General features: G+C 38.5%; 8 protein-coding genes across 11 annotated transcripts in view; all 8 read right to left on the bottom strand.

The window, feature by feature from the left end:
* Positions 1–7,803, bottom strand: part of LOC134842308 (multidrug resistance-associated protein 1-like) — a 15,278-nt gene extending 7,475 nt beyond the window's left edge. For both annotated transcript variants that reach the window (XM_063858583.1, XM_063858582.1), the window contains exons 1-4: positions 3,976–7,803; positions 3,509–3,754; positions 1,367–1,550; positions 415–919 (exon numbers count right to left, since the gene is read on the bottom strand). In XM_063858583.1, the coding sequence (XP_063714653.1) occupies positions 415–919; positions 1,367–1,550; positions 3,509–3,754; positions 3,976–7,648 (4,608 nt within the window). In that variant the 5' untranslated portion in view covers positions 7,649–7,803. The remainder of the gene's footprint in view (positions 1–414; positions 920–1,366; positions 1,551–3,508; positions 3,755–3,975) is intronic.
* A 7,815-nt stretch (positions 7,804–15,618) lies between these two features.
* LOC134842211 (isoamyl acetate-hydrolyzing esterase 1 homolog) lies at positions 15,619–17,022 on the bottom strand. The gene is made up of 2 exons (XM_063858441.1): positions 16,563–17,022; positions 15,619–16,387 (listed from the first exon to the last, which is right to left on the bottom strand). The coding sequence occupies exons 1-2, from the start codon at positions 16,927–16,929 to the stop codon at positions 15,864–15,866; spliced, it is 891 nt and encodes a 296-aa protein (XP_063714511.1). The 5' UTR covers positions 16,930–17,022; the 3' UTR covers positions 15,619–15,863.
* Positions 17,023–24,780: 7,758 nt separating this feature from the next.
* Positions 24,781–28,372, bottom strand: LOC134842356 (GRB10-interacting GYF protein 2-like). Its single transcript, XM_063858649.1, has one exon. It carries the CDS (start codon positions 28,325–28,327, stop codon positions 25,322–25,324), a length of 3,006 nt encoding a protein of 1,001 aa, XP_063714719.1. The 5' UTR covers positions 28,328–28,372; the 3' UTR covers positions 24,781–25,321.
* A 42,202-nt stretch (positions 28,373–70,574) lies between these two features.
* On the bottom strand, positions 70,575–87,925 carry LOC134841225 (radial spoke head 10 homolog B-like). 2 transcript variants are annotated; one of them, XM_063857069.1, is made up of 18 exons: positions 87,709–87,925; positions 86,579–86,649; positions 85,979–86,054; positions 85,600–85,727; positions 85,186–85,300; positions 84,230–84,439; positions 81,904–82,083; positions 81,240–81,414; positions 79,249–79,382; positions 78,472–78,727; positions 77,437–77,626; positions 76,748–77,096; positions 76,270–76,524; positions 75,738–75,851; positions 74,982–75,165; positions 74,168–74,278; positions 73,724–73,759; positions 70,575–71,326 (listed from the first exon to the last, which is right to left on the bottom strand). In XM_063857069.1, the coding sequence occupies exons 1-18, from the start codon at positions 87,919–87,921 to the stop codon at positions 71,175–71,177; spliced, it is 2,949 nt and encodes a 982-aa protein (XP_063713139.1). In that variant the 5' UTR covers positions 87,922–87,925; the 3' UTR covers positions 70,575–71,174. The 2 variants fall into 2 exon arrangements, with proteins under 2 accessions (XP_063713139.1, XP_063713140.1); XM_063857070.1 differs by lacking the exon at positions 73,724–73,759 and having other exon boundaries at positions 70,576–71,326.
* A 2,613-nt stretch (positions 87,926–90,538) lies between these two features.
* On the bottom strand, positions 90,539–101,226 carry LOC134842403 (amyloid-beta precursor protein-like). The gene is made up of 7 exons (XM_063858724.1): positions 100,539–101,226; positions 99,591–99,752; positions 97,435–97,623; positions 96,891–96,947; positions 95,778–95,993; positions 95,022–95,256; positions 90,539–91,287 (listed from the first exon to the last, which is right to left on the bottom strand). The coding sequence occupies exons 1-7, from the start codon at positions 100,768–100,770 to the stop codon at positions 91,167–91,169; spliced, it is 1,212 nt and encodes a 403-aa protein (XP_063714794.1). The 5' UTR covers positions 100,771–101,226; the 3' UTR covers positions 90,539–91,166.
* A 1,154-nt stretch (positions 101,227–102,380) lies between these two features.
* Positions 102,381–106,686, bottom strand: LOC134842195 (uncharacterized). The gene has a single exon (XM_063858415.1). It carries the CDS (start codon positions 106,660–106,662, stop codon positions 102,517–102,519), a length of 4,146 nt encoding a protein of 1,381 aa, XP_063714485.1. The 5' UTR covers positions 106,663–106,686; the 3' UTR covers positions 102,381–102,516.
* Positions 106,687–107,088: 402 nt separating this feature from the next.
* LOC134841332 (ras-related GTP-binding protein A-like) lies at positions 107,089–113,461 on the bottom strand. The gene is made up of 6 exons (XM_063857247.1): positions 113,258–113,461; positions 112,718–112,800; positions 111,483–111,601; positions 110,920–111,232; positions 108,508–108,629; positions 107,089–107,858 (listed from the first exon to the last, which is right to left on the bottom strand). Exons 1-6 carry the CDS (start codon positions 113,425–113,427, stop codon positions 107,694–107,696), a joined length of 972 nt encoding a protein of 323 aa, XP_063713317.1. The 5' UTR covers positions 113,428–113,461; the 3' UTR covers positions 107,089–107,693.
* Positions 113,462–116,442: 2,981 nt separating this feature from the next.
* On the bottom strand, positions 116,443–138,967 carry LOC134842043 (tubulin-folding cofactor B-like). 2 transcript variants are annotated; one of them, XR_010162480.1, is made up of 4 exons: positions 138,757–138,967; positions 135,390–135,652; positions 134,674–135,007; positions 116,443–116,915 (listed from the first exon to the last, which is right to left on the bottom strand). XR_010162480.1 is itself a non-coding variant. In XM_063858197.1 (3 exons), the coding sequence occupies exons 1-3, from the start codon at positions 138,962–138,964 to the stop codon at positions 134,753–134,755; spliced, it is 726 nt and encodes a 241-aa protein (XP_063714267.1). In that variant the 5' UTR covers positions 138,965–138,967; the 3' UTR covers positions 134,037–134,752. The 2 variants fall into 2 exon arrangements, 1 of the variants encoding a protein (XP_063714267.1); XM_063858197.1 differs by lacking the exon at positions 116,443–116,915 and having other exon boundaries at positions 134,037–135,007.
* Positions 138,968–143,882: the final 4,915 nt, after the last annotated feature.

The following is a 143,882-nucleotide window of genomic DNA, read 5'->3' as shown; positions in this document are numbered from 1 at the left end:
AAGTTGGAGCTATCTGCAAAAATATTGACTATGCTAAGTTTACGAAAAACCGAGTAACGAATAAGTTGTTTCTCTTTCGGTTTTGATTGATTTTCACGTTCAGTTTTTGATCTTTGTTAACCAAACTTAGACTTCGTGAGCTTTTGTAAAAATAGCTTCCAATAAATATTTGAGAAGACTTTTGTCTAAGGTGTGACAAAAATATATTACGAACTCGATTTGCGAATATGAACCTTAATGAACTGAAGCAAATTGAAATTTGATTTTTCAATTTTTTCTACAAAAGAATTAAAAGCGGTTCGACAATAAATTATTAGTTTTGGTCCGCCTCGTTTTTGACATGATGATGATTTGCATCAAAATTATTTCGTGATTTTTGGTATCGAGTTTACCAAAAACACAAAAAATAGCTACCTGGATGAGAGAATCGGTCTGCAAATCGACAGCAGCAGTCGCTTCGTCCAGGATCAGAATTAGGGTTTTGTGCAGCAGAGCTCTGGCCAGACAAACCAATTGTCTCTGGCCAACACTCAAATTCATTCCCCCCTCCCCTACGTCATAATCCAGTCCAGCCTCAATCTTCGAAATTGATTCTTGCAAATGAGCGTTTTTCAAACTGTCCCATATTTGAGTGTCATTGTAATGTCCGAACGGGTCGATGTTGTCGCGCAGAGATCCCGAGAACAGCACCGGGTCCTGCGGGAGAATTGTCAACTTCGGCCTCAAGTCGTGCAGGCCAAGTTCGGCGATGCTGATGCCGTCTATTTCGATTGCGCCTCCAGCGGGTTCTATGATTCGGAAAAGAGCCAGGGTAAGAGAGCTCTTACCAGCACCGGTTCTTCCGACAATGCCAACCTTTTCCCCGGGTGTTATTGAGAAAGAAATTCCTTTCAGCACCAAGTCAAGGTCCGCTCGGTATCTACAAAAGGATAACGTCAATGAAACCTAATTTGAAGTTTGGGGGGGGGGATAGTTCAGTTGGTCAATGTTGTAAAAATGTGTTCACATGGGTCAGGTGACTTCACCGGCGGATTTGAGGAGAAAACGCACCCCCCCCCCCTCTCGACCCACTCTCAGTGATTCGATCCCCTGCCGCCCCAAATCTTTTTTAGTCAAATTTTCCAAAAAGGTCTCTAAAAACGCCTGCCGCCCCAAATCTTTTTTAGTCAAATTTTCCAAAAAGGTCTCTAAAAACGCCTGCCGCCCCAAATCTTTTTTAGTCAAATTTTCCAAAAAGGTCTCTAAAATTCAGAAAATCAATTTGGTCGACCTAAAAAAAGTCGACAAACTTTTCAAAATTTTTATTAAATAAATCCCCCCCTCGAGAAAATGCTAGATCTGCCCCTGGGTGACTTAAAAAAGTGACCTGGTGGAGTAGTGTTTGAAGACGACCTTTCCCTCTGTCGGCCATTCTGGCTCCGGCCTCCTCTCGATCTCTCTCGTCTCCCAATCAGCCTCACTCTCTAATTCACTGTACTCTCTAACCCTCTCCACACTCACTATGTACGTCTCCAGGTCAGACATCATACGCACACTCCAATTCAGAGCACCTAATCACAAAATGAACCAGTGTCGAGAAAAAATGGACAAAATCTGACCACTCAAACTACACGCTTTTAAAATAGGTCATTAAGGTATCAGACATCCAAACTTACACAATAACTCAATGCACTTACACACACACACAAATAAAAGTGTAGAGAAAAAATGGACAAAAAGTGACCAAACACACTATACGCTGTTAAAATAGGTCATTAAGGTATCAGACACCCATACTCAAAAATTCAATGCACTTACACACACACACAAATAAGAGTGCCGAGAAAAAATGGACAAAAGCTGACCAACCAAACTAAAATCATTTGAAAGAGGTTATTAAGGTATCAACGTTTATACTCACACAAAAACTCAATGCACTTACACATATACACACAAATATACGTGTCCAGAAAAAATGGACCAAAACTGACCAACCATACTAAAAGCCTTTAAAATAGGCCATTAAGGTATCAGAGATCCATACTCACACAATAACTCAATGCACTTACACATATACAAACCACAAAAGTGTCGAGAAAAAATGGACAAAAACTGACCAAACAGACTAAAAGCCTTTAAAATAGGCTATTAAGGTATCGAGATCCATACTCACACAATAACTCAATGCACTTACACATATACAAACAACAAAAGTTTCGAGAAAAAATGGACAAAAACTGACCAATCAAACTACAAACATTTAAAAGAGGTTATTAAAGTATCAGAAGTTCATACTCACAGTGCAATTCAACGCACCTACACAAAAAAGTTTCGAGAAAAAATGTAGAAAGCAAACTGGCAAATCAAAGCTTAAAACTGACCATCAATCAAACCTCAACGCATTTTACAGGATTTTCATAACAAAACATCAAAAACCCATACGTGCTCTACAGTTCAAGCATCGCACACAATTTTTTAGTGTCGAGAAAAAAATGGACTAAAATTGGTGGACATTAAACTACTTGCAAGCATCACACACAATTTTTTAGTGTCGAGAAAAAAAATGGACTAAAATTGGTGGACATTAAACTACTTACAGTTTTCAGAGTTCGATAAAATATCAGACATCCAGAAGCACCCACAAAAAATAAATTACTGTAACGATAAAGAAAAAATATACAAAAATTGGCCCTCCAAACTACATGCATTTTTATAGGGGTTGAAAAAATATCAGACATCGCCAGATATCATACGCACCAGGTGCGGATCTAGGATTTTCTCGAGGGTGGGGGCAGATTTTCAAAAGTTTTCGAAAATTTTGTCGATTTTTTTTAGGTCCACCAAAATAATTTTTCGAGCTCCCCCAAAGCACTAGAAAGACCCTGTTTTGGCACAAAATTGCAGTGCCGCAGGCAAAATTTTGAACAAACAGGCCAAAATTAGCGTTTTTAGGCACTTTTTGGAAAAATTTACCAAAAAATTGCATTTTTTCGGCGCGTGCTCCCCCTAAATCCGCCCCTGATACGCACTGACCATAGCAGAACGTCGTTCAAGTGAGCGATGTTTAAAAGGCTAACGTTTCCGTCTCTCAATTGAAAGGTCTGTGGTTCGAGACCCACTCTAATCCGTGCTTGCTGCTTGCGGGTGTGGCAACATTACTCATGCAAGAAGAATAGCCAAAAAAGGCGGTTGATTATTAACAAGCGGATCATAGCAGCTCTTCACGAAGCGTCGAACAGCTCGCAAATTGATCCTTTCCGTCGTCGCGAAATGATTTTTAAATCAGAACAAAAAATTAAAGTTAGAGAATGCGAAAAACAAGGTTAAACAACATTTGGTCTGAACTTGACATAAAATCAGATACTAATTTGGAAAATTTTACTAATTATTCATTCATAACACTCTAATTTTTTGACAATAGACAAATAAACAACACCCACCCTTCCTCGCGTGAACGTTTTTTCTCAATGCAACCATAATTGTCCAGAACTTTTTTCTGACTTTCTGTGAAGAAATATATGTAACTTACCAGTGACACTGAGACTGGAGCTGACAGCCAATCCCACCAGACCCGACTGCAAGTCGTCCCGACTCAACACAGCGAGGAGAGAAGCGGCGAACACGATCAGAGCCCCGAGGAACTCGAGTCGGATTCCGAGCCACCTGGCGGCAACAACTGTTCCTGAGAAGTAGTAGATGTTGTTCTCATTCACTCGCTGCGAGTTTTCTTGGATGAAGCGGTCCTCCGCTTGGTACGCGCGCACCACGGAAGTTCCTGGAAACAAAACCGGATTAAACAAAAGACTCGTGAAAGATATTTTGCCAGTAATTGGAGTTCTATAGCATAGAAAGCTTACATTTCTCATTTTTATGGTAAGCAAACAAAACTGAACAGAAAGCGTCAAATAATTTTTACCATGGCGAGTCCTAAAACACCAAAAAAGCGTAGAAATTTTAACTTTTTGCTCTCTTCTTTAAATGTCCAAGCCGACTAACCTGTAAGAGTTTCCGAGAAGTGGTTGAAGATAGGAGATCTAGTCGTGGACTCGACTCGTTTCAGTTGTCGCGAGGTCCTGACATAGAACCTCTGCACGAAGTAGTAGACAAACGTCAACGGGATCAAAAACACCAGGAAAATCGGAGTGGTGTATGTTATTACAATAAATGTCTGCAAAACTGTGAACATAGTCATGACAAATTGCCGCACGGATTGAGGCAGTGTATTATCTGTCGTTTCGACATCTTTAGAAAACCGGTTCATGATTCTGCCGCTTGGAACTGCGTCGAAAAAGGACATCGGACACCTCATAATGTTGTTCAAAAGTGTCGCGTGAAGTTTCACAGAAGCCGACACAAGAGCCACGCAAAAGGTCAGAGCATAGCCAAGAATAAATCCAGTTTGACATAAGCCTGCAGCTCCATATATTATGGTGTACTCGTTTAGTTTTGCTCCTGTTGTGCTCAAATTAGCTGATAATTGGTTGTCGGTCCAATCGCTCCAAGATGACAGCCAGATCTGGGCAAAAACATTTGCTACTTGATAGAGAATGAATAGGGTAAACGCCACGCAAAATGCGGGTATTCCGATCGATTTGACGTAGTTCACGAAAATGGACAGTTTTATGTTTCCTTCTTCTGCCACCTCCTTTTCGGTCAAGCGCCCCTCGTCCTCCTTCTTTTTCTCTTTCTCCATCGCAGCCACGTCTTTCAAATCAGCATCGTGGTTCATCTCTTCGTCGAAAATCGAAATTGTCGCACTTGGCCGACGCTTTCTCAGTTTCTTGCTGTATTCGGCTTTGAACATTTCGGGCTTCGTAACTCCAATATCAGATGTATCAGACGCCATTGAAGGCGTGAACGAGTGTCTTCGTTCCTCGTTCGAAGAAAGATCATCGATATTTAGACTATTCTTATCGTCGTCCGACAAATTAGCTGACTTTATGAACTCCTGAAATGGTGCACATTCCTCGACTAGATCCAAAAATTGGCCTTGCGCTTCAATTTTTCCATTTTTCATAAACACAACATGATCCACATGTTTTAGAAAGGCTAGACCATGAGTTACTAGAACTCTAGTTTTGCTCTGTAGTATTCCGTAGGGTCCGACCACTTTGTCAAAAAGATGTTTGCCAACATGAGCGTCCACAGCGCTCAGGGGGTCGTCGAACAAGTAAATGTCACTGTTTTGATACACTGCTCGTGCGATATTTACTCTTTGTTTTTGACCACCACTTAAATTGATTCCTTTTTCTCCGATTTCAGTTTGATCACCGCCCGGTAAAATTTCCAAGTCGGGTTTCAAAGCGCAAGCCTCCACTACTTTTCGGTACTTCTCCTCTCGGAACCGTTTTCCGAACAAGATATTTTGTCTCAAGGTCAAGTTTTGGATCCACGCCTGCTGCGAGACGTAGGCGAGATCACCGTAGACGTTGATGGTTCCCTTAAGCTTCGCAAGGTCTCCGAGGAACCCAGAGATGAGAGAACTCTTGCCAGAACCTACAGATCCTACTACAGCTGTGAGAGATCCGGTTTTGACTTTGAAGTTGATGTCAGTCAAGGTTCTGGGGATTTCGCCGTTCGATTCCGGCTCGTTGACCCAAGTCATGTCACAGTTTGTCATTTTTAGAGGGTACTCGTCATCTGGATTTTGTTCAATGGCAGTGGTATCGATCTCCGAGTTATCCAAAAACTTCGAGATTCGGTCCAGCGAAACTGAGGCCTGTACTAAAAAGGCGATCAACATAGGCAGCATGTTTAGAGGCGCTCTTAAAATGTTAAAGAGAGCGAGAGTCACGAAAGCTTTACTTGAGGTCAGAGGTTTTCCGAGGCCGTACACGTAAACCATGAAAGTAACTATTGAAACGAGAAAAGGCATCAAGGTAAATGTGAAGGTGTTCACACCGTTGAGATACGCAGCTTTGTACAAATATCCGACTTCGCTCGTTCGGGTTCCGAAGATTCGTTTCAGGAACGGAATCTCCCAGGCGTATAGTTTGATTACTTTGATTCCGTTCAGAATTTCTCCCATTTGTCTAATACGTTTGTCTTTGAACTTAAGCTGACCAACTTGGAGAGACCGCTGAAGTTTCGCCAGGAAAAAGTTGACAGGGAATGAGATCATGATGACAGCGATTCCGCCAAAGACTGCCCACTCCACTTGGAACCAGAGGAATATCAGGGCCAGGACTATCTGGAACGGAGCGGACCAGATAACCCAAAGATACCCTATGGCAAGGTTCACTCGATCTGAATCAATAGCCATCAAATTCACAATTTCTCCGACAGTTGATGACCTTTTGGCTTCGTTGCTGATAACCAACGACTTCCTGTACACAGCGGCAATAATCGCAGACTTCATATTCATACCAACTGTCATTCCGATAAAGAAAAGTTGATGGAAAAACTGGGATGAGAATACGGCTATCATTAAAAACGCAACACTGTAAATCAAACCTTTCCAAATAGGCTGACTGTCGTCACTTGTGAAATCAATAAGTAAGTTCAGAACTTGAGGATTACAGAACTGCAAACAATCGTAGCAGAACTTACACGACCAGGCTTTCAACAATTCAGGGCCGAATTGTTTGACTAGAACAACAAATACGGAAGGTCGGAACTTAAGTTTGGGGTCGGCGACTTTACGTCGGTTTAGAAGGAACTGAATGTTGCCGAAAACACCTCGCTCGGATCGGTGCGATGCTTCCGTCGTATCGTCCTGCAAATGCATGTAGCCGTTGTTTTGACCTGTAAAAGTTCCGAACTCGCTCGATGTGTTGTTGATGTTTTCACGCGCCTCCCAAACTTTTCGTTTCTTCTCTTGTTTCGCTTTTTCCTTTTGGTAAAGTTGGTTGAATCTGCTGTAAAGAGGGTCGACTTTATTTTCCGGGTTGATCTCCCACAAATCTTCTTCAGTGACGTACTTTTTCCAGCCCCTCCACATCAAAAGATCCAGCCATTGAAAAGTGGTATAACAGAAAAATGGTGCGAAGTTGACCGGACATGGTACTGGATGCTTTTCCGACACCATTTCAGGCAGAACTTCCATCTTTTCGGCGAAATTACTGAGAACCAGTTGGACACACCAGAGAGAGAACTGTATGTAAAAAGATACATGCCAGTAATCACTGAAGGCCTGTTGTTTTGCCTCGGAGTAAAACGGGATGATCCCACTGAAGACTTGTATCAACCAAAACACGCAAAGGTATCCGTTGTTATGTCTTCCATAGCACCTGTCCAGCTCAATGATAAAACATGTGACCAAGAATGCAGCTCCTCGAATCAGGGGACCGATGATGTACGCCTGGTAGTTGTGCAAAGGATCCCCAGCTTGTCCAGAGTCCGAAAAAGCTATTAGAGCCAGAACCACACTTAGAATTAGTTTAGAGTAGTACATCCAAGAGGGTTTTATAGTCTTGTACTTTTGAACCCCAGTAAAGGTTCCGTATAAGTAGGGTATCAGGAACAACAGCAGCATAAATGGGGGAGCCCACATAAGAATTGTAGCTTGAAAACATGGCGTAAATTGAGGCCAGTCACCGTTTAGTAAACTCACGTCAAAAAACTTCCCGCCACAGAACTCCGACATAAAAGACGAGTCGTTATCGTCCGACAAAACTTCAAACACGACTCGAGGGTCGGTGAAAATTCGATCCGACTCCAAACCCAGCATTTTGGGGCGGTTTTGTCCAAATCCTGCGTCTTTTCGAATACGTTGTTTAGCCCAATATATTGATATGTATTTGGGTTTAATACGTGCGCTGTAAGTTTAGTTGCAGAGATGACAATCAATAATGTGAATTAATGGTTAGGTCATCGTCAAACCAGGCTAAGCTAATAACGACAGCGGAAATAGAAATAAAACAAATTAAATGTCAATTCGAATTAGCAAATAAGAATTGTTTATGATTTTGAAATCTAATCGAGATTTAAACTATCTATTGGTTTGAGACGAGCTCTTTTGTTTTGAAAGTTCACTTTCGTTTGACGAGGAAAACAATACTTTCACAAACAGAGGAAACTTGGTTTTAAATATTCAATTTTTGATTCAAAGATTCGAGAGTAAAGTTAAACATTGGAACATGACAATCTGAACAAAATTTAGTGACCGACTATTGCGTTAGGGGCTTCGGAGTTGGTACTTTTGATGGAAATGTCAAAGATTTGAGTCGGGACAAACAAAATTGAACGTTAATTATAGTAAGTAAAAGTAAAATTCAGTTCTCTCAAACTTATGTTACATTTTACAGATGATTAACCTTGAGCGACGGTGCCAAAATGAACATATTGCAAATGTTACCAATTCAACGGATTGAAGTTAAACTTCACCAAACTGATTCAGTTCGCAATAATCTAACAAAGATAAAACAGAGCCGACAGCTGCCAAAAACGAAATCCAAACTGCTTTGCAGGGTTTTCACTACAGCTTACGTCAACCCGCTTTCAAGGTCATTGTATACCCCATGCAAAAGAGTCTCTAATCTGATAGCAAGATGCAACTGCTTCAAGATGTTTAAACAGCGCTTTACGATCGCTTGCGTATCTTATAGCTGAGTAGGTTTGAAGAAAACAGATTAAAAGTATGATTCATTCAACGGGTGAACAAATTGTTGAAGTATAGGGCTTAGTAGAACCATAGCAACTAATCCCCTCACCTGATGAAGTTTTTGAGTTAATCGTAACGACAGTGATCTGTTTTGAACAATTTAATAATAAAAGTTCAAAGAAGTTTTCACATTCGTCTTGTGATTCCTTCGACCAGCTGAACTGTAAGATGCTCGCACGGTACCAAAGTCCTAAGATGGTATGTGAATCCAAGTCATTAAAAACTCATGAACAAGTAGTAAACAATCAAGCGAATCGGATCATAAATTCTGCAAACAAACTTAGAGGAACATATATTCCATTCTGCAAGGCATTCAGAAATATTATTCAAAAAATAAGCGGTCAGGCGGCGGTAAAAGTTTAAAACCGCGCAGAAAAAAAACGAACTGATATTCCGCGTGAGGCGACAATTAGTCGCAAGCGACAATTGGTGACACTTCAAAAAGCGACAGTTTCATTTAGCAGTTCACAGTAACCAAACGACCATATCTTAGCGGGTGTGGGACTTGATATGCAAGTTCAAGAAATAAATTCTAACAAGACTGCTCTTATATCAGGTCAAAGCCCTGAATGTCCCGACTGCACTTAAGGCCAATTGATTTTTTTTTGGCTGAATAATTGACCAATTAATTAAAAAAGACAATTTTTTAAGGATGTTTTCTTCATTTTATCCCCCCACACACTATGTAAAGCACTAGGGGCGTGTTTAGCGTCTCGTATTGTGATACTAGGATCAAATTCCTGTTCTCAATTCAAATTGGAACGCCTTAATTTGCTTCTTACGCGTCTTATTAGTAAGCAATATATCGCACTTTAATTATCCCAAGTTGGCCGAATTAGCAATTTTCAAACTCATGTAACGTAACCAAAAATAATCACAGGTGATATATCCGTATAAATTTGAGCCTAGGATACTTATGTTTCGCAGATGGTATAAGAAATCCGTCAAAAATGCTTAGTTAACAAGTCGAAAATTGATGCGACGAATTGACGCTATGCCCTTCTTAGGACGGTGAATTAGTTCAAACTAGTAAACAATTGGTTACATAACACCATAGGATGGAGTGTGTATAACAACAGTGACGACCAGACTTTTTTTTAAAAGTTTGTTTTCGTTCAGCTGCTTTCATTACACCGCGAACAAAAAAGACAACTTAAAAGAAAAAAGTTTTCTTTTTCTTTTAAGTGGTGGTCGAAATTTTCTGTGGTACTTGCAACCGATTAACCTACCTTGTTTTGAAAGACTCTATTTTTGAATACTTCTATTTTCAAAAATTCAAGATTCACTTTTGTTTCATTGCAGAATAATGTTAATAACCAAAACTTAGCGGAGGTCATATTATCAGGAAACACTTTTCTTCAGACAAGTTTTGCTGTTACAACTGAAGTTTATTTTGATTTTTCAAAACTATGTCGCCCAAATTTCAAACTACTAAAACAGAAACAAACACTTTTGATTCTGATATGTTAATCTTAAATAAAACTTCAAGGATCTACTAAACAATCGCACCCCCAATCAATATCTACTAAAGAATTTCTACCCCTATAATAAAGCAGTTAATTAGCACTAAAAAGATCCATTTATAATCCGAAATTTGCTGCATTCTGATTGGTCAGAAAATTGTCTAACTTAATCTGCTTAACAGTTACCCGAGTGGTTGCTGCATTCTGAATAGTCAAAAATTCGACTACCCTAACCCATAATTACCATACTTAACCATTAACTAAAATTATTAAGTAGATCCGGATTCAAATTTAAGTTTAAACAACCAATCATTTAATAAATGAAGCGCATATGAAATGTTTCAGAGCTGAATTAGCAATTAAAGAGTTTTTTTTAAAGAAAACTAATTTTTCCAATGCTATTATTCCTCAAATTTTAAACGAAATTGTTTTCAAAAACTGTTTTTTTTTTGTTTTGAACAGGAACAATATAGTTCGGAAAACTGATGCTGGAACAAAAAACCTGATTGGTGGAACGGGTCGATATTTGGCAAAAAAAACTGAAAAAAGGATATTTTTTCTGCTACAAATGTCAATTGGGAAGTTTTAGATTGTCTTTTTCTCTCAAAACTTCTAAAATAGTTTTATCCAAAACTTTGTTTCTGTTGAATAAAATTGAACTGAGGTCAAATTAAACTTGTGAGTGAAATCCATGTATTTCACAGAAAATTCAGGCATTGTTATGTTTCAGCAGCAAGCATCCAGCACATATAAGAATTGGTGTTTTGTGTGGAAGAAAATCCAAGTTTTACTATGAAAAATTTTGAAACAAGGCAGAAGATAGCCAAAACAGGCAAAAAATCCCTCTTAAGTTTATTCTTTTTAATTGTGAGCACTTGAAATTTTCAAAAGGGGTTAAAGAAATCGCATTTCGGATCAACTTTCTGCGCGTAATACATTTAACAACAGCTCACAAACTTGTAGGATGTGAGCGCAGGTTCGAACAATTTTCAAACTAAACAGATATTGCAACTTTCGCGCTTAGCGAAGAATAAACTGAAAAAAATCTGAACATTTTGAAGAATAACTTGAATTTTCATTAGCGAAGCTCAAACAAATCGGAAGATTCAGATCATTGCAACATTCCGATTGTTGTTCCAACTTTTTTGTGCCATCTGGAGATATTGTTGCCTTTAGCTCAAACTTGAAAAAACATTCCACCTGTGATTATTCTTCGTTAAGTCAAAGGTGTTTGAAAACTTCTAACTTGGTCAATTTGTGATCCTTAAGGTGAGATATAATGTGTATTACAGCAAGCGTTAGCGGCAAAATAATGGGTTCTAATTTAAATTAGGATCAGCACTTTAGTCCTTTTAAAGACACCTTTAAGTGATAAAATGAAAGGTGAAAAAAAAATTTGTATTTCTTTTGATTATTTCGTTATTTTTTTAACTAAAAACCTTTTAAATAGCCCTTAAAATGCAGCCGGAAAAATTAGAGCTTCTCCTTGATATACGAAAAGTTAAGTTAAATCAAGGCAGTATGTCGGAAGAAAAAACAAACTGATTAACTCACTTGGTTACTTCGTGAACACCTCTTATGACACATATCGTTGCGTTTCGAAATAAGGGCACAATGAAAAATTTGAGCCACAAACTTATTTACTCCGATCAAAATTACGCGACAAAATTTTTTAATTTTAACATTAAATGCAGGAGCGAGCAATTTTTGAAATCGGAAAGCAGAAAATACTGTCCAGTGAAGACGTAGAAAAATGAAGATAGCCGGTTGCTATGTTAGTATTACAAACTGTTCCGACCTACTCATCTAAAAAAATAACAAAACTTTTACGATTAACGGAAAAACTCAATTCTGTACTTTTTTCATTTTTTTCTGAATTTACAGATATCAGATTTACAGAAAGCAGAAATCAGGTATAAAACTGCTAGAATGAAAACTAATAACAAGTAACTGATTTTTGAAATTGAAATAGAATTACGTTTTTTTTTTAATTTCTTGCTCAATATACCCGCTCGAAATAAGATTAAAAAGCAAAATCTCCAAACCAGTTGAAGTTTCTTGACGCTGAAAAAAAAACATTTTAATTTGGTTCAAGTAAGGATTGAAAAGGATTCAAACGGATGTATCAGCGTTCCATTCTGAAAATTATCCGTGGTAATTTACTGTCTGAAAAAAACTTAAAAACACACGAAAGCAAAAACCATCTCCTTTTTAATGGTTAAACAAAAAATTGCTACGTTTATCGCCAAATAGTTTTCTACGAAAAACTAAACTATCAATTTTCAGAAACATCAGAATTAAAAAAAAAAAAATCAAAGCGAAGAACAACTTCTGAGAAATTATTTAGAAATTAGGTTATTGATTGAACGTGTACACGGCTGAGCAATTTTGCACGAAAAGGAGTGATAATTCAAATAACAGCTATATAAATGAATTTTTCACGTTAATTGGGTTTTTCACGTTAACTTTTTCACGTTAGTTGCCTTTTTATGCCATTTTAAATGGCATGAGAAATTTTTGAAATACTTCCACACGGGGCGGATACTTTCACACGCTTTTCCTTTCAGGGGTACAACCTCCTGCCGAACCAAAAGGTCCACCTTTGTACTACTTTGAGATATCCATTTTTGGCAGACGGACCGTAAAATCTTTAAAAGAGCTTTTGGCGCCTCTGTTTAATAATTTTGAAGGGAAAACGCGCGCCAAAAAATAGCATTTTTTTAATCGAAATATTACAAAAAGTACCAACACTTTTTTGCCCTGTTACTTGAAAAATGTTGGTTGCCACGCTGAAATTTTGTCCAAATTAGGGTGTTTTTAGGGCTCTAGAAGAGATCCGAAAATCAATTTCTTTGAGTTTTTTTGAAAACTAACTCCTCCTATCGAGAAAATCCAAGATACTTCCCTGCGTGCAGAGCTCCTGGCTTCTCTAAAATAAGCATGCTTCTACCAGCAAGAAGCCATGCAATTCCAGCATGTTATATATTTGTCCAAAATAGAAGGATTGCAAAAAAACATAATTTTAGATATTTATTGGTAAAAACAAAAAAATTTTGGAACCACAAAATTCAAAAAATGAAACTTTTCGATAGTTTGCCTGTAAACTCGTGCCATTAGGATTATTCTGTGCAATTTGAAGTTTGTCTATTTGAATTATACAACTATCACAAGGGATTAAATAACAAAAACAATGGGCCGTTCTATCGCTGTGAATTATTTGAGGATAATAAATTGGGAATGTCAACTTAGTATTTCTCTCTAAACTCGAAACACGACTGGACAAAATTCATTGAGGCTTTGAGTATTTGAGTTTTCTTTGGATTATCTCAAGTATGGAAAAGAGTCCGCGATGATCCAAAAAGTTTTCTAACTAGTAACCGTTCTAAAATATGACGATTGAACAAGCTTTGAAATCTAGAAGCAAGATTTTTTCAAGATTTTTGAACAGAATGTGAATCGAATCACTTTTTTTGGTTCATTCGATGAATTAACTGCGATAATTTATTACCAATCAAACTTCAAGGCTAACAGAAATTTCTAAAAACAATTCAGCTAATCCTGGAACAATTGAGCGGACAACGAGGCAGTACTTATTTACTTTTAATTCCAAACTCGATACGTTTCCATCATCGTAAGAAAAAACTATGGAGAGGAGTTAGTTGTAAACTCGTAAGTTTTGACCACGCAAAATGAAAAAATTCATCATTTTTAAGCACTTTTAGTCATGGTGTTTTACTATATTTCCTTTAACATCACGACGCCACCTAGGTATCTTGTGAATTGTAAGCGGATTCCGCAACAAGGCCGCTCTATTTTTTCTTCTTTTCTTTCGTTTTCGCTGATCGTTGTGACAAGATTTTAACATGTGACAAAAATTTATTATGTGACAAAATTTTAACAAACGCCGGATTGTGCGCCTATCCAGTGCACATTTTGGGCCTCCCAATGAGTCTGTAAAACTAGTTTGCCTGAAAATTTTTCAGCTTGCTCTTCTGAAAAAAACGGAAAATACACCAGTTAGGGCTAGTAAATTTAAAAACTACAGGAGTTGATCAACAAAACTCGAGACTACATTGAAAGAACTATACCTTGCAAAAAACATCCATGGTGTAGCAACTAAGCCAACAAATTATAAGCCGACAAATTATAGACAGACTATAGATACTGAGAAAAAACAAGATCCGGCCGAGACTTGAAATCGAAACCATAGGCTGCAAAAAAACTGCCTTACCTCGAAACCAATTGGGATGGTGCGTGGAAGTTGCGAAGGTTCAATAATGGAGCATCAATTTTTTTTCCAAATTTGAAAGAAAAGTTGTTTAGTGGAAAAAGAGTCTAGTTCCCCATTACAATACACCTGCTCTCTCAAGTGTAATCAAAATAATCCAGAGTATTTTTTCCCTTTTTTCCCGGGTTTGAAAATTGTCCCTTTTTCGTCAAATATTTGACTTTCATTAATACTTTCCCTAAGTGAATTATATTTAAGTTTCGCAGTTTACTCATTTGTGGAAAAACTGTACGCTTGTCTTATTAGCAATATAGACTGAAAAATTTAATTGGTTCTTTTTAGACGGCCATCACAAAGAGAAACACCGAGTTTTAACACAATTTTGCTTTAAAAATTGAGAAAACGCGAGCGCTACAAAAATTACTGGTTATTTTCAGTGCATTCGATGAATTAGACAAAAAACTGACTGTGTTAACTTATTAGTAATAAAACTGGACATCCGTGCTCGCTGCTTGAGGGTGAGGCAATATTACACAGCGCAAAATAGCCAGAAAACTGCATGTTAGTTTTAACAAAGGGCACAGCAGCAATTCTCCACGAAGAGCTGAACAGGATAAATCGAATAGCTGTGGATGAATTGTCTTCATTTATTCATACCGACATAGCTATTTTTGACCGCGGCGATAATATCTTTATCAATTAATTCAAACAACTGCATTTAACTTACTACGAAGTTAATTTGGGGTACATACGAATAGGCCCCAAAAACACCAAAATATATATCTCTGCCACCACTCTTTCGAGGGTGATTGTAGCAAAACGAGAAATCGAGTCATGAACCTGCGTCAGACTGCCAAAAATGTTACTGCCAAAAAAAAAACGTTAACTTTGACGTTAGACTGCCAAAAACTTTGACGAAGAAACATCCAAAACCAGTAGTCTTTCCTATACCTACGTCAATTGGACGGAACGAGAAATAGCAAGGATTTTGCTTTTATGCAAAATCTACTTCTGATTCGCCTAGACTTTCCATGATCCTTCGGCATGATTATACCATTGTTTCTCTTTTTTTTGCAAAAAACATGAAGCTTTTAATTTCAACAAATCTGAATTTCTAAGCAACAGCAAGCTTTCGTTTCTTTAATAAAGAGCTGCCTATTAAAACAAATTGTTATCATTTGATGTCCAATCTTAGCAGACCGTTACATCATTCAGCTTGGAATCCATTTCTTTTGGAAGTAACAACTAAAAAATTTGACTTTTTTGTAGAAAAAACTAGAAGTTACACTCGAAATCAATGAAACTCCAATAGCTTCGTTAAAAAAAAAACAGAGTTCGGAAAGCTTTTCGTTTACTCAAAGAATCAGCCAAGGAAGATTCAAAAAAGATACTAGAACAGACAGATACAGCTCAAATATTCTTAGTAGTAATTTATATTCGAAACACAAATGTCTGATTCTCCATTTAAATTGAGAAATCAAAAAAAAACCTTTACAGTGATAGCAGAAAAGATAAGACAGTTTCCCACGCATATTTTGGCCAGTTTTTATTTTAAAAGAACGTATAGTTTGACAGAGCATTCTTTTTTCCACTACTGCGAAAAATACGGGTTATTATCAATCCATTCGTTGACCGTTCTGTCGGGGTCTCCGTGTTTGTTGCCATACGCCGCGTCAAACTCTTTCCAGTTTGGCATCAATTGAGGTATGTCGTAAGTCAAGTGGCTCAAATGTGGCTGGAGCAAGTTGAAGTAAAACTGAGCCCCGAGCGGTCCAAAATGCAGTCCATCAATTAACATTTCCTGCCAATTATCAGCGGCAATCATCCTTGCATGCAGAGGAATATTTCGACACTTCAGATGTTTGCAGACTTCGTTGACCAAATTGCTGTATTTCTGGTTCAGCTCATTTGTTCTGATGTGGTTCGACAGACCCATCGCTTTCGCTTTTTCCTCCCAAAGGGGAGCATGGAAGCCAGGAGGTCCAGTCATGATAATTTTGGACGGGTTCAGTCCGCGTGATACGAAATACTCGCCGATCATCAGAAGGTTCTCGACAAACTCTTCTTCCGGCACGTGACTTTCGTTGCCTTGTCCCGCCGATGCATCGTTTGTTCCTAAACATAAAATTGAACAAAAAAGACCCAAATAGACTTCTAATATGGCTCCAACAATTTGAAAAAAAAGCTCTCCGTTCGGTACCTAAGAAACTGTGCAGCCCCATTAAAAAATATCCACCCCTACTCAAAATATAACCAAATATTGGGGAAAAATCCAGTTTCTTCTACATACCCAGACATATAAGTAGAGCTGCGACGTTGTTTGAAAAATTGATGCCGTCGAACAGATATGGAAGCAAAGCGAGACATTTTCGCGTGTTGTAGCCCGAGTACCCCCTCACAATGACGTCACACTTTCGGGCTAAAAAGTCCGCGACTAGGGCGCCCCAGTTGGCTTCGGGGTGCATGCATTTCTGAGTCAGGGAGTCTCCAAATAGAATAACTTTTGGGTACGAAACCAAAGTTCCAACTTTGAAGTTTCCACCACTGCAGGATCCGTTAGAGTAGCTGGAATTGGGGCTGCTGTAATTTTGGTATTGGCTCTGCTGGTTCTGTGAAGATCCACTGGACATACTGCCAGTGCCTAGTCTTTTGTGCATCCCTCGGAGGGAAAATGCACTGCACCGCCGAAGAAGAGGAAAATAAAAGCACGGAAAAAAATTACCGATGCAAAAAATAAAAGTACAAATTTCTAACCTGAAAGACAATAATTGAATTGAATCAAATCTATTTTTCTTCCTAGCCAGCTAGATTTGTATCATACTTAACTACTTTGCAGTTTTAACTCAAATTATTTTCCAAAGATTTGAAGTGCTCTAAGCTATATTTTAATCAAGTCCGTTTGATTTCCACACTACAGCATTTGACTTCTGTTTAATTTATTTATTTATTCTTCTTATTTTGGAGCCCTTGTCGTCAATGTGTGCATATTTTCGTTTAACTCAGATGAAAACAAGATACTCGAGCATGATTGCCTAATGGGAAACAAAAAATCCAAGCATTCTGGGAACAGTTTCGAAGAGTATTTGACCAATCTTGACCTTAAAATTGAAATAATATCGGATCTCTTTAACTATCCTCCCTTAAATCACCTAATAACGATTATTCAACCCTGTAAAGGACTAATTCAACGATCCCTAATTTCTTTTAGTAACAAGTCCCCAATTTTTGTGATAGGACGAAACAGTTGTTCATAAAGAGAATCATAATATCATCTAATTTTTCCGACGAAGAACTATATTAACAGGATGTTATTAATTATGCCTTCACCCAATTGGTTACAAATAGGAAACTCTTTTATGCTTAATCGCTACATTCTTTTTTATAGGAGTGGAAATTTTTTCCTAGATACTACGGGGGGATAGTTAGCAAGATCCTTTTTAGATTATAGAAAGAGGGAACAAACACCACAAGCAGGAGCGGATCTAGGATTTTCTCGAGGGGGTGGATTAACAAAATTTTAAAAACGTTGTTTACCTTTTATCTTGTTTACTATAAAGACTAGTGTAACAGAAATAATTTGACCAAAATATTGCGTTTTTTCGGCTCGCGCTCCCCTTCAAAATTAGTATATGCTAGTACCGTAGGCGCCTTTAGAAAAATCTAAGGGTTGGTCAGCCGAAAATAGATTTCATAAAATATTACTGAATGGGGACCCTTTGGTTGGTCAGGGGGTCTTTTTTTTGAAGGTCTCTAGGTCTTGATTGTAACAGAAAAGCAGCCAAGTGGCAACCTCCTTCCAAGGTCAAAAACGATTTGATGGGTCACAAATCCAGAAGGGTAAGACTGATCTCTTCTCTTTTCACTCACAGGTCAAAACGAATTATGCAAAAATCACTTATTTTTAAGTTGCATTCTTGAACAAAAATCGCTTATTTTAAGATTGAACTATATCGCAACCGCAAGAGAGCGCCTTCAAATACTACCAGCAAACTTACAAACAAAACACAGACCAAACGATCTCATTACAATGAAGCAGCAATATCGCACCAAAATCATAAAATACAAACAAATCGCGTCAATTCCACAGGAGAAAAGACATCCTTTGAAACTAATGGAGCTGAAAACGAAGTCGAAGAAAGGATACCTCTACTGGAGAACAAGAAATTCATGGACTCTTTTTACATGTGCATTCACTTACAAGCACTTCCTACTGACAAAGAAGAAGCTCGAAAACTGCACAAAATTATCAAAGGTTGGTCGCCTTCAAATAACAGCGATTCTGAAGCAATATGGCAGGTTTCGACCCCTCATACATTTCGTTCCACTTAATTTTGGTGGACTCAAAGCATTTCACCCCACATGCATCGCTGAACTTTGTGCTTTGAGTCCACAATCCTCTAGTACAAAAATATTTGCATCTAAAAAGTACGCCGACGGCAAATTATACCAGCAAAAGCTCCCTTATTTTTTCATCTTTTAAAACAATCTAGTAGCAGATTGAGTTTGATGATGTGAGGGAATTTTAGAGCTCAGAAAACCAACCGTTGGAAATAATTATTTATTGTTCCGACTTTCGTAACGAAAGTAACGGAACATTTGTGCTCGGGGTGGGTTTTTTCTTCAGACAAATTTCGACTTGAACTAGCCATTTTTGACGGATTTTTTTTTGGATATCATTCAAAAGGTATTCTTACCCTGAGCTTAAAATTGAAAACATATTTCACCTATGATCATTTTTCATAAAGTTAAGGGGGTTTAAAGATAGCCATTTTGGCCAATTTGGGACAATTAACGCGCGATATATTTCGCGCTATTAACGCGTAAGCGGAGAGTTAATCCGTCTTAGAAATCGTTCCAAATTGGTTAAAAGAAGCTTATTTGCCATAATTGATATGTTACAAGGAACGAAATCTATCCTTTTGTACTTTATATAGCGTGTGGGGGGATGATTTTCATTAAAAAAATCTCAAATTTAAAAAAAAAACTAGCGCGTCAATCGCACCTCCGGTGCTACAAAACCAATTCTTCAGAAAACTGACAAGCCAAATTTCTTGAAAAATAAAAAGATTGAGCAGTTACACTTGGACTCCAGATTTGCAACCCCTGAATGTACCCTGGCAGGAACCCACTACAAGGTTGAGAAATTCAAGCTCGATTAGTTTTTTAATGTCAAAGTTTCTTTGAAAAAAAAAAAAAAAGAAAAAAAATCATAAAAAACGCCATACCTCGAAAGTCAAAAGGAGTTGAGCAGTCATACTTGGACGCCAGATTTGCAGCCCCTGAATGAACCCTAACAGCAACCCACTATATATTTGAGAAATTCAAGTTCGGTTAGTTTTTTTATACCTAGTTTTTTTTGAGAAAAAAACGAGAAATCATAGAAAACGCTGTCTCGGAAACCATAATTATTTGAGCAGTCATCCTTCGACGCTAGATTTGCAGCCTTTGAGGGTACTCTGATAGCACCCCACTATAGGGTTGAGAAATTCAAGTTAGATAAAAAAAGACTAACCAAACTTGAATTTTTATATCTAAGTTTTTTGAAAAAAAAAAATGAAAAAACCATAAAAAAACGCCATATATCGAAAGTCAAAAGAAGTTGAGCAGTCATACTTGGACGCCAGATTTGCAGCCCTTGAATGAACCCTAACAGCAACCCACTATATATTTGAGAAATTCAAGTTCGGTTAGTTTTTTTATACCTAACTTTTTTTGAGAAAAAACGAGAAATCATAGAAAACGCTGTCTCGATAACCATAAATATTTGAGCAGTCATACTTAGACGCTAGATTTGCAGTCCTTGAGTGTACCCTGATAGCACTCCACTATAGGGTTGCGAAATTCAAAATTATAAGTAAACTGTGAAACAAAAACTGTGATAGTTTTACGTTGCGAATAAAGGAAAAAATGTGAAGCATTCGAGCTCCATCAGATTTTGAAACGCTGACTTCGGAAAACTTTTCATGCCTTGCATATTTTGGCCTTTCAACAGACCAGCATAAGGACTTCTTAAACCTGAGCTAAATGAAATTTCTTAAGCGTTTCAATAAACGATACAGCTTAAACGTGCAAAAATACTTTCGTTAAACATGCAAGAAAAATAAAACGTTGAAAAGTTTAAACATGCAAAGATAGAGTTCTCTTAAACAGGGACTTCTTAAACATGTGTCACATGAAACGCCAATCAAATAATAGATAGAAAGATAGATAGATAATAATATATATTTTTTTCGTTTTATTTAATTGCATTTATTTTTTTCATGTTATTATTGCTCCATTGATCTTAAAAGGCAGTCGGAACATTCAGGGTTTCGCCCTGATATGAGCAGTTTTGTTATTCTTGCATACAATTGTTTTTCTTATATTGATTCTGACTGGTTAATATTTGTATTTGACTACTTTTGACAAGTATGAAATAAAGATTGTCTACTTTTCGACAGAACTCCCCGATTACAATTATATTTCTAATAGCAAGAGTAACAAAGATAGCCGGTTGCTGTGAAAGTAGCACCGAATTTAACACCATATTCATAATAAAACATCGAAAAAAGTTTTTTTTTCAAAATTGTTCCGTTTTTTGAGCGCGGTGAGATGAGAGAACTATACGAATGCATAAAACTTAAGTGAATTAGGCATAACTGACAACAGTTAGCTTCAAGAAATAAATAACAAAAAAATTAAAGCAAATTTCTTCTTTTTTGGTAGAATAGTCTTTTGATTGTTTTAAAGAAACTTTTTCTTGCCAAGGAAGCGCTAAATCAACTATACTTTTCACCATTTAAATGAAAATATTCAAAGTGATTTTGTAGTGCTCTTCACAGACTATGTTCGCTCGAAATGAGACTGAAACTCAAAAAATTCGAACCAGTTGCATTCGACGCTGTTTAATATCGTTCGAATCACGACTGAGAAAAGGTTCCAATAAAATATATCACTCGACCCATTCCAATGGTAATTTTGGATAACTCATTTTGCGAGGCAAGCAAAAAAGGGATCTTGTTAACTAAACTATTGCAATAGGGAGGGGTGAAAGTTAACACGGAACAAAATTCTTATACGCTTAACTGTTCAGTTTCTTTATAGGGGGGGGGGGGGAGTTCGTTACAAGGTACCATAGGGGGAAAAATTAAAACACACACGATGACAAAGAAAGTTTTGCCCCATTTTCGATGGTCGGAACAACAAAAACAGCAAAACATAAAGTGATTTAGTAATCTAAACGAATTTTTAGGTCTCTTACGAAAAAAAGAGTAAAAATGACGCGGTGTAATTTTAGCAGTTTTAATCGCATTTAGTTGCGAAGACGAACATCTCGTGTACCCAGATACACTGACAGCTTATAAGAGAATGTACGGATATGGAACTCAAAAAGACGACAGCGGGTTCTTCTTCGAAATAATCAATAAGACCTTGTTAAACAAGACAAGCTGGTTTGGGGGGCAAGCAAAACTATTCCAATCAAAAAATCATTGCCAAAAAATCTAAAAACGAAATCAAAAGCGTTGAAATCTCTCTCAGGCTTAAATTTTTTGATTTTCACGCTAAACTTATGCGAAAAAAAGGAATCAATAGATAGCTTTTTAATTCCGCTGAGAATTCAGACAAAAAGAAGACCATTTCTGAAAGATAGAAATCAGTCAAATTTGTGGCCCTGACATTTTTTTGTTGTTGATAGCTGAGTTTAGCTTCTTTACAACAAAGAAAAAGAACTGAACTTGAAAAGGAATGAAAAAAAAACCGCTAAAAAATCAAATTTGAGCGTCAACAAATTAACAGATTTTTTCCTGAAAACATCACGACTTTACTTATTTACTTAAGTAAAAATCGCTTCGTTTTTTTTACACTTAAAAATCACAAATTAAAAAACGAAGAAAAATAGAGAACAGAGTCAACGAAACAGAGACACTGGCACTTTACTAGAGAGGAATTCCAGCGCCAGGGATCTCTTTTTCGACATCACGCGAATTAGAAGGCTTCCTTCGGTGGAATTGGAGCGGGACCAATTTCTGCGAAAAGTGAAACAACTCCTGCTAGTATATTTTTGGCATCTGAACGGTAAGCAAACTGAATAACTAGAGGCCAGCTAAAGCTGGAAACACCTGTTTGATAATTTTTGATTTTTTTAACTGATGTGTAAGGGAAAGGGAAAATTTCAAAAACTGGGCTTCACCCAAAACTTCAGTTGGTTCTCTAATACAATAACTAGGAGCCATGTTTTGGAGTTTGATTTGGCAGGATAACATTCGAGAGGAAAATCAAGCGGTCAAAAAATCAAAAATTCAAATTTTGCAGAAAAAATTTGAGCGTCACCGCTTATGCAGGTGAGCTTCCAACAACTTTTTCTATCCGTTGAGCCCAAAATCCCAGATTTGGGAGAGTAGTTTTCGAAAAAATCAAAATTTCAAAACAGATAAAAAAAAAAATCGACTTTTCCGAGGACCATAAATTTTTGTGCGAAAAAAATGGGTGCCATCGCTAATGCGGGGGGGGGGGGGGTTCCCACAACTTTCTCTATCCGTTGAACCTAAAATCCCGGGAGATTATTTTTCGAAAAAAAAGTCGTTCCAAAAAAGATCAAAAAATCGAAACTCGACTTTTCCGAGGGTCATTTTTTGCAAAAAAAAATTGAGCGTCACCGCTTATGCAGGTGAGCTTCCAACAACATTTTCTATCCGTTGAGCCCAAAATCTCAGATTTGGGAGAGTAGTTTTCGAAAAAATCAAAGTTTCAAAACAGATAAAAAAATCGACTTTTCCGAGGACCATAAATTTTTGTGCGAAAAAATTTGGGTGCCATCGCTTATGCAGGGGAGCTTTCCACAACTTTTTCTATTCGTTGAACCTAAAATCTCAGATTTGGGAGGGCAGTTTTTCAAAAAAAAAGTCTGTTTGAAGAAAAGGTAAAAACAAATAGAAAATTCGACTTTTCCGAGGGTCATTTTTTGGACAAAATAATTGGGCGTAACCGCTTACGCAGAGGAGCTTCTCATAACCCATCCTTTCGATTGAAACTAAAATCACAGATTTGGGAGGGTTGTTTTTGAGAGAAGTCAAAAAGTTTAAGAAACGGTCAAAAAAATCGAAAAAATTGACTTTTCTGAGGGCCATAACTTTTTGTGCAAAAAAGGTGTAGCCGCTTATGTAGGCGAGCTTTTCACAACCTGTTCTATCCGTTGAACCCAAAATCTCAGATTTAGGGTGGGGTTTTTTCGAAAAAAAATTTTAAAAAAAATTGGGTCAAAAACTCCCCCCTCACACTTTTTCGAAGGCTGTAGGAAGTGATTTTAGTCAAAAAGAGACTAGTGGATTATACAGGTATACAAAAGACTGGGCGGAATTTCCATTGGTACCACTTTTATAAACATTGGTCGAGTAGTTTTTGAACTAAATTTTTGAAAAAAGTGAAAAATTGTTCCAAATTTTGGCATCTGAACAGTAAGCAAACTGAATAACGTAATATGAAATCTATAATAATCGTCAATTTTGAAGCAATAAAATTATCATTTTTGTCAAGAAAACAGTTTAACATTTAACTATGGATCACAAAAATTGATGTTTAAGACAAACCGAAAAACGCAAATAAAAAAATTTAACTATGAAACAGTGAAAAATTACCAATCTGATTGCTCTATAACTGACTGGATAGGTCACTCTGCTTTGGTTAATCCAGGAGACAACGAAGAGGACGACCTCATGAATGAAGGGACGAGCAAGCCGATAAGCTCACGCGATCTGCCCAATAGCCCAAAGCGAATCAACCGAACTGTGAGTCCGGATGACGGAGATGACAAGTCGGATCGCAAGTTCCCTCGAACGAGGCAAGAAATATCAGTAACACTTGATCGTATGTTTAAGAAAGAAAGAATCCGATTTTGAGAATGATTGACAATTTTTACAAAACTTACCAAACTGAGGACCCAAACTAAGCTCTTCGAAATAATTTATTCCCGATTTCACTGAAAATAACTCGCACTTACCTCGACTTAAATGTTTTTAACTCAACTTAAATTAGTATAAATTACTCTGAAGTTTTCTGTTTATTGTTAAAACCACTCCGAATTGGAAGGGTCTATGACTTCTAGACTTCCACGTAAGTTTTTATAACCCCAACGAAACTTTGTGGTGGATCTAAAAAAAAATCATGTGATCGCTTTGGGTCTTGATTCGGACATCAAAATGGAACTTCAAAACAAAAAAATCTGGGATACCGGTTCGGATACACTAGTTTAGAAAAACACTTTCACCCCATGCAGACACAGTAGCTGATTTATCTCGAATCTCGACTGCGAGAGCTTTAATCTGATATCATTCGAAGGCGTCGAAAACTCATTTTTGCAAATGAGACAGGAGCAAAAAATATGGTTCTTTTTCGAGCTTCGAAACAAATTGATGTTAAAAATCTCCGACAAAACCTTAGATCGATCACGTACGAAATGCTCAACCGTTTTCAGTATTACTTATTATGCTATTAAGTAAATTTAACTTACTCTCTTTGCAGAAAAAAGAGTCAGCAGTTTAAAAAACTGAATTTACAATTGCCATTTTGATGTAATGTATCGATTAGCAACGACGATAATTCGAGGAAGTGTTAGAAAACAAGTTTTACATATTAACAAAATTAACTATCCACTGCCGAGACATTCCCACTACTTGTCGACATGTGAGGCAAAAACAGCAAGAAAAGAGCAACGTTGGTAGTTGTACTGGCAACATAAATAGATTCAGCACGAGGCCCGTCTAGAAAAGAAATACGTCGATCGAAACATCCAGTTGACTTGTTTGCCAATCGGAGACCACCGTCCAAATGGTTTTGACAGGACATCATGACATCGAAAAGACCAGATAATACATGCCCTTCTTCAGTTGGTATGATATATCGTAGTAGGAGGAACCAAGATCATTGCATAAGAATGGCTGAAATGCGACATTTACGTTTGGGTTGTTTGTTACACCAAGGCATAGATACAAGCAGCAGTACCATGAAAGTTAAAATACAGATAGCTTGGGGGAGTTGACGACAAATACACTGATACGATGTACGGGCAGATCGCTACCCTGCCTTTTCGATTTCCCCAATTTTCACCCTGTCAGCCGAGGGCTGCGTGGAAATGTGTAGCAGGGACGCGGGGTTAATTTTCTGACCCTTCTTTTGTTTGCCTTTCTTTGAGCCACTTTTGTTACCATCTGGAGGTTCACTCTTGCCCGGAGGAGTCTTATCCGGCTGCGGTAAACTCATCTGGTTGGTCGGAGGTTGGTTGTGCCATGGTCTGCAATTACTTCCATGGGAGGTCTGCATTTGATTGTTGCTCGAAGTCGAGTTGTTTGTGGCAGAGAATCCAGTATGATTTCGTTGTTGACGATGAGGTTCCGGAGGTGGAACAGGCGCAAAAGTGTCCGCGACTGGATTAGCTTTGACTTCTTTTTTATTGCCCTGGCTTAGCTTGGCTTTTCTGCTGATAAATTCCTTTGCAAAGTTTTGACACTCTTTGGTGTCGCCAAGAAACTGCTTGACTGTGTCGTGAACTTCATACGGAGAGTCAAACTCTTTTAACATTTCCACGAACGTCGGGATATCTATATCATCTCCAATAGCTTCAATTGTGAATATTTGGTCCAAGCACCATCCCTGGAACTCATCTTCGGCGCTCACTTGGTTCGGCATGAATAAATTCTTGATAGATTTCTGCTGCTGTTTCTCCTTTTTGGCTTTCTTTGTGTTTTGCATTTGGTTTTGTGACTTTTTCCCTTGCACTTCGGGCGCCTTATCTTCAGACGCTCTGAACATATCTGTGTTTAATGACATACCTAGATCTGAATTTCCGTTAATAGCACTACCATGTCTGTGTGACGACACACTGTTCGCTTGTGCAGCGCTTGGTTCCACTACCTTCGACAGATAGTTTTTTGCATGATTCTGTTGCTTCTTTGGTTCCGGTGGACCTAGAAAAGCTGCTAGGTCAACTGGCGTCGTGTTTTCATGAACAACATTCCACGCAGAACCTGTCGCATTGGGTTTCGGACGGGAACTTCTGGTCGCTTCCTGTTGCTGCTCTAGCTTCGATTGCTCCTTGCTCAGCCTTTTTCGTTCTTCATTTTGAATCTCGGCCAAACTGGGAACATCCTTGGAACTTACTGACGGGATAGAATAAGCCAGACTTGGTGCCTCAGTCGAGTTCGAGAACCAGTTGCTTTCAAGATCAGCTGCACTTGTGATTTGCATCATGGTAGTATTCTGGGATGTAGGAAGCGACTTCTGTGCTGTTGCCATTGGTTTCGGTCGCGGTGGATTTTCATCCAATGACATTGACTTGAAAGAAATCGTACTATCGGAGCCAGTTTGAGAGGTAGATGGTTGATTCTGAAACCCATAACCAAACATTGCCTTCAAGTCAATCTCCTGTGCATTTGTTTTGCCCGCCTTCGCCTGCTTTGTGCTGCCAGGCTTTTGTTCTTTCTTAGTAGTAGCTGACTTGTGAGGGCTTCTCTTTGACTGCACGGGCAAAAAATCGTCTTGATTGTCAAAAACCATTTCGTCGATGTCAACTTTTACAGGCATTTTCATTTTCTCTTGTTTATGATTGAAGGACGGCACGGTTTCCGCCAGTTTCCGCTGGATATCTTCAAAATTGTTGTTCGGTTCAATAACGCCATTCACCGCATGTTGTTGAGGACGTCTGTTTCTTGCCATTCTTTCTTCTTGCTCTCTTTTCTGACGTTCCAGGAATCCAGGATTGAATGGAGCATCGCCATACTTCTCAAGATATATGGTGAGAGATTTGTAATCTGATTCTGTAACTTTTCTCAGTGGCAATGTGTCGGGGAAAAAGTTATTGCGATACCATCTCGACATCGCCGAACAAGTAAAGGGTCCTTGCTCTCTACCCTTGGGGTCGATATACATCCAAACTTCTTCGTCTGGAAGTGGTATATCCGTAGGAAGGGGAGGATATTGTGAAGGTTGTTGTGCAATTGGCGTTGGGGGTGGAGCAGTTATAGGTTCGGGTGGTCTGTGTTCTTGCTCAATTGTGTTACTCGTTAAGAAATTATCGAGAACTGTTGAGCTTTTAGGCGGACTAGCTAGCAAGCCATTGAGAAAATCTTTATCAGGACTTTCGATGTCACTCAAACTAAATACGTTATCTGCTTTGTGGAAATTTGACAATTCCTTCGATAGATTCAAGGTAAATGTCTGTGTTGCGTCAGTAAGCCCATTGTCTGTTGTCGTGAATTGGGATGGAAAACCTAAAAAATTAGTAGGCTGCGAGGAAAGAAAATCTGGTGCTGATGATTTCTGAACCGGAGGACCAGGAGCTCCGTTCAGTATTTTCTCAAGTTCCTCGCAAGTTGTCACAGCTAGAGTATCTTCTTCCGCGGGTTTACTGGCCACCGTTGGTTTCTTGTGGGTTTCTGGTCCAATAAATTCTGGTGGTGGTGACTGGCTAACTTTTTCTTCAACGACTGGCGGTGCTCTTATGTCAGGAGGTTCTTTAAGCGACTTTGACTTCTGTTGCGTTTCAAGATTTGGATGTATTATATCGCGCTCTTCGCTTGCAGGAGTCCTTACTGGAAGTTGACCTCGTGCTAACGTTTCAAAAGCGTCACTGCCTTCCGGTCTGGACTTTGAGGAAACAAAAGCAGGAGGCTTCCGTTCGATTTGATTTTCTAAGTCCTCGCATTTAACAGTACCGGGAGGTTCTTGACTGGAAAAAGGAGGGTTAATGTCAGAATTAAAACGCTCGTAATTCGAATTGTTGTCAGGCCTCCTATTTTTGCGTATAGAACCAAATGATGTTTGCCTCGAAGAAAAGTCACCAGCGCTTGAAGGTTGGAACGTCTGCTGAAAAGCGGGTTCTCTACCTTCTGGTACATGAATTTCTTGTCCAACAAGAACATCTATTGCGGTTGCTTTTGGAGGTAACAACATTAGCATTTCTTCATAACCATATCGATATTTTGCGAGCTGTGGCTTCGGAGCAGATTGTGTATCGGTCTCTCCGGGTTTTTCTTCGTACATCTGTCGAATCCATTTTGGTCCGAAGTTCATTTCGCGAGCCATTTATGAGAGTTCTGAAATCTGTTTAAAGGTCAGTTAAAGGGCGCTAGGTAAAAAAGACGACATGCCATGGAAACGAAAAACATTAAGATGACAAATAAGAACAAGGATAGCCGCTTATTGTGCAAGTGGCACAGAATGTTCCGACACAGTCTTAAAAAAAACAGTGTGATGTGATCGTTTTTTCAAATTATTGTCGTTTTTTTCAGCGTAGTGTGATAGAAGGAGCTGAACAAAAAAAAACTGGAGATTAGGTATATTCGACCATCATAATAAAATAAGCAAATTGAAAAAAAAAATTCGAAAATTTACCGGAAAGTTTGTACATTTTAATCTAAGCTATTGTAGGCTTTTAAGCAGCTAAAAAAAGACTGCTCGCTCGCTTTATTCACTCGAAATAAGACAAAAAATCAAAAATTCCGAACCGGTTTTTCTCGACACGGGGATTTTTTCTGAAATTTTTTTTAATGTGGTTAAAATCACGGCTGTAAGGCTTAAATATGATATATCACTCATCCCAACCCGATGATTATTTGTTGTACCTGATTTTGAGTTTTCAATGGTCGGAGGAATTATTATATAAGAGCATAGTGATCTGAAACGAGTGCATTGACGGGGCCTGGACCCTTGGTGGAGACACAAAATCCCTAATACTACTGCTATTACATGTAAAATGAACGGTTCGAATTTAAGCGGTTTAAATTTCTCAGAAATACCATGTGGAGAATTGAAAGTAGCGCCGTCTTAAAGACCCATCAAAAACAGTTGTCGTTATATTTGCCAATCACCGAGTTAAAGTTTGAAATCAGATCTCGCGATATAAAGAAAAAATAACAACGTCCATCAGCAACAACGTCCATAAAATTCGCCAGAATATTTAAAAAATAGGACACAGCTTGAAATAAAACTTTGATATCTGGCCTCACTGATTTCAATGCTGAAGATACCTGTTTGATACTTTTAGAAAATTTACTGATGCGAGATGAACTGCGTGTTTCGAAAATTGATTTCACCTAAAATTTTCGTCGTTTTTCTACTAACATAAAGGAGTTGCCATCCACTGACAACTCGATATCAAAGTTGTCAGGGTAGTTTTCAACAAAAAACTGCCCTTACACAAACTTCTCACAAAACCGAACCATTCCGGCTGTTCTATAAAAAAATGAAGCCATTTATACAGGCAGGAACTTGCATTATATTCTTTCAATTGAACCAAGAACCTGAATTACAGCGGGCACTTTTACAGAAAAAGCTTCAAAAAATGATCAAAATCTGAATGATATGAGAAGTTCATTTAAGACACTGGAAAAAGAATGTTATAAACATATTTCCAAAACTGTTCAACAGTCAGAAAGAAACAAAAAAATCCATCTATAAAACATAGTGCGTGAAACTATTTTCTTTCAGCTGGTGACTTTTACAAAAAAAAATTTCAAAAAACGAAAAGGGTTGAATTCAAAGAACCAGAACAACAAAGTTGGAATGGATGGAAAGGATGTTTTTATTGTTTTGAACTGTTCACTGCCTCCAAAAAGCAAGCAGAGCTTCCACGTTGAATAGAATGTCCTAGCCGTTGTCTGAAAAACATCGTGGCTCTTTTGTCTCCGTTCCTTTCAGAGATTCTCTGTCCCAGCGCTCCGAGGAACACAAAACTGGATTTCGCTATTCCTCCTAGACTTTCCACGGCTACAGGTTGAAAGATTACGGAGTTCGGAAGGTCTCGGCAATGATTCCTTTTCTTTTAGAACATTCGTCCGGATTTACATAACGATGGAAAATAAAGCTAGGTTATAAAACGAGTCTGGCGCCTAGGCACATCGTCACAGGCTTTTCACCGTCTCTACCAAGCCAGTTCAATGTGTATTTCTCTAACATCGGGTCGACAAAGTCGTCGCACAACTTACAGGCTATCGACCAAACCGCGCAAATTAACGTGGATGTATGCAAAGATAGTGAGCTCTTACCGGCACCATTCTAAATGTCAGGGGCTGCGCCCCTTTGCAGTACAAAAGAAACGTTATTGAAGGGGACGGTTCATAGGGTTTTCAGAAGTACCTCTGTAACATTCGCCCGGAAGATACATATCGACGGATAACAAAACTAAGTCTTAAGACGACTGGCTAGCGTCTAAACAGAGCTTTGCATGTTTTTCACCGTCTCTACCAAGCCAGTACTTTTCGGTGGTCTTTCTTACATCGGGTCGACAAAAACGTTACTGCTCTCCGGCTTCGACCAGAACGCTCAAATTAACTGAATTACATGCAAAAATAGTGAGCTCATGGCTGGGTCTCTGTATCCCCAGACCACGAGGTCACTCCTAAAAACAGGGCTACTACTTATCATATTACTATTGTTTTTGTTCAGTAGATAAAAATCATCATCTCCATCGAAGATGGATCAACCCTTTCCCCCAACTCCTAGCTTCTCATCCTTATCAAAATGAATCCAGTTGTTAATTAAATTCAATTCAGGACATGACAAGAAGCTAAAAGTTTATATAAAAGGCTAAAAGTTCCAGTCCCGAAACCCTTCCGGATTCTTGAATCCAGTGAATCAAGCTCCTCAAGTTCAATTTCACACCAATCCGGAAGGCTGGTTCTCACCCTTCACCGTTGTTGGCAACGGCCTTGCAACTATTGTAGCAGCACAATAGTTGCAACTTGGAACGTTCTCTGCTATTGTAGTTCGTTGTTGTTTTTCTTTAATCTCGATTTTCGTTCTGTTCGCAATCACAGATAAAGTTGTTCTGTTTTTCACTCGCTTTTTGTTAAAATGGCCGTTTCAGCATTTCTCAGAAATGTGACGTCATCATTCGAATTTTTGAAAATTTAAAATACTAGAATATTCTAGCCCTCACCGTTTGGCTAAACGTTCCAATAACGTCGCTAATCCTTCGAAATCATCAACTCGGAAGGCTTACTGCTCAAAATTCGAATCCTGCATAAATTGCGATTTGGCCATTCTGGTCGAATGTCACATACTCCCCGGACAGTCCGGTCAATGTCCTCATTGAATCGCGCAATGTTCTAAATGGTTACAGTGTCATCGAACAGAATTTACAAAATGCACGAAATTACTTTTACCTACGTCACATCGACTCACTGCAGAATATAAATGGCATCATATTTTATCACTATAGCCTTCAAATTCTTTCATTAATCTGCACATTGAGGATATGACTTAAGATAAAACATATTTTCTGACTTCCAGTGTCAATGTCCCGATTGAAACTTATTCTCCTAGATTTAAAAGGTGTTGGCTTGCAGGACAGTCCTGCCAACCAACAAGCTAAAATTATCCTACTATGCTCCTTCCCTTCGGAAATCTTGCTTGTTTATTGCCCTGAATATTAAAACTAAGAAACTTTGTGGTCAGAAGGAACAATGCAACAACCTCCCTCCTCAAGAAGCTACTCAAGTTTTTCATGTCACCACAAAGTGATCAGTCTTCCTAAGTGATTAAAAACAATCATGCAGGCTGGAATATTTAAATATACTCTTCCCTCAAGCCTTTCTAAATAAATAATAAGGGAGTGTCTCTAAAGCCACTTCAACTAAAACCAAAATGCAAATGTATAAATGCAACAATTTCAAAACTCAACTAAATGTTTCAGTTTTCAATTACAACTTGGTTGCTTGGTTTCTCACTTGAGTTTTTCACACACATAAAACAATTCTGAGTTTTAACTTTTCTTCATCATCCCTTTGTTCTCTTCTTTTTTCGTCGTTTAGAAGTTCTAAAACTTCTAAATTCTTCTAATTTTCTTTCTTGTTACCTCTTGTTTTCTCGACCATTCGTCAATGCTCCATTTCCTCCTCCTGTGACACTGACTCCGCACTCTCGGTTTCCGTGTCTTGTAGCACGTCATTGACTATCCTGACGCTGTTGGAAGCCGTCCTCCAACACTTCTGCTCTTCCACCCTCTGTTTACAGCAAGGTAGGGGATCCACGTTTGATTCTCTGTTTCTACAGAAGCTGTTGTGGAGACACAACGTCACGTTTCTCTCCAAATCTTCTTTCAGCATCTCTGCCTTCTCATTTCCACTACGCTCGCTCGTCCTGGAAATTCTTTTCACAGCGGTGGTCACTGCATTCCGATGGGTCACGAAAGCTCGCTTGAAAGCTCCTGCCCCAATGTCCAGCTGATATTCACTGTACACTCTGCCATGTTTCGACATATGCTTTTTCGCATACTCGTACAACCATGCAGTCATGTTAGCTCTGAACCATGGCATCAATCGTTTTCTTGCCCATATCTTCTTCACTTCCATCGGAATGTTTAGAACTTTGCACATTGTCTCAAAAAGATCTAAATCTTTTAGACAATCTAATTTCTGCAATTGTTCTCTCGTCGGTGCCTCCTGTCTATTATTTTCTCTCACATGAGCTTCCAGCCATCGTATCGCCATCATAACTCCCACTATCACTATTGTTATGGGCTGTGATGAATCTGGTAAACCCATGGAGAGCAGCTCTCCAGAGTCCCAGATCAACACCAGATTACTACGCTTGGGATACCACCAGGTCTGCAGCAAGCAGTGGCAAGGAAACTCGTCATGTGTCAACATGATGCTCCTCCAATTCCGTTTTCCCGAAGCTTCCAGCAATGGTTCCACTTCCATCATCACTCGGTGGAGCTCATCATTCTCATCTACTGCATTGTAATCTGTGACAGTTGATCCTCCCTGTTTCTGTTTTTCAAAGTCACTGAAGTTCCCGCTCACATATCCCATGAACTTCTTTCCTAGTATTGACTCCAGCTCTTCTTTGGTTCTCTCTGGAATTGCTGAGAACATCTTACATAGTAACTCGTAAGACTTTTCAGACATTCTCGCCAATCTCACGCACTTTGGCACTGAGAAAGCTTGATCCACAATCATTCTTGTACTCTTCACGTCCACAGCCACGAAATGTACAGGGTATCTGCTCTTGCACATTGGAGCCAACGTTGAACCCACCAAATATCGTGCTCCTAATGGTCTACAATAAGTTTCGCTGTGTCTGATGTTCATCTCTGTTTCGATTGCTTCCCTCCATTTTCCTATATACTTCTGCTCAGTCTGCAGAACTCCTGGGAATACTTCTACGCTGATGGCTGTGACCATCTCATGTTTCTGTTCTAGATTCAATAGTGACTCTAAAGAACCAAACATGCTGTAGAATCCTAGTGCTGTCACTAGATTCACATCGGTTCCTCCATGGCAATCTGCTATCAGTTCCGTTTCCGTTCTTGCTTTCATCACTACATTTCCAAACAATACTGTCAACTGCTTGTGTTGTTTCTCCAGGGTTTTCACACAGTCTAGACTTCCACAAACGTGACCCTCTAGTCCACAGACTTCCGCCAGACAGCTACCAGGTTTGACCCAGTCTTCTGGTCCCCAGCCAGGCAACTCCACTTTATCTTCTCCGTTGCTCTTAGAGGCTGTTATCATCACATTATATATGATGTTGAGGTCACGCAGGTTACAGTCCGCATTCAGTTCCCTCTGTATGTCTTGTGTCGCCCGTAATATTGAGTCAGCGTTGGGACTAGGACACCATGATGGCTTCATCAATTCCCACACTGCCATCAAGCTCGTTCTCAGTAATTCATCTGAGAATCCCAACCCAAATTCCACTTTCTTGTCGGATTTTGGTACTGAAGGTGCAGTCACCTCTTCTTCCAAGACCAATCCCAATTTGGCCTGTGGATTGTTAACGCTCTTAGTCGTCACAATTCTGGACGTCCAGAATCTTAGTAACACCGCCTGCTCATAATCAAAGAAGCAATCGCGTATATCTTCACTCAGGAAAGGATTGTATGCTATCCCTATAATCCCGGATACATAGCTATATGACTTCTTCTTGATCGGTCCACAGTATTCACTGGATTTCGGCAATGCTCCCATAGATTCTTTAGTGAGCCTCAACTCCTTGTTTGAGAATCTCCTGATCTCGTCTATCTTTTTCATGGGTTCCAATTCTTCAGGTTCTTTCATGTTCACCCTCATCGGTTTACTTTGCTGCATATCCAGCATTGCTAGTAAGAACATGGCTTTCGTTCGCTCATCGCCTTCCCTCAACATTTTAACACAAGTGTTTAATGCAGGTACTGAAATCTGCTCTATCAGGAATCGAATGAAACAGAGAGCGTCTCTCCGCTTTGCACACGCTACTGCTGCTCCCTCCTGGACTATCAGATCCCTCAGATTCGTCATAAGGAAAACTTTTCCCTCCTTTGATCTCTTCCTTTCTTCTGAATCATATTCTTCGCGAGTCAGTCCCATCATGCACCAGGCGAGCCTGAGTTGTAATTCTGTCCTTACGTAAGGTACTGCCACGAGAGCATGTATTCTTGGCGTAGTCCTCATTTCTTCTTCGAAATACCTCAATACTACTGCTTTCCATGGAAGGCTCACTAACTGCTCGATCGTCTCCGCCTCTACGTCAGACGACGCCAAAGTTCCATACGCCTTCTGCTTGAGGGTGGTGCCTTGCAACATCATTTCCAGATAACCCTCCATGGCTTTTTCGTCTTCCAGGGCCATTACATACCCTCTAGCCGAGTTCCGGTATTCCAACATCTCCATGTATCCACCGGTGGGTTCATCTATCGACACTGTCTCCGACACTGTTAGTCGGTTGTATTCCACTGGTGTCAGTTGTCCTGCAACACTTCCTTTTCCATGATTCATGGGAGATGGTTTGAAGTCCCTCATTTTACTCTCTCCACATTGACTGAGTATTTCCATTTCTAAAGTTGCTCCAGTCAGAGTGCGGTCACTCCTTTTGGATTTATAACCGGTTGAGTTTATCCCCGCCATGAGAATGGGTGGCACCATCGCTATATCAGTTAATATTCTATCTGTGCCAGACAATTGATAATCACCTTGCCCCAAATCCATGACTTCCTCGACTCGTTTTCTTTTCGCTGAGTTACCAGCTTTCATCGATATTTCCGAATCCACTTTCGTCTTTCCAATCCTCCTCGGCATCACTCTGCTGCCTAACTTCATTTTCATCGCATTGATTTTATCAATCACCATTTTCGATCGCATCGTTCCTCTCCTGGTCCTTGACAGGTACACCACCTCTCCTTCATTGTCCTGCGGTGTCATCTTGATGGGAGAATTCACTTCACTCTCATCAGTGGCTGAGTCGATCAATAACTCACTCAGTCTCCCTTCACACTCATCAAGCTTGTCAAGTACTTCTCTCATCAAGGGTTGATTGAGACCTGTTTTGAGAATGGACTGGGTCCCATAGCTCTGAATCACAGTCCAGACTTCTTCCATGAACGCCACTCTGTCCAGCTTACATCCCGTCCTACTCTCATGGTCTCGGTGATGTACTTCCCATTCTTCTTCGGGTAGCGTTCCCAAGAAAGGTACTCTGGCTGAGGCCTCAATTCTTCTCCTCCGAGGTGATTCCATGAGGATTCTCTGATCGTTATTTCTTGTATTGCCAGGAGAGCTGCTCTCCGGCAAATTCCGTTTCATTTCCTCAAAGGCTGACGGAGGTTCCAGTGTCGAGATGCCTTCATCCGCTGGCTCAGTCGTTTCCAACGTGTCTGCATTATTCTCAAGATCACTGAAGATATTGAAATCCAGGCTGGATGTTCCTCCTGTCGATGCCCTGTCGTCCTCCCCACCAGCTTGATCTTGTTGCATGGGTTCTTCAGTCTGACGGTTTCCACCCTGTCCGTCATCTCCTTCTGACTTGTCCCTATTCGAGTTCGATGGTCCTTGTTCGTCTTTGTCGGCTTCTTCCTGGAATCTCGGTATGAGCAATGTACCGGCCGACTTATCTTCCTCTTCTCCATGGACCACTTTGATTTCTTCGCAGCCGAAGGGTGCTAGGAAAATTCTCGTCTGCAATATTCCCGCAACTTTCATCTCTTTTCTCACACTGGTCAGGATTACTGAGGCTTCAGACAATTCAGTCCTGCCTCTCATCTTGATTGGAGCTAAGCCTAGTCCCCTCCATTCCTCATCAAATCCTTCAGGCTTGGGAGTAGCAGCGTTGCTTATTCGCCTTCTCGTCGCTTGATCCGTGTACGCAAATCGTGTGTACTGTAACACGGCGGCATATCTCCCCACGAAGTATGGATCCATCGTCGCCGAGAAATTCCCTACTCTCCTTTCATTGGTTTCGAATGCTCTCAACCTAGGAGTTTGTACTACGGAGACTGCTCCGAGCAACATCCTTCTTATCAGAGGGAATTCAGGGATTGCTTCGGGTAGCTTCTTGTAATCGCCCCAGTCCTTCGTCTCTTCTCTGACCTTGTGATACGCTGCTGTGAGACGAGGCACTCTGGTCATTTCACCATTCGTTTTGTCATAGGGCCTCAGATTCCAAAGCTTTGGAAACACCTCGATGTGCCCTCTTTCTACTTCTCCCATGCGGTCACAGAAGTGATCGTCAAAATTGATGACTGTCATCTCTGGCTCCGATATTTTTGCAAATAACAGATCTTCACTCATGAGCTCTCGCAATGCGTGCTGCTCACACCAGTTCAGTGTACTACCGTCCACTGCCGATATGAGGTTCAGGTGCAACACCGACCTCCTATATGCTTCCACTTTAACGTCAGGGAACGCAAAGGTGACTGCTGGTCCATAGATCACTGTCACGAACTCCGTGACTCCTCTGATCAGCGCCAAGGGATCGATTCTCATAGCTAAGCTCAAATCTGTTAACAGCGGCATGCCTCCAACATGTCGTCTAACATCTTCCTCTCTTTCAATTGTCTCGTCTTCTCCGGTCCCAAAGCGATTCTGCTGCAAGAGATACTGGATAAGAGTGTGTCTCAGGTCTCTTATTTTGTTCCACGAGTCTGTGGATTTCTTCATATCCAGATTCCTCACTCTCTCTTTCATCTGCTCTGGACAACGTGCCAGTTTCATCAGTCCTCCCAAGTTTCCGTGGGTTATTGCGATCAATGTCAGAAGTCCATCTAGTCGCAGGTTCTGTATTCCATCCGTAAGCAGTATCGCCGGTCCTTTCACGAAATTCTCCGCTCCAAATGTCACGAACAAGGCTATTAATTCCACTATCGATACTTTCACTACCGCTTGGAGGAATTCCTTTATCAAGTAGTGCGAGACTTTCGGGTAGACTTTTGCCAAGAAGGACGCGGTCCATCCGGCTCCCAACCCTTCTAGCATGCTGTCTGTCCTTTCAAATCCCTCCTGTCCTTTCACTTCCTGGGTCCAGAAGGTTTCCAGAGTAATCTGACACATTCTGTTCACGAACTCAGCTGTCTTTTCTCCGGCATTTTCCGCCAGGTTCACCTCCTTCAACAAGTAGGCGTGTATCTTAGTGATCATTACTGGGCCTTGCTGAAAAGCATCTGCACCCAATGCCGCTACTCTCGGATTCAGGTGTAGCCACTGGTTTGCTTCCGGCTTGGTTCTCAGCACCATCGCTTCCTGATGAGTTCTCGTCTGCAGTGAATTCTTTCTTCTCGTGTCTTCACTCGCCACTTCCATTGCTCGGAACCACAAGTCGTTGGACATCGCCGTGATCACTCGATGGTCGTCATCTATTCCTGGTTTCAGTTTGAGTTGCCGACTGAAGTTGGACAGTTCCAACCCCAGCACTTCGTCCAACACCAACATGTGTAGCGCGTGGTCCTTGAACCCTCTCATCGCGTTTGAGATATCTGACCATACTGCAGGCAGTTCAGCCTTAAGTGGCCTCAGGTTCTCCATTTCTATCATGCGATTCGGGGCTGATATGATCACATCATATTTTCCCTCCGAAAGTAAGGCTACCATTGCATACACAAATTTCAGTCCATCCGGGAGATGTGCATATCCCGGAGACAACGCAAATACTACTCCCAACGTCACTTTATTGAATGATCCCTCCTTTGTCGCGTCTACCACTTCACCCATTGACTCCAGGATGTCTTTTATCGCTGGCCATACTGCGTTTTCTGCTGTTGCAGGATCTCTGAGCCTGCTCAGAAAACCTCTACTGTGTAGATGGTCATTGATGCCAGCAAACACAATCGTTATCGGGTTCATTTCTGTCTGCCTTTGTACCCCTATAGCCAATGACACTGATTGCAATAGGTCTAGGTCAACTGCGGCCAGCATTATGACGTCCGGCCAAAACAAAGAGTTAGAGGTGTACACGAACTCTGAATTCGCTACTACCATGATTTTGGCCTTTCTCATCTCTGCTTTGTCGTAGGCGGCGAAGACGGTCTCATCTTTCTTTATCGCTGTCAATCCGCCATATCTCTGGGCATCACCATCTTGGTTCACTAGTTTTGGGTACACTCTCTCCTTCACATGACCAGGTGGTGTCGTCAATTGCCTAAATATCTTCACGTGTTGTCCAATCGGCGCTCTCGCCGTCAGGAATCTTCCTGGCCTTTCTTCACGATTCCTCTCATCATGGTTCAATCTCACATCTTGCAACGGTCTTGCATTCACAGGTCCTATTGTGTTGTTGGAGGGCAGTCCCTCCAAGTCGGCAAATCTCAAGGCCGTCGTGGAGCTGAAATTTATGCTAGCGGCTATCAACCAGTCTACGCCGGTTATCGAGTACAATCTGCTGACGGATAGCGTCGCTCCATTCAGCATCCTCCTTGCATCTTCGATGAAGCTCACTCTCTGTAGGTCCAGCTTCATTAGTTCTTCTTTGTATATATGCCAAGGAGACGGTATGGATCGCGACCACATCAATGAGCCTCTGCTCGGTCTCTCCTCTCGACTGGTACTCGTCGTCTCCGATCTAGTGTCCGATCTGGATGTGCCTGCTACTTCCTCGATTGGTTGGTTGACAGGTCCTATCCTTTTCCTAGGATGAATTGTCCTCCTCATCGGTGCTTCTCCCAACCGATCTTGTACGTCTGTTCTTCGACCTGGTTCACCGGAGCTTTGTTGCCGGTAATTTGTGACGGCTGGGACCGTACCCAAGCGTGTTTCCAGGTTAGGAGGTACAAAGGTGGTGATCACCGTATCACTCACCGTTCCCTCTTCCTTCAGTACTCCTGTGTCAAAGAGTTCTGCTTCCAGCTCATCCAACCGTTCTTGGAAGACTCGATTCAACCAAGCTTGTCCTTCGACACTGTCGAAGTGGATGCCATCTGTGGTCAGTCTGGCTTGATCCATGGCTCTCAATTCATGTTCAATGTCCATGAGGATCATTCTTCCGGCATTTCGATTTGCTAGGTTTCTCAAGATGTTGTTCCATCTCATGACTCCCTCGTTGTGCCTTCTTCCTGATGCTGTCAGGCTTCTTGCGTTCATTGGCACCGTGCAAACGGTCAGTACCGCGCAACTGAACTTCTGCCAGAGAGTAGTGAACAAACACACCATCATTGATTCCCACAGTGCTTCCTGCTCATCTGATTCTCTGGAGATATCATTCGTCCCAACTAAGATCATCACATTGGGTATCTTCCCTGGATTCATCAGCTCCACCATGCGATATAATTGGGCAATCGTCGCGCCTCCAAAGGCCATCACCGTGGTGACCCATGAGGTCCTCAAATTCGACAGCACTCTGACTAAGCTGTCTCCCAATATCAGGTGAGATGTCCCGAGTGGTGGTTGCTGCAGGTTCACAGCTGGGCTCCAGGTAGCTCGATTGAAGCAGGCTCTCGGATCTGTCTCCGGAACTCCCGTGAAATTATACTTCAATTGATTATTCTTCTGCACGTCTATTACACGAGACACTTTCTTTGCTGGCATCTTCCTTACTTTCCTCTCTGGGATTCTCGAGTTCCCCATGAGTGGTGTCACGTTACTCATCCCTTGTCTGATTACTGTCTGGGAGAGTTGTACTCTGCCCGTATCGTCAATCGTTCCATAGGGTGCAGTCACCCCGGAACCTGGTGCATTCTTGTTAGCGACCAATCGTCCAGCGGTCTCTATCAGTTTTCTCACTGTCTGTTCTACGACGGGATCACCCAAGGTGTCACTAGGATCCGGGATTGTTACTCGGTTCGTCTCTGCTGGAAGCCGTGTCTCCGTTGTTTGACTCATTTCTCGAGGTGTCAAGAGCTCCATCGGGGACTGCCCACGAGGAATATCCCTTGCAGGTATCACTTTCTCAATGGACGTCGTCAACGCCACCTGCTCCGATCGCTCTTTGTATTCCTGCCTTAAGCGTTCGATCTCTTGACCCTGCTTTTTGTTGCAGTCTTCAAACAACTTTCTCCACATGTCCCGGTCTTCCTCCATCGCCAGCATGGTCTTCGTCATATCGTCTAACTCCTTCTTCGTACTTCTCAACTGATCGTTCATCTCGTCCAGATCTTGTATGGTTTGGTTCGTCTGAACCTTCTGTGTTACTTTCGCCCCTTTTGGTGGCACAGCTGCTCTCAGTGGTGAACCAGACGAGGTCGCCTCGCTGTTCATCTCCCGATGCATTCTCGTCAGCCCAGGTTTGGGCTTGGAGGGCATTGGCATCTCACCTGGTTGGTAAGTCCTAGAACTTCCCAACCCAGGCTCATTCGCCAAGTCACTCCCTGAGAGAGCCCCGTTTCTCCACCTCATCACTCTCATGTTCGGGCGGTCTAGTACTCCTCTTTCTCCATATGCTGCCATCAACAGGACTTCCGTGGGGCGGTCCCCACGGTTGTCGTGCCCCAAGATGTTAATCAGGGCGGTCAGCAACATGACCACCTCTGGGTCCTCCAGAGCGAAGTCTCGTTCGATCAGCCGACGATAGATCGCATCTACCATCGGTCCTACATATGCCTCTGCCAGGTCCATCAATTCATCCAGGTTGAATTTGTCCATACTGTTCTTTCCAAATTTGATTTGATTTCGATTTCAAGTTTTGACTCAAGTGAGCAATTAAATGATCAATCAGGATCTAGAAAAGGAATCACGACTGTCACACCTGTCAGTTTCACCTTAATATATATCGTTAAAATTTGCTTAAAGACAGTTCAGATAAAAAGATATTTATCCTAAAATTTATTAAAATCAATTGGTTTCTAAAATTTTGGAATTCGACCTAAGATTGGACAATCCAAACTTTGGATCTATTCCCAAAATCGTCATTTAGTTGTTCATGGTCACTAACCCCTACTTACCCATGATCTTAATAACCTAACACATAACATAACATAACACACATATCACATATTACATGCAACTTGGTCCTTTGGCCTAACACCCTCTCGCACATCACTCAGCCTATACTTAAGTAATATTTCTTATGTAGATATACTTGTATGTTCGTATCAGAGAATATCACGTGTACAAGCGCGTACAATTCCCGAGGATGCAGTCTTCCTCTATTTGGATCGTACACTGGAAGCGAGAGCTCCTTCACGTCCATTTCCACAAGGAAGTCCCTCAGCCTCGTCAAAGACAAGACTAGGTTTTCTGGGTCCACGTGCTGCTTCTCCGTCGCCCTCGTTACCAAGAAGCACAAGTACTTTCCCGGTATCTGCGACACCGCCGGAGGTAAGGCTGCTACGCCCCCTATCCCTGGTCTTTGCTTCCAAAGGAATTCCACGTTTTTATATTCCCTCTTAAAATCTGCCGCTAGCGCCGTCCTAAAACTCATGTCTGCGGTGATTGCTATCGCACATGTTCTGTTTGTGAGTATGAAATCACTATCTGTTAGTACTATGTTACTTGAATATTCATTTGGTAAGTTAAAATATGACTCAACTACCCTGCCTATGTCAGGTTTCTTAGGTTCTTCGCCTGTTTCTGCTTCTAAGTTTCCTGTTTCTCTTGCTATTCTCAATTTTTTTATTATCAAGTTTTCAGTGTGGGTAAGTCCTACCCCCACTCCCCGGACAAAAATATCCATCGGCGTCCCCGTCGATCGCATACCGGGTATTAAGTCAAGATTAGAAGCTGGAATGAGAAGTTGTCCTTCCTGGGCAGCCCAGGAAGGATCATCTCGTTCGGTCTTAATGTATTTCGCGCTTTCGCGATCTACGTCTTGAATCGTAACGCTGGTCTTTTTAGGGTCTGATGTCATTTCGTTCAGCCACTCTAAGACACGCAGGTTCGTCAGGTCTTGTTCATTTGACTGCTGTTGCTCATCGTCGAACTCCACCTCGGGTTTCGACCAGTCGTCAACCCACTCATCGTTGTGATCATCGACTATGTCAATGTCTTGTGACACGGTTATTTCCTCTAAACCCACTACTTCCTCCACTATTTTCTTTAGATCTATCCTATCCACTACAAAGTCTTCACCGTAAGGATTGTATTTCTTTCTTGGTCTCATCCCGTCTTTCTGACGAGTCTGCATCGTGAACGGAAGATCTGGTTCCATGTTCTTGGGAATCTCTGTCTGTTCGGGATCCTGCCAATCTTCCTCTGCGTAGGGTAAGGTCTCATCGTCCGCTTCGATCTGTTCGTTTGGATCCAGGTCCAGCGGTGTATCTGTACCATCCTCTACGATTTCGTTTCCATCGTTCTTCTGCCTGGTGCCTTTTTCATTGACCTCACAAGCAGGATCCATCATTAGATAATCCCCTTCTTCCATGTCTGCAGGTACACACCAGTCTTCTGTCGATGGATTGTGTGGCTTGATGTTTTCGTAGTGGGCGGCTCGGCCAGTACTCAGTCTATAAAAGCGTCCCTCTTGGTGCACCTCTGTAATCATGAAGGGTCGCCTCCACTTTTTTAGAAGCTTCTTTGTTCCTTTCGGTGGTATAACGTTCTGAAATACCCATACGTAGTCTCCCACCGAGTAGGCCTTTGCACCAGCTGCTTTCTTGTCGAATCTTTTCCTCTGCCTTGCCTGTGCCTGCTGAGTGTTTCGTCTACACAAATCGTTCAACTCCTGTTGGCGTTTGATCACATCCCTCACGTAGACCTGTGGGGACGTTTTCTTTCCCTCATACTCTGGGTAGAAGAATGTCAAGGGTAAAGACTTCTCGTGTCCCGTCAGCATCATGTGTGGACTGACTCCAGTGGTGGAGTGTTGCGTGCTATTATAAGCTCCCATCACCTGTGGAAGGTATCTGTCCCAATCGGTCATGTACCTGGAACAATATACCCTCAGCATCGACACTAACGTCCTATTCTGTCTTTCCACTAAGCCATTCGTCTGAGGGTGGTATGTCGTGGAGTGAGCCTGAGCGACTTGTGACCGTCTCATAAGCTCTTTCGTAAGCTCGCCTACGAAAGCCGTTCCATTGTCCGATTGAAACGTCATTGGACATCCGTGTCTTGCTATCCACGTATTGATCAGGTGGTCGCATGTCTCTTCCGCCGAGGCAGTTATGCAGGGCACGGCCTCTGCATACTTCGTGAAGTGATCTATCATGATCAAGACTTGGTTGTAACCGCTGTCTGTCATGCATATCTTCTGGTGATCTATCTGCACCACCTCGTTGAATTCAGACGACTCAATTGATTGTAAAGGAAATCGCAACTTCCTAGGATCCTTGGCCTGTTGGCATGACAGACATGCTGTCACCCATTTCTCGCATCCCTTTTTCATCCCAGGCCACTCAAAGCGCTTCAGGATCCTCTGATACACTTTGTCGATCCCTTGATGGCCCATCTGATCATGCGACCTGAATAATAGTTCTGTCTGATAGAGTTGCGGCAACACTATCGCGTTATATTTGTATAAGACCTTGTCTTCTTCTCTTCTCCTGCAAGCCACGATCCCGTCCTTGTTCAGATATAATCTCCCCTCCTTCTGCATGAAGTATTGTCTCAGGATCCTATAGCTGTCTTCTTCCAGGTCACCTTTGTCAGGTGCACCGTTTTCTATCCACCTTTTTAGGTTGCTTGTCATGCGATCATTTCTCTGCGCCCTTAGAAGGTCCGAGAGTCTGTATCTCGCCTTCAAGTACGTCTTCATGACTCTCATCTGACTGTTCAGCTCGTTGGGCTGATGTGTGTCTTCTTCTATCTTAACGCACCAAATCTTCGCCAACGGTTGTGTTTCTTGTTGAAACGGCTGAAGATCAGTCCTGACTACCTCTTTCTGCGGCAACAGGCTTATCGAACGTTTCGATACCGCTATCGTTTCTAAGTCATCCGCTGCGTTGTCAAAGACTCTTTCGCTTGGTATTAGGTAGCGATCACTGTCAGGATCCTGGTACACCTCGCTGTCCAGGTTTCTCGCCCGAGTTTCCACTAGTAGCGTGTGTATCGCCAGTTCTGACAGTTCTGATCCCGAGGTCGAATCCCTGTCTGAATAGGTGTTCATTCTCGAGCTTTCTGACTTATCATCCGTCGAAGGTGTTGTGCTGGAGACTGCACGCTCCTCCAGATCATGTCCGTATTTCCTTCGCATCCATCTGAACTCCCCGGACAAAACTTTGTTCTCTAGGTCCTGTTTCTCATCAGGAATTTTCTCGTCTATCTCGGACTCCCCGGACAAATTTCCTTGTCCCGGGTGTTGATCTTGTGATCGCTGGTTTTTCTCCTCATCCTTCTCCCCGGACAAATAGTCTTGCAGCAGATTTTGTTCTACCTCTTCACCCTCTTTTTCCCGGTCTACAAAGGTGACAGTTTTCTTTTGCTTGCCGCTCTCCTGTCCTTTCTGTCCGTAAGAAGTACTGGTTAAAATCTCCTGGGGTATTGAGGATACTAGTTGCTGAACTATTGTCCTACAATCCCTCTTGTTCTCTTCGTGCTGTTGTCTGGACGGCATGATCTTCACTTTCTCACTGACTGTTAGCGATGCCACTGCTGCTGTCCACTCGGGGTCATCTCTGGTCACTTCTCTTTCTAACAATCCACCCAGTATCCGCATCACTTGTGGTGTGACTTGCACCGTTTTATCCAATAATGAGAGGCTGTTTATATTCATGCGAGAGAGTTCTTGCTGGACCAGGTTCGAGCGCAGCAACAAATCCAAGGGGACCGGGTCCTCCCTTGACAGGATCTTTATCTCGGCTGCTTTCTCTACAGGTAACTCAGGATGCCCCGGAATTGGATGTCCAGACTTATCCAACCATCTCGTTAAGGGAAGCGCTTCATAAGTTTCTTTGTCCAGAAACGAGAATCCCCCCTTTACTTCCGCCTGATTGGCCTGCTTCTGCTCCAATCTTTCATAGAACTCAGTTTTCTTGTTGAGACTGTCAGCATTCTGATGTTTATCACGCATCCTGTGTTCGATTATCATATGGTAGCCATCCAGTCTTACTATCCATCTACCAATATAACTCTGATCCATCGAGTAGGTCTTCAACCAGGATAACGCTCTGTTGTCCACGCGTAACTTGAAGGGAGCGCTCCCCAAGTATGCACGGTACTTCTCCACGAAGGTAACTACTGCAAACATTTCTGCTTTTGGTGCGCCATATTTCATCTCTGTGTCACTCAGGACTTTGCTGCCGTATGCAATGGGACGGAGAACTGTTCTTCCGTTCCATTCTTGCTCTTGATGCAATATTCCTGAGATGGCCACCACCGATGCGTCTGTGTCAAGAACATACATGCCCTTTTCTGTAGGCATGCCCAGCACTGGCGCTTCGCACAGTTCCCGCTTTATGTTCTCGAAAGCAACTTGTGCCTCATCGTTCCATTCGAACTTTTTCCCTTTGTTGCGCATCAGCTTCTGCATCGGGTACACCTTGTCCGCGTATCCTTTTATGAATTCTCGGTAGTAATTGGCAAACCCTAGGAAGCTCATGAGCTGTGTGTCCGTTCTAGGAGCTTTCCATGTCAGCACAGCCTCTACTGCTTCTGGATCTGGCCTCACACCATGCCGGTCCACCATTCTTCCCAGGTACTTGATCGAATCCCTAAGGATTTCACATTTCGATGGTTTGCATTTCAAGCCTGCTCTTTTCATACATCCGAAGACCTCATCGAGCCGGTCAATGTGATCCTCCAGGGTCGGTGTCGCTATGACTACGTCATCCACGTAGCACATCAAGAGATTCCCGTACTTTTTGGTCACTCCTGTCAAAGCCTGAGCCATCAGCCTTTGAAAGGTTGCTGTTGCATTGCACAAGCCGAAGGGCATCCTCTTCCACTGGTACAACCCTAATTCGCACGCGAAACCGGTTTTTTCCCTATCCTTTTTCCGCAAAGGAACCTGCCAGAAGGCAGAACCTAAGTCCAATGTGGTGAAGAACTTTGCATCACCAAGTTTAGATAGGCTCTCGTCTATTCGCGGTATCGGGTACGCATCTTTAATCGTTAGCGCGTTCAAGTAACGAAAGTCGCAACAAAATCTAAGCTGCCCCCCTTTCTTTTTCGCCATTACTACTCCGCAAGCCCATGGTGATTTCGAGGGTTCTATCATGTCGTATTCAAGCAACATTTCTATTTCCGCTCGGCACGCTTCCGATTTATGTGGCGTCATTCGCCTTGCGCCTTCCCTATGGGGAACGGCGCCCTCTTCTAGTTCGATTTCGTGTTCGACGAAATTACAGCAACCGATGTCCGCCTTATGTTTTGAAAATACTTCGGCGTTCCGATCTAGGAGGTCCCGCAATTTTTCAAAATCTCCCTCACCTATTTTTCCTTTTAAATGTTTTATTTCTGGCAAAACCGGTTTGTCAGAATCTAGTTCATATGACGAGGGGCGTTCCGGAAAATTCGAGCAGCTTGATAGCCGTCGTCCGTTTCGGATTTCATTGAAAACAATTTATGAATAGATTTTAATTCATTAATTCTCTTTAAGATTTTATCTTTATTTGCATGATAAGGACAGTCTTTCACATTATATTTCTTCGAGTTTTCTGTCTCCTCATAGTCGGTCCTCATCGGCAAGGCGTAGCCAAGCTTCTTTCCACGCTGGATTGAAACCGTGGTGTCCAGTGTGTTCAACAACACACTGACACACAGTCCGTTTCGCGTTACCGAGAAGCTCCGGCCTAAAATCACCGAACTCTGACTATTTGGATTCGGTACTAAGCAAACCTGTTTGCTATCACTTAACGAATTTAAATTTCTCATTCTAAAAATTGCTACTACAGCTTGTCCTGGTTGTAACTTTACTTTTCTATCCAAAAAACTGGTACCTTATTTTCATCTGTTATTATCCTATTAATTGGTCTCTTAACATACTTTTGGTCCGGGTTTCTAATCCGTATTAGACCGTTGTTCAAGTCAATCATCACGTCAAAATTCCTGACAAAATCTCTGCCCAAGATGAATTGGTCGGCGTCGTCCAGATTCTCTACCACCAGGAAGCTCATCCAAAGGTTCCGTCCTCCCATGTGAAGGACCGTCACCGGTGTTCTTCCGGCTACGTAGATAGCTCCTCGATTTGCAGCGGCTAGTCGGAGATTCGTAGGAATCAAATCTTCCCGCGTGAAGGCCATTCTCTCCCAGGTTTTTATCGGCATCACACTCACCACCGCGCCTGTGTCCAGAAGCCCTGTGACTCCGATTTTTGTTCCGTTGGTGTCAAGCAGGTGTGCTGTCACATCTGCTTCATATCCAATATGTACCGCGTCTTGTTCCATCATGGCGTCATGGCCTATCCTGCGGACTTTGAGTTCCTCTTCACCCAAATAGATCTGCCCCATTTGGTCATCATCTGTTGTTATGTAAGTCCTGGTGTAGATGCTGATTCCATCCACGTTCAGCATTATTTGATACGGCCCATAGACCTCCAAGTAGCGTCCATGAAGTTTCTTCATGCGAGGGCCACCCGTCGTTAGTAGTGCTCGCACAGCTCTCGACTCAGTGCGTGGCTCCACCTGCCTCAGATAATCTGCATATGTGTCCAAATGCATTAAAGTGAACTCTGATGGTTCACTCAAATTTCTTATTACCTGGTGTCCAGCCACTGAGATTATCGACTGTATCTTCTTTCCCTGCGGCGCCATGCCGAACCTCTTACCGGAGATCACTTTAAGTTTCATATCTAAACTGCTTGGTGTTTTCGTCTCCTCGAACTCCATTGCCTCGAAGGTATTCAGTTGCTCCTGAAGCTTTTCATTTTCCAGTTCAAGTTTCACTTTTTGTTCGATCTCTTTCGTCACCAATTCCTGCTGTACTCTATTTAGAGCATCCTTTGCGGCTGCCTTATAATCGATCTTGAAGTCATCGGCCGCAGTTGTTGGTTCCGGTTCACGTGCTTCTTCTGTTACTGCTTGCATTTTCTTTGCCGCCAGCTCTTGAGGTTTGTCCTTCCTGCGTGCCTCTGCTTCGCTCAAAAGTCGAGCCTTGCTTGCTTTCACTCCTGACAAAGCTTCTTCATGCCTTGGATGCTTGATGTCTGCCACTGCATCCCAGAATTGCGGACAATCTGATTTAAAATGACCTTCCAAGTTACAAAAGAAACACCTCGGGCCAAATTTCGCAATTACTCCTCTCATGAAATCCTCATGATCCAACTCTGACGCATCTTCGTCCTCGAGGCTAAAGCCTATTGCTTTCATGCCTTGTTTGTAAGCTGGGCATGCTGACACATGATGGTCTGTTGAACTGCAATTAGCACAAGAACGTCTCTTGTCCATATCATCCCTCGGTTTGTACCAATTGTTCCCTTGGTTTGCTGGTCCGTTGTTAAAATTGCCATAATTGTTCTTGTAATATCCAGATCTCGAAGGAGGTTTCAACAAAAGATACTCTTTTGATTTGAGCCTCAACTCCTCCGGTGTTGGCGCATTAGTTGATAGTGGTGTGTAATGCGTTGCTAGCATCGTACGAAGTTCATCATTTTTCTCACCATCGATGAATTTTGAGGCTACGGCCAGGTTCATCTTTCGGTTTGACTCATCCGGTTGGCTGCGTCTTCTCAGCATTTCCAAATCATCGAGAAACTTGTCTATTGTTTCATCTTCTCGTTGCCTCCGTTTCTCGAAGCGCATCATCGCCTGGTGCCCCTGCACCCCTGATCCGAAACGGTTTAACAAGATTTCGAAGATTTTCTCAGCAGTGTCACGTTGATACTGTTTCTTAGCCATGACACAGTTCAGGGCTGTTCCTTCTAAGTTGCTGGTGAGCGCGCTGCATTCCTGTCTCTCCGACAAGTCCTCTTCCTCGAAATGCAGCTTCATTACCTCTATCCAGGTATCAATACAGCCATCAGATTCGTCCTTGTAGCATCTTGGCTTCTTAAAGACTCTTCTGGACTTTTCACTGCGTTCATTGGTTCTAGATAACCGCGTCAGGAATGTCTCCAAAGACCTGTTCAGGGGTTCAAATGCTGTGGCCATTGCCGTAGCATCCCTTGAGTGTCCCGCCTGAGTGTCCTCACACCTTGTCGAAGGCTCTGTGTGCGGTGCATCCCTGCAATCCGAATCACCATGAGCGTTTCCCGCTTGGCCCATGTGACTCCTCCTCGGGCTTGTATGCCCCATGTTGCCAGAATCGCTTCTCCCGGTCGCATGTGTGCTTTGCGTTGGTCGTTCGTTCGAGGTTTGTCTGTTCCCCGTTGAACTTGCTCTACTGTTCGGGCCCCATGCTGTATTACCCCTTGTGGCATAGCCTGATGAACTGCCCCTGCCTCTAGTGGATCCATTTGTCTTCCTCCTTTGATGTTCATTGAAGTTCACCCTCGGTTCCCTGCTGGGACCTCCCGAGTTCGGCTCTCCTTCTTTTGGTCCACTCTTGCTGCTTAGTAGCCCGTCCAACCTATCCATGATAGCCTGCGTTCGCCTCTCCATCATCGCGTCTATCTTTGTGTCAAGAGACCCAAGAGACTGCTCTTGCTGAATTCTTAACTTCTCCATGTCGGCTCTTAAGCGTAACTCCCTCTGTTCCGCCTCTCTTGTCATTCGCGACAAGTTCCTCGTCATATGTTCGTCCGTTCTTTCTTTCAAGCGTTTTTCGCTTCTGCCAACTTCTTGTCTGTTGCGATTTATTTCTTCCCGCAGACTTTCTCTTTCAATGTGAACTGCTCTTTCCAGTTCACTCATCCTTATCGACATCTGTTCATTTTGTTCTCCTAAACTGCCCACTATGTTGTTTAAGGCTTCCTCTAGTGCTGCCCCGTTATCCATGAGTGGCGTCACTAGTGGTGGTGTAACTCTGTCGGTCCCAGGTAGCTTCGTGCTGGTCGAGATCCGGGCCTTGACTCTCTGCCTCGACGTCTTTTCATTATCCACCTCAGGATCCGCCAATGCGTTGCCTAGCTCTCTATTTCTACTCTCTCCAGTTTGCGGCTCTGAATTTGTCATAATCGTGAAGCCTCTCGACTGGCTTGGTGTGTTTGCCTCTTTGCTTATCGTTCTCACCACACCAAATTTGTCCATGGTTCCAGTCTCTCTTCCGACGTATGCCTCATTCTCCTGGGTCGAACTATTGAGACTGACTTGAGATCCAAAGTCCCCCTGCTCCTCTTCATCCTCTTCCTCCTGGGACTCCCCATCGTTTCCTGCTCCTCCTCCCATGCTGAATGGAAAGATGTTTCCGAAGGTGTTCTTCATTCTTTCTGAGAACGATGATGAGGTTGTTTGTTTTCCAGTTCCGCCTGCCATCATAGTGTTGTCTGTCGGAGATCTTCTAGTTGCCGTTACTTCAGTTGAGATGTCGGACAGTTCCGACATCTCCTCTCGATCCAACGTCCCGTTGGAAGTGGCAAAATCATGGCCTTGTTCTACCGGAGTAGATTCACTCGCCAGCCTTCTGCCTCTCCCTTCCAGTCCATTTACTCCCTGGTTGTCGTTCATGGTATGGTCCGTATTGACCTCCACTTCTAACAGTTCTCTTCGCTCTTCTGAGGTCTTTTGACTTCTCGTTTCAACCATTCTGCCTGAAACCGTCCCCTCTTTATCGGACCGGGTTCGCTTGATCCAATCCACAAAAGGATCGGTCATCGTTTTTCTTTGCTTTTCCGGTATGAATTTCCTAGAGCTTTTACCTCGTTTTGGTATCCTTGACTTGTCTAAACTCATTCTTTATTTGTCACTTTCCTATGCCTACTCTTGACTCAATTGCTAGAGACCTTATAGTTTTATTAACAATAATAATGACACAACACAATAAATTTCACCAGATTCTATTAAATAGTGACCACGAATCCCTGTATGTTGTCAGAGTACAGTTTGTATAAAATTTATTCACACTAGCCGATTATCTGTCCAAAGATCTGGAAACTAGCACAATATGATGTTATCAGTCAATTTAAAAGATAGTGTAGTCACTACCCAATCAAGCACAGTTTAGGTTGATTTAAAATCAAAAACAAAAAATATATATTGACACAATATGAATGTATATATAAAAAAACGTATGTGTCTTGTACTCTTAGTTGGTCGCAGTACAATAGTCGAACCTGTCTTTTAAAGAAAAAGCTTTCCCTGCTTGGTGCTGCACCAAACAGACAAAACTTTGAAGGCAGTTATTTTCTCAAGTGGGCGTCTATTGCACCCACCGAGTATTGTGTTACCTATCTGCCTTCGGACTGCCCGAGCTAGACCTACTAAAATCCTCAGGGCAGTCACTTTTACCAAAAACGTATTATGTTTCAATCCACACCAATGAGTCACGCTCTTTCTAATTTAGACTTAGTGTCGCGAATATCCGAGTTCGGATCTGTTTTGTATTAGTCTGGTTCTTTTTGAAAGGCAAGTTACCAGTGCAGTCACTGATACCTAGCCTGTGTATTAATAACCTAATACCTCTCGCTTTTTAGTTTTTCTTTCGTTTACCTAAGTCCTTAATAAAATGATACCCCTCCGGATTGGCACAAATAGGACCCTTCCGGACTGTCAGAATATAGACCCCTCCGGATTGGACCCCTCCGAATTAGCAACTATAAGACCCCTCCGGATTCGGACCCCTCCGGTTTTGTGGAAAAGAGACCCCTCCGGATTCGGACCCCTCTGACTTTGAAAAATTTCGACCCCTCCGGATTGGGAGCCCTTAGCTCTGTCAAAGTAGCTTTTCGTAGTTTTCTTAATTTCAGCTTATACCCCTCCGGATACGTTCTGCGTTACTTTTATGCTGTTTGAATTAACTGGGAATGGTATAGGGTCCTTTCCTAGACCCCTCCGGATTGAAGTTAAGGCACTTATTTGACAATTCACACTAACGGTGAAGGGTCTTATCACTTGCCTAATTTCGACTCTATTATGGTTGTCTTGTGCCTTCAGCCCTCCCTTTTTGTCTAGAACTGTCCTAAGTTACTTAGTTCAATCGCTATCAACTTTTGGTAGGGGTATAAGGGTTTTTCAGAAAAATTTATAAAACGTGAAGGGTGTACCCCTCCGGATTTGTGTAATTTGCTAAAAACAATCTCAAAAAATTTTCTCGCTCGCTTTTTCGAGTAATTCTCTTTCCTACTAGTAAGTTCAGCTAATTTCTGATCTAATGGTACCAAGATTGACTCGATATGCTCTGTAGTTCCAAAGTTATTAACCAAAACGTCTTTTTTCCAAATTCAAAAATTTTCTCTCTTATAGGTTCCGCCTAACTTTTTCCGCAAATCTGGTCCTTTCGACCTAAAAATTATTGATCTGAGCTCACAAGGCCTATACTCTTCTAGTTCAATGCAAAAGACCCGATCTAAAACGCTTTTGTAGAAAAAATTTGCGAAAAACTATGCTACTGGACCCCTCCGGATTGATGAATCCACCAAATCAAACACGTTATGTTCGATTTCTCTGCAACCCGGAAAGCTTTCGGGTAGCGGGTTTTAAAACTCGTAGATTCACTAGTGGACGTTGTCTGAACAACTATTTTTACTGTCCTAACTCAAAGATTTCAAAAAATTTTCTGATTTTATAGTGTTTCTTACTATCAAAAATTGGGAAAATTTGGTTTTTGGTACCAAACTAGTTCCAACCACTTCCGAACTAAAGTTAACCGGTTCTACTTATTACAGTAGTGCAGTTACGATGTAACACACTAACTTAGCGCTTTTTTCCGTTTCAAAAAATTTCGATATCTCAAAAATCGCGACTTGTGGGGGGATCAAAATATCGCTATTTTGACCCTAAAAACCGGTCTGTTTTCGTTGTTTTTCACTGAAAATCGATATAAGACTATTAATAAAGGCTATATAAGTAATAATATTAGTAATACTATACCCCTCCGGGTCTGTTTAATATCCGAATTAAGGTGCTTAACTCGGATATTCGCAGTTCGGTGAAGGGTCACTACAGTGCAGCACTGTCGAGCCCCCCACAGATTACTATCTTACTTTTTGTACCAAAAGGGATACAAAACTTGTTAACGATACCCAACAGTCGATTGTTGTTGTCGTTGAGCCCCTTCTTGTTGCTCCTTGAACTGCTTGCCGGATCGGTCTTCACCCAAGACCCTTCCGAATTGAGCGCAAATCAGCTGACCCTTCCGGATTGAGCGCAATTTATCATTAACGTGCTTAAATGCTCAAATAACTCTACAGTACAAGTCTCTCAAACGGGCCACAAAATTGATCGTAACGATCCTGACTGATATAAATGCCTGTAACAACAATATATCTATCAACAACAAACGGGGGGGTTGAATCACATCTTGTCTGGGGGGGTGATTTCTACTGATTTTTTACTTTTTTACTGTTTTTGGTTTTTTCGGTTAATTTTTTTATGTTTTTTGTTTTTCTTGGGTACTATACTACTTTTTGTTTGGTTTTACTTATATCTTTAAGTGTTTTTGGTCACCAACCACTCAGGGGACGAGGGGACGGCCGATCCCCCCACCCTTCCTGGTTCGTGAATTTTCGGTCTTTACTAGGTTAAAAAACTATTCACGGCAATCCGGAAGGCCTCCGCGTTCCGAACTACCCTTCCGCCCCGGCGGTTTAGGCCTATTAAGGGCGTTGATGTGAGCATCCGCTCGGCGCGGAGTGCTCGTTAACGGTTCTGCCGGTCATGATGTTAAAAAAGAATAACACCCAGGAGCGCCATAAAAACATACATGTAACATTCGCCCGGAAGATACATATCGACGGATAACAAAACTAAGTCTTAAGACGACTGGCTAGCGTCTAAACAGAGCTTTGCATGTTTTTCACCGTCTCTACCAAGCCAGTACTTTTCGGTGGTCTTTCTTACATCGGGTCGACAAAAACGTTACTGCTCTCCGGCTTCGACCAGAACGCTCAAATTAACTGAATTACATGCAAAAATAGTGAGCTCATGGCTGGGTCTCTGTATCCCCAGACCACGAGGTCACTCCTAAAAACAGGGCTACTACTTATCATATTACTATTGTTTTTGTTCAGTAGATAAAAATCATCATCTCCATCGAAGATGGATCAACCCTTTCCCCCAACTCCTAGCTTCTCATCCTTATCAAAATGAATCCAGTTGTTAATTAAATTCAATTCAGGACATGACAAGAAGCTAAAAGTTTATATAAAAGGCTAAAAGTTCCAGTCCCGAAAACCTTCCGGATTCTTGAATCCAGTGAATCAAGCTCCTCAAGTTCAATTTCACACCAATCCGGAAGGCTGGTTCTCACCCTTCACCGTTGTTGGCAACGGCCTTGCAACTATTGTAGCAGCACAATAGTTGCAACTTGGAACGTTCTCTGCTATTGTAGTTCGTTGTTGTTTTTCTGTAATCTCGATTTTCGTTCTGTTCGCAATCACAGATAAAGTTGTTCTGTTTTTCACTCGCTTTTTGTTAAAATGGCCGTTTCAGCATTTCTCAGAAATGTGACGTCATCATTCGAATTTTTGAAAATTTAAAATACTAGAATATTCTAGCCCTCACCGTTTGGCTAAACGTTCCAATAACGTCGCTAATCCTTCGAAATCATCAACTCGGAAGGCTTACTGCTCAAAATTCGAATCCTGCATAAATTGCATTTTGGCCATTCTGGTCGAATGTCACACTCACCATGGGAGTATTTTGACCAGGCATTGGAAAAAAAATCGGAAACAATGGATTGAAAATCAATATCCAAAAAATTGGTCTGACAGGGTTGTGTTTGAAGCTCTTAACAAGATCATTGAGGGAAAGAAAAATTTAGAGGTGAAGGCATCAGAACCGAGAAAAGACAAATGGTTGAAAGGCTCACCACCCCTTCTTACAATGCAATATCGAGACAATCCATCTCAACTGTTCGCTGCAAAGGTTCGGCTAATATCCAGGGTAAAAATAATTTTTTATCAACAACAAAATTGAAAACATGCTTGCCATCCCTCAAAACTTCCTTTGCTCGTGAACTGAGATCCAAAGTGGTGTACAAGCTTACATGTATTGGATTTAACTCCACCTATGTCGGTCAGACAGTCCGAAATTTAGCCACGAGGGTCGATGAACACCGCAAAGGGGACTCCACAGTAGGATAACACTTGTTAGAATGTAATAAGGAGGTAGGATGTACTGCTGAGCTGAAGTCAGAGATTATAGACCAAACAGCCAACACTCATAAGCTACTGACACTAGAGGCTTTGCAAATTTGGAGGGAGAGGCCGAACATCAACACACGCGATGAATTCAGGAGCCGGGAATTAACACTAAAATTATAGTCTATGTATAAAATGGCTAAAATTTAAAAAACTGACATGTCAGAATCAAAAATGTTCCCAAATCGAAATTTTATAACCAGAAAGAACAAAAAACTAAAAAATCTCAGAATTTTACAGGAAAATTTTATTCATGATTACGTAATTATATTATGTAATTACAGTTGTTCAAATTTGATTGGTTAAAAAGTTTTAGAGCCTTTTTAGACACGTTTCTCATTTTTCAGATCTTTGATCGTTTTGTAAATATTGTAAAAAAATTTTTAATCCTGATGATGCACCGAAGGTGCGAAAACGTTTGAATTAACAGTTTAAATTTCTTATAGTGAGCTCACTATCCCTAGACCACGAGGTCACTCCTAAAAGAGGGCTACAAATTTATAATCATAATTCTAATGTTTTTGTTCAATAGATAAAAATCATCAAATCCATCGGTGATGGATCAACCCTTCCCATCAATTCCTAGCTTCTCATTATCTGAAAATGAACTTGAAGTTAATTGACTTTTGATTCAGGGCATTCGGGGAAGCTGAAAATTGTTAAAACCAATGTTTACGGTCCTTCCACGAGCCCTTTCGATTCTTTAATCCGGACGAAGAGCTGTCTTCTTCTTGACCAGGATGGGTAGCAAAATCCTCCCGTTAGCCATCCTGTTTCTCGGGATTTGCTCAGTTACAATAGTAGCTGTACAATCGTTACAACTGGAAGCGCTTCTCTACAAATATCGTCTATTGTAGCTTCAATGTTCTTCTTTATCGCTGATACGTCTAATCGTTACTAGCGAAAATATTGTGTCTGTTTTTTTTTGCGGTTTTAGTTGCTGCGAAAAAGTTTAAAATTTAAAAACTATTTTGTCTTTCAAAATTGACTTCTACGAGGTTGTTCAATTCAACGATTATCACTGTTAATCTTCCAAAACAGTCAATCTTCCCGTCAAACTAACTCCAATAAACTTTCGTTAGTGACTTGAATTTATGGTCATTCTGGTCAAATGTCACCTGCTTTCTGCCTCATCTGCGACGGTTGCTCCTTCAAAGCCTGCCAGTATCGAATTTGAGGCTGTCAACTTCTTCACACACAAATACCCCATGCGAATGGCTTAGCTCTGATCCATGGCGTGATGGTGATTCTGTCTGGCCTAAGACCATTTGCTCAAGTGTGGAAGATATACCAACCAAAGAAATGATCAAAACCTGAATGAAATGAGAAAAAAACGGGCAAAACAATGTTGTGAATATACTTATATGACTATTTAACGGTCAGAAAAATAAACAAAAAAACCAAACTTAGCATGAACAAATGGTATCGAATCAACAAAGTGAGTTTTTGCCAAGCCGATCGACAACATTTCAATCGTTAGGAGCACTGGATGATTGGAGAGCAGAGTTAGACAAAGACAATGAAGTCGATTTTAATTATTTTGACTTCCAAAAACATTTTGATAAGGTTCCCCATAGAAATCTACTGTATTTTACCTCCAGATTTGAAACCAGAAGCGAAAATCCGGGCTAGATAACTGCCTGCTTGTTCAACCGGAATTACCCAATAGTAGTGAAGGAAAGTTACTCAGACTATGTTATTGTTGATAAGCGGAGTCCCTCAAGGATAGGTACTAGGACCATTACTGTCTGTACTGTACACCAACTCCATGACAGACGGAATCACCTCAAAAATGTTGCTTTATGCTGATGATGAAGATGATGCAAAATTTTTTAAATCATTACAAACGACAAAGATAAAGGTAAACAGCAGAATGATCTGAATCGATTTTCACCGTGTTCCGAAAATATTTAATGGAAATCAATCTATCGAAATATCACAAACTAACTTTATCAGGAAGAACGAAGACGACAGAAAGAAATCATACACTGGATGGCAAAAACACCTTGCAGCAATGAAGAAAACAAGAAACACCTGGGGTCATCATTGACTCAAGGTTACTCTTCCGAGAACACACTGCTAAGAAACAAATTAAGCAAATAGTATGGTTGCAATTATAGAGAAAAATTTTTGAACTTAACGGAGGAACTTGACGCTCTTGGTGAGACCTAAACTGGAATGTGCCAAACAATCGTTGTGTCCATTCATGACAAAAGACAAGCTAGTGATTAAAAAAGTTTTGCAAAAGGCAACCAGATTAATCCTAAGCTTATACAAATTAGCTTACTATGGAAGATCAAAAATTTTAAAGCTTCCTTTCCAAGAGTACAGAAAAAACGTGGGCTTATGATACATATGTACAAAATCTTGAACTGTGTCTATGATCTAACAGCAACTGAAGAAATGTTTAAAATAAATGAAAGAAATTCTCTGGGTAATCCGTGGAAACTGATAATAAGAAAGTAAAGAGCTTGTTTACAAATAGTTTCTTCGCTATAGCAGCCATAAACGACTGGAACTCACTACCAGAGTCTGTAACTTCCACCGTTCACATCAATTTGTTCAATTCGAGACTGGATATAAACAATGGGAAAACGACATGAACGATACCTCTTTTCTCAAATGACGAAATGGACGTCCACAGAAGGAGTTATTTGACAGAAGCTGAGAGTCCTATAGTTCTGAAATTACTTGTGTATCTGGGTACCTTAAACTCGAATGAACTGATCAGAATAATCGACGACATGAAGAAAGCCAGATGCCAGATAATGAAATATATTTCCGGGCAAATTTCGCGCTAGTACTCGATACAACTTGGAAAAAATTCTCAGCAATCATTTCGCAAAAACTTTCAATGCGAGCCCGTAATTCCCTGTTATTGCCCGCAAAGTGCTTAAAAAGTCGTAATTTGTCGTCGCAATTTTCCATTATAGGCTGGTCATTTGTTTCTTCCTTGTATTTAGCCATGGGGAGTGAGGAAGCGTTTATTGTGAACATTTTTCCTATATCTTTTCATCCGAGTCGCAACTTTCCTAACTGTCTATCCGACCGTCTTTGCTCCAGTTTTATTACACACGATATCTGTTGAATAGTCTGTTTACCTTGTTCATGAATGCATCTGTTTGGGTTTTCCTGCATGGCCATTTTGTGGCTTTTGTTTCTCTTGCTAAACTTTTATCGCGGCTTCCAGGTGAAGTATTTGCTCTAAAGCATTCACTACAATCATGTTTTTGTCGTTAATTGCCTTACTCAGTTAGGTCTAACCTAACGGGAATGTATCGCTCACTGAGATTGGTGATCAATTTTCACCTTCCTAGGGCACTCAACGCGACGCGCGAACCCCTTACCCGAACAACTGTAGTATCTTACTGTGAGGCCTTCAAAAAGCTTCAACATTATCATAGTGGCTATATCATGAGGCGTCTGGTAGGGTACTTTAAAATCAATTTCAGGTTATATTCATTTGAATTAACGGTATGTTTTTTGCAGTTCGGCTACGAGCTCAATATGTCTCCTAAGAGCTCCTAAACTTATCAAAATGGGTAAATGCGTCCAGTTATGATATCTTGGATATCAAGTGGTTTCATCTTACTTAACTTTTAGCCTTTTTAAAAGGTACTCAATCAATCCCTGCGATTAAAATCCTGAGTAAAATTTATTAATCTGTGTAATCTAAATTCTGGATAATTTTTTGGGTCTTATTCCGTTTTTGATTTGATGTCAACAGTGTATATTTTTTATAGCTGGAAGGTCAGCTGCTAGTATTGTACTATTAAAGAGTTTTATAAGTGTAAGCTGTCCAAGCCCTTGGTAAGATTCAAAACTTAAGAATAGCAAAAAAAATTCCACCATGTTAGAACCTTGTAACAAAAACTCCGTTCAATTGGAACTCTTGATTAGGTTTTTGTTTCTTTGATAATTGAGCACAGTCTGATATAAATTGTTTTCAGTATATAAAACCCAAGTACAGTTTTGAGTTAGGTAAAAAGGGCTTCCCCAAGATAAAATTTTCGGCAGTTCTTTGTTTTTGATCGTTTTGACCGCCTATTTGACATTTTTCGATTTACTTTTCCCTTCTGGACTGATCAGTTCTTACTCTTACTCAGCCATGGAATTTGATGTCTCCTGATGCCATAGTTTGGCACGATCTTTTCAACTTTATAACTTATATCTGTTTATTCGAGTCGCACTCCTACCTGTATTTGATCCTGGGACTGATTTCAATAAGCACCGATGTCTGTTGAGTAAGCCTGGTCAGGTAATGAGCGCATCGGTTTCATCTTTTTTTGAATGGCTATTTTTGTAACGTTTGTTCCCCCTCCTCAATATTTATCGCAACTTCCAGCTAAAGAGCTTGCCCTAAAGCGTTCGATATAGTTATGTGATTGACCTTAATTGCACTTCTGAGTCAGCTGTGACTTACCTAGAGTGGGTCATTTCTAAAAACACTCGAAGTTATTTATGTTTCTTTTTATCCCGTGACTTTTCTGAATATGCCTTCAGTGCCAACTGCTGAAATTCTCCCCTAAAAGCGGTCGTTTTTCATCTTCCTGCTGTACGCAACGCACTGCTACGTGCTAGCCCGTGCTCTCATAAAAACTGGTATCTCACTGTTAAGCCTTCAAAAGCTTCAACTTTCAAAAGTTGGTTGTTTCGTGAGGCTTCTGGTGGGTTAAGGGTGAAAGCAATTGCAGATTAACGCTATTTAATTTAAAGGTACCTTTCATGTAATGTATTTCAGTTGGTAGCTCGAAATGTGAAAAATAGCTCTCAAAGTTGTTAGAACGGGTAAATTCGTGCAGTTAATACAGTTACATCATCTTGGAGATCGAGAGTCTAAAGTTTACTTAACTCCCACCCTATTTGAAAAGAATTAAAGATTTTTGTAGGTCTTGACTAATGAGTTCAACTAAAATTACCTTACAACACTCTCTTCAACTAGAGTTTGACCTTTCCTAACTGAGAAATAAATGTAGAATTTCTGGATGATATTTCTAATTTTTCAATTCAAATTACTGCAATTTGTTATTTCGTAGAAGAAACATTGAATTTTATACAACAACAACCTATTAACAACAAGTACATCATCCGAACTGGTCAATCTACTATTTTTTTTTCATTTCTGTAGTGTTGCTACACTAAGTGGCATTTGTGATTTTACATTTACTTTCTTTTTAAATTTTCAACATGAAAAGCGATTTGCGATTAATTCAAAAATTTTGTTTCTTTCAATTTTTTTTGATTTAAAAATCCCATTTCATCAATTCTAGTTGTTTCTCTTCTCCAATTAGCGGAGAGAGATGATAAACCCAGATTAATAACAGAGTTAGAAACAATCTCTTTCATGCAGAGTCCAAGAACGCTATTGGAAAACACATCAAGGGATGAAGCAAGATTAGGGCCAGTAGTTGAAGTGGATCTCACCGGGGATAGCTTAGAGGACAGCGAGTACAGTCTGGAGGTTAGTGTAGTCACACCTAAAGAAACAAAGAGGGTGGGACACAGATCCCGCAAAAACGAACATCAACTGACGGAGCAGCTATATGCGGAGAATGGCCCACTGTCTCTCACGAAATTGTTTGACAAAAGTCTGCTCGCGGAACTAGTAACCGAAGATACTTGAATGGATCGACTGAGAAGAGTGGTGGAGCGTAATGACAGGCAAGGATTTGAGCTAATGGTGCCATACACTAACCCTCTGTGGCACCAGATGTCCGTGGTCGACGACTGTCTTCTGGTTGACAACCGATTAGCCGTACCGGATAAACTGAGACAAGCTGTGCTTCGGCGACTTCATCAGGGCCATCCCGGTCAGGAGGCAATGTTAGAGGTGTCAAGTTATTTATGGTGGCCACATATGCACAAAGACATAGTCAACCTGGCCGAGGAGTGTAGAAGTTGCACTCGTTATGGTAAGAACGCTAAATATATAATTCCGAAAAATTCGGCAAAACCACTTCCGCTGCTGACGCAGCCGGGGCAAGAATTGCAATTAGACTATGCGGGCCCACTTGAAAATCATAAGGGGAAGAATATAAATTTGATGATTGCTATTGATAGATACTCTAAGTTTCCGTCAGTTAAAGTCACGAAATCAACTGGGGGAAAATCAACAATAAAATTTCTTCGTACCTATATTGACACACATGGGATACCGGAGTCGATTAAAACGGATCAGTTTTCTGGGTTTAAAGGAAAGGCGATGAAAAAATTTTGCACAGAAAATATCATTACACAAAAATTCTGCGCGGTCGGTGATTATCGAGGATGCGGTTCGGTAGAGCGAACAATACAGACCATTAAACGAAGACTGGGTGTCATGCTGTTAGATGAAAACGTACAATCGATTAAACTTTGCTTAAGTACAATCATTAGGGATTTGAGATGGAATAAACAAAAAACGATAAAATTGTCACCATTTGAAGCAAACTTCGGTCGATTGCCCAAAACTGAGTTTAAAATTTTGAGAGATAAATTCGTTAAAGAGTCTGGTCGTTTAGATGAAGAACATCTGGAAAGATCTGCATTAACAGCTTCCCAATTGAAAAGACGCATAGACCAATCAAGGGATAATGTGAAGATCGTTCGGAAAGGACAAAATAGTCGTGACGTCAGTCCATTGTTTCTACGAAATACGGCCGCAGCAAAAGAACGAGCAAGAGCTAAGGAGTTGAAGCAATTACTGGAGGCAAATGCGAGATGGAACGCCACTCGGAGAGACAAGTCGGATTCCGAGTTGAGACGAATCGTAGATGAGACCAGCACTATAAACCCTGAACTCAGAAAAGAATTGTTATACTCATGGGAACGAGGATTTATCGAAGATAAACAGAGTGCAGAGACGGACAATTGGTCAGGTAATTTCCTTCACAAACACAAGCAACGGAAAAGTGGAAAGGCTCTAACGATACCACTCAAAGGAGAAATTCTGTCTGAGACACCCTCGACTGTAAAGACAGCTACTGGTGCAGTTTATCGAAAGAGTGATATTGCGAGATCCAAAGTACCCGTACCGTCTACTGCGAGCGGATCCTAAAAGAAAAGAAGCCCAACGGGGAGGGAGCCAAGAAGTAAGCAGCAGAAGATAGTACCACAGTATGAAGAGAACGACAGTGAATCAGCAGAGGAACATGATATATACGATCAGTGGCAAAACGATAAAGTACCAACTGAAGACAGTAGAGCTATGGATAAATTCCAAAATTCTCCGATTATAGTAACTTCGAAGGAGACGGAGACGGGTGGTGGTCTGAACTAAGGTGGGAAACGGAATAAGCCGAACAGAGCAGTTCAACCGGAATTACCCAATAGTAGCGAAGGAAAGTCACTCAGACTATGTTCCTGTTGATAAGCGGAGTCCCTCAAGGATAGGTACTAGGACCATTACTGTCTGTACTGTACATTAACTCCAGGACAGACGGAATCAACTCAAAAATGTTGCTTTATGCTGATGATGAAGATGATGCAAATTTTTTAAAATCATTACAAACGTTACAAACGACGAAGAAAAAGGTAAACAGCAGAATGATCTGAATCGATTTTCACCGTGGTCCGAAAAAATTTAATGGAAATCAATCTATCGAAATTCCACAAACTAACTCTATCAGGAAGAACGAAGACGACAGAAAGAAATCATACACTGGATGGCAAAAACACCTTGCAGCAATGAAGAAAACAAGAAACAATCATTGACTCAAGACTACCACTCCGAGAACACACTGCTAAGAAACAAATTAAGCAAATAGTATAGTTGCAATTGCAGAGAAAAAATTTCGAACTTAACGGAGGAAATCATGGTGACTCTCTAGAAACTCTTGGTGAGACCTCAACTGCAATGTGCCAAACAATCGTTGTGTCCATTCATGAAAAAAGACAAGCTAGTGATTAAAAAAGTTTTGCAAAAGGCAACCAGATTAATCCTAAGCGTATGCAAATTAGCTTACTATGGAAGATCAAAAATTTTAAAACTTCCTTTCCAAGAGTACAGAAAAAACGTAGGCGTATGATAGATATGTACAAAATCTTGAACTGTGTCTATGATCTAACAGCAACTGAAGAAATTTTTAAAATAAATGAAAGAAATTCTCTGGGAAATCCGTGGAAATTGATAACAAGAAAGTCAAGAGCTTGTTTAAAAGTAGTTTCTTCGCTATAGCAAACATAAAATACTGGAACTCACTACCACAGTCTGTAATTTCCACCGTTCACATCAACGTGTTCAAATCGAGACTGGATAAACACTGGGAAAACGACATGAACGATACATCTTTTCTCGAATGACGAAATGGACGTCCACAGAAGGAGTTATTTGACAGAAGCTGAGAGTCCTATAGTTCAGAAATTACCTGTGTACCTGGGTACCTTAAACTCGAATGAACTGATCAGAATAATCGACGACATGAAGAAAGCCAGATGCCAGATAATGAAATATATTTTCGCGCTAGTACTCGATACAACTTGGAAAAAATTCTCAGCAATTACTTCGCAAAACTTTCTAAGAGAGCCCGTAATTTTTCTTTTTTACCTGTTAATGCCCGCATTGTGCCTAAAACGTCGTAATTTGTCGACGCAATTTTCCATTATAGGCTGGTCATTTGTTTCTTCCTTGTATTTAGCCATGGGGAGGGAGGAAGCGTTTATTGTGAACATTTTTCCTATATCTTTTCATCCGAGTCGCAACTTTCCTAACTGTCTCTCCGACCGTCTTTGCTCCAGTTTTATTACAAACGATATCTGTTGAATAGTCTGTTTACCTTGTTCATGAATGCATCTGTTTGATTTTTTCTGCATGGCGATTTTGTGGCTTTTGTTCCTCTTGCTAAACTTTTATCACGGCTTCCAGGTGAAGTATTTGCTCTAAAGCATTCGCTACGTTCATGTTTTTTTTCGTTAATTTTTAAAAAGGACCCGAAGCTCTAGATGTTTCCATATGTCCTAAGACTCCTCTGGAAGTGCCTTCAGCGCCAACTGCAGCAATTCACTGAGATTGGTGATCATTTTTCACCTTCCTAGGGCAATCAATGCGACGCGCGAGCCCCTTACCCGAGCAACTCTAGTATCTTACTGTGAGGCTCTCAAAAAGCTTCAACATTCTCATAAAGACTATTTCATGAGGCCTCTGGTAGGGTACTTTAAAATCAATTTCAGGTTAAAGTAGTTGAAGTGGATCTGACCGGGGATAGCTTAGAAGACAGGGAATACAGTCCGGAAGTTAGTGTAGTCACACCTAAAGAAACAGAGAGGGTGGGACACAGATCCCGCAAAAATGAACATCAACTGACGGAGCAGCTGTATGCGGAGAATGGCCCACTGTCTCTCACGAAATTGTTTGACAAAAGTCTGCTCGCGGAACTAGTAACCGAAGATAATTGAATGGATCGACTGAGAAGAGTGGTGGAGCGTAATGACAGGCAAGGATTTGAGCTAATGGGGCCATACACTAACCCTCTATGGCACCAGATGTCCGTGGTTGACGACTGTCTTCTGGTGGACAACCGATTAGCCCTACCGGATAAACTGAGACAAGCTGTGCTTCGGCGACTTCATCAGGGCCATCCCAGTCAATAGGCAATGTTAGAGGTATCAAGTTACTTATGGTGGCCACATATGCACAAAGACATAGTCAACCTGGCCGAGGAGTGTAGAAGTTGCACTCGTTATGGTAAGAACGCTATATATATAATTCCGCAAAATTCGCAAAACCACTTCCGCTGCTGACGCAGCCGGGGCAAGAATTGCAATTAGACTATGCGGGCCCACTTGAAGATCATATGGGGAAGAATATATATTTGTTGATTGCTATTGATAGATACTCTAAGTTTCCGTCAGTTAAAATCACGAACTCTACTGGGGGAAAATCAACAATAAAACTTCTTCGTACCTATATTGACACACATGGGATACCGGAGTCGATTAAAACGGATCAGTTTTCTGGGTTTAAAGGAAAGGCGATGAAAAAATTCTGCACAGAAAATATCATTACACAAAAATTCTGCCCGGTCGGTGATTATCGAGGATGCGGTTCGGTAGAGCGAACGATACAGACCATTAAACGAAGACTGGGTGTTATGCTGTTAGATGAAAACGTACAATCGATTAAACTTTGCTTAAGTACAATCATTAGGGATTTAAGATGGAATAAACAAAAAACGATAAAATTGTCACCATTTGAAGCAAACTTCGGTCGATTGCCCAAAACTTAGTTTAAAATTTTGAGAGATAAATTCCTTAAAGAGTCTGGTCGTTTAGATGAAGAACATCTGGAAAGATCTGCATTAACAGCTTCCCAATTGAAAAGACGCATAGACCAATCAAGGGATAATGTGAAAATCGTTCGGAAAGGACAAAATAGTCGTGACGTCAGTCCATTGTTTCTACGAAATACGGCCGCAGCAAAAGAACGAGCAAGAGCTAAGGAGTTGAAGCAATTACTGGAAGAAAATGCGAGATGGAACGCCACTCGGAGAGACACATCGGATTCCGAGTTGAGACGAATCGTAGATGAGACCAGCACTAAAAACCCTGAACACAGAAAAGAGTTGTTTTACTCATGGGAACGAGGATTTATCGAAGATAAACAGGGTGCAGAGACGGACAATTGGTCACGTAATTTCCTTAACAAACACAAGCAACGGAAAAGTGGAAAGGCTCTAACGATACCACTCAAAGGAGAAATTGTGTCTGAGACAGCCTCGACTGTAAAGACAGCTGCTGGTGCAGTTTATCGAACGAGTGATATTGCGAGATCCAAAGTACCCGTACCGTCTACTGCGAGCGGATCCGAAAAGAAAAGAAGCCCAACACAGGGTAGGAGCCAAGAAGTAAGCAGCAGAAGACAGTACCACAGTATGAAGAGAACGACAGTGAATCAGCGGAGGAACATGATATAAACGAGCAGTGGCAAAACGATAAAGTACCAACTGAAGACAGTAGAGCTATGGATAAATTCCAAAACTCTCCGATTATAGTAACTTCGAAGGAGACGGAGACGGGCGGTGGTCTGAGCTTAGGTGGGAAACGGAATTAGCCGAACAGAGTAGGACCATCGGTGCAGAATCAAAAAAGTAGTATGAGCAAACCTACAGCACAAGAAGCTCGAAAATTAAAAGCTGTGAAAGCAGCAGCGAAGGACCCTAAAGATCGAGATACCGTCAACCCCGATTCCCCAGCGTCATCAACTCCAAAAAAAAGTCTCAGAAAGTAAACGTTTTACTCGACAGACTAAAGAAAAAGAAATACTGGATACTTTCCAGAACAAGGATATGACACCAGAGGAGTGGGACGAGCTTGCAGAACAGGTATTGACCAGAGGTGTCCAAAACGAAGCTGAACAAATGCTCACACAACAGGCGGGCTCAACTGATAATTGTCCTCCACCAGGTTTCTCCGATGAGTCGGATAAAGAAGAAGAACAGACAACGGTGAGACGGAGCAGTAGACAGACAAAGAATCAGGGGCTAAAGAGATATGTCAGCCCAGTGTCTAATTCTGTAAAATTGATTACTTGCGAGGACGACATTACTGAGTTAAATCTGGCAACTCTCGAGGCTTATCGGACACGATTAACGACGATTAAAACTGTTGACAGTGAAGCCACGCCAAGGAACAAGACATTTGGTCTCTTGGAGCGACATTTGTTCAAACGAAGATTTGGGGCTACATCGTTGGACCTTTCTAAACCATGGAATGTCGCGAGGAAAAATTTGGAGCCGGAAAAGATAAACAAGAAGCAGAAATAGAAACTAATCAAAATCAAACATTGATATTAAACTGAGTCTAAAACTCATGTTATGTTTTTAAAATTTTATATGGTAGTATATAAAACTTTGTTGTCCTTAGGGGAATGTGGTACTGTGTAGTACTGTTGCCACAGTAACCTTGGAGAATTATCATTATTTATTAATCTGTTATCTATTGTTATTACTTATTCAAGGCCAATCTAGCAGGCCTAATGCAACAGTCATTTAGACGGTTGCGAACTAAGTTGAAGAGTGATCAACAAGATCTCTGAAAACAAAACATCATTGACCAGAGCTTAAATTAAAGAAATAACTCTTCTGTTTTTCATTAACTAACTAAGAACAAAGCATTAGATTATCACAGTGGTAAACGATCTGATCAAAAAACAGAACTCAGGTCTTTTTGACAATCCTTGAAAAAATTTTCAATTGAAAGCCTCTTGTGAAAACAAGGACTAAAAAAAGAAAAAATCTTTGAAAAAGTTCAAAATCCTTCTTAGGTTCGTTCGCAGATATTTCAACCTGATTTTTTGATTCCGGGTAAGTTCTTTTGTATCTGGAGTCTATTGAATCCAGTTCTTCAGTCAATTGTGCAATGGCTGTAAAAAATTCGAAATTGTCTATAAAAAGCGAAATTTTCTATAAAAAGCAAACCATTGCTTTTTACCCAATTTAGCATGCTCTTGTTTTTAAGCAAACAATACCCGCAGACGCGCAATAATCAATGATACAAAGATGCTTCTGCTACTTCAAATCGCTATTTTTCCCATGCTCTTTTTAACCGATTTGTTAAGCTCATCAACCCAATTTGCTTTTCTTACTATTCAAAAGATGAAAAAACCAAATTAAAAAATCAAAAAAAGAGAGAAAACTTTACGACTTTTTTTTGTTATATAGACCGGTGTGATCAGAATTTGTTTGCTAGTTTTACATTTTTTTTTCATTTTTGTGTAATCAGATAGCATAATTTTGAAGCTCGAAAAAATTTGAAATTTTGTTATATAGCTCTGATTATGAACCGAAAGCGCAGAATTATGACGCAGAATCGAAGTCGCACTTTAAAAAAATAAGCCCCCAGTCCAGCAACGAAAATGATTTTTTGAAGATGATTTTGAACACTGCTAACAAAACATTGGGATCCAGCTAGTTTCAACCCTTTAACCAGAAATCCTGTGGTGTTTTAATTTCCAATGCCACAGCATAGCATTAAGACTTGATGACAAAATTCAAAACGAAACCACTAATCAGAAACTAGTTTAAAATATCCATAAATTTCAAAAGGTTAGCCTCTACCGATGTTCAAATTCAAGAAATATCAGTCAAGGAATGAATTCACCAGTTTTAAGTAAGCATTGAAGATGTATTAACGAGCGGCAGTTTGAGCAACTATACTTGGGTAGACGCCTGTCGCCAAAAACAATTCTTGAAAAACAAGTGTTATTCTTGAAATATGAGTTTACAAAATTGCACTAGCTCTTTCGAATTTGAGCTCTCCTGTACATTTAAGAGCTTAAAACTTTAGAAAAACCCAAGATTTGAACTGAATTGACAAAAAAACGTGGCAGACAAACGATAATCAGACAAATTAAGTATTACCAGAAATAAATACTTTTTTTTACCATCCAAAACCATTTGAAAAAAATTATCAAAAAAGAACTAAAATCACAATTCAAAAATATGCAAATTGAAGAAGACTTTCAATCATAATGAAGTCCCTTGCTCTATGCTTTATCAAGTGAAACAAACGACCAAGACATTGTAGTAGGTAAACCTATATTGGAAAAAACACCACCTTGCTCTTCTAGTAACTTTGAGAGTTTTTTCTTATTAACATTTATTTCAGGAAACATTTTTTACTCAGAGTAGCACCGAAGTTTTGTATGTTTCTGATTGAATCTAAAGCCCCGCATTATAATAGAGTGAATAAGAAAGGAGAATGAAGTCTTAAGAAACATTTTAAAAAAGGTGAAAGATAACATGGAAAACTTTTGAAAAAACCTAGGTTGTTGAAACAATATTGAAACAATTTCATATGGTTGTCTCGAATGTAATAAGGCTTAATAATCAATTGCTAAGCGGCAATTAAACGGATAAAAGTTGAAGCAACCTCAGTTTAGCCAAAAACAAAATTGTTACCAAATTGAAACCAAAATTGGATCTCATATCTTTCGAAACTTCACAAACTTTCCAGCATCAAAAAAGTTAAAATAAATATCCTGGTTTTCAAATTATCGAGCAATTATCCTGACTTTCAAAAACAAAATTGACTTAATCTGTCTAAGTTGAGCTGATACTAGGCAATCGAAAAAATTGTACAAACTCGGAGTTGATGAAGTCCTTTTTTTAAAGTTTTTTTGATGTTATTTGTAGCATTCGTCGATACCTTCCTGTCGCTTCATTTTGAAGCAAACACCAAACCAAAGGAATTTTTGATTCTCCAAATACTCAAAAATTAACAGAACCTTGGCAAAAAGTTTTCGGTGACAATTCAAAGTTCCATCAGAATATAAAATTCTACAGTTCGAAAGTGCTTCTGATTGCCACTAGCTAGAAAAAATGACAATACCTCAGATTTTTAACAAAAAATTTTTACGTCCAGAGTTTCTGCCTATCTATCTCGAATTCTTAACGGTTCGATACTTCTAGGGGTTTTCGGCATCATTGTAAATCGTTGGCAATACAGTGTCGATTTTACAGTTCTGAATGAGGAGAGACTTGTATCACTGGTTCCGGCTACAAGATTTTTAACTTTGGGCAACTGACTCGAGTGGGTTTTGGGAAATTTCCGAAAAAATTTTATTTTTTAAATTGAGATCTTTGTAGCGGTCACAGTCGGGCATATGAAGTTGGATGAGTTAACAGGGTATCCATTTCAATATTTGAAGTGAGTCTGTAGCAGCAGTCAGTTTCCTTACAAAGCCACAAAAATTTTGGTGGTAGCTTCGATTTTTTTAAATAAAAGTATCCGTCATAATACAAACTGCAACCCCGTCCCCTTTTAAAAATTTCAGTTTGGCTTATTTTTTAAGAATATGATAATTCCACTTAAATGTTGATGACTGATTAGTTATTTGTGGAAAAGTGAACAAAATAAGGCGTGAAAACGGTCTAGAAAAATCTTACTTTTTCACGCCTCAAAGTTGTTACACAATTATTGAAATTGTTTATGCCAATTGGGAACTATTTTGTTTTTATGCCATTTGAGAATTATGCTATTTGGGAAGTTACCCTTTCAAATTATGCTAATATGCCTGTTGAACATAAAATCAAGATTGCGTTTCATTGCGATCAATTTTAGCTCCCTACACATTTTTGAAATCTTGTAAAACTACAGTATACACAATTAAATTCAGCTATTAATGATTATTAACCTTTTTCTATTTACATATGAACATACAGCAAAACAATTGAATTTATCAATTTTTGCGTATTTACATTTTTTTAATTTACAGATGATCACAAAACAACTTTTATACTTATATTGACTTTTGTGCCGATCTCTACATCAAACAAGTTTTGAAACAGAATTTTACAAAAAAAATCAAACCATATTACTGATCACGATTCTATAATGAAGTGTTTCGATTTTAGGCACAAAATAAGTACAAGCTAAGTCACGGGATTTTTGAATCAATCAATTAACTACACTAGCTCTTCACTTTCAACTACTTTCAGCTTTTTTGCTTCACAATTCAGTTTATTCTGAAATTAGCAAGAGTCTTCTACAAGTCCATGCCATGAGTCACTGTTTTTCTTCGTTAGAAAAAAGATACGATGAAATATTGAGCTTAAGTTTGCTGCAATGGCCACAAATCCACAATATAAGTTGAAATCTATCTGTTCACGAGGTATGTTGTCTTAATCTTCAGTTTGAATGAAGTTCTCCGATTGTCCATTTTATTTTCTCGTGTCTGTCGACTACTTAAGAGTATTCATGTTCTGTACAGAGTGTATTATTGTCTCCATTATTTGTTGGCGGTGGTTTGTGTTTGTGAGTGTAGGAGTATGTGCTTGTGGAACTGGGGCAGGAGTTTGCGATCGAAGAAGCACCTGACCTGCTGCACCCACAGTCGCAACTCCACAGGAAGAGCGGCAGAATCCAACTCGTCTTCCGTGTCTAAACGAGAACACCACTTTCAACATGAACACAAAACTCTTACACGAGCAAAGCATGATTCCCATGCAAATATGAAGTGAAAATTAAACTAATGAAACAGAGGCGAAGCTTATTATTCACAAATTATGAAATTACGGCTCTTTTTACTAATAGATCTCGCCCGAATTCATAAAAACGCTTATGGTACATTCATTTTTTGGGGAAACTTCAATGAATTGTGAAGCAACGAGAGCTGCTTGTACTCTAAGACTAAGTTTTCCTTGACAGATAGCCCAAAAGTCGTACTAAGAGACCATACAAACTAACAAGACGGCTCGTATCAGTGCAAAGCATGGACTGCCCTTTAATTGTTCTCGAACAGTTTTTGGCAAATCAAATATTGGCAAAACTTTTATTTTTAGGCTGATAACATCAAACTTTAAGTGTTAAAATTGAAATTTGGGTTATGCATTGGAATTAATAAGACGAATTAGCTTATTGCCTCAATCAAAGTTGGAACGTTTTGTAGTGCGGGATAAATCGCCATGAGTAAAACAAAAAAATAGCACTTTAGACAGATTCCTGGCAGCATGCTATAGTGGTGTTCAACCACGGCTGGGTCCTTGCAGACAGGGGATCGATTCTGTGGGAGCAAAGACTTTTATGAAATTGGTCTGAATTAAAAAAAAAACACCACGAGCATATATATTCCTCACTTTCTTCGAAAGTCGGAACAATTAATCGGCCTTTCTCCAAAACAAAATCTTTAACTCTGCCCATTTTTTCCAGGACCCATACACCTCGTAAAACTACAAATAAAACAGTTCAAAAACTGTTCACACGGCATTTTGCAAGAAAGAATTGTTTTAAAATTTTGTTCATCTGTTCGCGCTGACACTTTTTAATTCAGTTTATAACATGAAAGTCATTTTAACACAAGACGTAGCTTCGCTTCGCAAACACTAGCGAAAACACGACAAAAAGCAGCTCTAGAAAGTGCAATAAGAAAAAAGAGAAATAAGCTTCGAATTAGCAAAAATTCGATCTGCCACCTACTGCAATCAAAAGGATTTGAGTCTCATGCATTAACCACTCAGCCACGCACGCTTTAGCACCGACAAACACTAGTCAAAATTAAAGCAGCTACATAAGCTAACGAACTGGAAATGCGAATCAGCAAAAGTGGCACCACATACAAATAAACTAAATTTTGCTAGTGAAAATTTGGAATATAACGAACTGAAGGCATCCACACTAATTTTCCATGCAGCAAATCGCAAAGCATAAAGCCTCATTTTGTATTAATTATGCATTTCAAAAAATTGCGAGATAAATTGAAATAGAAAATTTTTGAAATGGAGTTTTTATTATTGTTTTTTGAAACAAACAGATTTTTCAGTTCATCTGATGAATTAACACAGGCGAAGTTGCACTTCGCATACAAAACAAAAATATGACCGATAACGCTACTGGGAAAAACTGAATGAATAAAACTTTCATTAAAACTGCTATTTTTAACATAATAGTCTGTGTTAATATCCTTAGCAATGGCTGAACTTAATAGCTGGTTATTGATCAAAATGAACAATAATATTTGCGACTTAGGTTGGAAAAATAAGAGATTTCATACTATCACACAAGCTTTGCTTGTGTAAAAATGCATCAACTATGAAAATGTATTACTATTCGAATGTCAAAGCACATGCTATCAAAAAGCTGTAAAGATGCCCCAAAGATGGCAACTATGTTTGCGACTTGGGTTAGAAAAAAAGGTTCCTAATAATACACTAAGCTGACGCTAATGTAAAGAGACTTTCATATATTGAATTTCAAAAATAATCAAAGGTGGAACAAGTAAAGAGCCTATCTCTGTCACGGTAATTGATTACTTTATTCTCGAAATCCAATATCCTAATCATAATTTGTTGGCTCAAAACTCGACTAATAAACTTTCCATTGGAATAACTTTGGGACTTCTAGGACTGATTTTGATTATGGGTGCTATGAACAATCGAAATTCACTCGAAATTTAAAATCCATATAAGCAATCTCCGTGGTAATTATAGCTGAAGACGCTCACAGAAGAGCTGAGTTTTTTTAGTATAATGAGCCTCGTTTGAAAAAAAATCGATCAATGAGGCTCCAGTATAAATGAACCAGTCAAAGTATGCACCTTCAAAAATGAGCAAAATATATACACCAGCCGAAACAGACAAACTGTGCTGAAAGAAGCTTGATTTTCGTGGCGATTACATAATTGTTATACAGTTATTAATGATGATTTCTCGGTATTTCAGGTAGTTTACAGAGGCTGGTTTATAATTCGGCTGTTTTTTTTAACACCGATGTCAACTATCATGATGTATATTCATGCCAAGAATAAGCGAAGCACTGCCGTCTCACGCTGTCATGACTCACCCTCTTCTACACGACTGAGGCCGCGCATGTATGACACTGAAATTAATACCAAATTTCTTCATTCCTAGCTATCACGGCAAATTGACCTCAAATCTCCAAATGCAAAATTATATTTCCACATTGATTTCATTTCAACAAATCAAATCACAAGCAAACGCATGCTTAGCAGAATTATGATACAAGATAGGCCGGAATTGCCCAAAAAAATGACTTCCACGCCAGGAAATTGAATTTTAGAATATTCAGCGATCAATTGCTGGACAGAACACTGCGAGAGAAGAAGTTTACCCTATCATCAGACTAACTTTCTGCATCGCGTTAAAAAAAGAATATTCACTTGAATAACAGAAACAATCACTTTAAGCCAGTTTCTTACTATTTTTAAGGCTGTTTTATATAATTTTTAAGGCTGTTTTATATATAAATAAAAAAAGTATTTTGTACCTCCTCCCCAGTCGACGAATCTTGAGCTGCGAGCGGAAGTCATGTTACTCGCTCCTCTGGTCAGAGGCCTCGATCCGAACAGGGGTTCTTCTGCTGGAACATTCTCTTCACCTAAGCACAGCACAACTTTCAAATCACAAACACAATAAACACAATGAGAAAAAAGGCCACTTATTTGAAAATTGGTTACAAATAAGAAAAAAGCAATGACCGAAAAACTTACATGACATGCGACTTCAAACTAAGACTCTCTCTGTGATTCGTTAAAGTAAAGTTTTATTATTTTATTCGAGGGCTCGCGTTCTTTGGGTCCTTAATTAAGATCACGCGCCACCTTTTCTATTGCCACGGTCTATACCACGAGTCTCTTTACTGTGCTTTTGAATAAAGCGAAGTATGTTTGAGCTCACTTACTAAACATAGCCAACAGACAGTTGGAAAAGAGTCATGAATACAAGAAAACAGAAAAAAAAACTGTTAAATTTCAAGAAAAATTTACGATTGGCGCTTTTTTGATGAAATTAACCCAAACTGAAAAAACTGGATCAATAGTTTAATGTTTTATTCCGCTGGAAAATCTGCAAATCAACTCCACTTTCGAAACTAGAACTCGATCACGTTTTTGTGGCCTTAAAAATTTTTTTACAAAAACGCGAAAACTCACATTTGAGCGAGAACAAATATTAAGACTTTTTCATGAAAAAAAGATCAAGACCTATAAGAGAGTATTCAATACGCTCAATAACGCTTAAACACTTAAAATAAAAACAAGTACATTTTTCGTATTACACAAAAGTATTGAATGAGTAATTACCTGAGCTGGGCTTGGAAGACTGTTGCATGGCTTCTTCACCGGTCACTTCCTTCTTGTCCCCACCCTGCTGTTCCACTCCACTCTCTTCCACCCCCTGATCATCCAGAACAGCCCCACTGCCCCCCACATTCTCCCCCGCATTATCAGCAGTGCCCCCACCCGCTTTCTTGTCAGCCTTGCCACGCTGCAATATTCAGTACACTAGACATTCAACATCCAGTACAGGTGATCATTGCTACTCCGATTATGTTTTAGATTATATCCGATTATGTTTTAGATGCTGAAAACCTAATCCTCAAATTTCTTCACCCTTAAGAGGAGAATCAATTGTGTGATTTAACACAATGATGAGGTTTAATGGGTAAATTTCCTTCAAGCGATACCCTATAATCTGTCGCTTTCGAATGACCGTAATAATGTCACTATTGAACTTATCTTAAGGTCTTAACAAAAACAGCTTTGAGTGAAAACAGTGTTATGTAAATCAGAATTTTTTTCACAGTTTTCCTAACGCATTAGAACAAGAGGCTTTTTTCCGCCCCCACAATTAAATTTCAACTTAACAAAACTAACTTAACTGTCATAATCTACTGAATGTTTGCAAGGAAAATAACTATTCTGAATTGTGTTTTTCAAACTTAACTGAAAAAATCACACATTAAGCTTTCATAGCATGTACAAGGTCACAGAAAATAGAACTTTTGAAATGTTGGAAAATGGAAAAGAGCCAAACAAGAAAGACTACGGATATTTCACCTCGGTGGTCGACTCGTTTCCAGCTGTGACCGGCTGAGCGCCTCCTGTTTGCGTGGCATCCTCGTTGTTATTCGCACTGGCAGTAGCTTCCTCACCATCAACAAAGCCATCTGCCTGTCACGCACATCAAATGAAACATTTAAGACCTTCAGAAGAGTAAAACAACCTGTTGTCTGTTTCTGGTTCTTTCCCATTATAACCCCCCCCCCCCCCCAAGCCTAGCAGCAAAAAAACATAGGCCTATACGCTGTATTTTTACCCTTATGTGGGCTATAATTTGCAGGAGGCTATAATTGGAAAGACCCTGTTTTCCAAGGTACGTAGTTTCTGAACGATCACCATGTGCTATTTTATGACTTAAAATTTATTGAGATCTATGAATTAAACAAAAATGTAGCATCCATCACCCTCGCAATTAAAACGAATGTTTTCTTTTCCTTTGTGAAATTTTCATTATAACAACCCAAGATCAACCTGCTATGTATTTTTTTCTTGGATAAACACGCCTACTCGCCCTACTCCCAGTTTTCACCTGACTATACTGGCTGCCGGGCGTGGCCACTGCAGTCTTCGACGGTACATCCCCAACTCCCCCCATCGGATCAATGACGTCATCTGTGAACTCACTAAACCTCCCATGAGGGGGCCAGAGTCCGGAGTCCTGTTCCAGAGTTATTTGAGGCAGACGACTCAACTCGCTTGCACCCTTGGGTTCCTTCAGAACCTCGTCTGTGACGAAGATGGTGGCGAAAGAGAGAAGACTCTCCATGAACTCCAAAAGCGTCAACTAAAACGGACAAAAATCCTCCTGTTTCTCCATAAGTTTCTCGCGTATTCAAAAAAAACTAGCTGAGAAGAACTCAACTTTTCTTTCTTCATAAAATCTAAACTTTTCAAGTGTTAACGAAAAACTACTCAAACTAACAATAGAATTCAACAATTAATGCTATTCAAAACTTGAAGATCAAACCGAGACTCACTACTCATGAAAACAATTTCAAACCACTCACCTCCAGTTCCAGATTACAATCTTCTTCGTCGTAAATTCTTCTGTCTTGTTTAGCTAGAATCTGCATTGCCACTTTGGTAGTCAATCTTTCATTCAGCAATTTGTAATCATTCATCATATGCAAAACATCACGTGCACAGATGGTCTTGTCCGCCGGGAAGTTCTTCGGAGGTACTCGGAGAGGCTTGCAGAGGAACGAGTAGATGTCGAACACTTTGGGCAGATAGTCGAAGGTTATTTTGGCCTTGACTGGGTCTGTCATGATACCGCCTTTGATCTTACAGGCGTACTTGGTCAGACGTTTCTCAAGCAACATCGACAGGCAAGAAGCCACGATGTGTTGACAGTTCCTAAAATTAGAACACGATACCCTTAAAAAATGCCCAAATAAGGGTGCCATAGTTTAGCAAGCAAAAAACCACCAGCTTGTTGATGAGTCACTATAATCTATTACCCAGACCAAAAAAATCAACTAAAAAATAAGATGTAATTCTTAACCACGGGCACAGAAACCGTTCCATGTAAAGATCTGAACATCTTGTATATTCGTCGGTTCCCTCATGAATGAATAGTCTTAACACGTGGAGGACCGACCCCCACCATTGGTCCTGCATTGAGTAGGACCGGGGGCAATTTAAAAATTCTCAACTTGTGAATAAAATGGTATTTCAACCATCATTAACCACTCACTGAGTCTTTGCATCGGGAGCGAAGACATGATACGCAGTGTAAATGAGTGAGTTGACGAAATCCAAGAACAGCATCCTCGCATTGGGCTGGTGGGGGTTGGTGAATTGTGTTGAAGCACCATCCTCCCCACCTCCTTCCACAACTGGAGGGGGAGGGGGAACTCCGTCTACGTTCAACTCAATATTCGCACCTAAAAAATTCATGTTAAATCGTATCCATTAAATTTCAATTTGGGAGCCTTCATGTTCAAACGTCTTCACTATGTGGTTTTCTAGACAAGGAATTGCATTTATAAAACAAGGGTAGCCGGTTACTGTGCAAATAGCACAGAATATTACGACCATAGTCTTAGAAAAAAAAAACATTTTTTTTTTCAAATTAGCGTAGTTTTTTTCTTGGGAAAAAATAGAAATTAGGCATTTTCGACAGTCAAACAGTCACTGACAAATAGACTAGCTAGAAAACCGTTTTTGTTAAGAAAAAGACAGGAACAAAATTTTCAAAAATGTCAATGATTCCCAAAATGGCGCAAAAAAACTCCAAAAACTAACTTTGCTCGAGTAAAACTAATTTTCACGGCTTGAATTAAGCTCAAATAGACTATTGTAAGCATGCACGCTGACCAGATTAGCTTGAAATTAAACCAAAAATCAAAAATTTCAAACCGGTTTTTCTCGGTAGAGAAAAATGTTCTAAATTTTAAATGTTCGAATCACGACTGAAAGGGCGGCTTTATTATGATATAAAACTCGACCCAACCCGATGATTATTTGTGGCACCTGATTTTGCGTGAAAACAAAACTAAAACACCCCCCGAATACAAATTTCCTCCCATTTTTCAAATGGTTGGAACAAAAATACCGATAATTTAGGGATTATCTTACCTTGTTAGTTTATAGAAAAAATCTAATTGAAACAACATTTCTCACATTTCAGAAAATAAGGTTAAGGTTGTTTTAGAAATGGTTCCTTTCGTGGATCAAAAAGTTTCTTTTACAATTTTATTTGATGAAACAGTTGAAAAGTTGAACTGACCAACAAGTCTGTCTAGCTCGACCAGAGTGACTTCGTGCTCGTTGATTCTGCAGTCCTTCAGCAGCTGCCAAAACTGCAGCTTCTCCATCACAAATGTGTTGTCCTCTGCCGCTGCCGATGAGCCCTGGGGGTGGGGCTGCCCAGCTGCGCCTCCGCCTTGGGACAGTCGAGTAGCTATACTCTCCTTGCAGAGTTTGGCGTAGAATGCGTATATTTTGCGAAGGAGAGATACGTTGCGAATCACACAGAATTTGATCTGCAGATAAATAGAGTTTTTGACATATATGGAATATTTCAGTGGTGTATGTGACAATTGTTGGTAACAAAAAATCATTAAAGTTGTAAGGTACAACCTTTTCGGAGCTCTTTGAGCCTAAGTACACATTGGAGTCCCGGAATCGCATGATTAATTGCTACTCCAAGCAAATTTAAAAAAATTTTGTCCGCCTGATCTTTAATTGAGCTAATTAGGTATGAAGCGAATTAAAATAGCTTTCGTATTGTCAGCGAAAAAATGAAACCAGGTAAGCACATTACTTAACAGTCTCTCCCTTTCCAAATTATGTATTGAGCTCATCGCGAATTAAATGGCTACCAAAACTAAACGGTCAATATATCTACCAACTTCACTACCAATAAAATTGGATTTTCACATGAGAGCCTTCGGTTTTACAAGGTAATGGGTTTGAAAAATGTAATTAGAGAACATGTCAATATTCATCATAACCCAATAGTGAGTAATAAGATCGGGCAACTAATTAACAAGTGGAGAGTAACCTGCATCTGTTCTTCCTCTCTCGTTTGTGCGGGCAGAGTGTCCAGGATGGAGTCCAGACTGAGGGCGAAACTGGACTGCAACTGGCTACTCTGACTCGACACACTCCCGTCAGACTTGATCGACACTTGGTCATCTGAAAGTATTCACAGATTTATACACAGAATTATTCGCCAAAAAAATTGGTCGCGTGGATAAGGCGTGCGAATTTCAACAAGGTCAAGAATTCGAATTACACTTCGCACCCGGTCCGAGGGTTCCCTATGTCATTGTCCTCCTCGAGTTTGCAACAACTATGGCAAAATGTACCGCACGCGCTTTTAAAATCAATGCTTGATAAAAAACTTATTGACTTTCTTGAATTTTTTGAAAGACTTCCGTAAAAAATTACATCACTTAAATATTATGCTTTGATCAACTTAAAAAGCCTGGTTTCGTTGATTTCGTTCAACCAATCTTCGAAAAATACGTTCATTAACACTTAACATACGTAAAATCCCGATTCAAATACTACGCTTTGGTCAACTTAAACTGCATGGTTCGGCAGATTTCGCTCAATCAATCTTCAAATACTATATTTATAAATTCTCGCTTGGACATTTTGCATACAACTATACACAAGCTTTGCACTTATCGGCAGAGCTGCATTTCACATATACAATCAAAAATATGGCAAAAGCTCTCAAAGTTCAACAAATAAGAAAATAGGCCTTTCACGAAATACGTTACCAACAGAAAAAAGCGGTAATGAGCACAAAAAAAATTAAGAATGAAAACCATAATTGAAATTTTTTTGATTAAAAATTCAATTTGACACAATCGGATCGATCAGGACGAAATTTCGAAAACTAAAGCACCATTTTTCGCGCTATTGCTACTTTTAGGTTGGATAGCATAATGGTTCTTCGTATTAGATACAAAGAAGGATAGCCAGTTGCTGTGCAAGTAGCACAGCATGTTTCGACATAAAAAAAACTTCAAAAAGTACTTTCTGTACTACAGTTTTCTTTTTTTTTCAAAACTGGAGTCGCTTGTATGCGTAGTGTAATGAACGAACTATACAAATACGTAGAAAATTAGTGAATTAAGCATAATCGACATCACTGATTGCACAAAAAAAGTTTTGCCCAAAAACTTTGAAAGTTTAAAGAAACACTTCATTGTCAAGAACACGCGAAATGAAGCTTCCAAAACCAGTTTTTCTTTTAGTAAAATCAAGTTTTCCTGGCCTAAATAACCATTGTTTATAAAACGAACGTTACTCGATGGCTTTACATGCGCGAAAGTAGACTAAGACTCAAAAATATCAAACCTGTTTTCCTCGATACTGGGAAATTTTTAAATTTGGTTCGAATTACGACTAAAATGTCTGAATATTTTTAATCACTCGACGCTTTCCAACGATTATTTGTGGTAAATCATTTTATGTGGGAAACAAAAGAAACAAAAACAACAACACACCCGACGACAAAAGGTTGAAACAATAACTCAAATCAGTTTCGGGTATTTGCACTTGAAATCTTAAGATATAAACTGAAACGAAGGCAAAGCTTCAGCTTCGCCTACCGATTCAAAAGTGCCACCAAAAGTATCACTTGTGTTTGCGACATATGTTCTGACATAAGAATTTCTGACTATCAACTGCCGATAATCTTATAAGAAAATATTTTTCATGAACTAAGAAAAGTTCGATGAAATCTTTTTTTAGCTATTTCGATAATTTTACAGCCCTGCTCACATTCACCAGTACATTAGTCCCCTCTCTGACAACAAACATATGATTGGATCACAAGTACATCAGCCTTGAACGAGGTGTAACAACGCAGCTTTAGACGCACTTTGTGTAACGCACTTATTTTAAGTAACGCACTTAGCAATGAAATCGCCGCTGTTGTAAACATCGCATTCTGATATTCAATTCTTGCTGTTTCAACTAACGCATCAACTTTGCTATGAAAATACCGGTTATGGTAACATCGCATACAGTACTGACCTGTAAAGTTGACCCTAGATCCCGTCCCACTTTTGGGCCTCTGCTGCTTGGAGCCGGGAAGCTGGTCTATCTCTGGGGTTGCAGCCTGTCCGATGTCCAGCTCCGGGTTGTCCACCATTTTGTCCATGTTGAACTCGCCTTCCAGCACCCGCCCTGTTCTGAATGTGATCACACCCTGCGATAAACAGTTACATCCAGTTAAAGCCTCACTTCAACTCGAGATCAACTCATTTCAATTTGATCAGTAATTTAATTTATTCAAACTTTCATATTAGGCATTAATGTGATTTTGCCACATTTTTCTATGAAATCCAACTGTTAAAACATTTGGATTTCAAAGTTTTAGAAAATTCAGAGAAGGAAGTTCCGCTTTTTGATGAATAAAAATTCTTTTAGAATTAGAATTCTTTTACAAATTTTTGAATTGTTGGAAATTTCATTCCTGTTAGAGACCATTTTTTTTCGAGCTTCAATTTATGTTCATTTACATAACTGAAAAATGCGCAACTACTTTGGTACCAGACTTGATTGTACATACAAATTTTGCGAAAGAGCACAATATTGGAATTTAAACTTTGAAACCCCGACATCTGAATAAATCCTTCTACCTCAATAACCGAAGCTATATAGTAAAGTCAAAATGAGTTTCTAAAATATAACTCACCCCCGGGCCGTGTTTGAGATTGTTGTTCCAGGGGCCTCTGTACCTGGACCCATTGGCGTAGATGAAGGTACCCATTCCATGTCTGGCTCCCTTGTACCACTGGCCGTAGTACCTATTCCTCTGGGGATACTGGGAGTCGGGAAGTCTTCGCAGGTACCACGTATACTCTCCATCGCCATGCTATAGCAACAAAAAGAAAACTAAACAAGGATAGCCCGTTGCTGTGCAAGTAGCACAGAATGTTACGACCATATTCTTAAAAAATACAAAAAAAAAATTTCAATCAATTTCAAATTAGTGCCGTTTTTGTGCACGGTATGATAAAATGATCTGACGAAAACCTGAAACTTAGGCACTTTCGACAGCAAAACTAAATAGGCAACTTGGGCAACAGTTTTCATCTCACAACCACACACAAAAGCAAATCACAAAAAAAAATCATTACAAATTCAAAAAATGATCCAACTTTTTTCATTGATTTTTTTCCCCAAAATGGCGCAAAAAACTTCATTTTTTTACTGGGTTAAAATTAAAGTTTCAAGGCTTATCCTTTAGTAAGAAGTTCATTTGCTTTACTCGCTCGAAATTTAACGAAAACTGGTTTTTCTCGACACTGGAACAACTTTTGGAAAATTTTAAATGTCGTTCGAATCAGGGCTGAAAGGGCTTTAAAATGATATATATGTCGACTCATCTAATTCGCTAAATTGAATCGTTTTGGAAGCTAACTTAGCTGCAAAATTACTAATTTGGGACTAGTAAAATGAGTATACGTGACATTGAGACTACATTATTTTTTAAATCGAAAACTGGGAAACTATGACGAACTAAATTGATTTGAGTGTGAAAAATAAGGCGTATTCAGCCAATTTAACTATAAGCCGATGAACTCAAACGTAAAAAAAAGAAGGCCGAGGCCACTAAGTATAAAAACAATCTAAAAAGAATGTTTCGAGAAACAAAACCTATAGTGATAAGTCAGCATTCCGAAATATCTATTATACGCTACCTAAGCCGCCAAAAATTGTGAAGACAATCATTGAAATAAAAACAAAAGCAAAAGAATCTAATTTATTCCATAAAACTGCGCAATAAAAAACGTTTGAGCCGATAACACATTTGCCAACCCATTCAAGCCAAATAAATCGTTTGAGCAAGCAAAACAGTAACGTAAAGCAGGAAAAATAAATACAAAATCAGAAGGCTGCTTTAACCAAAAGAGGTTTGCATTGTTTGGAAATTCATCTGACAAAAAATAAGCAGACAACCAATAGACACATAATCAAATTTCTTTGCCTAAGTCGTCAAGCATGGATGTCACGCTTCTCCACGCTAAACAGGTCAAATGGTACCTCGAACTAGATGTACTATCAAAGTAGACTGAGCAAATGTTTCAAGGATTTTGTTGAACATGTTGTCCACCCAAAAATTTCTACATTACGAGTTTGTAACGCTTGTTCAGCACAAGACTAGAAACCATTACAGGCCGGGTTATGGCTGCTGAGTATTTACGCGGCCCCGAGTTTCTGGTTCAAGCCATTACAGGTCGGAGTGTGGATGATTACTGTTTAAAGTAGTATAAATTTCAAACTTTTTAAGTTCCAAGCACTCTCGAAGTGTGCAGGCACTTGTGATTCGGGTCGGTGTTTTTCCAGCTAGTTTTGACTACCTGAGGGAAACTCCTAGCACGGCAAGTGTGGTATCATATATAAAAGCCTTTTCATCGGTCGCGATTCAAATTCTTAAGAAATTTCGAAAAAGTCCTCATAGTCTTGAGAAAAATTTGTCTAAAAATTTTTCAATAATATATTTGAATAAGCCCAAAATTTATGAGAGGCTGACACCTGACCTCCTTCTACACTTTAACCTTTATTTTAGTTATAGAAATTTAACATCATTTAGGTCAAATCACTTCTTATTTCCAAAGTTTTCGATCGAATTCAGTTACCCTTAAGTACAGAATCAACCGGAGTTTAAAAAATGAAATAAAAACTTTTCTTTAATCTTCTTACTTCTTTCTGTAGTTGTGAGTTACCTGTCTCAGCTGGGTCCGAACATTCTGCATTCTGTCTTGCATATGATCAAAAAACTCCAATGATATTGCAACCAATGATATAATATTATTTTCTTGCTCAATTAAATTCAATCAAAAACAATGAAACAACAATTGATATTGGGTTATTACCTTACTAAGCATTCCAAATTTCAAAACAATCGGACAATATTATTGTTAACTTTCACTGAAATAACTATCGGTAAAAATTACAATCACAGGTGGGGCGGAGAGGTAAAAGATCCGACGCAACCTCTACAAAAAATAACACACCTGCAATCCATCCTCCCACTCTCCCTCGTAGAGTGCATTGTTGTGGTCGAGCCACTGCATCCTACCGTAGCCATGTCTCTTGTCTCTGTACCACATTCCATCGTACACATTCCCACTCGCATATCTTCTCACCCCTCGTCCATTCTTCATGTTGAGGAACCACTCGCCCTCGTAAAAACTCTGCTGGGCCGGATCGTAATACAGAATACCCTGCAATATATAAAGGATCGACAGTGAAATGGTTAAGGTCTCTATCTCTCAGTCGATAGATAGGTGGTTCCAGGCCCGCAATGTTCCATGGTTGTTCGGGTGAAGCAACATTACCCAGCTCAGGAAATTAAGCAGCAAAAAAAATTATAACCACGGGCATAGCTCATGACTGAACAGCTCATACGTTGGTATTTCCCTGGTGGATATATGTAGTCTTTATCTTAGAGGAGACATTGTTTTGGATCAATTAAACAAAAATAACATTAACACGGACCCAACTCTTAAACAAAAAGAGGCGGATCTAAGATTTTCTCCCAGAATTTCAAAAAATTTTCGTCTTCCTTTTTTTAGGTCGACGAAATTGATTTTCCGAGCTCTCCCAAAGCACTTAAAAGACACTGTTTTCTCCGCTGCAGGTCCAATTTTGAAAAAAAAAACCGTTTTTAGGCACTTTTTGAAAAATTTTGACCAAAAATAACTTTTTTTAGGCTCTCACTCCCCGTTCAAAATCAATATAATTTGGCGCCAAAGGCGCCTTAGAAACATTTTAGTGTCCGTCAGTCAAAAATTTATATCTCAAAATAGTACAAAGGTGGGACCCTTTGGGTCGGCAGGTGGTCGAATCCCTGGGAGGGGGGAGAGTCCCCCCCCCCCCCCTAAATCCGCCCCTGATTAAGAACTATATAAGAGAAAACAACTTCGTTCTTTTACATTTCATAACGAAAATTGAAACCAGCGACTCTTACCTCTCCGTGCCTTTTGCCTTTGTGCCACTGTCCCGAGTAGCAGAGTCCCCTCTCCGGACAAGTGTAAGTCCCATTTCCATGTCTCAGTCCATTCAACACATCGCCCTCGTAAGTGCTAGAAAATAAAACAGCCCATTATATTTTTCGTCCATTTGCCTATAAGCCAACAGTTAACTATTCTAAATGATCTAAACAAGTATTAATACATAACATACGAAACGCATGCAGTAATACGGCTACAAATTCAACTTTTTCATCCTATTATAATTTAAAAATGCTCCAAAATCAGCCTTTCTAATGCCATTCATATATTTCAATCAATTTCGATTTTTTCTTAGAAAAACCGCCCACCCCCTCCCCCCTCTTGAGAAAATTCTAGGTCCACCCCTGATTAGAATAGTCGTGTATACTTGCCTTCCGTCAGTCCAGCGGTAGAAGCCCTTTCCCGTGATGTGGTTGAGCGTGAAGTCTCCCTCGTAGCGGATGCCATCCTCCCACACATACTCGCCCTTGCCATGCATCTTGCCCTGGTAGAACTCACCCTAAACACAAGTCACAAATTACGATGACAAATTCAATCCAATGTAAATTAACCAGCAGTAACGCATATCACCACCCTAAACACAAATCCACAACACAGTCACAGATTGCGATAAAAACAATTCAAAATTCAACTCAGTGGAGACGAACACGCAGTAACGTATATGAGTTATCTAGGTTTAATTTTCCTATCGAGATATACTTAAGGGGGCAATATTGTAAGTCTTTATATCACTATATTTTAGCGACTTGCCTTGTAGGTGTGTCCTCCGACGAACTTTGCTTCTCCATATCCGTGATACAACCCCATTTCTTTATCACCCACATACCTGTACAATACAGTTTGCGGCGCAAATGACTTCTGTCTATTTCAGGGTCTTTATAGTGCTCTGGGAGAGCTCGGAAAACCAATTTGGTCGACCCAAAAATCCCAAGACAAATCAAAGAAATCTATTGGTGCATTTTTTCAGATTAAGTCAAATAATTGACAGGGGAAAATTTCAATAGTAATTGCCAGGGAAAATTTTCAAATGTCTGTTTTAACTGACTCTATATTCCTGTATTCATATTCTGTTTTCGGTAACTTTTTAGCGTTTTAAAAACTAATCTTTAAATCCAAACATTAAGTAATGCATGCAATCATGGCTTTTTTGAGGGACTTAAATTTTCTTTATAATCAAGATCCTCATCATCCTTGAAGGTTGGTCCAAGTTTTTTATCCCGTGAAATTGCTTTCTCGGATCAAACTTAATTCCCGTGGTCTACTCTTTAAATACGACTTCAACCCTCAACATGGTCTGTTTACTGTCTCGACAGTCCAATTAAACAAAAACATAGAAGAGAATGAACTTACTCTTCCACGATGAGTTTAGTCAGTACTGGCTCCTCGAACATCTTCTGCTCCACCACTTTGGACTGCGTCATCTGAACAGACAAGCTATCAATCAACCGAAATAATTGACAGGGTGAAACGATGAGGGGGTGCATTCGGTTTTTAGGGCATGAGCCATTCATCTTCCCACAAAGGGCAATAACTCACGAATTTTGAATTATAAAATTCTAGCTTTTGATCGAATCATGAAATTCAATTAAATACTAGAATATAGCAAGGTGACAAGGGGAAGGTTGAAGAGGAAAACAACCTCAGCCACAGATTCTGATTTCTAACAGCTTTCACAACTAACTATTGATCAACTATTATTGACAAGAAGAAGTGGCTTTCTTGAACTCCAGTGTTAATACATCCAAGAATTGGCATTAAAAAAATTTAAGAAGTGCTTAGAAACACGCTTCCATCGCGTTCTCGCAAATTGATTGCACTTTATTTGTAAAAGCCATTAATTTAACAATTGATCGAATCTAATTTGCAACAAGACTGCTTGTATCAGGGCAAAGCCCTGAATGTTCCGACTGCCTTTTAAGGTTTATGGAGCAAAAATAACATATATATCATTAACAAAATAGATGTTATAAAAAATGAAAATTTTTATCTAAAATTTGAAATTTTTTAAAATGAAAATCATCCCCCCACGCGCCATATAAACTAAAAAAAAATAGATTTCGCTCCGAGTAACAAATCAATTATGGCAAATAAGCTTCCTTCAACCAATTTGGAACGATTTCTAAGACGGATTAAATCTTCGCTTACACATTAATAGCGCAAAATATACCGCCCGTTAATTGTCCCAAATTGCCCAAAATGGTAAACCTTAAACCCTCATAACTGAACAAAAAATGATCACAGGTGAAATATCTTTTCAAATTTAAGCTCAGGATAATACCTTTTGAATGATAAAAAAAATTCCGTCAAAAATGGCTAGTTAAAAAGTCGAAATTTGCTGAAGAAAAAACCCACCCCGAGCACAAATATTCCGTTACTTTCGTATCGAAAGTTGGAACAATCATTTATTTTATTAATAATTATATAAGTTAAAAAATCATGGTCAATAGCGTCATCCATGACAATTAGATAGACCAACATACCTCTGGCATTGTACCTCCCCCCAGAGTGTTGTCAGCCCCATCCACCTGATCCCCTCCCCCGCCTGACTGTGGATTGAGGAGTCCAGCACTTCCGCCCCTTCCCCCCTCGTGACTGTTGTCTGTAGTCTGTTTCTCAGCAGTGGTCCCAAGTGACTTCTGTGAGTCGGCAGACTGCCGATCTTTCTTCTTCTTACCCCCCTTTTCTTTGGCCATAGCTGAGTCTGAAAAGCCATGGGAACAAATATATAAATGATGAATGTAGCTTTTAACTATCCTGATCTCGTTACCTATCCTTTCAAAGTTCAGTGCAGTTATTCTAATTAGAAAAAGGTTTGAAAATATACTCTGTAACTTTGATAAATTAATTCTTCTTCTTCTTCGTTTTTAAGCACTTCTTACGCCTCTGGTGTCAGCGACAAATTTCATCCCCCAAAGAAAATTTTTCCGACCTTTTTTAGAGTCGACCATATTGATTTTCCGACCTTGATTTCTTACGGTGAACTCAATTGGTCTTGAATGAAGTTCATTTTGAAGTAAAAAATTTAAAGAAAAATAATTGCCAAAGAGATATATTAAGCATAGTAACGAAACTTCCCAAGCCAATAATTTTCGAGCAGACACCAGTTAAGCCATTTAAATGTCATTTAAAATTTGACTGTTCTATAAGTTTTGAGTTCTCCTCGAAACACATGCGCACAGGATACTTTTTCCGTCCCCAAGTGGAATGAACCTTTTAAACGAATGAAATATGAAAAAAGTGAAGTCGGAGTAGTTTAATTTGCAGCCAAGATTTTAAAAAATGAAAAAATTGTGGAATGCAAACATGCCCAAAAAATGAAGGATGGCTGACAAAATAACAAGAGCCTATTAAAAGGCTTAAGTGATTTGGTTAAACAAGTTGTATGCAACAGAGTTGTTTGCAAAAAAGTGCATGTCCTGTTTGACAGCGCTTGCTTATTGCAAGGGTATGACACATATGACACATAGTCAAAGCTAACAGAGCAAGCTAACGAAATGAAAATAAGACGCAATTAACAAAATCGAAAATATATGTATTAAGCGAAAAAAAATAAGGATAGTCAAGAAACACACTTAACAGCACCAAATAATTATTTAATTTTTAAGTAGCAGCCACTAAACTGACAATGCGTAAATTGCACTAAGAACACGTCTAAGCCGCTCATTGCGCCGAAAACAAAAAATTGCCATAAAAATTGTTGACAAAATAATTTTGAGCAACCCAGTTTTAACACTTTTGCAAGATAAACAATCTGAAACTTTAAATCATTCTTTTTTCGACCTTGAAGCGACACAAATCAAGGTAACTAAACCGAAAAACATAAACCGCAAACATCTAGGCCGAATGAAGCTTCTAAGAAAAAAAAGCAAAAAAAGAAATGTAAAAAGTCAGGGCTATTCATTTTACAAACTACAGGAATACATCAAAAAATATCGTATCTACGACAATAAATTGGTAGCCACACAAGAAATCTCTACAATGTGGCAACTAAGCCTTGAAAACAAAAGCAGACAAACATAAATCCGAGAATTCAATTTTTCCCGGATATTTTTAAAATAAAATTTCATGCCTAAGAAAACAAGGTACGAATGTGACTCAAATCCCAGAGCTTAGGGTACAAAGACAACCGCGTTACCTTTAGGACAAGTAGGAAGCAGTCGCGTAGTTACTAAGATTCACTAATGAAGTAACTTCAATTTCAATTTTAGATGTAAAAATTGTTTACGGGAAAAAAGTCAAGTTCCCCCCACAATCTTGGTTTGCATAGGCTCCTTTGAAAACAAATTTGAGATATAATATTCTGTCCAGTTGCTGTAATATCATACATATTTTTTTTTCCACTTTTTTAGAGGCCAATATTCAATAGTGCCTAAAGTGAGTTATTATTGTTCCGACCATTGAAAATGGTGAGGAAAATTGTATTCGGATGTTTAAAGTTTTTTTTTTATTTTTTTTCCAGGCCAAATTAAGTAGCACAATTTATCATCGTACTGGGTCGAGAGATACATAAATTCAAGCCATTTAAGCCGTGATTTGAACGACGTTAACAAATTTCCCCAGTGTCAAGAAAAAACGGTTTGAAATTTTTGATTTTTGGCCTAACTTCGAACTAATGAGCAGGCTTAATTATGCTTAATTTAAGGCTTGAAAATTTAGTTTTATTCAAGTAAAGTTAGTTTTTGAAGTTCTTCATTCCTAAAATTTGCTCTAATTGAGACATTTTTGTTTTAGTTGTCATTTTTCTACAGAAACTGTTTCCAATTGGCCTATTTTATTATCACTAACGAATTATCCTCAGTTCTATTTTTCGTTAAGATCTTTTTTATCACAGCACGCAGAAAAAAAACGACACATATTTAACTTTTTAATTTTTCAAGACTATATGTTCGAAACATTCTGTGCTACTTGCACAGTAACCGGCTATCCTTGTTTGTGTTTTTGGAATCATTCGATAACTCTTTTCACTATCTTTAATTTACGTAAAACCATTACTGATACAATACCGCTCATTAATTTTTTCTCTGGTGTGCACACTTTTTGTTTGCACTCTTGCGGAACACTTTTTTTCTTGTGTAAATTTGAGCGTAGTTTTGAATGCCAGCTGCAGAAAAACTCAAATATCAAAACAACCAAATGATAAAAAAAACTAATATGACAAAAATTTTAAGACCTTTTTCTGATGAAAAAATCATATATATTTGCTGAAAAAAATCATACAATCAATTCTAAAGAATTGGTGTTCTTTACCAACACTATCCCTTTCGAAATGATAAAAAGTACTGTCTTTATTGACTTTCACAAAACAAAAAAAAACTATGATCTTTCAATTTGTTGCAACCTGGTTCCTTTTGCTTTGGTACATATTTAAACTATAGTTTAAGGCTTTCAGATATTATTTACATATCTTCTCATATTGAAATTCTGAACATTTTCAGAAAGTAAGCTTGAAAATCTTAGTTTGATAGCTGATGACTGCAGATTGTAAATTCGGAAGGGTAATTAATATTGATTGTCAGCACCAAAATGATAGAAAACTCTAACCAAGAATGAAAAATTACAAAATCCCGCCAAATAGAAAAATACATCACATTCTGCCTATTTACTACTATATTTACAATAGTGAAAAGCTATAACAATTGTATACAACAAATTTACACCCTCAACCATGGTAAGCACAGCACCTTAGCCCTCAGTTTAAGCTTAAGTAAGCATAGATTAAACAGCAACAGAGTTCATATCAATTGATGATATTGGATCTAGCCTTTACATTCATGAGCGAAGCACCTTGATAACGAAACGGTTGATGCGATTGTTTTAAGCCTTGATGGCCTTAGTGTTATTTTTCCACATCGAGTTTTTCTTCATAACTTAAATCAAAATTCTATGAAAGGAAATATTGGACTCCGATTGTGTTCGATGACATGAAGAGCTTGTTTGTTCACGCGTACATTCCGTTGACGACCTCGTCATCTGAGATGTGTTCTCCCACAGTTGGAGGCGGTCCATCGTAGACCATCTTGCGCAGCTTCTTAGGGCCCTTCTTCGAGTTTATGTAACACCTGGAACAAATATATATAAAAAACAATATTAAACATCTTTAACTATTTTGAGTGATTTTAACGAACTAAGTTCTTTCGCCCTTTCAAATTACAAATCGATTTTAAAACAACTGTACACTAAAAAGGCCGAGCAGATAATTGCCGATGCATCTGCGACAAAAAATTTTCTTCTCAAACCCCCGATGTCTCCTCCTCTGAAGAATCCCTCCCTCGCGCCACCAGAAGCACCATTTCCCAATTAAGACCCATAAACACCTATCTAAAAAAATCGACCCAAACGTCCCTCCAAACTGCCCCAACGGCAATTCCCAACACATCACTACGTGCCGTTTTAACTGTTCTAAGAACACTACTAAATTAACTCCCATAGACTTATGGCTTTGAACAAGTGATATAACGACAAACATGACTAAAAAAGCAAAAATATTTTTTAAAAAAGTCCTTTACCACTTCAACTAAAGGCTTAATATTATTGGTTTATTTATAAGCACTACAAAAGATACTTGAGCTGCACGGGGCTATTCTGATGGGCGAAGGACAGAAAACAAAAACAGTGGAAAGTCAATTATTAAAATTAGTCAGCTAAAAGGAATAAAATAAAAGGATAATTTGCTTCTTTTATAACGAAACCCTCGAAAAATAAGATTTGTTGCACAATTTGAAAACTCTGCATAATTCTGCCGGTTTTTTAATTCTGCCAATATTAATACAGTGTCACTGGAAATGTTTACTTTCTTTGAAATTTTCAATTTTCTCTTTGGAAAATTGAAATTTGATTGGCTGATTTTTTTGAAACATTAGCCTATAATGGATTCCACCGAGCTGTACCCATTTGCATCTATTTGCGATACTCTCCTTTCATAAAAATGATCCAGAAATAGGATGGAAGACAATTTAAGCTCATTGAACCTCATGAAACAATGGTTACGTATCAAAAAGTAGACAAACTATAAATAAGACACGTCCTAAACAAGACAAAAACTGTATTAGACAATCAAAAGTGAACAACTATACAGAATAAAAGAATATTTTTTTGCTTGACTTCATTTTTTTTTATCTCCATTCTGATTGGTCGACGCTTGTATTTGTCTACTTTTTGACGGGTATGAAATAATGGCCGTCTGCTTTTAGACCGCACTCACTCCTTAACAATGTTCTTGTTTTGTAGAATGACCAAACGGTCAAAACCAGCAGTATTAATGACTTTTGGCTTACGGAAACCATTTATGTGATTTGGAACCAATATGATGATCAACTTAAACTGCAAAATTTAAGACCAAAATACTGTTCGAATTGAATGGGCAAGGAAAGAAACAAAAACAAAAAATAGGATATAAAAAATTTACACAGGGGCGAAGTTGCATTTCGCATACACAAGCAAAAGTATGATCCATAGCGCTACTGGGAAAAAGAGTAAAAATTTGAGACTACAGTGACGCACGCCAATTATGACGCATTAGTAGTACTTTTTTCTTTCTCTGACGCAGGCCAATTATGAAGCATTAGCAGTACCGGTCAATTTGAAAAAAAAAGAAATTACCAACAAACATGCCTCAATTTATAGAGCGGATGCATTTTAACTAGTTACGAAAAAGTTCTAGGAACATTAGGAACATCTAACCCTGCCCAGGTTCGAACCCTATATTTTGTTGCGGTTTCCTTCCCAACCTCTACGCTACAGATCCATGATACCTTGAAGCTAAAGTGCTATTTTAAATATAATAGTCTGTATTAATATCCTTAGCATTGGCTGTACTTAATAGCTGGTTAATGATCAAAATGAACACTTTCAAAATCAACACTAATATTTGCGACTTAGGTTGAAAAAAAAATGAGTTCATACTATCACACAAGCCTTGCTTGTGTAACAATGGACTAACCGAGGGCCTTTAACGGGCCTTTTTGTTAAGTGGGCAGTGGACTCGAACTGGATTGAGACAAAACAACCTCCAAGAAGTCAGTTCAAATCGCAACAACCTCCAAGAAGTCAGTTCAAATACAAAAAAAACCGCGTAAGCGAGCACTGTGTTCACGAAAACACTGACCACTGACTCAGTGTGTGAAACAGAGTCCCACGAAGAGCGCAGTTCAATTGGGGTGCAGGGTGAATTCCCATAGATTCCAATATTCATAGCAATCAAAATAAAAATAAAAATCAGTCGCATAAGTCCCAAAACTTATCTTCTTGAATTCAGCTTGGTTGAAAGTTGAGCCAACGAATTTATGAATTGATTATTTACCGCTCACGCAGTATAAACTCAAATTACAGAATAGCGCCCGCCGCAGTTCCACCGACGTATTGCAAGCTTTTCTACGAAATTTAGAGCCGGTTATCGCCGAAGCGGCGACGAGCGCGGACCAATTGAAAAGATTTGGGACTTATGTGACCCCTTTTTAATTTCGGGACCTATAGGAATACTTTTAATTTTAGGCGTATGAATAAGCACCGGGGGCAGTACAAAAGTGCCGAAGTACAACAGTGCCAAAAAAGGAAACGTTGTTCTACAGTGCCAAAATTTATTTTGAATACTGTTTTTACTGATCCCAAATCACTGACAACCAAATTATTTCAAATCTACGGAAGTTTAAAATTCAAATATGGCCATTTTAACAGAACTCGAAATATTCAAATATCCTCAATTATTGGCTCTGTTGAACACATTTTCAGTTTCGGCGCTGTTGTACTTCGACACTGCTTAACGCCACCTCCGATGGTTTCTCGATTGATGACGAAGCGCTGTTGGTCCATTTGGTTCCAACCTCGACAGATGAGGCAGAATCAACATGGAAGGGAAATACACGATGGAAAACAAGTAGAGATCCTATGGACATCTGCGGATTCAAACTTTCTCGAACCCCAGTTACCCAAATTAGAGATCTGATTAATTACATCGAGGCTTACTTCGACGAAAACTTTGTGCGGTATATCTCCAATATATCAAATTTGTATGCCAGAGAGAGAAAAAAAACATTATTAATTCAACGCTTACTTTGACCCCTGAGCATTTTCAAATTTTGTCCTTGTATAGAATCAAAATTGATAGCCGAAAGAGATTTTATCAAAAAATATTTTTGCATTACACCGACATAGCCATTATCAACAGTTGGTACACGTGATTATGCCGATGCCCCGGAAACAGTTGACTTGTGTTAACTCAAAGGAAGAGTTGCTTCGGCCTTATGTCAATAATTCGATCTCGAGAAAACAGATTAGGGCGCCCCCGATTTTCCGAAACCGATTATGAACATATGCTATACTCGGCAGAACCTATACCCAAAAAAGAAGTTAGAACAGATGGTTACGACCATTGGATAGTTTTCGTGGACAAACGTGTGCGTTGTATTAACCCGGAATGCAAAGGCATTATTCAAACCCAGTGCGAAAAATGTGAAGCTTATCTTTGTTTCACTTAAGACAAAAACTGCTTCAAAACTTTCATTTGAAATAGGTTTTTGAGTGATTTCAAACGCGTTTTGTTTCATGCTGTGCTTCGAAAATTTCGAAGTTAGTTATTTTTCGGCAGTAACACATGAAGTTACATCAGCGTAACGAGGTAAAATCATATGAAGGAGTGTTGAAATCATTTTCAGCTTTTCAAGCGTGAGTTTTCAGTACGACCCGAGACCAAAGCCACCGAAAAAAAAACTTTTATACCAAAAAACAAAAAACCACGCAGAAGAGGGTTAAGGCATTGAAAAGTGACTGACCTTTAGGACATTGAAAGGCGACTGACCTGAACACTACGATGAATATCATCAGAAGCGATATAAGAATGCCCACAAATAGAGGAACCAGTGCCTCCAGTTGATACACTGTGCTCAAATTGCCAGATGCCACCCTTGATTCAACTTGACCTCTGTGTGCACTATTGATAGGCGTGAACGAATTAGAGTGATGCGATGAAGAAGAGTCGTTCACGAACTGGACAGAAGAATCGTTATTTCCTCCATTTCGCTTCTCAGGAACTTCTTCATAAAAAGTTATTGCTTTGAGATGAAAGCTTTGAAAATTTTACCATCATGAAAAATTAAATATTTCAAGTTAAAAAACGATGTTTTTTCTATCAGTTTTCAACATTCAGTTTCCTTATTTCATTTTCGGATACCAAATTTCTGATTGAAGCAATCTCAGTTTATTATAGTGCTTGAAAGCTACAATGAGTTAATAAAAAAACTTCAACTTTCTAGTTAACATAAAGGAATCCTGTTTTTAAATTTCTGAGCATTAAAAAAAATCAGATAAAATAACCTAAACCTTAAGCGCTTTTTCGCAACATCGCAAAACTTTCTAAACTAATTTTGAACTTAGTCTCATAAAGATAACTTTTCAGAACTTATAAGCTCTTAAAACCTAACAATAATCATAAGTTGCTTAATTAAGTTGATTGACGTTTAACTAGTGAGTTTCTTTTTGGAACTAAAAGACTTTAGTTTATTTCAACATTTCAAGCGAGCTAGTTATTTCAAGCTATCTCAACACTTGTCCTTACCTGTGACCTTATCGGTAGATGAAGAAGATAAAGACGAGTCACTGAATCCCTTCCTGCATGCAATCTGACAGTCCACCAAACTGACGAAGTTGTTCCTGTTGGCGTTGCAGCCTCCATAGATGAACATCTCACACTCTTTGGTGACTGTGTTGAAGAAGTAGCGAGGCATGGCTGCCCTGCATGGACCCACTTTCGAGGGCTGATCACATCGGTGAACTAAAGATATCACAAAGAAATTAGTATACTGAGCGAATTAAATGAAAAATTAAGCAAAATTGTGCAAGAAAAATTGTGCGTAACTGTTTATGCAACGGATCCTCCCACAACTCGTTCTACCCTTTAAAACAAATATCTCAGATTCGGGAGGGTAGTTTTTGAGAACTGTCAAAAAGTTTGAAAAAACGGCCAACAAAGCAAAAATTTGAATTTTCTGAGGGCCATAACTTTTTTGTGTGAAACCAATATCTCAGATTCGGGAGGGTAGTTTTTGAGACAAGTCAAAAAATTAAACGGTCAAAAATCGGAAAATTTGACTTTTTCAAGGGTCATGACTCTTTGTGTAAAAAAAATTGGGTGTAGCCGCTGATGCAGGTGAGCTTCCCATAATGCGTCCTTTTGATTGAAATCAAAATCTCAGATTTGGGAGGGTAGTTTTTGAGAAAATGTAAAAAATCCAAAACTATGCATCAAAAATTCACCTCACACACTTTATCGAAGGCTGCAGAAAGTGGGTTAAGATAAGAAGAGACTAGGGTATTATGCAGGCACACAGGGTAGTGGGCGCACTTCCCACTGATACTTCTTTTTGAAACTCGGCTGAGCAGTTTTTGAGAAAAACTAAATTTTTGAAAGAAAAATTTTTCCACAGCGTCTCAAAAAAAATTAAAAAAAAAACCGATCCTATACATTTTCATAATATCTGTTTTTATCAAACAAGAACATATCAACCACCTATATAGCAATCAAGATTATACTTATCCTTTCTATATTTCGCCCCTCTGTTAGCAGATCTTTTTTCGTCAGAAAGTCTAGTACCCGATTGCAATACCTTGGCTAATAGCAAAGGTGAAAAGTATTATCTAAAGGTTCATTGAACTGCGCATGCTTATATACCATTCGAATCATCCTTGTCAAATGGTCCCGGGATAGCCGGATCAGTTCCGTCTTCATCTGAAACAAAGCAACAGCTACGAAACCAAACTTTCAAATAGAATCGATTAATTATTCAGTTATGTCAACTCAAACGGCTTCCAAAGGGATTCAAACAGGTGAAACTGATCAATTTCATCCCATGGTATTCAATTAACTACTTAGTCTTATCAGAACAATTAGCGACTCCTGTGCAGAATTTACGACATATTTTATGATAAGGTTACATAACTAACTTAAACAAAGTCGAAGCTCCTCGGATCTCAAAAATTTGTCTGAAAAAATGGGACTGCTATTCTAAAACCAATGATCTTCTCCTTGATTTGTCTTGTATGGAATATTAGATTGCTTTGTTTGTCGATACTTAAAAAGATTGCTTTGTTTATTGATACTTAAAAAGACTGGTTATTCATTTCATGAAGTAACTGCTTCCGTCAACTATTTTGAGTGAGTTGTCTTTTGCTGCGATTTGGCGTGTTACGTACGTCAATTATCAGATCTAACTCACTTGGGCTGGACGGGAACTGAAACGGATCTCGCTCGGTTTCTTCCTCTCCTTCTAACACTGTAGTTTCATCCACACTCTCAGGCCTCTCTGAAGTGACGTCATGATTTCTCACATCAGTAGTCTCATAGCCCACTTCAGCGCTACTATCCTTCCCGGTTTCACTATCTTCGTCTTTATCATTATCAGGTTCTAAATCAGATACAACTCCCAAATCAATTGGCTGATCGTAGTGTACAGCAACTATATCTTTCAAAGTCGATAACCAACTGCAAGTCACAAAACAAGGCGGAAAAACCTTGAACTGAAAAATACCAAAAATGGCCAACTAACAGTTGGAAAAGAGTCAATGAACGCAAGTATTGAACCCTGCCATGGCAATGACAGTCTACGAGGCCGAGCTCTCACTTGACCTTTAACTTCAGGTCTACCACAGCCTGACCGATTTCGGCTGCAATATTGGTACCACGTGAAAGTTCTAGACGCAAAAAAACGACCTTGAGTCGCTAAAAAAAGAGCTTCGCTCAACAAAATAACTCAGTCCGGAATCTGGGGAAATAAGAGGAACTGATTATGCTTAGACAGGCTGCAAAGCCTTTCATAGATCCTCTTCCAATCGCAGAAACGACCATTATTATTATATAACAAAAAAATACTGCTTGTTCTCTTTGTTGAAAAAAATAGAAAATCAAAGAACAAACTCTTTAAATTTCTAGAACAAATTATGAATAGCACTTTTTGATAAAATTAACCCAATTTGAGAAGACCAGAGCTACAGGTAAAATTATTTATTTCGCTGGGAAATCTGAAAACTTAATTCCACTTTCGAAACTAGAAGTCGATCACAGCTTTCGTGACCTTTACGCTTTCGCTTTTAGATAGTGGAGTTTGCCTTCCTTTTATCAAAGAAAATGAACTGAACTTGAAAAAAATCAAAAATCAAGCCACAAAAAAGTCAATTTGAGCCGGAACAATATTCATCGCGACTTATCTAAAAGTCTGAACTACACTGGAAGACAAAAAAAGCGCAAATTCACGTTTTTACTCTCTAAAAGGCCTTTTTATGTCCATTTTGGCCAACACTTAATTCGTTTTTCAGCAAAATTTTTAAATCGACTAAGAGCTAATTATCAAAGCTCTTCTCTATAAAACAATCAATATTTAGTTTCAAAGACTCGCCAACGTAATCCGGGTCTGAAAATGACAGATTTCCTCATCTGCACTAAATTTTTCAATCGGCGTCAAAAAGTAAATAACAGTCGAGAGTAGTAAAATTTTTACACCGATTATTTCAAATATCTCGCTGAGAATGTTTCACGTCGCATAAGAGTTCACAACGACGCAAATATTAGTGAAGATGACGAAATCTGGCATTTTCAGACCCGGATTACGTTGGTAAGTCTATGAAAGCAAATATTGATAGTTTCATAGAGGGTAGCTTTGATCATTTGCTCTTGGTCTATATAAAATTTTTACTAAAAATCGTAGTAAATGTTGCCCAAAATGGACATTAAAAAAGCCTTTCAGAGATAAGAAACCTGAACTTGCGTTTAATTTTGTCCGTTAGTGTATGTTCATCGACTCTTAGACAATCGCACAATATTAACGTTAACTTGAACTATAAAAATTATCGGTAAAAATCAGAATCACAGGTGGGGCGGGGAGGTAAAAGAAAACAAAAATTAAAAAAGTCACGACATTTATAAAAGACTGAACTACGTTCATCAGCTCTTAAACAAAATTTTTTCATTCGTTGAAAGGACTGAAAAATTGAGACCACAATATACATAATTTACCCTAACGGCGGAAAAATTTTTTTAAAACTTTTGTAGGTCGACCAAATTGATTTTCCGAGCTCTCCTAAATTAACTAAATACTCGATCACAAAATTTTTGCCAATGTTTTTGAGCACGTTTTGGAAAGTTTTGATGGAAATTTTACGTCGTTTTTGGCGTGCTCCCCCCTCAAAATTAATATACATTGGCGCCAATGACGCCTTCAGAAAAGGGTCTGTCAGCCATAACTCGATGGCTCAAAATAGTATCAAAAGGGGTCCCTGTCTGCTATAAACGGGTAAAATTCGTGACAGGAAGGCCGTCCTTCTTTCATAACCCACCGCCCCCTACCCCCTCCCCCAATTAAATCGGCCCCTGACTTACCCTGTTCGACTTGAGCTTTGGTTCTCTTAAAGATGACAGGTGCATTGTTCTTGTTTGTCTTCTTTGATTCTGCCTCGAAGAAGTAGCAGTTGGCACTGTCCACCCCACAGTCCATCAGCAGACACTGCACTTTGGCCGGCTGGTACACCACTATGTTGCAGTCTGGACCACAAAACAAGTGAAAAACATATTGCAAGAACATTAAACTCGTATTCAAGAAGGGAAAAACAAAAAAATACAAAATTTAACAAGGATATCCAGTTGATGTGTAAGTTGTATAGAATACTCCGACCAAAGATTGGAGTGAAAAATTGAAAAAAAAAAATAACGAGAACTGTTTTTTTTCTTCAATTTTCTCTTTTTTTCTTTAAGGCGACAAAAATAGTTTAATGAGATGGTATAATAGCTAAAATTATATATAAATGTCTAGATAAATAAATTTTTCTTATCATATCATTCGTAAATTTCGTGCTCTTTACGATATCTCACTTGACCCCCTCGCTTCACCTAAAATTTGGCTAAAGAAACACTAGCTAATCCATAACATTGTTACAAAATGTTACATGACCGGCGGCTGCGGTATTTTCCGGACAATATCGAAACGGTTCCGAGCAATACTTTTCGGGAAATCAATCACAGATGAAAAAACTTTCCATTTTTGGACAAAATTATTGAGGATTGTTATATCTTAACAAAAGCGTTCTGAAGATTATAATTAACTTCCTTTAAAGATATTAGTAATTTACTTTCGTACTGACTCTCCGATAGCAAATTTTTCACACCGTATTTCTTGATACTGGAAAAACGCTTCCTGAATTTTTCCTCGCCCCTGGAAACAGAATTGAAAACGCTTCAATATAGCCGTTTCTGTGCTATCTGAGTTTAACATTGACAAAAATCAAAATCCAAAATATTTCCACATCTTTGGTGGTCGGAACAAAAACTTACCTGCGTCAAATTTCGCAGAGCACTTTAGCTTGCATTTCTCCATCAAGCCCTTCAGCTTATTCGAACTCGCTTTTCCCAACAACTCGCCGCCTAGCTTTTCAGTTTCGCCCAAATCAATATCGTAGCCATCAAACGTGCTGTAGCTGTCTTCCGAGACCGAGGATCCATCATTGCAAAAACTGATTCCGATTAGAAAGGTAACTTCCAGTAAAAAACGTAAGCTGAGTTCCATTTTGACTCAACAATGCTACCCTACATTTAATAGCAACAGGTGGTAATTTACACTTTTAAATGAGATATGAAATTGAATTTTGGGAAATAGCAACTGATGGGTTGATGAAATTGAAATATTTTTTTTGTAAAGCGTGGTTGCAAATTCAAGTACGAAAAGGATTTTTTTTAGCCAAGTAATGGTGAAGAAATATATTTTTAACAAGTGTACAACTAAGTCAAAGCAAAATCAATGTAATCGATAGGGTAAAAGAGCAACAGTGGTGAAATAGCAACGCCAGATGTTTCTGAATTGATTCCACGCAGAGTTTACTTTACTGTGCTGATTCCACAACTATTGATTCTTCTCTCAATTTAAGAGCACTGTCCTGCCATAGCGCTGCAACATTGGTCAGTTTAGTTCATCGCATAGTTGTAATAAATAATAACACATATCTAATCTCTCGCTTCATTCTTAATAACTGAAAACATCAGAAAAAATCAACTATTAAGGAAAAGATGCTGATTTCAATGACAATCGAATACAATCGCTGCTAAAACCAAACCCCTTTTTAGAACTGTTGGCGCGTTTGTATTTTTAGCTCCTAAAAATGTCTGGGAAAGTCAGAATTCCCTGCCTAATCGAGTCTGGAATCATATTCGATCTTTTTCAGTCGTGTTCAGCTTCCAAAAAAGTTTAACATAATTCATCTGGTGTAAGCAATCATTACTAATTTGCTTATCGTGATAATTTTCACTCGTTAGAAAATGGTTGCCTAAATAGTGCTTCTGGAGACTTTTTTCATTCGCAAAAGATTCGATGTCTTGATGGCTCAAAATCTTTTTGTTTTTCTTTCAGATGCCCTGAAATCATATATTTTTTCTTTCAAAATCTAGAAAAATCAAATTAAATTTAGAAGATTTAAATGCGTTTTCTACTTCGTTATTTTTAAACCGTGTCTTTAGATGCTACCTGACAAGTGTGCGACTGCGAGTTCGACCTTAAATTATGGACTCTACGGACCTTGTAATTTTTGAGAAATCGCAATTTTACGAAATTCTGGAAAATCATAAATGCTTAAAAAATTTCGAAGACTTATTCTTCTTTCGGGAACAACATAAGTTAAATACTACTAAAGACTTAGAAAAATACAAATAACAGGATTAAATCATAACAAAGCAATATCAAAAAAAAATTGCGAGCAGCAAAAAAGACGATTCTTAGACGAGGTAACTTAATCTACAAAACATAAGCAGACAAATTACAGGCCGACAACTTTATTTGAAACAGAATATTCCTTCTTTGAAAAAAAACAGGTCCTGGTGAAAAGCGAACCCAGGACCTTTGCGTATTCTTTACCTCCAGGCTAAGTGTACCGGATACGCTCAGAAAAATGAATTCATTTTGGACAGCGTGCCACAACTGTAGCGTGGACAGCGTGCCACAATTTTCCAGCCACACTGTATGCACAAAAAGACTATAGAGATTTTGCTTGAAAAAACTACAACACACCCGAATACAAAAACCCTCCCCGTTTCGAGTGGTCGTACAAAAACTCCTGACCTTAAAATATTGCTCAGAATAAAATCAATTCTTGGATACACAATAAATTTAGATATAAAATTGGGGAAATTTCCAAACATATATAACATTAATTATTCCTTAAATCCAACAATTAAACACCTCAAGCGAATGATATCTAATATAAAATTAAATCACATAAACATTTGAATCGACCATAATTAAAGCACCAAAATGAATACCATTTTACTTTTTTGCCCCTTTCCCTGAAGTTATTGACGGAAAAACTGGGGGTCCCATTGATGCCACAGATTTGAACTTTGCGGGGTTGAAAAATGTCGGCATCACTGGCGGTTCACTTTCATCATTACTTTCAGCAATTGGAGGCGCCCCATAAGATTTTTCTTGACCTATACTCATTACATCTGATTGGTTCGAGTTGCTAACACTTTGATTTCCATTTGAAAACGGAGGCTCAAAGCCTCTGAGGCCAGTTTGATAGCCAATATTTTCGACGTTTTCTTTCGAGGCGTGTTGATTGCTTTCTTGTGCGTACCTATTTTCAGTGTTCCAATCACCTTGCTGAGGCTCTCGATACTGAGGCATCTGAGGTTGTGTTTCTGCGCCTGCTGATGTTGGTTCATACATATGGTGAGGAGTTGGCATCGCTGGCGGCGGCAGAATCTTAGAAGCTTCTGCGACCTTGAACGCATTTGGGTATTGTTGGTACTGACTTGATCTATTTCCACTAAGTCCACTTCTTGAGAATGGATTCGGCGCAGCTGGTTGAGAAGGTGGCATTGCATTCTGAGTGTACGATAGAGAAAACGGGGGAGGCGGTGCACTTTCTTGTGGTTCCTTCTGGCTATTTGAAGAGCTAATAACAGCGCTATGAGAAGTCAAATTGCCACCCTGCATTTGGTTCGGAGCCGTTTCATACCTTGGAGAACTCGAGAATCCCGAAGTCTGGTGATTGTAAGTCGAAGCCTGGTTACCAGAACCGACAAATGTGCTTGATGATCTGACTTCCGAAGACCAACCGCTACTACTGTGAGTTGTCACTAACCCGTCGTCTTCCTCTCGTTCGTCTTGGTTATCCGAACTCTCTTCTTCCGATTCTTCGTCGTCGTAGTCAAACTGCGAGTGAGCTCCTGAGTTTCTTCGCAAATTCGCTTCTTCGAGATAACCACGCGAAGAGTAGTTAGTTGTAGCCGTATCTTCCTGGTAGAAATTACTGTTGACGTTACTGGGGTACGAACTAGAAAAATTCGCAGCTGGGTTCTGACTTTCGTAGTTGAAGTCGTTCTGGTTCATTGACGGGATACCCTCGAGGAAGATATTTGAGTTTCCGAACGGTGGTTCGCTGGGCGGGGGAGGCGGACCTTGGAAACTATTATTCATTCCATCATTTTGTTCTGTTACGCTGCCTTTGGAGCCCAGTCGTCGTAGCGGGTTGTTGGTATGCGATGAAGCCGTGGATCCTAATGACAGTCTGCTAGTTTGTCTTTTAAGGTTCGCCATTTGAACTTCGTCTGACATTTGATTTCTGTTCATATCAAAAGAAGGACCAGCAAACTGATTGGATGAGTTCCTTTTTGTGTTCGGATCGAAAGTTTGTTCAGTATTTGATGGATATTGTTCGAAGTGATCAAATGAAGGTCGTACAGACGTCGCCGCAATTTCATCTTCAGGAACTTTAGGTCCTGGGAATTTATTCGATATGGAATTTTGTTCAGATCTAGGTTTAGAACTATCATGCAATTTCAAATTATGATTTTCTTGTTGTTGTTGCACTTTGCTGTTTACTGTAGTATAATTGACAGGGTCAGCAACCTGTTGCAAACGAGGATACTGTAAAGATGAACTTGATTTTCGTTCGGGGATATTCGAATCCGATTCAATAGTTGAGTAGGCAGCGGTTTTTCCGACATTCGTCACACTTTTGCTAGCTACTTTTTGTACTTCGTTTTCGCCTTGAGACACATCCAATGTCATTCCAGTGATTTTTCGATACAATTCCAAAAGGTTTTTAAACCATTCATCCCTCGTTTTACTTAATTTCAAAGCCAGCATAAATGAAATCTCAGTCAATTGCACAATAAAAGCGAGGCCTACGATATTGGCGTTTACGAGCAAATTTACTGAAATATTTTCGCAATACTTGAAAGCTGTTTCGAACTTACCACAGTCTAGATATTTGCGAGCTAGAGTCAGTTTACACACTTGCAAGTAAGGAATCGTGAAGCTCGGAAAACTTTGTTTAATGGCGTGTTCGTAAATCATCGTCAACGTCATTGGTAAGAAATTCTTTCCGACTGAGGCTGCTAAAGATTTTTCCATTGGCAAGCCGATAAGCACCAGATTCTTTGGAACCTTATAAGATGGCCAGTCGAAATCCAACTTGGCCAGAAGATTACATAATTGCGATGCATAAGGTCTCCTCAAACCAGACAAAACATCGCTCAATGACATGCAATATTCAAACATTTTTTCTTCGTTGACGCAATTCGATAGAATGATCGCTAAATGCTGCTTCCAATTCACACTCAAAGCCTCATTTTCCACAAAATGGAGATCTTTGCATGTTTTCACTATAATGTATGTCTTTAATGGATCGTTAATTGCGACGTTTGCCTGATCAAACTGGATGCAAACTTTGTTGAAAAGACTTGGGCACATCACTTGACTAAAGCGCAATGCAATACCCCAGAGTTTTTCTTGCACGGCTAGTTCGACAAACTTTTTTGATTCTCCTCTTAGGAGCATTTTGGTCAGCTTCGTCATTATTTCCGCCCTTTTGTCATCACACGGTGAGGTCAAAATCGTTTCGTTCAAATCCGACAATGAAATTGATTTTGGACTATCGAAGTCTAACTTATCGTTCTCGTCCAAATCTTCAGTTAATATGTCACAGATTGAAACTTCATCCGGCGCGCCATCATTATCAACCAGGAGCAACAAATACTTCAGAAGAATCATGAAGTCAAAAACGTCTCCAAGTTGAGCGAAAAAATCTGTTGGTTCAAAACTTCTCATCATTTTTCGACACTCTTTTAATCGGTTCGAAAGGTATCTTTTAACTTCACTCTTTGGAGCTTTCCAAGACTGGCCATAAAGAGGTCCAGGAAAAGTCTCCAAAGCCTCCGGAAATCCCGTCGAAGAAGAAACCGAAAAAGTGTGCAGATATAAATGACTTTTACCGCCACTTTGTAAGTCGGTAAACAAAAAGGCCCCATTAGGGGAAAACTTGGCTATAGAATGCAAACCTGGAAACCTTTCTGGCGTCTTTCGACCAGAGTCTGACGCATTTGTCACTACGCTCGGCGATACATAGTTGTCAACTCGAGATTGCACTTCATCGTCATTTGTTCCGACGGCACTAGACTCTGCGGGCGAATAAACCGAATCCCGAGTGACCGACGTCGTCTCGCGATCACTTCTTTTTTCTCTTTTCTTCATATAAGGGTAGTACATGTTCCGCATAGCATTAGCGTACATTTTGTACCACTGGTCGTACATTTGCATCGTACCCATATCGTATCCAGGGTAGTACGGCGAAGGTGCTGGCATATAGGGATTGTAGTTCATCGGTTGAGCCGGATACTGCTGAGGCTGTCCGAAATTACCATGCATGTTATTATACGCATTATACGGAGTTGAGAACTGATTTGGAATCGGAGGATTAATCAGAGGTGTATGGCCTCTTGATGAAGTTTCATTTACTCCATGCTTTTCACCAGCTTCTGGACCCGGATTTCCGGCTCCTGAGTTCGTAACAGGCGATGGAAGATCAGAATTCGTCCCAGTTTTCGATTTTCCACTTGGCGGTCTATTTAGTGTCGAGGAATTCATGGGTTCGAAACCTGATGTCGACTGATGATTCACCTGTGGGCTCGTGTATGAATTATTCTGATAATAACTCTGATTGGCCATTGGGTAGGCTTGTTGGCTCGTGGTTTGATAACTCGGCCAATATGGCGACATTTGAGGTTGCTGCATAGGATGTTGATAGTAACTGAGAGGAGTTCCAGGACCTCCAGGCATTCCAGGAGCTGCTGACATTCCAGGAACTCCATGAGTTCCAGTCATTCCAGAAGGAGCAGGCATCCCAATATTTCCCGGAAGGGGAGGGTATCCCATCTGAGCAGTCATAGGGTACTGCGGAAACTGCATTGGCTGAGGATTATAAGCTACTGCATTTGGCTGCCCATACCCAGGGTAGGACACCTGTGATACAGGAGTGCTGTCTCGCGACGCAGTTCTATTGTGGTTGCTAGAAGCACCATTTGCGCTAAGCACCGGAACGAAAGCGCTGTTGGTCTTGGTCGGATATTTGGGTTTGTCAGGCAAAACTGAACTGGCCGCGTGAGATGATCGTAATTTTTCAGACATCAAAACCAACGCAACTGCATAAGCGCACCTGAAAACGTTGACATTTTCTTTGATGAACTAAACCAATTTTAGATAAATGGAGGATAAGCTTCGCTGGGAACTTACTTTCGCTGGGAAATGCAAAGAAAAACTAAAATTCACTTACGGAACTAAACACCAAGTACCGCTTTCTAGAAATTCGCACTTTCGTTATTGGAAAGCGTAATTTGTTTTCTATTCAGCCAATGAGTTTGGAGTGAATTTAATTTTAAGTCAAACCACAAAAAAACTTGAACGTGAACAACTTTTAAGTTTTTTGCCCGAAAAAACCACACGACCCAAAGACAGCTCATGACGTTCAATAACATTTAACAGTTCACAGTTTTCTGTAGCTTGAGGTTTCACTACATCCAATTCAAGCATATATTCCGACAACTACTAAAAACATCGAAAAATTAAATTATATTTATCAATATATGAGATAGAATTTTATGTAAACTATTGGTCTCGCCAGGATTGGACAATTGAATACAGCCAATTAAAACAACAACTTTGTGATCTGTTTCGGCCAAACTTAAAATTGGTTAAAAAAAATAAATTCTGCGCCAGAATTATAGAGCACGTGAATCAGTGTTATAGACCGACCCCGTTATATTTAAAAAAAAACAAGAAACCAGGCAAATTTCACCGTCTTCGATTTGAGCTCAGCAAAATTTATGTTTCTTTTTAAATATTAATGAATTGTTTTAATAACAATATCGTTTTAATTGTCTGTATTCTGTGCCAGTAAAAACTGAACTACCCGAATAAATCTGCGCTAAATGGCACAGCGTATAAAAAAATTATCTTTTCAATAACAAAGAAATTATCATCAAAAAATCATTACTATAATTCCAATAAGTTACAAAAATAAAGGCAGTCTCTTCAATAATGGTATTTTCGTGTCCAAACTTAACAAACTTTTCGAGAATAATTCTCAGAATAAACATTTTTTTTCTAAATATGAACAAGGACAAGGATGTGAAGTTTCTATGATTGCCTATACGACTATTTTATTTAGCACCAGCATTGGACTCTATTTTTTCGAACACTCCTTTCGCATTTCTGATGTTCATTAAAACTGCAGTTGACGAGATGGTCGTATCCTTTATTACTACCATGATGTAAGTGTTACTCGTGAACTGTTCTATGAATGCTGCAAAGCTCGAGTTCCTAACCTAAACATAGAAACATTGGGTTGAGACGATTTATCCAAGAAGAAAAGGACTGACATACGAGCTGAGATCACGTCTTTAAGAAGTGCTGTTGTTCCTCTGGTTCAGAATTACATGCAATTGCTTGGGTTATTTTCTTAGCTAGGAAAGATTACATCATCTTCAAGAAACGAGCACGGACGGATCATAGCTTCGAACCACCGAACTTTGGACTCAGAGGTGAGACATTATTTGCTTCGCCACTGCTCCCCACATTTTCACAGAAATTTTCAAATCAACAAAGGTTTTACATGAAAATCCGAAAAAACGGTATCAATTCAAGGTTCTATTTCCATGAAACTTGGTAAAAATTCGACTCCTAAATCTTCTTCCTTCTGAGAAGCCACAGGCAGAGCCACAATTACTCCTGCACTTGGTCTAATTGGTCTTAAGGCATTCTCTTAGGCTTCACAGGATGATATAGTTATTACCAATATCTTATACTAATCTACAAATTTGTGAGCCTCAAAACAATTTATTATTATTATTCTTATTACTATTATTATTAGTATTATGATTATGGTTATGATTATTGTTTATTCAACGTATACTTGTGGAAAATAGGAAAAAGCGCTCTTCGATAATTCGAAAGTCCTGATTGTCGTTTTTTTACCTCGATGCTGGAGAAGTTGTCAGCTAGTTTGGTGCAGCTGAGCTTGAAGTGCTTGATGATGTTGCTGATCTTTTCGAAGCGGTGCTCATCCTTCTGACCTCCACGTTCCCACTTCGAAATCACTACAAAAAGGTGTAAATTTAGCCATATTTAACTTTCCCCGCATTTGAATTTCAATTTTGAGAACCTTTATAAACAATATAATAATGTAACAAGGATGACCGTTGGCTATGCTATTAGTCAAAATTTTCTGTAATTTTCAATTCCTAGAAACAGCCATTGAGTTTGGAAAATGCTCAATTATAATGGTACCTATATTCAAATAAATGCTTCAATTGTGAGCTCAGCCTCTGATGAAACTTCGTCTAATTTGGTCTGAAAAAAAATTCAGTCCAGTTTTTCTCGACCTGAGAGAACTTTTTCAAATCTTTTTTGAAATCGAATAACGACCAAAAAAACGTCAATATTTTAACACACAATTACCTCCACGAGCTTTTTTGAGGTGGCCAAAATCGGCTGGAAAAACCCTGACCAAAATCCAAAGTTCTTTTCCACTTTTCGAGGGGTCGAAATAACATTATTGTGAAAATTCACAGTGCTGATTTAAATTATCCGGACAAAACGCATTAAACTACCAACTTAAAACGCGTTTTCCTCAAATTGGGTTGACTTAAGGTAAGAAATAATCAAGGCAAAACTTGCTTAGAACTTCAGCAAAATTAATTTGGTGCAATTTGTTTTGCGAAACTCAGGTCCAAAATTTTACCCCAAAAATAATCACTTTTGGATTTTAGTCGATTAAAAATTACGCCAAAACAACTAGGTCGATCACTGACATAATTATATTGAACACAACAAACTTCAAGAGGGGCACACTGCAAAACACTGTTAAAAGTAACTTTATTTTTGTTTGATAGACAAAAAAGGTCGTTTTTTTAAAATATGAAACACCAAACTTTCCTTCAAAATATTTTTTTTTGTAGAGTATACATTTTTTAAAGTTTGTTGGGTTACGTAAGAGGCTCACTTTGATATAATTATGTCTGTGATCGACCAGGCAGTTTTTGCCTAATTTTTGATCGAAAAAAAAGCCAAAAATAATCCATTTTGGGGTAAAACCTCAGCCCGAATTTTTAAAAAAACGGCACATTATTCATTCTGGTGAAATACTAAGCAAGTTTTTTCTTCATAAGTTTTTACCTCAAGTCAAACCAAATTGAGAAAATTGCGTTCTGTCCGGATAATTTAAATCAGCACTGTATTACGAACAAAGTTATAGTTTCGACCCTTGAAAAAGGTGGAGGAACGTTGTATTCGGGTGTTTTAGTTTTTTTTCTTTTTCTTTTCAACGAAAAATCAGGTACTACAAAAAACATCGGAATTGGTCGAGTGGTATATCAAATGCAAGCCTTTTCATTCGTGATTCACAAATTTTTCTCAATGTTGAGAAAAACCGGTTTTAAATTATTGAGTTTTAGTCCAATTTCGAGCGAGTAAAGCGATCGAGTGACGTTCGTTTTATGTAAATACTAGCCAATGAGGCTAAAAAATTAATTTCAATAAAAAAAACCAGTTCTGTAAGCTTCACTAAGCGCTTTCTGAGCCAATTCTAAATTAAAATTAGAAAATAAATTAGTTTTTTTCGTTTATTCATTTTTTGGAGGCAATTGTAGTATTTTATACCTAATTTAGTAATTTTCTACGCGTTTTATAGTTCTAAAGCCACAGCACGCAGAAGAAACGACGCTAATTTGAAGTTTTTGTAGTTTTTTACGAATCTGGTCTACTTTCAACATTCTCTGTTACTTGCACAGCAACAGGCTATGCTTGTTCTAATAGTTTTCATCGTAAAACACAGATGCTAAACTGCGCTTCGCAAACACTAGCTAGAGCACGACAGAAAGCAGCTCTAGAACACTAACAAGTGCAATACTAAATGTAAAAATAAGCCTCGAATTTGTAAAAATTCGGCGACGACTCGGACTCGAACCTACAACCTAGAATTATGAGTCTTATGCACTAATTACTCAGCCACGGACGCTCAGTCCATCGCAAACTCTAACCACAAATAAAGCCGAGAACAGATGCTATGAAATTTCCCAGGCTTTAGATCGTGATAGCTTATCATACTCATTATATATGTAGCACATTATACTCGCTAGCGTAATTATACAATTAGCCATGAGAGTACGTAAATTAGAAGAGTGGAAGAGAACCGTTTAATAATATCATCTACCTTTCTTAACAAGTAGTTATGATTTATAAAACCACAAAAAATCGTTTTGTTACTTCTAATTTCACTTGAAGCAATTTATGGACTGTACTCAAATTTATTCAGCTTGCTTTTCTACTTGATTCGCTAAGATTTACCAAAGCTACAATAAACGCTCACTGTCGCTGATTGGGACTGACCTAGAAATGTTGCCTTTTCAAAAAGAATAACTTCTTCCGCTTCGATTAACTCTGCAAAATTGTGAAGAGCTGCTTCAACTGCCTCGATATTCGGAATTAGCTGGTGGACCAAACTGCTCCAGGCCTCATACAGGGTTTCGTCCCAGATGGATGTCTGGAAGAAGGAGACGTCTATACCATCTGGCGTCTTGGACAGTGCCTGGCGCTTGAGACTCTCAAACTTGAACTTTCGATTCTGCTCTGCGATCAGATCCATTTTGTGGATGAGACAAAATACTTTTGCAGTTGAGTTTTGTTGCGAGTCTTTTTCGTCCTAAAATCAACTTAATCAAAAACAAAGACACCCAACCTCCACAAAGTAGGAATAAAAGCCGAATACTACCATTCATTATGAAATTTTATTGATACTTTTCAAAGTGTATTCATTATTTTTCAAATAACAATTCGATGTTAGCGCTACTTGAAACTGAAACGCTAAAAAAACCCATGCAAAAAGAGCTCTTGGATAATGCTTTGATATTTTGGTCCAAAGGTGTGAAAAAAAAATCAAGTGATAGTCTTACTTTGACAGCCTCCATGCACTTCTGGTAGTATAGAAGATCTAAGTCCTGTTCCCTGGACTCCACATCAAACACGTAGATGATGACCTCCAAATCACGAAAAATGATATCCTTCTGACCAGCTGAAACCAACAATTAAGGTTTGATTGATTTTAAAAATTGTGAAACTAAAAAATGCTGTAAATGGTAGAAAATAAGAAGTTACGCATGTCTCAAGGAAGACATCAAGCAAGTAATCTAAAAACCCGTATCGAATTCGGCAAATGACTTCTATCACCCTTGTCTCCGCCAGAAAGGGAAGTGCATTCACATCCCTCCCCTCCCCTCCCCTCCCCCCCCCCCCCCAAGGTTAATTGACGCAAACATATGGCTCAAAAGCTACCACTTTTGTCTTCGACTCATTACTAACATATTTTGAACTCGGTAAGCCTTTGATACTTCTTAACTTCAAAATAAACAAAACCAAACAGCCTACGTGTTTACATAAATTATGGTTCCCATATCTATGTTTGCATGTTCCCATAAATACACACAGAGGCTAAGCACCACTTGCGAAACAGCATAAAAAACATTATAAATAAAAAAAATGTCTACCAAAGTTTATATTTTCGTTTGTCTCGACGGAAAATCAATCTAGGCCCATATTTGAACATTCCAGTTATTTGAATATTATATCAGCAACGGAACAAAATTTTCGAAGAGGAAACAAAGTCGACAATCTTTGAGCAGACACCAGGTAAACCGAAAATGATATTTTAATTTTAAAAAAAAAACATTTTCAAGTCCCCACTGAAACTAGAATGAACATTTGCCTTGCTACTGCAAGGAAAGTTGCTTACATCAGAAGAAAAAACCATGATGAGGCATATTAGCCGACAAAACTTGAGCAGACAAACGAACTTAAACAGACAATTAAATTTTTCTCGGAATTTTTTTCAATTTCATGGATACTGATAAAACCAAGATCCGGCCAGGACTCAAAGCACAGATCTTAGGGTAAAAAAGCAACCGCGTTACTTCTAGGCCAAAGATTTTCAGAGAAGAGAAGTTATGAAGTGAATAAAAAAGAACTAGCAGGAGGAGCTCGTAATCAAAATGATTCAAGCTATCAATGATTCAAGCAAGCTATCAAATGATTCAAGTCTCAAGTGATTCTGTTAAACTAATTCTTCACCCGAAAAAAGTCTATAATCCAGTTAGATAACTCTTGCTAATCGCAAGCGTAAACAAACACTCACGTATGAAGTAGGACTCCCTGTAGGCCTGTTCTCCGCCACAGTCCCACAGGTGAAGCACCAGGTTGCCCAGAAAACGGACGAAACTAAAAGTTAAAAAATAATAAAATAAGTTGCAAGCAGAAAAAATACCAGGAAGCTGAGAGATAATAAAAATTATATACATACAAACATCATTTACGACATTCAAATTATATAATCTTCTAATACAAATAACTGAAAAACCACTTTGATCATTTGAACTCAAAGCTAAGCCCAGTTGACTGGCCCTTAGAACTGAGAGCAAAAGGGTAACAGTTTCTTTTTCAGATACTTTTTTTGCGTTTTTGAGAGAAAAATTGGATGCTGACATGACTAACTTTAAACTATTTGACCAAGAGATGCTCATTTGATATGACAAACTCTGAATTATTTGACTAGAATTAGATGCTCATTTGACAATCTCTAAAACATTTGACACAATTAGATGCTCATTTAACAATCTCTAAACCATTTGACACAATTAGATGCTCATTTGACAATCTCTGAACTTCTGACACTTACGCATGTTCGATTTCGTTGGTCGGTCCAAGTTTGCGAGTGTCTCTTGCTATGAAGTTTGCAAATATGATGGATTTCATGCTGGTCTTTCCTGCTCCCGACTTGCCCATGAGCAGCACTTTCTTCCTGATGTTGGCAGACCGGCTCCGTCTCAACTCTGTCGTCGGCAGCATTTTCAATTGCCAAATGGTACGATACTATTCAAAGATTTCTGAAAATCAGATCAGTAACCAAAACTTGCCACATATAGTTTACACAGATTTAAATTTTGGGCTCGACAGTAACATCGTGAGTCATTGATACTAATCATTGACAAATCAAAGCAAAACGGTCAGTGGGCGAATTCTATTTATGCGCATGGAAAGAGTCAATACGAGATGTTCAGCTCATCCCGGAGAACCGCTGTTGTGCCCCTGCTTGAGAACTACATGCAATTTTTGAGGTTATTTTTCTGGGCTGAGTAATGTTGTCGCCTCACCCTCAAGCAACGAGCACAGATCATGGTGGGCCTCATTAATGGGTACCTATTTTTCTGTTAAGACTTAATCAGTAGCATGATATTCTACCCAATTCGAAAGCAAAATATGATCACTGATCAAAATTTAGAGTTCCCAAATAAGTAAAATGTACTGGAGTAAATCATCGGGGAATTATGCCGTCATGTTAGGGCAACTGAAATGTTTCAAAATTCTTGCGTGCAAACTCATTTGCATCAATTTTCAATAGAAAACAAATCAAATTTAGGAATTCGTTGCTAAATTTTATAAATCAAAAGACGGTCACAGAATGGGGAATGGACACAAAGTTTCAACTTACTATCGAGCAGAACTTTAATGAAACTTTTTTTTCGGCTGAACCAACTTGTTTCAATTGAGCGACTAATTCGGTGCATGTTTTTAATTGAAACTTTGAAACTAAACTTAGTGTACGGTTCACTAATATCCCACCCATTCTCATCTTTCCACCCTCGTCAAATTTATTAGATTAGATTCCGCGCTTTTCAGGTTCACACTAATTTAATTTCCAAATTTTTACTCCAGCACATTCGTGTTTCATTTCTACGCGAGGCTTCAACATTGACTTAATCGCCAGAAAACCATGTGTTCGCCTGAAGTTTGGAGACTCACAATGGAATTTTCCGAGGGCGACGGTTATAAACCAAATTCTAGAACCAAACTTCGAACTCTTTTAAGAGAGAATCGGCCTCGTTTCTTCTCATCACTACTGGAAACAACTTTCGAAAAAAAAGCACGCTATATTCAATTCTACATCGTAAACATACAAAATTAGTGAACAAAATATTTGACAAATTCGGTATAAGCTTGATAGATGGTTGCCAGAAGTAAAATGGCATCTGAAGCCAGGCATAACATCATTACAAATGACCTCTTAGCCCAGATAAAACACAGTACGACTTAGCGGAGCTTCAAATTTCACTATTTTTCACAACAATGATATGCCTGCATTAACATCAACAAGCTTTCTGTACTTTTAAGATACCTGTAACGGACCAAGTTTAAGACCATTTATCCACGGGGGAAAGGACCAACACAAGAGCTGTACAGCTCATCACGGCGAACCGCTGTTGTGCCCCTGTTTAAGAACTACATGCAATTTTTGTTTAGGGGGGAGGATGTTAACTTGGTTCTAAGTGGGAATTTTCAACCAATCAGAATTGAGCTTTTCACACGCAGCGCTTAGCAAATTTAATTTATATTGAACGCTGGGTGGAGGATTTTAACTTTGTCGATCGGGGGGGGGGGGGTATTACGCTAGCAAAACTATAGACGTCGGACAAAACGCTTGCTAGGAATAAAGGGTCCTTTCTACTTTCTATCTTAGAAAGTAAATCTAAAATTCGCTGAGAAATATTTTATTAAAAAAGAAGTTAGTATGAATTTACAGCTAGTTGCCTTTTTATTTTAAGGGTGAGATTGGAGATATTTTTTAGAGATTGATTGGGGGTGGTTTGAAGAGAGTGGTGTTGGTGTTAGAAGACATATTGTTGGGAATGAATTCCCGTAGTTTTGAGCTTCTATTTATACTCAGATGGGGAAATCACGCCACTTTTCGTATCAAATGAGAAGTTACTTCTTAACTTCGTATTCTCTATTCGTACATTCGTATTTTACGAGAAGAAGGTTTCGTATGCTCGTATTTTACGAGAGGAATCGTTAATATTCGCATTGAATGAGAATAGTCGTTTCAATTCTCAATGCTTAAAACGTTATACGAATTATTCCAATAGCATTTCCCTTCCTTTTGCAAGGGAATAAAAACATATTTCTTTTGTGGTGGCGGCGGCGTCACATTTTGTGAACGCAATAAAATAATTCATGTTTCTGTTTCTATTTGAAATCAGAACATATCCATCCTCCTATTTGGAGAGGAAAAAAACTGAAACTTTCATTTTTATTACTTTCACTTGAATAGTGGGGTAATTGTTGATCGATCGAAGCTTTTTCTTTCAATCTCATAAAGTTGGTTCAATAGTTTGTTGGTATTACATGTAGCAGATGTTTTTGAACAACTGATACTTTGAGTCAGGCTTGAATGAATATAAACACATCAGTTACATTTATAAATCAAAATAGAGTTTACACAACCAAGGGATTTAACTATAAAATTAAGTACATCAAAATTATTTGTTTCTCAAAAGTTTGAAGGTTAGTTTTATTCCTTGAACATTCTTTTTTCGAAGTCTCCTGAAGTATGTGAAGTAGATGTCCATACGCGTAATAAGGGGAGGACTGGTTCATACAAAGGGGGTATTTTTTGTGTTTTTTTATTAAAGTCAAAATTGTTGAGGAAGGAAATTAATAGCTATACTACATAGCTATATAAAGCGAAAGAATAAATGTTTAAATGAAAGGACAAATTTTTTACAATTTTCCTTCCAACCGGGCTATAAGTTGGTGATTTTTTGTTTTCAAATTGTGGATTTGCTTTTTCAGCTCCCGGATTTGGTGCGTTTCATGGATATGACTGCGCTGAATTTGCTCAGTATAGTCATCTAACTGGGGGGTTTGTAATTTTGCTGTCAGATATTTTGCTGGGACATAGATTTTTTGATATTCAAGAAGGGAATTAGTTATGGAATACATTTTTTTTATAGGGTGATAGGCTTCTAATTTGAAACGATTGATTAATGGATTCAAAGCATAATTGAGATCCATATCGAAGCCGGGATTACTGTTAGAATTAATGTATCGTTCCCTTTCTAACTGAATATGTAATTTAGTGTTTAATTCAGTGGGGTGCAAGGGCTGTCGCCTAATGGTCATTGGATATTGAGAAGTTGATACCGGCGTATTTGCCGTTAGTATCTATATGGTTTTACAATCTGGGTTCGCTTTTTAATTTTGGAATTCGAGGGAACCAGGGGTACTTTGAAATCAGGGGATGAAATTTTTAGGGGTGGTGGCTTTGATGCTGTAGTTATTGGGACAGCTGAATTGGTTTGAAGTAGTGGCTCAACGAAGGATCGTGTTGAGGTTGGCTTTGCAGTGGGTGTTGTAGTAATAGAAACAGTTGGTTGTTGAGTGAGTGCTGAAATCTGCGAGTCCAGTGGATCGGTTGGTGGCAGGAGTGAGAGAAGATCCTCAAAATCTCTCAAGTCGTCATCAAGTGTTGCGTCCATAGTTGAATCAGTTGGTATATCCTAGAACAGTAGAATTTTCTTTATTAGACTGGGTTTGTTGGGTGATCCAAGTTTTGAGTTCTTCTCTCAAAACTTGTTAATTGGATGTGAGGATACATGCGATCCTGGTTTATTTTATCAATTTCCTCTAAAAGAGGGGCTTGTATTTTTTGATCACATTCTTGTTCTAATTTTTCAGTTTGCTCATCTTGAGTGAAAATTGAGGTCACTATGGAAGTGAAAAGTACATTATATGAAGCGGCAAGCAATACTTTGCCAAAGTGTAGTGAGCGGCCGGTGATTTTGTGAATATGCATAGCCTTTATTATGAATACTAGGCAATCTAGTATGAATTTCACAAATAGAAAAGAGGCGAAGACTATTCCGCATTTTTCTAAATAGTATTGTACTTTCCCGAATATACGGGTGTATTCGTTTTTCCAAAAGTTTGGAGAGATGAGATAGTCCAAATAGATTGTTTGGGAAGAGCCTAGTGGGCTGTATGAGTCCTTGAAAATAATTTTTTTAGCATTTAGAAAGGACCTGGATACTTTTTGTAGTATTCCTTTCATCTCTGAATTATCGGAAATCATATTCCAGAATTTTTGCATTTGAGCATAAGTGTATATTGAAGCGCCTTGGCTAGAGGCTAAAGAATGCTTAATCTTTTGAATTATCTCTTTTGGTTTAAAGAGATATGGTCCTGTAAACCTTGTAATTTGAGGGGTTAATTCAATCCAGGACTTATCATCATCAACATCTAGTTGAAAGAGATTTGAATGTTTGTCGGAGCAGTCTTGTAGATCTGCCGATTGAAAAGTTTGTCGCGTAATTGGATCGACAAATCGAATATTTTCCTTATACATAATGGGAATGCGATTATAGCATTCATCCATTAATTGCAAAGGTGAATAAAAATTCGGACAATGGTAGAGCCAGGCAACATTGCCATTGGTCTCTAAGAACATAGAGCGGTTTTTGGTTAGAATATAGCCAGCCAAACGTGGGCTTTCAAGTGAAAGCATTAAAGTATTTAATATTGAGCAGCGTTCTAGCTCACATTGATTTTGCAGAAGGGCTAACTCGGCCGTTCTGAGCATGTAGAAGCTATAAAAAGAATATAGTCCAATTTGGTTCCTATATGAGCTTCGTAGTCAATTTGATGACTTGAAAATTGGAGTGGCGGCGAATCATCACTTAATGTAAGAAAAGAAGAATTTGGTTGGCCGGCATTATGAATAGTTCCCGTTTCTGGGGTTGGTTTAACTTGGATTCCAGTATCCATATTGAAACCGTCAGTGTATGCAATAAAAAGTGAATCATATGAAGTTGGATACACTATTCTGGGATGACCACAAAGAGATTGCGGTTTATTAATCACCTGTAGCATAAATTTTTGAGAATCCCTTGTATGGGTAGAACGAATAGACGGGCTAGAATCGCCTTTAATTATATAGTATGATTCTTCGTTTTGAATCATTTTAGCCGGAAATCTGTTTAAAACAGTGAAAATGCAATTGTTGGGTTCTTCCCAAGTATAAGCAAAAGCGTCTAAGGATGTTGTTTCACATCCATTTGTAGACACTGGACAGGGCAAAGGAATGTTTTGCCAATTATTGACTGTTCCATCTTTGAGGTTAACAGTCAGAGTTACATTTTGCATGTAAGTTTCAAAAGTGTCCAATTTAATCCAAGAACGGCCATCACATTCGTTATGATGTTTGCCGTCAACTTTGCCAGCATGGGCATTAGTTACTGTTTTAACATTAAATTTGAAAGGAATATTTCCAATACTAGCATAGCCTAGGTTAAGATAGCCTCTGTTGGCGGCCGATTTACATTGATCGGCAGATAAATGGAGATCAGTAGTGATCATATTTTGTCGAGCGTCGATACCACTCGAATCAAAAGAATCGCAGAACCAACGCATTGATTGGTGTTTGATTCGACACATTGTCGCATTTACTTTTGTGCGATAATGTCTCTGATATAGAGTAACATAAGCATGGGTTACTTTAATATTTTCTGGTTGGACTTTGCAAGGTGCTACTTTATTTAAAGAGAACATTTTGTTAGAAGTCATTAGTTGACAATCATAATGAGCAACCCGAAGATTATTTACAGTATTTGCATATAATTGTTCTTTCGGATCAAATGCTGAGGTTTGATTCGAAAGTATTACTAGAGTTAAAAGACCAACCAAATAAATTTTTAGCAAATTTATTTTTTGGTGGTGAATGAAAGCAAAAGAATTTTTAAAAGTACTCACTTTAAGCATTTCCTCGAGAGTGGTCCATTAGTTCACCTTCCTCTAGTTCACTATATGGATTTGTCATTTTGTGGATTTTTTGTGATGGGAAATCTGAGTTAGATTTCAATTTTTGTTGAGGAATTCAGCAGATTTATTTTTTGGAGAGAGAGGAGGTTTTGAATGGAAGATGTGGAATTGAGCAAGAATGAAAACAACTGTATATCAGTTAGTTTATAAAGGCTGTTTTTGCTTTTTTGCAAATCTAAGCTCTGATTGGCCGTTGTTATTCGGCGTCTTTCGGAAGTGACTCTTTTTAAGTCGTAATTCCTTCGCCATTCGTTTTGTGGTTTTTTCCACTCTGGTTTAATGTCGTGGTTTTTCCACTTATTTTTTATTTGTTGAGATCTAGCAGTGGAATGATTTTTATTCGTTTATGCTGATGTTAATTTTTAACAACTGCATTCCCCTTCCTTATTGGAGGAGGAAAATGAAAAAAAAACATCTCTTCATAAAAGAGGACTAAAAGCAACATCATTTGTTTGCTTTCCTTTTAGTTTGAACTATCTGTATTTTATCTTCAAAAAAAAATTTTCGTCGTCCAGAATGAATTTTATCGATCCCGAAGATAATCTGGTGGACTTCCCGGAGAAGTTTTTAAACTTACGGGATGAGCTAGATTTCAAACACGAAGCCTTGCTGGAGGACAAGGAAGTCGAGAGAAGGGTGGAAATCTACGACGGATTAGTAGAAAAAGGGGCAAATCTAACGCCCATGGAATTCATGATCTTTATGGACCGGAGTTATGTCTTCAAGTATCCGGTCCTGAATACCGATGAACTATTTGAGCTGGGCTCAATACAAAGTAGGTGCTTCGCGAAGAAACTACGGAGCCCATGGAGTGGAAACCATGTGGTTTCACAAGAGACAATGGACTTTTTGTCCTTATTCTTTGGAGAGGATGTAAGTTTGTTTTACAATACACCCAATTTTAAAAGTAATAAAAAAAATTTTTTTTATTCAAGTGGCATGGCAACAGAAATAGTATATAAATTTGTTTTAGTTTCAAGAAGAATTCTTCAGAAAGCCAGCGGCAGAGGAAGAATTTAGAAGAAAAATAGAGCTGGATATTATGTTGGAGGAAATATATCAAGCTTGGTGGCGGCCTTACTCAGCGCTGCAGTTTGCAGTGAGGAGCCTGAGTAGGGCCGCGGAAAACTCTTTGGAAAAGATGGCGGCAGTCAAACTAGTGAAATCGTATACCGATATTAAGTCTTATATTTATAAAAGTTATTTTAAAATCTAATTGTTATTATGTTATTTTTGGTGTTTTGTGGTTTATTACAAATGAAATATTTATAAAGTAGAAAAAGGGAAAAAAAAAGAAAAGGCCAATAAAAAGAATTTAAAAAATATTTAGTTTGGCCAATTAAATGGTTTAGTGTTTTTATTTCTTTTTAAATTTGCCAATTAAACTAGATGGAATTGTAGGAGGACAAGGAAGTCGAGAGAAGGGTGGAAATCTACGACGGATTAGTAGAAAAAGGGGCAAATCTAACGCCCATGGAATTCATGATCTTTATGGACCGGAGTTATGTCTTCAAGTATCCGGTCCTGAATACCGATGAACCATTTGAGCTGGGCTCAATACAAAGTAGGTGCTTCGCGAAGAAACTACGGAGCCCATGGAGTGGAAACCATGTGGTTTCACAAGAGACAATGGACTTTTTGTCCTTATTCTTTGGAGAGGATGTAAGTTTGTTTTACAATACACCCAATTTTAAAAGTAATAAAAAAAAAATTTTTTTATTCAAGTGGCATGGCAACATAGAAATAGTATATAAATTTGTTTTAGTTTCAAGAAGAATTCTTCAGAAAGCCAGCGGCAGAGGAAGAATTTAGAAGAAAAATAGAGCTGGATATTATGTTGGAGGAAATATATCAAGCTTGGTGGCGGCCTTACTCAGCGCTGCAGTTTGCAGTGAGGAGCCTGAGTAGGGCCGCGGAAAACTCTTTGGAAAAGATGGCGGCAGTCAAACTAGTGAAATCGTATACCGATATTAAGTCTTATATTTATAAAAGTTATTTTAAAATCTAATTGTTATTATGTTATTTTTGGTGTTTTGTGGTTTATTACAAATGAAATATTTATAAAGTAGAAAAAGGGAAAAAAAAAGAAAAGGCCAATAAAAAGAATTTAAAAAATATTTAGTTTGGCCAATTAAATGGTTTAGTGTTTTTATTTCTTTTTAAATTTGCCAATTAAACTAGATGGAATTGTAGGAGGACAAGGAAGTCGAGAGAAGGGTGGAAATCTACGACGGATTAGTAGAAAAAGGGGCAAATCTAACGCCCATGGAATTCATGATCTTTATGGACCGGAGTTATGTCTTCAAGTATCCGGTCCTGAATACCGATGAACTATTTGAGCTGGGCTCAATACAAAGTAGGTGCTTCGCGAAGAAACTACGGAGCCCATGGAGTGGAAACCATGTGGTTTCACAAGAGACAATGGACTTTTTGTCCTTATTCTTTGGAGAGGATGTAAGTTTGTTTTACAATACACCCAATTTTAAAAGTAATAAAAAAAAATTTTTTATTCAAGTGGCATGGCAACATAGAAATAGTATATAAATTTGTTTTAGTTTCAAGAAGAATTCTTCAGAAAGCCAGCGGCAGAGGAAGAATTTAGAAGAAAAATAGAGCTGGATATTATGTTGGAGGAAATATATCAAGCTTGGTGGCGGCCTTACTCAGCGCTGCAGTTTGCAGTGAGGAGCCTGAGTAGGGCCGCGGAAAACTCTTTGGAAAAGATGGCGGCAGTCAAACTAGTGAAATCGTATACCGATATTAAGTCTTATATTTATAAAAGTTATTTTAAAATCCTATTGTTATTATGTTATTTTTGGTGTTTTGTGGTTTATTACAAATGAAATATTTATAAAGTAGAAAAAGGGAAAAAAAAAGAAAAGGCCAATAAAAAGAATTTAAAAAATATTTAGTTTGGCCAATTAAATGGTTTAGTGTTTTTATTTCTTTTTAAATTTGCCAATTAAACTAGATGGAATTGTAGTTCCATAAAAGTTTGTAGGACGATTTGTCCGTTTAGGTTTTTTGGATTCAGAAAGTGATCCAGGTGCGGATCGAGTGTTCTCATAGAAGCTTTCCTGAGAGCTAAGAGGGATAATTTTTCCATCAGTAAAGCTTTCTGATGATTCAGATAAACGAGGGATATCAGGAGGACGGGGAGTATTATATTGTGTTGTTACATTTTGGTGGCGGCGGCCAAAGTCATTTGCGAGACTAGTATTAGGACTTATACTGCGGCTAGGTAGGCGGCGGTGGCCATAACTACTAGATTGACTAGTTGAAGGATTAGGGGTTTTATCAACAGGATAGGGGGTTGAACTTCGAATAGGTCTAAGATTCTGGTCAATCGCAGTCGCATCGAACAAAGTTCTTAAATGCATGGTTTCTCTGCCTGAATCTAATGAGTGTTCATGAACAATGGTTTTATTTTGATCCTCATTTGTAGGGGTATGATCAGTCATTTGCTGATAACCATTGTTGACTACTGGCCAAAACTGGTATTGTAGATTTTCAACCTGTTTAGGTTTATTGAAAGAGTCGATTTGATGATTTGTTATATGATCATAAAAATCACTTGAAAATAAATCATTAGAGTACTCCTGTAGTAGCTTGGGCATTTGTTGTTCTTTAGGAAAGTATTCAACAATATGATTGCGGTGGACAATCTTTTTTTCGTTAGTGAAATCATTTTGAATTCCGTATGTTACTTCCGTGATTTTTTCAATTACGGTGTAAGGTCCAGATCTCAAATTCAAAAGCTTTTGACTTTTCAATAGTGGTTTGGATCTATTTTCTAGTAACACTTTTGTGCCTTCTTTTATAGGCCGTCCTAATTTAAATTGATTTCGGAACATGTGGGCCTTATTAGTGATGCGGCGGCAATGGGTATAGGTGTTACTATAAATCAACTTAAAATCATTTTCCCTTTTTAGTATTTCGGCGGAAATTTGATTTTTTAGAAATCTATCTATGGTCTCATTTTTTGACTTATGCTCGGTATGAGCATGATTTTCGAGACCAGCGCAAAATTCAGAGGTACATCTTTTGTTTTAGTCGCGGTAGAGGCCTAATTTAAGGCTAAGGGGAACCTGAGGTTTTATGCCAAAGACAATCTCATATGGAGTGTAACCTGTACTTGAATTAATGGCGGTGTTATGTGCAAAAGCAAATTTATTTGTTAATTCAGACCAGTTTGAGCCTGAGGTACTCAAGAAATGTCGAAAGCACTGGGTTAAATGTTTATTTTGGACTTCAACTTTTCCGTTAGTCCAAGGCGAGTAAGTAGTTCTTGGCCTCAGGGTTATTCCCAATTCAGAGGACCAATGAGCAAAGTCATTACTCATGAATGCACTTCCATTATCATGAATAATTTGTTGTGGAATACCAAATGTTGTGATGTATTTCTCTAAGAGCTTAATGGTTTCCTTAGAGTCTGCATGGGTGCATGGATAGACTTGAAGATATCTAGAGAAGGCATCTACCACAACTAAGCAAAAGTTTTTGCCGTGACTTGATGGTCTGAAAGGACCTTTATGATCAATGTGGATCGTTTTCATTGGGATTGTTTCTAATTGTCCCCATTGTTGTAATGGAGCTTCATTCAGGTCTTTTCGTTTTGGCTTATTTTTCTGACATTCTAGGCAATCATGAAGAAGCATGTTGACCCATTTATAGAGTCCGAGCCAATAGAAATATCTTTTGATTATTTCCAAAGTTTTTGTTTCGCCGTGGTGACCGCTAAGAGGATGCTTATGAGCTAACTCAAAGCAGTTTAGCACTAGGGAGATGGGTAAGCAAATTTTTGGACTCTTAGTATAGTCATCATTATATTCATTAATACATAGAAGATCATGTTGGTCTTCAATGAATAATAATTCAAACTGCCTGATATAGGCTTTTAATCCTTTTTCTTCACGATAAGGATTTTTTTGTTTCTTTCTGACTTTTCGTTTTGCTTTATGCAATTTTTGATATCTATGATGGCGGCAGTCAAACTAGTGAAATCGTATACCGATATTAAGTCTTATATTTATAAAAGTTATTTTAAAATCTAATTGTTATTATGTTATTTTTGGTGTTTTGTGGTTTATTACAAATGAAATATTTATAAAGTAGAAAAAGGGAAAAAAAAGAAGAGGCCAATAAAAAGAATTTTAAAAATATTTAGTTTGGCCAATTAAATGTTTTAGTGTTTTTATTTCTTTTTAAATTTGCCAATTAAACTAGATGGAATTGTAGGAGGACAAGGAAGTCGAGAGAAGGGTGGAAATCTACGACGGATTAGTAGAAAAAGGGGCAAATCTAACGCCCATGGAATTCATGATCTTTATGGACCGGAGTTATGTCTTCAAGTATCCGGTCCTGAATACCGATGAACCATTTGAGCTGGGCTCAATACAAAGTAGGTGCTTCGCGAAGAAACTACGGAGCCCATGGAGTGGAAACCATGTGGTTTCACAAGAGACAATGGACTTTTTGTCCTTATTCTTTGGAGAGGATGTAAGTTTGTTTTACAATACACCCAATTTTAAAAGTAATAAAAAAAAAAATTTTTTATTCAAGTGGCATGGCAACATAGAAATAGTATATAAATTTGTTTTAGTTTCAAGAAGAATTCTTCAGAAAGCCAGCGGCAGAGGAAGAATTTAGAAGAAAAATAGAGCTGGATATTATGTTGGAGGAAATATATCAAGCTTGGTGGCGGCCTTACTCAGCGCTGCAGTTTGCAGTGAGGAGCCTGAGTAGGGCCGCGGAAAACTCTTTGGAAAAGATGGCGGCAGTCAAACTAGTGAAATCGTATACCGATATTAAGTCTTATATTTATAAAAGTTATTTTAAAATCCAATTGTTATTATGTTATTTTTGGTGTTTTGTGGTTTATTACAAATGAAATATTTATAAAGTAGAAAAAGGGAAAAAAAAGAAAAGGCCAATAAAAAGAATTTAAAAAATATTTAGTTTGGCCAATTAAATGTTTTAGTGTTTTTATTTCTTTTTAAATTTGCCAATTAAACTAGATGGAATTGTAGGAGGACAAGGAAGTCGAGAGAAGGGTGGAAATCTACGACGGATTAGTAGAAAAAGGGGCAAATCTAACGCCCATGGAATTCATGATCTTTATGGACCGGAGTTATGTCTTCAAGTATCCGGTCCTGAATACCGATGAACCATTTGAGCTGGGCTCAATACAAAGTAGGTGCTTCGCGAAGAAACTACGGAGCCCATGGAGTGGAAACCATGTGGTTTCACAAGAGACAATGGACTTTTTGTCCTTATTCTTTGGAGAGGATGTAAGTTTGTTTTACAATACACCCAATTTTAAAAGTAATAAAAAAAAAATTTTTTTATTCAAGTGGCATGGCAACATAGAAATAGTATATAAATTTGTTTTAGTTTCAAGAAGAATTCTTCAGAAAGCCAGCGGCAGAGGAAGAATTTAGAAGAAAAATAGAGCTGGATATTATGTTGGAGGAAATATATCAAGCTTGGTGGCGGCCTTACTCAGCGCTGCAGTTTGCAGTGAGGAGCCTGAGTAGGGCCGCGGAAAACTCTTTGGAAAAGATGGCGGCAGTCAAACTAGTGAAATCGTATACCGATATTAAGTCTTATATTTATAAAAGTTATTTTAAAATCCAATTGTTATTATGTTATTTTTGGTGTTTTGTGGTTTATTACAAATGAAATATTTATAAAGTAGAAAAAGGGAAAAAAAAGAAAAGGCCAATAAAAAGAATTTAAAAAATATTTAGTTTGGCCAATTAAATGGTTTAGTGTTTTTATTTCTTTTTAAATTTGCCAATTAAACTAGATGGAATTGTAGTTCCATAAAAGTTTGTAGGACGATTTGTCCGTTTAGGTTTTTTGGATTCAGAAAGTGATCCAGGTGCGGATCGAGTGTTCTCATAGAAGCTTTCCTGAGAGCTAAGAGGGATAATTTTTCCATCAGTAAAGCTTTCTGATGATTCAGATAAACGAGGGATATCAGGAGGACGGGGAGTATTATATTGTGTTGTTACATTTTGGTGGCGGCGGCCAAAGTCATTTGCGAGACTAGTATTAGGACTTATACTGCGGCTAGGTAGGCGGCGGTGGCCATAACTACTAGATTGACTAGTTGAAGGATTAGGGGTTTTATCAACAGGATAGGGGGTTGAACTTCGAATAGGTCTAAGATTCTGGTCAATCGCAGTCGCATCGAACAAAGTTCTTAAATGCATGGTTTCTCTGCCTGAATCTAATGAGTGTTCATGAACAATGGTTTTATTTTGATCCTCATTTGTAGGGGTATGATCAGTCATTTGCTGATAACCATTGTTGACTACTGGCCAAAACTGGTATTGTAGATTTTCAACCTGTTTAGGTTTATTGAAAGAGTCGATTTGATGATTTGTTATATGATCATAAAAATCACTTGAAAATAAATCATTAGAGTACTCCTGTAGTAGCTTGGGCATTTGTTGTTCTTTAGGAAAGTATTCAACAATATGATTGCGGTGGACAATCTTTTTTTCGTTAGTGAAATCATTTTGAATTCCGTATGTTACTTCCGTGATTTTTTCAATTACGGTGTAAGGTCCAGATCTCAAATTCAAAAGCTTTTGACTTTTCAATAGTGGTTTGGATCTATTTTCTAGTAACACTTTTGTGCCTTCTTTTATAGGCCGTCCTAATTTAAATTGATTTCGGAACATGTGGGCCTTATTAGTGATGCGGCGGCAATGGGTATAGGTGTTACTATAAATCAACTTAAAATCATTTTCCCTTTTTAGTATTTCGGCGGAAATTTGATTTTTTAGAAATCTATCTATGGTCTCATTGTTTGACTTATGCTCGGTATGAGCATGATTTTCGAGACCAGCGCAAAATTCAGAGGTACATCTTTTGTTTTAGTCGCGGTAGAGGCCTAATTTAAGGCTAAGGGGAACCTGAGGTTTTATGCCAAAGACAATCTCATATGGAGTGTAACCTGTACTTGAATTAATGGCGGTGTTATGTGCAAAAGCAAATTTATTTGTTAATTCAGACCAGTTTGAGCCTGAGGTACTCAGGAAATGTCGAAAGCACTGGGTTAAATGTTTATTTTGGACTTCAACTTTTCCGTTAGTCCAAGGCGAGTAAGTAGTTCTTGGCCTCAGGGTTATTCCCAATTCAGAGGACCAATGAGCAAAGTCATTACTCATGAATGCACTTCCATTATCATGAATAATTTGTTGTGGAATACCAAATGTTGTGATGTATTTCTCTAAGAGCTTAATGGTTTCCTTAGAGTCTGCATGGGTGCATGGATAGACTTGAAGATATCTAGAGAAGGCATCTACCACAACTAAGCAAAAGTTTTTGCCGTGACTTGATGGTCTGAGTGGACCTTTATGATCAATGTGGATCGTTTTCATTGGGATTGTTTCTAATTGTCCCCATTGTTGTAATGGAGCTTCATTCAGGTCTTTTCGTTTTGGCTTATTTTTCTGACATTCTAGGCAATCATGAAGAAGCATGTTGACCCATTTATAGAGTCCGAGCCAATAGAAATATCTTTTGATTATTTCCAAAGTTTTTGTTTCGCCGTGGTGACCGCTAAGAGGATGCTTATGAGCTAACTCAAAGCAGTTTAGCACTAGGGAGATGGGTAAGCAAATTTTTGGACTCTTAGTATAGTCATCATTATATTCATTAATACATAGAAGATCATGTTGGTCTTCAATGAATAATAATTCAAACTGCCTGATATAGGCTTTTAATCCTTTTTCTTCACGATAAGGATTTTTTTTGTTTCTTTCTGACTTTTCGTTTTGCTTTATGCAATTTTTGATATCTATGATTACAGTATCGTTACACTGCTCTTGCATAATTGTTTCAACGTCTAAATTTGCTTCTTTAGCAAAGTCGGTCATTTTTGCTATCAGTTCAAGAGAATCTGATTTATTCTCTTCAGATTGGAGACTTAGGGGTTCAATTAACCTCAAAGATCTTGTTTTGGTTGCAAAACCATTTTTTGCTTTAACCAGGTCGTTGAGAAGGTTGTTCTCAACATTGCCTTCATATAAGTCAAGCCATTCTGAATTTTCCAAAGGATCATCAAGTGCAGATACTTCATCTGGAATTTCTTCATAAATGTTTTCATTGTTTATATCTGGTATAGATAGTCGTTTGATTTGGTTAATTTGTTTGCCAAATCGAAAGAAATCTGTTATATTCTGAATCGCACTACAAGATTCTTCAAAATATTCTGGAGCATCTTCAATGCTGAAGTCTCCTCTGTCACTTATGTTGATTCATTTCTTTTTTCCGCCTTGCACTTGAGCAATGACTGGATAGCAATCGTTTTCGAATATGTTATCATCTTTGTGGAGTACTGAATAACATATTTGTTCTCCATTGTTGTAATGGAGCTTCATTCAGGTCTTTTCGTTTTGGCTTATTTTTCTGACATTCTAGGCAATCATGAAGAAGCATGTTGACCCATTTATAGAGTCCGAGCCAATAGAAATATCTTTTGATTATTTCCAAAGTTTTTGTTTCGCCGTGGTGACCGCTAAGAGGATGCTTATGAGCTAACTCAAAGCAGTTTAGCACTAGGGAGATGGGTAAGCAAATTTTTGGACTCTTAGTATAGTCATCATTATATTCATTAATACATAGAAGATCATGTTGGTCTTCAATGAATAATAATTCAAACTGCCTGATATAGGCTTTTAATCCTTTTTCTTCACGATAAGGATTTTTTTGTTTCTTTCTGACTTTTCGTTTTGCTTTATGCAATTTTTGATATCTATGATGGCGGCAGTCAAACTAGTGAAATCGTATACCGATATTAAGTCTTATATTTATAAAAGTTATTTTAAAATCTAATTGTTATTATGTTATTTTTGGTGTTTTGTGGTTTATTACAAATGAAATATTTATAAAGTAGAAAAAGGGAAAAAAAAGAAAAGGCCAATAAAAAGAATTTAAAAAATATTTAGTTTGGCCAATTAAATGGTTTAGTGTTTTTATTTCTTTTTAAATTTGCCAATTAAACTAGATGGAATTGTAGGAGGACAAGGAAGTCGAGAGAAGGGTGGAAATCTACGACGGATTAGTAGAAAAAGGGGCAAATCTAACGCCCATGGAATTCATGATCTTTATGGACCGGAGTTATGTCTTCAAGTATCCGGTCCTGAATTTTGTCAATACGACTTGATATTTGAAAAATCTATGAGAAAGTTGTCCTTTTCTGGACCATAAGAAGAGAATAGGTCTGTGGTCGCAATATAGGTATAGAGGAAAGGGTGAACCTATAATGTAGAATTCATAGGTTTGCAAAGCAGATATTATTCCACATAATTCACGATGTTGAGTAGACATTTTCTGCTCAGCTTTATCAAAGACTCGAGAATTGGCAGAAACAATTCTTTTCCCTTCAGGAAAGTCTTGGATGAGTATACACCCGGTTCCTACATTTGAGGAGTCGGCGTGAATGTGGAATGGGTAGTTTACATTAGGTATGGCATTTAAAATGTCATGACAGAATTTGTCTTTCAGTTTTTGAAAAACTTCTTCATGGCATGGTAGCTATTGAAACTTATCACTACTATTTGCCAGTTCATATAGACATTTTGCGTCCACATGAAAATTGATGATGTATGTGCTAAAGAATCCCATGACACCTATTACTCCTAGAACTACTGTTTTTGATTCAGGGGATTTCAATTTTTTTATGTCATCAATTCGTGAAGCGATTGGGGAAAGACCATCTTTAGAGACAACGTGGCCTAAAAATTTAACTTTTCTTAGAAAGAAAAAGGTTTTGTCAGGGGCAGCTTTTAAGTTGACCTTCCGTAAAAGAGAATGATATTCTCGAATTGTGCCAAACATTTCGTTTTTAGTTTGACTCTGTAACAGAGTGTCGTCTATGTAAGTAATTGCTTTTTTTTCTTTAATGAGGGGTCCGAAGGCATATCTCATTAGTTTACTGAAGAAATTTGAAAGTGGTTTCAAGCCATAGAAACCAACTTGGTAGGTATATTGTCTACCTCCTACAATAAAGCTTGTTAATTTCTGGGCCTCATCTGTTAGAGGTACTTGATGGTAGGCGCAAGAGAGATCACTACTTGTGAAGTATGATCCGTTTATTCGGGTCATGAGAACTTGTAGTGGTTCTAATGGCCAACTACAATTGCTAGTATCTGTGATTGAGTTTAGATACCTAGCATCCAAGACTAACTTAACGTAGTCTTTTTTTGGAAGAATGATGACTGGATTTACGAACCATGAGTTCATATCATCTTTTTCATTTAGTTCTCTGACTATGCCTGCTTGGATTAATTCATCCATTAACTTGTCCAATTTATCTCTTAGATGGACTGGGATTTTACTAGGCCGTTGCTTTTTAAACGTTGCGTCTTTTTTGAGTGGTATATGGAATTTATGCTTCGTTTTTCCAATGTCATATTTGTGATGAGAATAAACATCTTGATCCTCTATCAGCATTTGAATTAGATCTGCAAATTCATCATCCGATATATCACTTTGTGTGAAATCGAAGTCAGATAAAAATTTAATAGTAGTTTCAATTTTTTCCAAAGTACTACTATTGTCCTTATCAATTGAGGAGTATTGGGTAAACGTTTCGTTGACTAGAAAGGCAATTAGCCGATCATTATGTTCTTTGTTTCGGTACTTTTTAAATTGTTCTTTCAAGGGAGGCCTGCAAAGGTTCTTTGCATCATTAGAAAAGTCAGTTGCTATTTCGTTTTCATTTTTGCATACTTTGACTATATCTGAACCAATTTGTTCAAATATTTCTGATACATTCTCTGTATCAAACACTTCAAGGGCAGACATGTCCTTGATTTCTTGTCCTGAAACATAGACAAATATAGTAATTCCAGAATGTTGGAATACATCGACAATGATTTTGGAAACTTCTTCCCAATTCATTTTATCGAAGCCACAAGCAATTTTGGGCATTGCGATAGATCGAATGTTATTTGCTATAGCATGATCTTTCATTTCGGACAAGGTATTGAATATAGCGTCGGAAGTGGGTTTCTGAAAGTACCTCTGTTTGGTAATCAGGTTATATATGATTTGTCCAGATTTTGGATCAGTGAAGATGAGAATATCGTTAATGTTAGCATGTATTGAGTTACAAAAGTGTCGTAGCTCAGGATACCTTTTGCTAATTGATTCAGCAAATCCTTTTTTCATTGCTCTATCTGCAGAGATTGTATGGGCAATGGGCATATTCGATTCGAATATGGACCTTTTTTTGAAGTCTACATATTGTAGACAGGGGCCGGATAATTGAGTATTGCTTTCCTGTGTTGTATTGACAACAGTGTTCAGCATGAAACAGCTATCGAATTCCGAACTTTCGTTTAAAATTCTCGTGGTGAACTCATCACAATCGTGGATAGCAAATATTTTATCCTCGTCTCCTTGAATATCAGTTACTGCATATCCTAGTACACACTTGTTTAGTGTGACAGGATGATCTTTCTGATTCTCAATTAGGATAGGTAGGCTTTGCTCAATTTGAGTACAAACTGTATTAATGAAAACCAATTCGGTTTTGGTTGTATTTTTATGAGGCAGGAAAGTAGTCCCTTTTTCGAAGTATGAATTTGGTTCAGCCAAGTGTTTGTATAAGTATGTAGAGCGTGCTGGAATGAACAAGGGTTCTTTCAAGTTAATTGAGACAATTTTTGAAACGTTAGGATATTCTTTATCGTTGTTCATCAACCCGTAGGATATTACACCTTTTGAATTGAGCTCAACTGCGGGGATATCAAAGTAGAGAGCTTTTAAGAAGAGATGACAAAAGTCTACTCCTAACAGATTAGCAGTTATTTCTTCAGTTATCCACACTTTGTGGTTAGATGGATATTTTCCATCAGTGTCGAAACAAGATTGAATAGATGTATGGCCAAACAAACGTATATCAGATCCATTATAAGTCTTTGCTTTAATTTTGGATCGGTAAATTGTCATTTTTTGACCTAATTTTTCCAATTCTTGATAAGTTGGGTAGTTTATGATACTACAAGTTGATCCTGGATCAATCATGAATTCAATTTCAAGTCCACTATTATTGTTTTTGTCTCCGGTGGCAAAATGATATAAGCTAAGATATATCCTTGATTTAGGATTACTATCATCGCTTGGTTTCGGAGACTTTAATAGTTTAAAGGAAAGAAATCAGTGATAGCATCACAGTAATTGACTTCTTCCTCAACCCAGTGGGTAGTTTCAGACTGTATTTGATTCGATCTAAAATTTGGTGATTGAGATCGCGTTGAGTCTCGACTGTTATTGCTATTATAGCTTCCAGTGTTATATGGTCTACCTCTAGGGTTACTATTGAATTGCCTATGTTCTTGGTCGTAGAACTGTTTAGCAACTTGTTCATTTTCTCTGAATTTGTTTTCTCTGGGATACCTATCATCATAGGTTTGGGGTCTTTTGTTATTGAAAGACGATTGTGCATTAGCCTTTTGGAAATTGTTTCCGTTATAGTTATAATTATGGCGAATGCCATAGTTATTTTGGCTAGGATTTGAATTGTTAGTAGTTCTGTTTTGGTTATCCCAAAACCGGTTACTTGGGTTAGGGTTACTCTGGTTAGGGAAGTTATTCGGTCTTCGATTTCGTTTATAATCAGTTTCAAATGAAACTCTTCGTTCATTTTTTGTTGTGAGCTCTTTCCGCAACTTATTTACTTCGTCCTGAACTTGCTTTTTTGATCATCTAGATATAGAATGTCCATTCATTCTACAATATTCGCAGAATCGTGTACTATTAGGTCTTCCCTTGATGTCAGGGTGACGTCGTTGAAATGAAGTCTGATCATTGATTGCACTAACTTCTTGATTCTTGATCAATTTAGTTAGTTCTTTAATTTGAGTTTCTAATGAAGTTATTTTATCCGTTGTTGACTTATTAGCAGGATCAGTAGCAACAATGAATGTTAGATCCTTAGTGATTACATGATTTGTGAATTGATCCCAATTGGCATTTGGATGCTCTATCATGTATTCATGAGCTTTTTGTTTAAGGGCTAGAGGTCTTAGTCCCTTAATTGAGAAATCAATATATTTTTGACTTCTTTGTCTGGTTTGTATAGTTCTCTCAGCATTTTGAGCATCTTCAGTAGCATGAACGGTTACATCAATACTTTCGGGCCATCCTCTATCTACAGAAGATTTGATTCTGTGGAAATAATTTTTTATTAATTCGCCATCTTGGCGAGCTGCATTTTCAGCATCAATTCTATGTTTGAATTGATCTCGTCCGTCAGTGAATCTGTTTAGGAAGAGATCTTTGAGTTGTGCCCATGTGGTAGCATTGGTTACATTATCATTGAACCATTCAAGAGATGTATCAGTTAACAATGATCCGAATAGGGATCGTTGTCTGCTATCATAGCTGCGTCGTGCATCATTATCAGCAGGTCTTTGACCTAATGAGAAAAGAATTTTGTTTTCAACTGAATTCCAAAATGCTGTAGCATTTTGGTTCGGATCGTTTCCCGAAAATGTCATTAAAGACAAGTTGGGATGGGATATTGGGGTATCAGCCATTTTATATTTAGTTTAAAACTTTAAAAAGAAAGATAGAAAAGTTTATAAATTTGTTTAGAAAACTTAAATTTCCGATTTGGAAATTTATTACTTCTCTTTATTTGTAAGAGAAATTTCAACAATTCTCCAGTTTGAGAATTGGATTCTTTGCTTTTTTATCTCTTTTTGAGACTTTAGCAATTTTTGCGAATTTTTAGAAGGTGTGCCTCACTGGTCGCACCAATTTATTACGCTAGCAAAACTATAGACGTCGGACAAAACGCTTGCTAGGAATAAAGGGTCCTTTCTACTTTCTATCTTAGAAAGTAAATCTAAAATTCGCTGAGAAATATTTTATTAAAAAAGAAGTTAGTATGAATTTACAGCTAGTTGCCTTTTGACTCTATATTTATTTTAAGGGTGAGATTGGAGATATTTTTTAGAGATTGATTGGGGGTGGTTTGAAGAGAGTGGCGTTGGTGTTAGAAGAGATATTGTTGGGAATGAATTCCCGTAGTTTTGAGCTTCTATTTATACTCAGATGGGGAAATCACGCCACTTTTCGTATCAAATGAGAAGTTACTTCTTAACTTCGTATTCTCTATTCGTACATTCGTATTTTACGAGAAGAAGGTTTCGTATGCTCGTATTTTACGAGAGGAATCGTTAATATTCGCATTGAATGAGAATAGTCGTTTCAATTCTCAATGCTTAAAACGTTATACGAATTATTCCAATAGCATTTCCCTTCCTTTTGCAAGGGAATAAAAACATATTTCTTTTGTGGTGGCGGCGGCGTCACATTTTGTGAACGCAATAAAATAATTCATGTTTCTGTTTCTATTTGAAATCAGAACAGGGGGTTGGAGGATGTTAACTTGATCTCTTATAACTGACGCACCCATCTATCAGACTAGTACCGACAAATTCATTATTTGCAAGACATTCAGCACCCGAAGGATCCTCACTCTATTTGATCGTCAAATAATTTCGGGGTCATCGTCAAGTCCGTCATCAATAGGCGGGTAATCACCAACTTTAAATTTGTTCAACTTCAGAAACAGCCCGTAATTATCTGTACACGTGAAATACTTTCGGCCAGCAACCGTTCCGTTATTTTTTCCGTACGGTTCATCTAGAGCGATGCCAGCCCAGAAGCCAGAGGCGAAGTCAGTTTCCCCGATGTATTTCAGCTCTCCTCGCAGACTGTTTTCTAATTCAACTCTTTGACCAGCCTGGAATTAAAAGGTCAAATCCCAACATAATACTTCGATTTTTACGGATTTTAAGGGGCATAGCCTTTTTTTTCAAAGACAAACCAACTGACTAGAGTGTGCTATATACTTTAATAATCATAGCTTCTCGAATAACAGTAAACGCATTTGACTGAAAATTAAATAAAACCGCAAACCAGTTTGAATCAACTTGCAAATCTTAGAAAACTTAACCTTCTTTAGCTTAAATCCCTTTAAAAATTTCACCAAGTGTTCTTTAAACATTTCAACTTTAAACTAAATTATGAATGCTCACCCAGCACACAGCAATTTTTCAACAAAAAACTAGGTAACAATTTTAGAGGAAACGGAGGCTTACAAACTTTCTTAAAAAAATACTCACTTTATCTTTGAGTTGTTCGTACAAGTTCATTTGCTCTTCCATTTCCTTCTGCTTCTTCTCTTGGTAGTCTTCACTGAACTTGCCCAATTTGTTGCTCTTCAGGAAATCTCGAACAGTTCCCTTTTTCTCATCATACTCCTTGTCTGACATCAAATTCAAAGGCGTGTAGTCCGCGCCAGCATTCACTTCCAAGTCCATAGCTTGACCTCTGACCTCTAGTAGATACTCCAGGCCATCTTTCAATCCCATATCTCCCCACGTGCCTGATGTAATTCATAGGTTATTATTTGATTTGACATTAGTAAGTAACTGTTTGCTGCGCAAGGCCGCAGAGAACATTCTAGCCTTAAAAATGTGGTTTTTGATTATCAACAAGTTTTCTCACGCTATACCTTTTACTTAAGCATTATCCATTCGAGGAAAACCATTTGGAGGAACCTTAACAGAAAAAAAGCCGTTTTTTGGACAAAAAATTTCACAGAAAAAAATATATAGACTCTTTGAATTTCAAGAACTGTTTGTGAAAAGGACTTTTTTGATAAAAAATAACTCACTTGAGAAAACTGGAGTGCAATTTTCCTAACAGATGGATTTGAATATGCATGAATGCACTTCTGTAGTTATCAGATTATCTCAAGCCTTTCCTGAAAAAAACGCCAGGACCTATATAAGGGTCTTTTTACGTTCATCGACTCTTACTAATGAGGGCTCAACAGAACTGAAAAAAAAATTGTTTAAGCAATGAGAGCAATAAAAAAGAATAGCCAGTTCCTGTAGTTATCACAGAAAACTCCGACCACTTTAAACTTTGCCAATTTTTACTTGTGCCGACAAGCACTAAAATGTAGCTTAATGTTAGCCTCGGTGGCGTATGATAATTTTTTAAAGCATATTTTAGTGTCAATCAAAATGAAGGATGACATTTCAGTCTAAAAGAAAAAAACAATAGTTTTGGTTCTAGACATAACTTTTGACACAGAGGCAAAGCGAAGCTTTGCACAACTTACGATACAACCAAGCATAAAAATATTATCAAAAAACAAAAAAAAGCATAAGTGAAACACATTTTTCGCATGTCTCGATAAAGGTAACTAGGGCCCAGCTAAAGCTAGATGTACAAGTTAAAATGTTTTTTTCTTCAAATTGTTCTACTGATGCGGTATGTAATACATTAACTCAAAAATTTAAATCAGCTCAAAATCTTAGTTGTTTCTCTATTAAAAATAATTAAGAGCAAAAATTTTTAAGATAACGGAATTTTCCCAAGGACAACACTTTTCTTACAAAAATTAAGGATTCGCTTCTTCTACAGGCAAATTTCTCGCAACCGTCTTTCGATTGAACCCTTTATCTCAGATTTGATAGGGTAGTTATTAAGAAAAAACTGGAACATGGCCGCTTGAGCAGAGAAGATACCCAAAACCACGTTTTTCGATTGAACGCCTGAGAATTGGTAAGGTATTTTTTGACCTGAATATTGGCAGGGTAGTTTTCGACAGAAGTATTTTGGAAGTTTTTTGACTTTTGTCGAAAACTACCCTTTTGTCAATTAATCAAAAATTTGACATTTTCGAGAATCATAGCTTTCTGTGTAAAAAAAATAGAACGTAGACACTTGCGGAAAAAAATTCACACAACTTGAAATTTCGCATGAAACCAAAGTCTTAGATTTAGAAGGGTAGTTTTGCAACTACCCTTCCAAGTCTAAGTTAGAAAAAGGCAAAAATTTGAATTTTCCGAGGGCCATAACTGTTTGCGTTAGAAATTGGTCGTAATCGCGTATGCAAAGGAGTTTCACACAGCCCGTTCATTGGATTGAACCAAAACCGCATTTGAGAAGGTGTTTTTGAGAAAAGTTTGAAAAACGGTCAAAAACCAAAATTTGACTTCTCCGAGGGTCATAACTTTTTTTTTGTTAGAAAAAGTGGTTCTAGCCGCTTATGCAGGGGAGCATTCTACAACCCGTCATTTCCATTGAAACCAGAATCTCAGATCTGGGAGATTAGTTTTTGAGAAAACGAAAAAAATATATATGGGGCAAATATTCCCTTACAGACTTTTTCGAAGGCGGTAGACTGTGGGACAAAGTAAAGAGAGACTAGACGATAAAGCAGGCACACAGGGAAGCAATCGTTCTTTCCAATTAGACCCCAATTTTGAAAATCGGTGAACAAATTTGGAAATAGTTCAAAATAATTTTTCTTATAGCACAAAAAAATCAGCGATGTGGCACCTAATGCTGAAAAAAAAACAAGATCCAGCCGGGACTCAAACCTCAGACCTTAGGTTGCAAAAGCAATCAAGTTACCTCCAGTCCAAGTGGTAAAGAACCTCGAAGTTTGTAGGGTTCAAATACAGCCTGTTCAATTTAAAGTAAAAGAAGTTGTTTATGGGGAAAGTAAGTCTAGTTCCCGATTACAAGAAACTTGCTCGCAAGGGTAAAATTCGATCGAATCTTGACTACATTAAAATAAAATTTCACTTGACCTCATGCGTGAGAAAACTGGATCAATACATGAAAATTTTATTTTGCTGGTAAATCTGATAATTACTCTTACTCCGTTCATACACTACGTTGATTACTCTTAATAAAAACAAAATATACAATTATTTAGGCTTCAATTGAATACAATAATCCGTGCACAATTTTTACCAACAAAGTTGAGAAAATTAAAACCCGCCAACTTTTTGTTTGCAGATTCTAACATTTTTGTGCCGAAAAAGCGAAATGAAAAAAATAAAACTAAGAAAACTTTTTATAGCTTAAGCAAACGCTCTCGCTCTACTTACCCTTCTTCACTGTAAAAACTTTCAAAGCGGTTTTTCTCTAAATTAAGGACCTATTTTTTGAAAATGTATCGATTAAATCACTATTGAAAGGACTTTAATATGATATATCACTCGACGCCATCTGACGTTTGTTTGTGTGAGAAATGCTTTTGCGAGAAAAAAAGGTAAAAATGGAAAACTTGAAGACAAATTTTTCATTGTTCATCGCCACTTTTAGTGGCCCGAAAAAAAACAAATGAAGTTTTTTTTTCGAGGGCATTTAGGCACCATTTACTGTTACTCTTTTTTCTTTTTGATAGCGGTAGGGTATGGTATATAACTTTGGCACACTTTTCGTCTTTTAGATGACGCCCTTAATCTGCCTGCTTGATTGTTGAAACTTTTTGGGAACCCCAATAACTTTTTTGGAACGCCAATAATTTAGACTGTTGCTATTAGCGCAATTAGAATTGAGTTTGTTTTGTCACATTTGCAATTGAAACTCAGTGATTTACTACTTTAATTGCTCTTGCCAAGCGGCACGCATTAAAGTCGCTACAGCTCCCCCCCCCCGCCTGAAAAATTCGTATCAACTGACCTGTTGGATTTACCACTGAGCAATCTCCATTTGGAAATTTAACTGTAGCTTGCTCAAATGTGTTCAAAGCTATTCGCATCTGAAGCGAGTCCAGCAGTTTTGAGCATGGCTCGGAGCTGCGCACATCAGCTACTAGGTTGTAATTATCCGGCAGTGGTTTGGGAACTCTCTTCAACAGCAGTTTAATCTTCGTGTCAACAAATGACATTTCACATCTGAAAACATTAATATCATAGCTAGCATTTAACTAACATAGTGCTTATTAACCGAAATAAATGAACCCAATGTCGCCAAGATTCAACGGGGCTACAACAGCAACATGGTCGGATCGACTTAAATTTTCGGTAGCTAGTAAGCAATCGTTAGCTGTAAAAAAAGAGAATAATCCTCTTTTCGTAAGAAATTGTCAACTAAAAATTTCCAAAAAAAAAACGAGAAACATAATTTGAAGAAAATTTTCTGATAATTTTCCACAATTGTTGGCCAATTTTTCATGCGTTGCAATAGAATGAACATTTAATTTCTACTAATACAAGAAAAAAATCATGAAACTTCGGGACAGCAATAAAATCAGAGCATTAAAACGATTATTGATTGAATACAAAATCAGAGAAGTCACACGCTCTCACAAGTGAAAAGACAAGAGCAATCGGGCTCATACATTTTGCAAGCAGGCAGTCAGTCCAAAAACAAACTATTTTTTAAAACGTCTGGGTGTTATCACTAATCTACAGGGAGAAATTTTTTATTACATTCCGATAATTGTTCCGACTTTCGAAGAAAGTGCGGAATATTTATGCTTGGTGTGTTTTTTATTCAGTCAATTTTCGACTATTTAATAGAGCGTTTTTGACGTAAATTTTTTATACCATCTGAAAGCAACTGTTGTCATGAGCTTTTAAAAGATTTTTTTAACCAAAAATAGTTTTTCCTAAGACACGGGGGTTTGTTGACAAATGCTAAATTGACGAATTTGGAATAATTAACGCACGATAAATTGTGGTCTTATCACACTAGTAAGCGGCAAATTAATTCATTTGAAATTGAAATGATGCCAGCATATTAGACCTATTAAAACAACCCGAGAAGCTAGACACGTCCTTTCTATTTTACATAGCATGTGAGGTGATAAACTGAAGCAAAAATAAAAACTTTCTTTGTCGATTATTTCGTCAAATAATCAAACAAATTTTTTTTTGACATTGAAGTGCAACCGGGACATTCAGGGCTTCGACTTGATATATGAGCTGTCTTGTTGCTCTGACTATTTGAAAAAAGGGGAGGAACTTTGTTTTCGGGTGTGTTTTAGTTTTTTCTTTTCTACGCAAAATCAGGTACCACAAATAAGCATGCGAATCGGTCGAGTGATATATCATATTAAAGCGCTTTCAGTCGTGATTCGAACGATATTAACAAACTTTCACAAATTTTCCTCAGTGTTGAGAAAAAACTGTTCGAGTGAGATAGTTTTTTTTCGAGATTTAAGCGCTTTTTTGAAATCAAAAAGTTCAAAAAAAAATTATAAAAAAAAAACTGAAATTTCAATTTTTTTTTTAATTTTCCACGAACAATGTTTTCCATTTTGCTTAGTGTACAATGACTGTCAAAAAAACGTAATCTCTAGTTTTTCGTTATGATCCTTTTTCACACCACGCCAAAAAACGGACACTCTTTTGTTGTATTCTTTTAAGACGATGGTCGGAACATTCTGTGCTACTTGCACAGTAACCGGCTATCCTTGTTATACTCTTCATTTACTCCATACACCGTTCACCACCTGGAAACTTGTAACAGTTGAAGAAATTTCTAATTGGTTGGTATTTTTCCTTCATTCGGTCTTCTATCATGAGAATGGCCCTTGACATACTTGAGTTAAACAGCTTCCTAATCAAATGAAACACTTTTGCTTGTAAAAGTGTCAAGGAACTCAAGAAACCCAATAACTCTTTCAAACAAAGATACATGATCTTGAAGGTCTTGTTAACTTTATTGGCTGACAATTTTCGATAAAAAACCGAAAAATTTTAAAACCGAATCAATAACAAAATTTTTTATTTCAATGTGAAATCAAAAATTAGAATTAATTGTTGATACAATGTCATTTTCTCTCCATTTTAACTTTGGATACTGGAGAGCGCAACTTAACTATTAACAGGGAGGCGAAACATTGCAAACAAGCGAAAAAAAGCCAAGAAGTACCTATTAAAAGGTCAGGAAAACAGACAAAAATAATGAGTTTTAAAAAGCAATGACCTCAACGGGACTCGATTCTGTTATCAGACAACCAAGATTCCAAGGACTGCCCTACACATCTGTTCTACTGATGCTTACAGAATGCAAACACAAGCCAGTGATAAATTGGAGAACACATGTAATTAAAATGCCAATACTATGCAGTAAACGTGCCATTGAAATTGGCTCGCAAAAAAGTAACTTCGTAATATGAGACTACACTTGCTGGCTCACTCTTGAAATTAGCAAATGAATCTGAAAATACTTTAAAATCAAGCTTTAGCTAAAACCCAAATTTGAAATTAGCAACTCTAAAGACGTTGTACAGAAGAAAAGACAAGAAAAAATAACACGACCTAAATACTTTACTTAGTGCATTGACACTTGATTAGTTTTAAAATCACTTGATTTGTGAATGGAATTCAAAATTGACTTTTGCCAGATTAAGTAGTCGGCAGAGAGAATTCTATTCAAAATTTCAAATTTGAATGGAGGTATTAAAATCGCGATTGCGTCAACTGTGTTCTTTACATAGGCATGCTAATAATCATCAAAGATATTACGCGTGCTCACAGCCAAAAATCAAAAACTGTTTATTATTCAGTATGTTAATTTGAGCCTTTTGCTTCCAATTCATTTTTAAATGAAGCAACATAAAAAGCATTTCAAGGTTCATCTCAGCATATAGATAAGGCAATGAAAATTAACGGCACTACAAAAAGTCGCCAACAGAATCTTAAAAGAAATTTCTGTTTGTTGCTGGAAAGTAATGGCCACAGGATTCGTTTCATGGTGTCTTTAATGGCTTTTAGTAGCAGCATTTCAAACTTCTCAGTGAGTGGATCCAGCTGATCGTGAATTTAATGACCCGGTGTTGTGTATTGTCCAGTGTGTTAATCAAGCTTTGATCGACAATTCAATTTCATTTCAAAGGAAAGTCGTTCTCAATCAATTTGTCGAGGTCTTGTTGATGGCAAAATTGGATTAGACTTATTCACGAGTAATATAATTGAATTAATAATTTCGCGATGGTATTAGATTGTTCTATTTAGAACTAAGAGAAAATTACTTTAACTTTCAAATAAATCAAAGCCATTGAAATAACTACTTCATAGCAAACCGTCACTCAGCCACATTTCTCATTCATTCCCAGTGGAAACCAAACCGCCCAACAGCTTAACCGAAAATTAGGAAAGTTTTTAAAAAAAAAGCAATTACTAGCTATTTTTAAAGCAATTTCTAGCATCTATGGTAAATTTATTTTGAAAACTGTTTTTAGCGCCATGAAATTTTCAAACAATATTACATAATTAATACGATACGAAGCGGAGCTTCGTACCTTTTGAGATACAGCGCATAAGCTCTGCATAGCTAACCGAAAGCGACTGAATCAGAAAAAAAAATAATTGAAAAGATGAAACAGAACATCAACCAAAATTATTGTTCCGACTTTCGATACGAAAGTAATGGAATATTTGTGCTCGGGGTGGGTTTTTTTTCTTCAGACAAATTTCGAGTTTTTAACTAGCCATTTTTGACTGAATTTCTTTATATCATTCGAAAGGTATTGTTGTCCTGGGCTCAAATTTGAAAAGATATTTCACCTGTGATCATTTTTCGTAAAGTTATGGGGGTTTAAAGATTGCCATTTTGGGACAATTAACGCGCGATATATTTCGCGCTATTAACGCGTAAGCGGAGATTTAATCCGTCTTAGAAATCGTTCCAAATTGGTTTAACGACGCTTATTTGCTATAATTGATTTGTTACAAGTAGCGAAATCTATCCTTTTGTACTTTATATGGCGTGTGGGGGGATGATTTTCATAAAAAATTTCAAATTTTAGAAGAAAAAAATTTCATTTTGTTTTATTACTTTTAATTTGTTAATGTTATTACTGCTCCATAAACCTTAATAGGCAGTCGGAACATTCAGGGCTTCGCCCTGATACGAGCAGTCTTGTTACACTTTTGTCTCGAGAGAAATCCAGTTTAAAAACATGTCGAGAGACACAATGAATAAAATTTATCAATTTATACCAGTTGACAATCCCCTGATTGAAAAAAATCGACTCCTGGTTGGAATAAATCCAAGCACCGTTCTCGTCGACCCAAGCATGGTGTTACCTTTAGGCTAAATATGCAAAACCCGCCATTTGATTGTAATTTACTATGAAGCACGTATCATCTCATTTCTGTTAGCAGGGTTTTTAGGGAGCAAAAAGCCTAGAACCCGGCTACAATACCCTTGCTAATCGCAAGGGTGAAAAATAAGCACTCAGGAAAACGAAATGACGCTGAAAACCCCAAAAGATGGAAAAAATTGATTCAATTAAAAATATCTCTGTGTTTTAAACTTGTCGCTAATTAGTTTGTGGCTCTGTTTTCCTTCTACTTAATTGATTATAATATGTTTGCTTGCACGCTAAAATCATATGGCCCAATGAACGTCATACTTCAGCAAAAATTATTCAGTAACTCGTAAGTCTAATAAGCAAAAATATCTAACGGTTTTCCTTTCAACTCTTTTCGAAAACTTTTATATCCACCTAATCACGACTGAAACGGCCTTAAACTGACATATCACCCGAGTCTATCTGACGATTATCTTACACAGAAAATTATAAGTCATATCACCTGTTCATATGCATGTAGCACAGTAGTTTCCTTTTTTCAGGTTATTTATTTTTACACACGGGCGCAACGGAGCTTCGCAACACTTTATCTCGAATGAACGCCAGTTGAGCCGAAAACAAAAAGATGTCATAGAAAAATTTAATCTAAAACTTCGAAATTCAAATTTTAAGGCCCCGTTTTTTACAACTGCATCAATTTTAGTATTCTCAACGATGCAAAACGAGGCAACTAAAACAATACTGAATGAAAGGAACACAT

Source organism: Symsagittifera roscoffensis, chromosome 3 (genome assembly GCF_963678635.1).
Source record: "Symsagittifera roscoffensis chromosome 3, txSymRosc1.1, whole genome shotgun sequence".
Taxonomy (NCBI): domain Eukaryota; kingdom Metazoa; phylum Xenacoelomorpha; order Acoela; family Convolutidae; genus Symsagittifera; species Symsagittifera roscoffensis.
Note: the sequence above shows the minus strand (reverse complement) of the source record. Positions and strands in the feature narration are given on the sequence as shown.

Excerpts from the sequence above, each read along its gene's own strand:
- LOC134841332 (XM_063857247.1), bottom strand. The coding sequence starts at position 113,427 with ATGCTGCCGACGACAGAGTTGAGACGGAGCCGGTCTGCCAACATCAGG. Across the intron at positions 108,630-110,919 it reads TGAAAAGGCAACATTTCTAG|TGATTTCGAAGTGGGAACGT; the intron begins GTCAGTCCCAAT and ends ACCTTTTTGTAG. Across the intron at positions 107,859-108,507 it reads ACAACTTCTCCAGCATCGAG|GTTAGGAACTCGAGCTTTGC; the intron begins GTAAAAAAACGA and ends TTCTATGTTTAG.
- LOC134842211 (XM_063858441.1), bottom strand. The coding sequence starts at position 16,929 with ATGCACAAAAGACTAGGCACTGGCAGTATGTCCAGTGGATCTTCACAG. Across the intron at positions 16,388-16,562 it reads AGCTCTACTTATATGTCTGG|GAACAAACGATGCATCGGCG; the intron begins GTATGTAGAAGA and ends TTTTATGTTTAG.
- LOC134842043 (XM_063858197.1), bottom strand. The coding sequence starts at position 138,964 with ATGTCATTTGTTGACACGAAGATTAAACTGCTGTTGAAGAGAGTTCCC. Across the intron at positions 135,653-138,756 it reads CTCAGTGGTAAATCCAACAG|GCACGTGGGGAGATATGGGA; the intron begins GTCAGTTGATAC and ends GAATTACATCAG. Across the intron at positions 135,008-135,389 it reads ACGAACAACTCAAAGATAAA|GCTGGTCAAAGAGTTGAATT; the intron begins GTGAGTATTTTT and ends TTTTAATTCCAG.
- LOC134841225 (XM_063857069.1), bottom strand. The coding sequence starts at position 87,921 with ATGGCCAAAGAAAAGGGGGGTAAGAAGAAGAAAGATCGGCAGTCTGCC. Across the intron at positions 85,728-85,978 it reads TCGGAGGACACACCTACAAG|GGTGAGTTCTACCAGGGCAA; the intron begins GCAAGTCGCTAA and ends ACTTGTGTTTAG. Across the intron at positions 71,327-73,723 it reads CCTCAGTCGTGTAGAAGAGG|ACACGGAAGACGAGTTGGAT; the intron begins GTGAGTCATGAC and ends GTTCTCGTTTAG.
- LOC134842195 (XM_063858415.1), bottom strand. The coding sequence starts at position 106,662 with ATGTCTGAAAAATTACGATCATCTCACGCGGCCAGTTCAGTTTTGCCT.
- LOC134842403 (XM_063858724.1), bottom strand. The coding sequence starts at position 100,770 with ATGGAACTCAGCTTACGTTTTTTACTGGAAGTTACCTTTCTAATCGGA. Across the intron at positions 99,753-100,538 it reads CTCTGCGAAATTTGACGCAG|ACTGCAACATAGTGGTGTAC; the intron begins GTAAGTTTTTGT and ends TTTGTGGTCCAG. Across the intron at positions 95,257-95,777 it reads ATCTACCGATAAGGTCACAG|AAGTTCCTGAGAAGCGAAAT; the intron begins GTAAGGACAAGT and ends CTTTTTATGAAG.
- LOC134842356 (XM_063858649.1), bottom strand. The coding sequence starts at position 28,327 with ATGGCTCGCGAAATGAACTTCGGACCAAAATGGATTCGACAGATGTAC.